At 35.6% G+C, this 119,674-nt stretch overlaps 3 protein-coding genes and 4 long non-coding RNA genes across 8 annotated transcripts; 5 read left to right on the plus strand and 2 right to left on the minus strand.

Annotated features, from left to right (window-relative positions):
- The first annotated feature begins 3,878 nt into the window (after window positions 1-3,878).
- Window positions 3,879-6,707, plus strand: LOC126827096 (uncharacterized). The gene is made up of 4 exons (XR_007682567.1): window positions 3,879-3,988; window positions 4,358-4,454; window positions 4,961-5,112; window positions 6,137-6,707. It is a non-coding gene; the product is annotated as an uncharacterized LOC126827096 (long non-coding RNA).
- A 9,769-nt stretch (window positions 6,708-16,476) lies between these two features.
- LOC126827094 (uncharacterized) lies at window positions 16,477-22,328 on the plus strand. Its single transcript, XR_007682565.2, has 4 exons — window positions 16,477-16,611; window positions 17,782-17,914; window positions 19,250-19,410; window positions 20,234-22,328. It is a non-coding gene; the product is annotated as an uncharacterized LOC126827094 (long non-coding RNA).
- Window positions 22,329-22,573: 245 nt separating this feature from the next.
- Window positions 22,574-26,080, plus strand: LOC126827093 (uncharacterized). The gene is made up of 4 exons (XR_007682564.2): window positions 22,574-22,773; window positions 23,112-23,154; window positions 23,323-23,513; window positions 24,653-26,080. It is a non-coding gene; the product is annotated as an uncharacterized LOC126827093 (long non-coding RNA).
- A 694-nt stretch (window positions 26,081-26,774) lies between these two features.
- Window positions 26,775-30,150, minus strand: LOC126827095 (uncharacterized). The gene is made up of 4 exons (XR_007682566.2): window positions 30,007-30,150; window positions 28,936-29,059; window positions 27,710-27,870; window positions 26,775-27,182 (listed from the first exon to the last, which is right to left on the minus strand). It is a non-coding gene; the product is annotated as an uncharacterized LOC126827095 (long non-coding RNA).
- Window positions 30,151-64,645: 34,495 nt separating this feature from the next.
- Window positions 64,646-70,559, minus strand: LOC126827092 (uncharacterized). The gene is made up of 4 exons (XM_050556286.2): window positions 70,395-70,559; window positions 68,717-68,834; window positions 66,452-66,588; window positions 64,646-65,950 (listed from the first exon to the last, which is right to left on the minus strand). The coding sequence occupies exons 1-4, from the start codon at window positions 70,438-70,440 to the stop codon at window positions 65,097-65,099; spliced, it is 1,155 nt and encodes a 384-aa protein (XP_050412243.1). The 5' UTR covers window positions 70,441-70,559; the 3' UTR covers window positions 64,646-65,096.
- A 2,730-nt stretch (window positions 70,560-73,289) lies between these two features.
- LOC126827091 (sortilin) lies at window positions 73,290-104,542 on the plus strand. The gene is made up of 22 exons (XM_050556285.2): window positions 73,290-73,617; window positions 76,820-76,885; window positions 79,939-80,000; window positions 81,919-82,021; window positions 84,987-85,151; window positions 85,451-85,524; window positions 87,457-87,563; window positions 87,835-87,977; window positions 88,546-88,629; window positions 88,923-88,983; window positions 89,435-89,688; window positions 90,152-90,254; window positions 91,259-91,335; window positions 92,122-92,398; window positions 92,810-92,933; window positions 93,708-93,782; window positions 95,163-95,276; window positions 95,559-95,712; window positions 97,059-97,162; window positions 97,510-97,633; window positions 98,738-98,851; window positions 100,594-104,542. Exons 1-22 carry the CDS (start codon window positions 73,330-73,332, stop codon window positions 100,606-100,608), a joined length of 2,688 nt encoding a protein of 895 aa, XP_050412242.1. The 5' UTR covers window positions 73,290-73,329; the 3' UTR covers window positions 100,609-104,542.
- Window positions 104,543-107,859: 3,317 nt separating this feature from the next.
- On the plus strand, window positions 107,860-115,673 carry LOC130010319 (GTPase IMAP family member 7-like). 2 transcript variants are annotated; one of them, XM_050556268.2, is made up of 3 exons: window positions 107,862-108,241; window positions 108,748-108,867; window positions 114,038-115,672. In XM_050556268.2, the coding sequence occupies exons 1-3, from the start codon at window positions 108,205-108,207 to the stop codon at window positions 114,976-114,978; spliced, it is 1,098 nt and encodes a 365-aa protein (XP_050412225.1). In that variant the 5' UTR covers window positions 107,862-108,204; the 3' UTR covers window positions 114,979-115,672. The 2 variants fall into 2 exon arrangements, with proteins under 2 accessions (XP_050412232.1, XP_050412225.1); XM_050556275.2 differs by lacking the exon at window positions 108,748-108,867 and having other exon boundaries at window positions 107,860-108,241; window positions 114,038-115,673.
- The last annotated feature ends 4,001 nt before the right edge of the window (window positions 115,674-119,674 follow it).

The following is a 119,674-nucleotide window of genomic DNA, read 5'->3' on the forward strand; positions in this document are numbered from 1 at the left end:
AAACAGGTTGCCTGAAATGCAGCCTGGCAGTATTTCAGGCACTGATCGATGAGGTAAAGTGTCAAACGAACGGACTTGCGAATCACGACGAAGCCCACTCACGAGCGTCAAAGTAGGGAGTCCTCCCCCAGAAAATTTTGAAAAATAGACTGCCGGAAATGCTGTCTTACAGTATTCCCAGGCACCGATCGTCGAGATAAATAGATCTGACCAGATACCGTCCGTCGCCTGATCACTAGTTTATCCGACTAGAGAACAAAATGTCTAACGAACGGACTTGCGAACCTCAACGAATTCCCCTTGTGAACGCCAAAGTAGCGAGTCCATTGGGGACCTCGCCAAGAAAATTTTGAAAAATAGACTGTCGGAAATGCTCTACAACATGCAAGTTTATGACTGAGTGGGGATGTGGGATTTATTCACTGTAGAAGGTATTGATTACCGAAACGTATCACAAATCCTTTTTTTTTTTTTTATAAAATTATTGGGGGGGGGGGGCAAACAGAGGGCAGACCAGATTAATGGGGGGGGGGTGGGGGGGGCAAATGCCCCCCCTTGCCCCCCCCCCCCCTGGCACCGGCCACTGGCCACAAACCTAAGATCCTTGGCCATTTCTTAGGGAACTAGGTGTGATAGAAGGGGCCCTAGTGAGTATAATATTTGTAGTTTACTTAAAACTACCGCGTCTAACTTCGGGAGAGCTGAACATCCAAGGTGGCGGCCATAATTGATCTGAAATTGAGCTTGACAAACATTGTTGGTAATATGACCTGTGCAATATATCATTTTTTAATGTTTGGTTGGTCACTGAACTAATTTTGGACAGTTTCCGATTCATCGAACAAACGGTTGATCTAAAATGGCGGCCAAAAAATCCAAAATGGCGACAGAAATTGGCACTAGAAAAATTCTTTTAATAACAATACCAACATACACGTGTGCTATATCGTTCAATGGGGTTTTGGGGACGGAAAATACGGATATGTGTATTTCAAGCTGATAGAACTAAGTCAAAAGGAGACTACAGACCTACACATAATAAAAACAACCATAAATTGTTCCAGACGTCAACGAATCTTTTCCGTTGTATATTGCAGCTATCATAATACATTATAATACATCATATAATAACGTATTCTGCTGTATGACTCAAAAATATGACAAATAGTCTCTCGCACTTGGACAATCAGATTGAGAAGTATTGTAATTTTGGGAGTTATCGACATAGGGTTTCGGATTGTTCCCCGGGCAATGGTCTCGGATCTGCAGGGGCTGTGTCCCGAATACAAGAACAGCATACAATATAAACAAGTACATAAATAACGCTCAATAACAATATGACAAATAATAATATATATTTACAAACAAATGATAATTTTAATCTAGCCTACATTTACTAACAACACAAACCGTATACATGTATGTATGTGAATATACTTCTGAAAGTGTTTTTGATTTCCTTTCACGAATTACAAGATTTTCAGATGCCTTATTAGCTTTTTTAATACTGAGACTGTCGGAATCCGAACATTTTTTGGATTTTTTGATTGTTAGGTGTACACCCAATGGCATTCAACGGGTCACACACATTAGCACGCCCGCCATTCCAGTTAAAAACTGCAATGATAACTGGTGTTTCTAACGATGTTTTACTTATACATGTAGTTTACTGGCATATTTCCATTCTAAAGAATGTAGACTTTCATTAGCATTTTGAGTTAATTTAAGTTGACATCTTTCCAAAAGTTCTTCATTAGTCAAATGTTTGAAAAGTTTTATAAAATGTTCGCATATATCTTTTGGTAATGGTTGGGAGGGAGAGGGGTGGCGTGTTTCTTACAGGGTCTATGTCTAGTTCCTGAGCTTGGAGGTAGAAACACCATGATTTCTCACACCTATGCCATAACATTTTAGCTATGACAGTTTCCATCACACCAGAAGATCCAGCAAAGGACTCCTCACATTCATGTGTTATAACCATGTGTCATGTCAAGTCCATTTAACTTGTCTCCATATACCCGGCAACCATAACAACTTATTATATGATAAGCCATCACAGGACCAGTTAAAACATGAATAACAAAGCCGCATCCCAGCACAATCTGATTAAAATACAGATCTATATTTCGTTTCGTTTTTTATACTTTCGATGGCCTACACTACATGAAGATCTGACATGTTATAGCGATAGGTCACGTCAGGGGTCAAAAGACCGACTTTTAACCTATGACGTCAGACATTTGATTAACCAATCAGCATCGATGTTACTAGTGGATTACCCACAGTTCCGGGTAAAAAAAGGTCAAACATTCGATTCGACAGACCATTTGATTGGCTGGCCCCTCATTTCAAGCGGAACACGAGTTAAATAACAAGTCTTCCAGATCCAAGTGTAGTAAAGACAAGTAAAACGAAATTTTGAACTATAAGAACGAAACGAAATAGGATCTGTGTTTTAACCAGATTGCATCCCAACAGTGAGGAATATCCACGTTTCTGCCAAGAACCATCATAGATTACTAATAAAATTTGTAAATTGTCTGAATTCCCTAATTCTATTTCAACCATTACCTCACGAACAATTTTTCGAGCGATGTCAAAATTTACTGATTGCAATTTACCATGCAATTTCTTTGAAATATTATTATCATATGTCGTGTGATGTAAACCTCCAAAAAACCCTGCATCATTGTTATCAAGGGGGCGGAGTGAACCAATGCCTATGTCCTTTCAGGCAATAACTATCCTGAGATTAAAATATCAAAAGGATGTCGGGAACTAGGACTAGGTGTTAATTTATTTGCTTCGGTCTGATTACAATCAATTCTAAATGTGTAGTAATGTTGAAATAATTTACTTCAACTTCTACCCACAACACTGTAAAGCGCGTTGAGATATTATTTGTATATTGTAATGCGCTATATAAGAATAAATTATTATTATTTATTAAGTCCCGGACTCGACCATACGTTTCTTTCAAATGGACAAGAGGGACAATTTTAACAAACTTTAGTTGCGTATCCATTAGTTCTATCAAATTGATGCCAATTTTCAACAGGTATTTCAGAATTAGTTTTAGAATTGTTGTTTCTTTTTCTTCTAAAAGATAGTTAAAAGTCCCAAGAAATTTTTGGGGTCATTTGTTTCCAGCTCACAATACACCGGAATATGTACACGAAAATCAAACGGGTGCCAAGCATAGTTGTTTTATGGGGGCCTTGGATGGCCGAATCTTTAGCGCGTGCGCGTTGTATCACAAGGTCTGTGAATGAGTCAGCTGGCGTTGTTTCGATTTCCCGGTTGTGCGTGACAAGGAGTAGGGTCGCTTGTTCAACCTTGTGGGTTTTCTCCGGGTTCTCCGGTTTCCCCCCACTGCTAAAGATCCCTACACGCAAGTGAATTAATCAAATAAAATTGAACCATGTGTTAGTCCCGAAATGATCTAGTTTGTGTCGAGTGGGCGTTAAACTCTCTCTCTTTTAAGACCACAGACTTTCAAAATTACTACATGGTCCACAAATTATTCAAATCGATCAATTTTTACTTATTAAATTATGTTTCTACACGGCCATCTTTATATCTCTTAGAAAAAAATAGTAATAAAACTTCTGCTATTTTCTCTACAAGGCAACGCATTCTTCATGGGGTCTTTTCATACTCTACAGGGTCCCTAATTATAACACAATAGAAAATACTAGCGAAAGAGTCGGACATTTCGGACTAAGCAGAAAGATATCAAGCCCAATAATTGACGAGATAGACATGAGATTAAATCTTTTATATACATGTATATTATGTACAAAGCACTCTTTATACGGATATATAGAAAGCTTGATAAAGTAACTATGTCACCACTTTTACTGTTTTCTTAAGTGTTTACATTAGCAACCACAGAAAAATTTGGGTTATCAGACGTTAGACCGTGTTATGTGTAAAATCAAAATGTCGTATTTGATATCGCTTTCGATACTTGTATCTGTATTCTCAGGTTTGTTTTCTGTTGGTTTTTTTTTTTACTTTCATTTATTAATCAACCGGACAAATAAAGAACAAAGGGAACTATGTCGTTACTTATGTTTGCAGCTCTTAATTCTTAGAATGTCTTTAATTAAGGTACTTAAAGTCTCCGACTTGAAAATACCGCTCAGATCAACTTAAATAAAATTGGATTCAACAAGACTTCAAAGGGCACAAAAAACTGATAAAGATGTAGAGTTTTCTTGATTTTGTAGAAGATCCTAACAGTTAAAGCCGGAGATAAATGGAGGTCTAATTTTTATTTAGACTGGTGTATTGTGGTGTCATGTGATGATTTATTTGATAATAATATTAAATGAATGTTATTTTATTAATGAAGGTTGTTATGCTGGATCTTACTGTTACACCAGTTATGGATTCTCTTATTATACTTACTGCACTTATGGCTGTTGTTTCGGTGGTTGTTGTTCCTTCAGGTAAATAATAGATATTCAAATAGTAGTTTTTTGTTTCCCGGTGGTGTCGATGGATTAAAAGATTAAAAAGGTAAATGTTCACCGGATTAAAATCACCATTTATATCTGAATGATTTATCTTATGTTAACAAATTTTTATTCAGAAAACGTTTTATTTTTTACATAAATCTTAGAAAAGAAATTACATTTGGACGCATGCATGTAAGATGAAGCGAAACCGTATCCAGAGATTCTAGTTTCAATTACGGGTACATTGTCATGTCTGATAGTAAATATGACATGATTTAGCACCAACTCACCTATAATGGCTTTCCAGTCCAAATCCCCTAAAGGGCACTATAATGGCAATTCTGTTCAACGTGCCTGTGGAAAAGGTGACGTATTCTGATCCGGGCTTGCAAATGACTAGCCTTTTGAATCAGAACCCATGATTTACGGACCCAAGAATACCAAATAACATAGTCAACTATTATAATTTTTGTATATATTATTATGTTCTATTTTAGTATCGGGGCAATTGTTGGAATAGTAATTGCGTGTATAACTGGATTCGTAATTCTAGTTGTGGTTTGTATTGCTTTGAATAAAAAGAAGACTCGAGGTCGGGTGATAGTGGCACCTAGTACTACTAACGTACATCATGTATCACCTGGTTATGGTAAGTACATATACTATGGCGTGTAAGGCTGATTCTAGGTACACTGGGTTTTAAAAATGAATACCCTTTCACAATTTATGCTGCTTTAAAACTTGCAATATTCATTCATTATTTGGTTTTAATTGTGTCAATGTTACGTATATGTCCACCCAGTATGACAGTCAATCATTTCAAATGACAATAAATACAGAATAATCGGACATATTTCATGCACATCTAAGATTTACATAGAAAGCTGGTTGTTCTTGCCACAATAGCTGTAAAATAGATTGAATATATTGAAAACTTTAGTCAAAATACTTTATTATGAGCGAAGTTATCTCGATTGCCAAATACCACAATCTGATTAAAATACAGATCTATATTCCGTTTCGTTTTTTATACTTTCGATGGCCTACCCCGCGTCAGGGGTCATTCAAGCAGCTTTTGACCGTATGACGTCAGTCGATTAACAGATCAGGGCTAAATCAATTTTTCTCAGTTAGCGAGATTGTTGGTTAGGTTTAAGAATTTGGGGGAGAGGTTAAGTCTCCACATAAGCACTGACCTAGGATGATGATCGTTTAGCACTAACCACAAATCAGCGCAAATGTTTCAAGTGGGATACCCACAGTTCCGTGCACCCCATATCAAGAATTATCCGTAACAGACCGGTTCATTGGCTAATCTCTTACATCGCAACCAGAACGCGGTTTATATAACACCTCTTCCAGATTCTAATGCAGTAAAGACAAGTAAAACGAAAATTTGAACTATAAAAAACGATTGCCAAGTACCATTACGGTAATTTTAACGTTTAACGAAGATATGTCAGACATTGTCTTATCCGGTCAATATCTCACCCACCCGATGATCTAGACACTTGATTACGGGCGTGTCATGGGAATAAATATCTAAATAAAAATTTATATAACATTTGAATCCAAAAATAAAAGTGCGGAAATAGTCAATTTTAGTTTTTCCATAATTCATCTTTTATGCTACCGTTATCTTATTTCGTAAATTTACATCTGTTTTCTTTAAGGCCAACAACCTATGATGACATATAATACAATGCCAGGACAATATCCACAAGCACCTCCACCTTATACTTACACCAACCCTGCTTATCCTCCACAAAAAGATGGACAACAACAACAGCCACCACCACAAAATTATGCTGCACCACCCGGAACGGTACCGCAACCACAAGTGGCCCCTGTGGGATTCGAAGAAAACGGAGGACCAACAGCACCAACAGTACCACCACAACAACCACAACAAACCCAAGGTCCACCTAATCCATTTAGTGCTTATGCCAATAATAAATCTTAAAATAGAAAATAGAAGATTGAGTATAACAGAAACAAAACATTTGATCATTAAATGAATGAATTTTAACCATTAGATTCTTAAGATTACTGAAATACTCTATCTTATATAACAGAAACTCCCGGTGTGTTCTCTTCAATGACATTTACTCAGTACATTCATGTAAGACCTGTGATCCGACATCCATTGTTATTTGCGAGAAGACGTATAGAAGCTTTGGTTGATCATTTTGTATTATACATGTACATTGGATTGTAGATGCAATAAAGCATAATTTAAAATTATCTGTGTTTTATTGTACAGTTATCCTGCATTGACCAATATATTTCATGTGACCATAGTTTTACGAAACCAATGGGCGTGGTGATTGATTCGGTGATAGCCGAACATTTTATAAGCTAAAAATATATAATGGTTGAATATTCCTAAATATAATGTTTTTTAGTTGTTTGGGTTACTGTTTTGGCCTAAAATCAAACTCAGAATTTCGGGAACTGTTCAAAGTCACAATTTCCCTTTGTGTAAAATACACTCATGTCTCTCCCTTCCTGTTCAGACGAGAATAGGTGATCCCTACCCTGCTTGATACTCCCTCTGTGTCGAGGGTAAGGACTAAGGCTAGTAAATCTCCCCCTAATGATAAATCCGTGACATTTCTTAGCTTATAATATTATGTTTTTGAACATTCCAATGATCTTAATCTTTATAACCAATCATCTGATAAAAATATTGAAATCTTGGTAGATTGGAATACGCGGAGGAAGTATACAAGACCACAAGAACGCTATTCACAATTTAAGTCCTAAACCTGTAACCATTTGGTCACAAACCCTAATCCTTGCGCCAGATCCTGCTTACCCAACGACCTTATTGGCATAATAGATTGACCTGTGTTTATCGAGTCTTTTTGGAGGGCAAACAATCTGGGAAGTTCTATTGTTAACGCCTATTAGTCAATTTAATAGCGAAAGAACACATTGATCGGGTCATGCTTTAGTTGACTTTCATTGACTTTTTGATTAATCATAGCGTGCAAAATGCTACATCATCCAAGTGTTATTCCTACAGTCACAAGGAAGTCACTCATGTCGCTTACTCATTATCAGGGGGTTCGGTGTTGGGTTCCTGTGTTGAAATTTGATGAATAATAGGTAGAAACGCCACTGCCTGTCCAAAGTTTCCCACATAATACACCGTAAGTTGTAAACCCGTCTTTATAGCTCGTCTGGGTGCAAAAAACAAGAACGTTAATCCACATTCAATTGCCATGTACACTATTACTGTTCCTTTCTACGTGAAATAATAAATGGCTTAAAAAGTGCTATTTCACGTATATTGTTGTAAATAAATATCAGACAATATGCTGTATGATAAGTTAATAGTCTTTATGCCTTTAAATATAAATCAGCTTATAATTTATTACGATGACGTTTTTATTGGCTGTATATTATGTTATTGATAAAGCTGATCTATATGCTGTCTATGTATATCATGAAGGAAGGTTTATCGTCAGATATCAGTTTATAGATTTATGTATCAAAACACTGGCTATGGAGACAAGAGATTTATTTTTTAAAATTTAGAGCTGTTTTTGTGCATCGTAATAATTGTTCGAAGGGAAAGTAGATAAAAGGACATTGCAGTTAGAATAATGTCGTATCTGACCTTACTCACCATATTCTTACCTTTAATCTCAGGTAAGTAAATCAATTAACATATTTTCCAAATTACAATTAGAATATCGTTCTTCTTCTTTTTCTTCTTCTTCTTCCGGGACTTTACCTAGGATGATATCACAAAGAAATATATCATACGAAACTTAAAAGAAAAGCTGATCGTGAATGAGAGGCTAGACCTTTTGAGATACAGTGCCGGGCGTACTGTTTGAAGGTCGAAAGGGGATGTGGATTCATATTCTAAATCATTCACAGATCTCGTGATTGTTAGAAACATCTAAATTTTCCCTATCGTATTAAACTATATTTTGAAATACTGCTCAATCAGTAATCAATGGTGGATGGGGGCAGAGCTCACACTGGCTTTCTTTTTTTTCCGCCAAAATGGATCACAATTTTTATATAAAAAATTGATGTTATTTTTTTTCCGCCAACTTGAATATTTTATCCGCCAAAAATTTATGATAAAAAAAAACATATATTGTCAAAGTGTAAAACAATTTTATTTTGCATCTATTAAAGTATCATACACAATTTACAAAAATTTATTTCGGATCTATTATTTAATTATCATACACAATTTACAAAATCCTCCTTTGCTTTACATATAGGCCAATTGATAAATGACTTTTGAAGATCTGGTTGATTTTTAGTTAGAGTGATGGACATTAAATTTGATAAAGTATCTAGTTTTAAACATGTTTTAAATAATTCCTTGATGACCCAATATCTGAAACACAGTCATTAATGTTAAGATGAATTGTTTGAAAATAATTACCCAATGACAGATCTACATCACAATTTACATCAAATAATTTACACAATTTATTTAGTACTACACTATCCCCTTTTCATCAAATCTGCATTCCAAATTATTTACAACATTCCTGACAAATTACATCCCTATCACCCTAGAATCTTCCCTTTGTTTTTCCCATCCCTAATCTTTTGTTCTTTGTACCAGAAATGTGCCGCTCCCAATGAGTCGACACCAACTACTCTAATAAATTTAAAACATTAATACTATAATTCCCTGCTTCAATGTCTTGTAGCTGAGAAATAGTTGAAGCCAATAATGGATTAACATTAGAAAAAACAATGTCACTCCTCTGATAACATTTCGACAATCTACAGAGTATTGGTCCAAAAATTTAAAGCAAGTTATGGATTTCAACAAACCAACATTTTTTGGAGAATTATCTTCTTATAACACCGATATTAGACTTGATAGTTTCTCGGTAATGCATTTACAGATCCCTCAAATAATAGCCACCTCGTATTTGATATTTGTTTAATTGGGTACTAGAATCAGCTTTAACCGCAGCAAGAATATCCTGGACAGGTTTTTAGGTGAATTTGAAAAATATTTGTAGATGCAATTAACCAGTTCCTGATATTTTATGAGATATGGTATAGAATCTGCAGCACCTGATGAACATAGAGCAAGTCTATGGGCAATACAATGGGTACTTAACAACCCCGGAACCAGTTCCTTTAATCTTGTCGTCAACCCACTCTTACTACCAACCATAACTGCAGCACCATCACCATCAGTAGTAATTCCACACATTTTCTTCACATCAAGATTATTTTCGGCAGTTGCACCATCTGAAAGTTTTCTGATCCCCAAAAAGTCTGTCCTAACATTATTACAAAATATATATCTCACATACACTATCAAATCTTGATCCACTCGGTTGATTCATCTAATAAAATACTATAATATGGTGATTGACTCAAGTGTTGGCGAAGATCTTCACGTACTGTGTCTGCTAATGCTTTATGAAATTCTTGAATACTGCTGTTATGTGTATAAGATGTGTGTTTATCTACTAGCAAGTCTTTGAATTGTTCTGCACCCTGAAAAACATAACAGAAAAAAATCATGGGGGTGACAGATTGGTCTCTGAAATTGAAAGCAATATGGTAAGAGACAAGCAGTTTATGTAACGAGAGTAGAGGATTTTTGTGCATTTTTGCCCTTTTTTCTTTATTCTTCTGTGTTGTATGTATATAAGATACAACATATGGGACTCTAATCTTTTAAATTCAATAGAGCACAGATCCGGATTACGAATGCAGGGAGACCCCCTACTGGTAATTCAAACACTGACTCTTCCATCAAAATGATTAATTGTGTGCGTTAACAAGAAATTCAACATTACTATAGAAAATATTGACCGTAAATACTACACAGCATAGATGAACGTGGCACAATTCACCACTGATAAGAATGCATTTTATTTTCGATTTTATGTGTTCCTCAATATTGTGTGTGCTTTGTGACATGGGACGCCAACAACAATTGTACTGCCCCTCTCTTTCGGCATTCCATTATTGGAAGGTTTACTCTGTGGTCAGTGGCGGACATATAGGGTATTTGATTAGGGTGTCACTGTCAATGGTGATTTGTGGCACATATTTGGACTCAAATATAACATTCAATTTCATAAGCTACAACCTCACTATAATATATAATTAATGTAATTTTAAAACATATGACAATAACTGTGAAGTAGGTTTCGTCACATGTCAACTGACAAAAACTCAAACTTACACGTTTCATAGAGTTATGATTGAATTTTCTATACTGTAAGTAGGTGGAGTGGGGGTGTCGAGTGATGCATTCACCCGTGTCATTACTGTCAGTGGTTAGAAGGTCCAAAAGTTTGTTGAACCTGTGTATATTTTATTTCAGACTGTCGCGGTGAAAATTGTAGTATTGGTGTTAATAGTTGTATACATGGTTGTTGTGGCTCTATTTGTTGTCCTAGGTACTTCTATTTTCTATATTATCATAATTCAATAAATCATACTTCTATCATCAAATATGAAGGAACAAAAATCCTCGTATTGCGATCGATCCAACGTGTACACAGTTTAAATTTTCTGTTTTCGGAAATGATATGTAAATAACAGGGTTCATGAATATCGACAATTTAGCCATTTCTGCCTATCATTAGTTCCATTAAGTGTTTTGTAACTCCGGTATACCAGTTACTTGAAGACAAGCACGCACAACCCGGTAGAAAAATTCATTATTTTATTTTCATAAATATTTTGTTCTTGCGAGGGATTTATTTCTGAAGTCACACTGGGGGATTTGCCTGTGCGAGTGTAAACAAACCTTGAAGAATGGGTTGGCTTGTATGGAAAAAATAACAGAATTAATATTACTTTATTCATCTAAGACCAAACGGTTGCTCCTATTTATTTTAAACCATGGTGTATCATTTAAGTAGCCATATATCCTGTTAGAATTAATAAAATTTAGTGAGTTTTGGCGCCAAAACCTTTTAAATAAAAGTAGGCCCTAGTTTTGATTGTATACGTTTATATGGTCTCAGACTCTATTTTTAACCATTAGTCTGTCATTTGGACTTTAAATACGCCAATTACTTCAGAAATTCAAACATTATGCCTCGTTAGATGAGCCATTTCTAATTCTGTACATTATTATCCTTGGAAAATGCCATTTTGGTTGTCAATTTTTCAAACTTTGTATTTAAGACATGTCTGAGTTTGTAAGCTACGGCAAAATGTAGATATCTTTATGGGACTGTTTTCTGAATTGCTACGTTAACCCAATCTGAAGGAGTAATTGTCTTCATTTTATTTTTTCATAAAAATGAGATAATCATAAGATTCTGTATGTTCAAGTATATTTAAATGATTATCCTATTATGTTCTAATTACAGTGTAGGTGCAGTAACAGCTATTGTTATATCTTTTATAATAGCTGTAGTGATATTTGTTATTACCTGTACTTGTTACCTGAAATCAGGGAGAAGGAAAGCGGTGATAGATCCACGTTACTCAAAGGTTTCAAATGTATACACAATTTATGGTATGTATTTAGGCACCTTCGTTTTGATTTGTCAGTTATATGTGTTTATACCAAAACTTTCATCAGAGCAACAGATTGCATCCAGTATATTCTTTATATGACATCCTATTAGTGTATATATATTTTGTTTTATCTTTGATAGGTTCACCGCCATCATTCACTTCTCTGTTTCCTGGTGAATTTAAGCCGAAAAATTTGTTACATTCAGGTCCGCATATATTAATCGATGAACCGACTGAAAGTCATGGTGGACCAGATACACCAGCTGTCAGTACCGCACTGGATAATAGATCAGAAGTATCAGCTCCGGTACTTAACCAACCAGAAACTTCAAACTGTAACAAGTTCCCAACACAAGCGAGTCGGACAGCAACGTATGATGAAATGTCCACGCCGCAAACCATTTTCGCATTAGAGGATAGATCAACATCACCACCAGAGGTAGATGAGCTGCCACAAAAATCCTGATAGATCCTATGCATCATTGCAACAGATGGACACCAACGATATACAAGTAGATTTGTCATGTAGATAAAGAACAAATCAAAACATGTCTTGGATATCTGGTTTTAGGGTCGGTAGCTTGCCGTATAATGATTATCTCATCAATGTTGGACACGTCCTTCAATAATGAACGTTATATGGACCAATTGCGTTCATAATGACAGGGATGCATATAACCCAAGCCGTGAACATAATATTGTCTGTTCACGTAATTTGGCTACACAGTGTTGGTGGGGTGTTCAAATTAGACTGTTTGCAAACTTTGAGACCCGTCAGCCAAACCCATCATCGAGATATAGACTTAACTGTTAGTTTAGGAGTCAAATACATTTGATCCCCCCCCCCCAAAGCCCCTCTCTTATATAATGACCTACACCCAGGGTTGTAGACAGCTGGGTGGAGTGAGTGTGACGGTGTTTTGAGATTTTGGAATGGGATATTGAAAGGAAAGATGTGCGGTAAGATCTGGCTCTCCGAGTTCACAAAACTTAAGTTCAGAATTTACTCAACTTTCAATCACTGTTTCTGAGAAATATCTTTGATCCAGAAACACAAAACATTGCACATAGTTTCTTATTGATGTATTTGATACATTAAAACAACAAAAGTTTTATAAAAGGCTATATTTTAAGATAATGCGAACACTTTTGAGTAAATTCTTAACTTAAGTCTGAGAATGCTTTGTGAACTCGGGGCCTGATGTTGTTGGTAGCCAAAACCTTACAATGACAGTCATTTTATTTTAATTAGTAACTTGAATAATATAGGCTATAGCTATTAATAAAATGACTCTCTATTAACTATAATCTTGGTTGGGTTTTTTTTCATATTTAAAGATATTTGCGTGGTAAATTCGTCCTGTCTCATCCAATAAACTATAACTGCTTTCCCTTTTTTCTCCAAATCTTTGTTACGGGTCATTCGCAGCATAGATCACTAACGCAGAATTCTATTTGGGATGTCTTTAACCCGTTCTGACACTAACATTGGCCTCTATAACATTAGTAACCTTGTTTAATAACCCCCGCACAAGCACCCACCGAGAAAGTTATTTTTAGTCTTTCTCTCCCTTTCCCTTTTCCCCCCCTTTTGCATAGTGATTTTTGTTGAGTTTTTGGTGTAGAATCGAAGAAAAGGGTTGGAAAATACATTTTCTGTCAGGGTTTGGTGAATATTTATAATTTTCAGGCGGAAGGATACAAGAGTTGAGAGGTTGGTTAGGTTGAAATGTAGGGAGGAAAATTGCCATGTTTTTGTCTCTACTTCCAGCTTGTGTATATCTCAAGTTTTTCATGAAGAACCCCATACGGGCTTTTGGGCAAGGGGTTGCCACATGTTGCTCCATATGTGGTACAATGCGTTCTACCCAAAGAAAATTTGGGAAAAAGTTAGAGCCGGTCTGAGAGACGAGAATTAACATTAAAGTCAATGGGGAAATCGTTAGTTATCTGTGGCCCCCTATACTTTGGCACCAAGAAATAGACATAAATGGATAGTAATGCATATAAAACGTATTATGAATGTATATAAACTGAATCGCATTCAATCGTTTCTGTTTTTAATGTAATTTCTAATCAGTTATGTTCGGCGAAATACGCGAAGAGTGCAAATTGAATGGCAGTCTTTGGCGTCTGTTTATTCCAGTCCACATCGGTAGTATTCTCCTGTGGGGTATGTTTAGCCTCGTTCATCGGGCTCGAAAGCATTTTGGGACGTGATTCGTGCGCTAATTATAAACTGTTCATTAAAATTTGGTCTTATATATTGGATATCAGAAGTCCATCTTTTGACGGTTATAATAACACCAATATTGATTTAAATTGACCAATAAGTCGTATTTGCAATGACGAAGACTGGTTGATATTGAGTTTGCGACTTGCCTCCTTTAAATCTAGCAATCTGGGTATAAATTCAACATGATCAAGCCTGGAAAAGAAATCACGGTTGAACCCACCATTTTTGTTGCTGATTATCAAGGTAGTCTTTACGCATGGGCACGCTGGGTAGTTGCCCAGGGGTTCAATGTTTGCCTGTACAACATGTTTTTTAATGTCTACACACTGATTTTAATGGAAATACCAATACAATAAATATATGTTTAATTTTAACGACTCATTAGATTTTTTTAAGTGGATGTCTTGAGGGGCACCTGAGCACTGCGTTGCCCGGCGTGGCCTCGGTTAACTATGGCCCATGAAGAACAGTCTGACATTGTTAATGCAAGGTTATGAATCGTAAGAAAATATGGTTTCCTTTTATAGACACCCGCGTTAAAGATAAAATCAGTGCATGTCTCGCTTGTCAATAAAAAAACCAGGGAATCCAGCGAAGAACTTCTATTGATGTCAAAACTGTCCCTTGGTCCGTGTAAAAAAGAATCAACCGATTTTTATATTCTGTTATTGGTTCTAATCGGTGACATTTCGCAATTTCCTGAAGTTGAAATTATCTTTTTAACAAGCGCCGATTTTCATATTTTTTGCACGAAACATCAGATTCCAGGCAATACTCGACATTGATTTTGAAGCCGTTCCAAAATATACGATATTTAATTTTGAAGCCGTTCCAAAATTTACTATACAACTTCGAATTTATTAGAAATATAATTTCAATGTAATCATTATATTAATGAGAAAAAATAATCCCACAGAAATAAACGAATAAAATATTTATGGACTTTGCGTAGACCGAGTGTGTGTGAAATAGCTTTATTTAACGTCCGCTTCCCCCGAAGTGATATCGCAGACAAGCTGAGTATAAAGGGGCATCTAAAATATATTGTTAGAGATGGATTAAATAAAGGTCAAAATTCAATTTTTTGATCATATACGGAGGTTGTATAAAAGTAAAAATTGAATTGTTTTGATATACGGATTGTTTAATTAAAAGTACAATTTTTTAATTTATTTCATAGTTGACTGAGTGTTATTGTATTAAAACTGTATTTGTTTATTTCACAATTTCAAAAAAAAATCATACACAGTTACCTCCCCTGATCATTCGTCACACGAAACATCTTCAGTGAATGATGTAAAATTAATATTATTTTGTATCTTCTTGCGACAACATAAGCTTAGTTCTGTTATAGCCTCTATAATTACACACACATGAACAATTTCCCTCTAATCTTCAGGATCTTGGGTCGACGGCGATCCATTTTAGAATAAACGCATAAGGCATAGTGAAATCGAGTATGATCGACATGAATCTTGAACAATGTCTGTTTTTGAATTAACGACATAATGGTCGGTTCTTGGTCCATTGTACGGCTGCACTTCTTCGTAGTCAGTATGTGCACAAAACTTTTATGTTATGCACATTTTATTTCTGTGACAACAATAGATGTGCCAGGCCCGTAGCTAGCCCAAAATTGTTCGGGGAGGGGGAGGGGCAAAGGCTTCTGGGGGCGCAGATATATCTTCACTTGACGGTCCATGGCGAACGGTACCGTGGACACGCCTCCCTTCGGAGAAATGTCTAGGATGCTCTCCCCCCAGGAAATTTTTGAAAATGGGGTTTGCACCTGAAAATGACGGAAAATTTCAATTTTGAGGCTGAATTTGTGATATTGGCGTATTATATTTTGATATGAATATTAAAAATTTGAAGGGGGGAACACGACTTTAACGTACCTGTAATAATTTATGAGAAAAACGAAAAGTTCGGAATCGGGTTAGAGTGCGACTTGTTTGAATATTGAAGATAATCACGCCGTGGGGTGCCTAACCAATCTCACTCGGCATTATGGGTGCCCCGCCAATAATATTATGGGCGTCCGTGATCTCGCCGTGGGCTGCTCACCAAAAATGAGGCTTTATTTTCCCGACCGTAAAAGTACATTTGTAAAAGAAAAAATACAAGCTATCAGAGGATTCAAACTATTAGTTACCCTTGATAATACGAAGATGACCATTTATGTATGTACGTATACCTATTATATAGATTAGTTGTGATCTATTGAATATATTAGTATACTTTACATATCTTTGTGTATTGTCAATAATATAACAATAGTCGGTATTAACAAGTAACATGTCTAGTCACAACTATCAAAATATATAGGTGTATACACAAACTAGCAGATTAAATACTGAGGTTACAGAGTCACCATGTTAAATTATATGATTATACATATTATTACATTACTTAATGTTATATCAGGTAAGAATGATGTGTATGTTATAAAACTGGTATAATTGTACATTATTAATTGCTTACAGTCTTTACGTGATCAATTAATATTATTATTTTCATTTTTTTAAAAAGCGGATTTGACAGGGGGTTCTGTTCGTTTTAGTTAAACGATAAATGAAAATATTGATTCACATTATGGTTTAAGATTGAACTAAATTAGCAAAGTCATCTCGTGTAGTACATTTTTGAAGGGTGTTTGTATTAGACGAAGAACTGTGGAATGGAATGGCGTTTAACGTCTCGTAAACAAGACACAATACATTTTGATTTCAATGGTTATATTGCGACGGGGAATTTTTACAGGCTAGCGGCGTTTCGAATTTCAAATGCCACAGGTTTTTTTTAAATAGTACATGGGTGGATCTCCGTTTTCCGTCCTGTCAGAGAACAGCTACACTAGCCAGAATCGGACTTAAAGTTCTTCTCAGTCTTCTACCGTAATATAATCTTGTCGAGAGGTGAGTTCCATACCATCACCGCGACCCGAAAAGGAATATTAACAATTTCGTCATCCATTGCTAGAAAATATCTTGTTTGTTGTATTATATTACGCCCACATTTTCATGTGGACGTATACTGTCGTCGCCCCTGTCCGTCCACAATTTGTTTGTGGACACTCGTCAGGTCACAATTTGTATCCGATTTTGACGAAACTTGAAATATAGGTTCATCTCCAAGATCTCGGTTCTTTTCGTTATTGGCATGTATCGGACCGTAACTTTATTGATTATGACCCCTGATTTTACGAAAACCTTGTGGAGAGTCTAGAGTTCAGAATTTTTATCCGATTTTAATGAAACTAGAAATGAATGCTTATAACCCCACGATCTCGGTTCCTGTCGATATTCACGCATATCGGACCGTAACTTACTAGATTATGCCCCCTGATTGTACGAGAAATCTCGTTTTTAGCTTGTGGTCCATCTAGAGATCACAATTTTAATCTGATTTAAAAAAAAAACCACGTGTGAATATATCGCCGCTACACCATAATGATGATTAAGTTCGAATTTCGTGGAAAATCGGATCCTAACTTCCTGGATTATGGCCTTTAATTTAAAGCTTATTCTCTGTCCATCTTTATCAAAATGCGGGCGTATCTTGCATGGTAACCGCTTGGTTTTTTTATTGTTTCAGAAATTGAAAGTATCACATGCAGGCGTTATTCATCTTCTTTCGACTATAAATATTTCTATTGTTCATATCGATGTTGTGATTATATTTCTACCAAATATTGCTGTGAAAAAAATAATTCCGATAATAATGGGAGGTGAGTCAGGGGTCATTTTTAATGTTAACATTATTATTATGTCACTGTGTAGAGTTCTATACTCTTTTAAAAAGCGATATTTGATTAATTTCGGGGCTTATCTTAATTTCATTGTATCACCTTATCCTGTAAATAAATTTGGCACCAAAATATTGCCGATATCAAACTTTGCCGACAACAAAATTAATTAGTGTAATATTTATATTGATTCCGCTAGTAATATTTTAAAGAAATGTTGCTGCCGAGTATATAATTATTTGCGTGGCTATAGTTGAGAAAAGGTGTTAAATAAACCCAAACAAAGTTATTCTTACCCAGATTGCTCAGGCGCCTTTAAAATGTTTAGAGAAAACGGTGAAATTTTTAATTAAGGCATTAAAAGCTCACAATTTAAATGTTAGGGTATTTTATAAGAAGATGTACATACTATATATACGATTAGTGTCATCTTATCAAATATATCCACCACTTTTCGGAATACTGGGTAATAATGACAACTGTTTAATTTAAAACTACTAAACCTCCCCGAATTGGGTCTGACCATATTGTCGATTTCATTAGATTTTATATATTGATTTGCTGTGTGGGGTGGTAATATTTATTCTTTGAAAAAATTTTATTTACGTTCATATTATACGGTGCAATGAACTTATTTCACTGAATGTTCAACCTCGCGACAATCATTAAAGTGGTTATGACAAAGGTCTGATGTACATACATCATGCATTGTTAGAAGCGGTTTATATTCGTACAGTAATTAACATCCATGCGATATTCTCCATACATCTATGATATATCGCAAAACCTAAATAATGTTACAAAGTCTGAATTATATACAGTAGACTGTTGGTTGTGACAATAACTTTAGAATTTACGTTGCGTTTATTTTTGAATTTGTTATTCTATTAACTAAGCCGTTCCACCCGATTAGATTTTATTACATACTTCGAGAAGGTATTTGTTGAGTAATAAAACCGTCTAGTAGTTTATCGAGGGCTGGCCGTCCTTACCGCACGGTACAAATATTATCACCACTAGAAGCAAAAAAATTGTACCGTGCGGTAAGGACGGCCAGCCCTCGATAAACTACTAGAAGGTTTTATTACTCAACAAATACCTTCTCGAAGTATGTAATAAAATCTAATCGGGTGGCCGTTCAGAGCGACATCTTTTCTTTTTCTTCTGAGAACTATATCGCGACGCCGGCAAGAAAAAATGTACAGCAATTGCCCCAACATTAATCGAAATAACAAATCAGATCTACCTAATTCGATAATTTTACCATAAATTATAGAACTTTAGTACTTTTAATGACGTTTTCATTGTATATTTCAGTTCCTTTACAACTAATATTGGGTTGGTGACGATCACTGTTATAGCAGTGGTATTTATTTGTTTTTGTTCATGTTTTTTCACCAGTAAAAAAAGAGAAGCTCGACGTCGGATGCTTACATACCCACTCAACCCTACTATTATAGAGTCAGTCCATGGTAGAAGTGAGTTTTTTTTTTATCCAAATTACAATTCATTGTAATACAGAAACAGATATTTGGTTCTTTCTGATAAACGGAAAGCTGCAGTTGCCCAGCCTATAGGGGAACAAAGAAACTCCGAAAACATCTTTACCTCAACCTGTTGTCAGTTTGAATGTAGCCCCACGTGTACACGAATACGGAAGACGCTTATATTTTTGTAGACCTATAAGCATATATTGATGTAAAGATTGCCTGATTCACACTTTTGTAGATACATTGTATTTCTGATATTATGTTATTTAGTCCAAAAACTAAACCGAAATAAATTGTATCTTATACAAAACGGATCTGATGATATGTCACCAAAAATAAGAGACGGTTATATTGTTTTAGAATTAATATTACATATCTGGTGGATCATTATTTCAACCACAACTTGCCACAGAATGTTTTTTTTACGCTGATATTGACCGTGTGTATCTCAGCGATAAAGTGCAAAACTCCCTGTTGTCTGATTCATCAAACATCGAAATGCCCTTGTGCTTTGCATATTCTCTCATAGCACAGAAGGAAACGCGATTGACGATATTAGGAACATTTAATAACACTATTAGAATTCCAATGGGACGAAAGCTATAGGTTTACATTATTCATTTTGTCAATTTATGAATGATACCATTCTCTATGTTCATTTCAATTTTCATTTTGGAATACATTCAGGTCATATAGAGCTTTTGAAAAAAATGGTTTATACTGCTTAAGTATTGCAGTTTCATTTGGTTAATATACAAGGTGGCTGTATACTTCCCTGATAATTTATTGTGTATTTCTTCCTAAATTTCAGCTCCACAAAATCTGTCCCTTAATATTGAAGAACGGAGTCCTGGCGAGGCACCTCCGCCATATACTATTAGCAACTCATATTTTCTTCCAACACAGCTGCCACCACCTTACACTTCACCAACACCATCAGAACCACCACCCCCATATGATCCCAAATGGGCAAGAGTAAAGGCAGATAAATCTGATGAAAGTATCGAAGAAAATGCAAATAGCACTCCACAACGACCTCAAACACCGTGAATATCCTTTTCCCAACCATCGCCATCAAGCCTGCGATATATTTATTGTTGAAAACTTTATGTGTTTTAATTGTTTAATATGTGCGTGTCTGTGAATATAAAACAGAATCATGTAAAAAGATGACCAGAATCAAGTGTTGTGCTTCGACTTTGGTTAAGCAATAATTACTGACTGTGTTCTGCAAGTCACCAATGGCACTTTTGATTATGTTTATTTTCTTTTATTTGCTATGTCATTATATATTAAGTGTATTAAAATTGGTGTAAGGTGAGAGTTTAAAAAAAAACAGAATTAAATGTTGTCCTTCACATATTGTACAGATACCTGTTATTTTTGCTCAGTTGGTTTAATATACAGTATTAACAATGTTCGGGCATTTTCTAACTCAGCAATATTATTTGCTGTTCTGACAATGGAAGAACTTTGTGAATTGTTTCTTGGACTAGGATTAGATTTAATTAAGATTTCTACATGTTCAAATGTTTGAAAATCCCAGTGTCCCCATGGCTTCTAGCATAGGAAATGATATGAAATGTGGTTTAACGTCCTACTTTTAGAACCGACTGGGCTAATTAAGACGGGCATGCGACATTCCAACTGCCAACGGATCTCTTACGGGTACGCCAATACATGGGACCTTGGGTGCTCGGCTATACGTTGTCCCTTGCCAGGCCCCCTGTCCTTCACCAATAACTAGGGGGACTCACGCCGGAAAATCCCGATGAACTTTCTCGGCCAATACAGGGATCGAAAATGCGACGTCCGTGTTAGAGAGTCAACGTCCCACCCACTGAGCCACCGTGGCTCCTATATGAAATGAGATAAAATGGAGTTTAATGTCTTACTTTTTTGCACCAACTGGGATAATCTCATGTAAGACAAATGAGAATTGGTGGTTAATGGAATCGTCCCAGATAAAATATCATAAATGTGAAGAAACAGTTTAATTTAGTTTCAAATTAAAATATTATAGTGTTTCGAAAATATGGTCTAGACATTTTTAAACATACATTATGCAAGAGCAGGTCTGTCTTTAGGCCTGAAATGTTATCTAATTTATTAATTAGACATTAATTAAACTATCCAGAACATACTCAACTATCGATGGCATCGCTAGCCTGCGATCTTTAGTGGGTTATGAGCCGATTTACTGCATAACTTTCCTTCACGATTTAATGATTAAATGGATGATCGCGACTATGCTGTTTATCGTACTGACTTTAGTAATGATGATTGAGGCTAGGCGGAATTTTCAATCGCTTAATTCCCGGTTCATAGTGGATCAATTTGAATGAAATTTTCAGCAAATTGCCTTTACATTATCTAGTTTTTAACTATTATAGTGAGAACTGCCAACTCGTTATCTAATCTCCCATAATGTATCTTTAATAAGGAAATAGATTGGTTTTATTCGCTAAAATATACCAAAGACTGATCCTTTAAATACCAAGAAGTGTTCTGTAAGGAGTAATGATACACCTCCTTGTAGGCATATATAGCTAATATAACAATGACTAATTGTTACGACGACTGAATAAGTATAAGTCATAACGGTTATAACCCCCAATATCATTTTTAATTGTGATCGGTATTTACAATAGTGACGTACTATTTACAATTAACAGTAGAACCATTCATTCCGTGCACTCGTTTAATCTTAAACACCCATTACCGTAAATTTCATATCTTTAGTTTAAGTCCGCATATTCAATTAACTCAAAAATAAAGCTAATGGCTCTGCCTTGTTGTGTTGTTGAGGAGTTTAAAGGGACAACTAACCAATGTCTTTTCACCTGTATACTTTTGATTATTACAATCTAGTACACCAATGAATGAATAAAACATTATAAATATAAGTTCAGAATTATCATTATTTTTTTTTAATTTATACAAATAAAAATGGCGACGAGGAATCTGTAGACATGTAAACTTAAAACACCCAAATCATCAATTTGGACGAATATGTATAAATGAACATGGTCTCGACTGCTCATTGAGTTTCAATTTTGACGTATTATCCCTTTAAAGAACAGTCATATACAAAGAAATAACGGTATATTCTTTACAATGTTTGTACATACATACATTATTCGCGTTAGTGTGTAAAATGTATACAAACCGCATAGACGAGTATAAGTGACAAATTGTTATTATTAGAAAGTAATTCAAGGTAACATTTCGGTGTGTTTTGTGTTAAACTGACTTAAAACACTTAATAATTTTCAAATGAAAACATATCTGACTGGATAATGGTCGTAAACAAACATTTGGGATGTGTATTCTTCTTGCTCCTTCTTCGAGGTAAGTTTAAGGAAAATTGTATGTCTATTCTACACATTCCTTTGCATTCAATATCAAATACGGAATATAAACCGTTCCAAAACGAAAAAAGAATTGAAAGACTACTGATTTCAATTATGGACGGACAATCTCCACAGTCTCAAATTAAGAATATTTCTACTATGTTTTCGTGCGTGGCAACATTATGATTATTATCGGGTGCATCATACCATAAACACACCCTATATAATCAAAATGACGTTGCTGAAGTTTATTAGCGCTTTTTAGTGTGTATAAACCTAGTTTTTTTATTTTCATGTGATGAATGTTCTTATTTGTTTTCATATTCCTTTTCACAGTAGAACTATGTTTCGGACAAAGTTTTTCTGGAAACCAGTGGAAGTAAGTAGTATAAAGTTCCGTCAAAAATAGGTAGTGTATATGTTGTTGATAACAAAATGGTAAACTTAAATTTTCCACTAATAACTAGAACGGATAAATGATAACAACATAAAAAAAACCCACCGTAATAACAAGCATCATCAAATACATTTATTCCCCTAATTTCAGCACACAACAGATACTTGGGGTAGTATTTGGTTGTATATCACTCATTGGTCTACTAGTTACACTGATATGCTGTTGTAAAAACTGTCATGATAAGAAGAAATTTGCTAGACAAGGTCCACATCCAGATGAAAGACATTATGATCAAGGCTATGATCAAAGACAAGATCGAGGACATTCTAATCAAAATCAAGGTAAATACAGTTAACAATATTTCGGCAGGTATAGCGCGGTAAATACAACCCAATTATAGTCCCGTAGAAGCAAATTAGCTCCCTAAATCAGTTTTCTATAGTTCAGATAGCAGAGTGAAATGACCGATTCATTAAAGGCTCAATACCACTCTTGTTGTAACTGAATAATATGTCCCAATCTTTATTCTGGTCAATAAATTGTACTATTTTAGAATATTTCAATTAATTGATGATACAAATTTCATCTTAACACACCTAATTAAAAAATTGTGAAAAATTCAACATAATTGTTTGAAACGTCTAACGTAAACCTTTTCAAATGAAACATCGATTTAAAAATAATTTCGGAACCCTCTGGACAGGTAAAATAGGATGTAATGGATAATTTACATAACAGGTAGGACACTTAAACATCTAGTACTTAGATAGAGATATTATTTATTTTCTGGAGCTTTCAAGCCAGCAAGAGTGTTATTGTCCCTTTAAAACAAAGAAACCTGACAATCTCCCGAATCACTACTTCCAGTCCCGCTACAAAAATATGGAGTGAGTGTTCAGTTGTAGCAGTTGAATGAAATCTAGTCGAAATTGAAATGAAATGAAATGGGGTTTAACGCCCTACTGTTCTGCTCCTAAACTGGGTAATGAAGATGGGCATACGCCATACAGTGTGCTATGAGGGAAATTTTGCCCGGGAAGCGGCGCTACGGCCTACTCTTATATCGAATTCCAACTACCAAGGGATCTTTTACGTGCACGCCAATGTATACACGGGACCTAGGTTTTTTTGGTCCCATCCGAACGACTAGACAGCTGTCTTTGTCAGGCCTTCCGTCCTGAATCTCTGACAAAGGAAAACCAAGCCGGAAAATCTGGATGAACTAGTCGAAATTGAAAACCAAGACAGCGTTTACGGCGTTTACTGTCAGAAAATGAAAATCGATTGTCGTCTATCCTTTACAATCAATACAAATTAATAAAGATACGAGGATAATTTTGGTGTTAAAAAGGTTTGGTAATCAGGGGGAATAACTTCGTTAGTTATTGGCGAAAATCTTATAGAATTCATTGAGGTCTCGAATGGAATGAGATTGGCATTAATGTCCAGATCAAAAATTATACGTTCTTTTAATTTTCAGCTTACAGAAACGAACCAAGCGAAAAAATGGGATATCTACAACAAGTAGATTACTATGGAGATCGATCCAGACCACCTCCATACAGCTATCATTCACAACCACCTCGCAGTGGACTCGGGTATTATTAATAAACGGTTCGTCGTTATTGCTTCCAAAAAGGGGTCTGGTTTTATTTAAAGGAGCTAGATCACTAATATTCTGGACCTAGAAATTGACACAAATGGGTTACAACGCATATAATAATGTAATATTAATGTATATAAACTGATTTATCACCCAATAATACATTCTACAGTAGCTATCGATTGTGTGATAAATTCCTTGGGAGTTATCGCTTTACATGAATTTGATTGGTCAATCAAAAAGGAACTACTTTTGTTATTTTCAAAGAACAGTTCATTTTTTTTATTAAAAGTAATTTCTTTCTTATTAAAAATGAACTATTTTTATTTAATTGGCCTTGATGGAAACACTGGGTCAATATAAAGGACTTTGCAATGGTTAATTCGCTGTCAAAAATGATGTATCACTACGCCGTAATGTAATCAGGTTCAGTAGCAAAGAATTATATTTATTTATTTATCTGTGCATGTAAGAAGGGTTTTTGTGATAAATAAAATCTCCTACTCGTCTTTTTTGATATCAAAAATATCAACACTCGTCGATAAGGTAAAAAAAAAAGCTCGACTTGTGTTGATATTTTTTGAGATTCTCTATTTACATTCAATCGTTTCTCGTTTTACTGTAATTTCTAATCAGTTATGTTCGGCGAAATACGTCAGAAGTCTCAGTTGAATGACAATATCTAGTGACTGGTTATTCCAACCTACACCGATAGTATTTATTACGCATGCTCTCCAGATAAGATTATGGCGTCACCGTTTGACATGACTTGTGGAATATGTCTAGCCTCTTTCTTCGAGTCCCTTGTTACAAATGGTGGCGAAACGCATTATCGTGTACCAATAGTAAAAAATGTTTATTTTGTCTTAAATAGTGGATATCAGAGGCCCATCTTTTCCCGGCAAGATCACAACATCAAATTGATAAATAATTCGTGTTTTCAATGTCGAGGACTTTAGATGGTATTGAGTTAGAGACTTAGCTACTTTAATATTATATACAGTATACAAAAACATTTGAGGATAAGTTATTCGGTCCAAATTATTTCTCAAAAAGGCATAAAAATCAAACTTCTTAGGACTATCTTTGGATCACTATATGAAATAACCTGAGACTTCAATTACATGAATGTCATGAAATCAACATTGACATGCTTACATCAACGTATTTTACACGATCACCAGATCTATATCAGACATTTTATCTTAAAGAAGCGACAGATTTTTTATTATTAATCTGGGAATAAACGTTGTAATTGAATTAAAAGTTGTTTAAGCACATGTTGATTAAATAAAATACACGTCATGTACTATTGTTGTTTCCTCGGAGGCCATAATAATATTATCCCATGATCACCATTCCCGGTGATGATCCCTTTATTTTTACCGGCTTTCCGTCACGTGTTGGAGACGATGTGGTTGCTATTTGAAGCATTATCTGGAGTTGGAGAAGCGCTGTGAGTGAGTAAGACGTAAGTTCGCTAACCAGGAGATCCCAGATTCGATCCCGGTGTTGACTGGGAAAATTCCTCGGATTTTTTTCGACGTGGTTTACCCCATGTCAGTGGTACCGGGCGCAAATGAAATCCGAAATACTTGGCAGTTAGAATTTGAATTTGGATTCGATCCCGGTGTTGACTGGGAAAGCTTCTCGGTTTTTTTCCGGTTTGTTTTCTCCTTGTCACTGGTACCGGACACAAGGGAAACACGAGTCCCCATAGTTACCGTGCACATTAAAGAGCGCTTGGCAGTTGGAATTCGAAATAAAAGTGGACCGTTGCACAGCTGTCCACGTAAATATTTAACTCATAGCGCATTGAATGGCATAAGTCCGTATTCATTAGTCCAATTGTTTTTTGTTTCGTTATCCGAGTTACTGTAAATTCAGATTATATTTGTAGTAGATGCAGATGCATGATATGATGATAAAAAATCGGGTAATTTCATTGTTGGTCAACAAAGCACCTTTATCTTAAAATATTATATTTTCAATAAATCTAAACTATTGCATACTTTTATTCAAGAACACTATATGGGGATTATCTTGGGTATAAAACATATTGTTGTAAAATCACATGGTGATTATTCTGAACACACATGTAGAAAAAAGATTTACATAATTGCAAAATTTTAGTCCGTAAAAAAGAGATTTAGATTGTTGCAAAATTTTATTTAGTAACAGTATGCATGGTGATTATCTCGAATATGGAATATAAACATTCAGTAACACATAGTATTAGTACAATCGCTAAGTAACGTTGAGCAAATAGTACATGCTTACATGTATTGTGTTTTAGAATAGCTGTGTGATGTTCCAGTACTGTATGGAGGTGGATAGGTTGGTTGTCCTGGATGATAGTACTGCGGCTGAACAGGTGGTGGGTTGTACTGGGGCGTTTGGGAAACGGCTGAAATATGTCAGAAACATGCCTTTTAAAAGCCCTCATATAATAATACTTACACGAGGTGCGAATATAAAACAAACATATCGATTCATAGATGTCGAGGTTTGGCTTTTGGATGTGAGATGCTAATTGTAGGCCGGTTGGGGAGATTCGGGAAATTCCGGAGTCCACAGTGGCCGCTTTATATAAATGAGTATTTAGGGGAATACTAACCCTATCCCTTTTTAGAAGACTGAACTTGGATCAAATTTACCTTTTATCCCAAAATACTCATTTATATATAGCGGTCATTGTGGACTCTCTAACCGGCCTACCATTAGCATCTCGCCTTTTGGATCTTGTCATCACGTTTATGCGGAGAACTAGTAACGTTTTGAATAAAAACACAAAGCGGCCAGAGGCTCAACATTGAAATAGTTTAACCTAATAGTGGAAACAACAGTTTTCTAGGCAACTGAGATTGGTAAAATTGTAAAATTTGTTAGAAATTAAATATAAGTAAAAAGTGAAATCCAAAAAACTTTGAATACTTTGTTGTGTTGTAGCTATAGTTACACTGGTACTTGGTGCAGAATTTTGGATCACTTCAACTCTGCTTGTCCTGAATCTGACTCGGTAGATGACAACACATATAACAGCTATCACAATTAGAGTTGTTATCACACCCCCTGCTGCTGCTGCTCCACCATTGCTGGAAACAAGAATGGCAAAGATTTTCATCTCACAAAATATATATATTTAAGTACAATTGATGGAAATAGTGCAAAGAGAGAGAGAGAGAGAAAGAGAGAGAGAGAGAGCGAGCGAGAGAGTGAAATGGGGTTTAACGTCCTCTCGACACACAAACTATGTCATTTCGGGACTAACACAGACCTGGAGAAAACCCACGAGGTAGGCCAGAAATAGTGCAAAGTAAGGCGACTCCGCAATTCAAGGGAAATAACCGCATGTACGACGATAGTGCTTGAAAAGTATTTGAATTTAGATTTTCGGCTAGATTGGGCTTAATATTCACCATTTAGAGGTGGGAGAATCAACGCTGGTTCTTTATGGTTAAAATATTTTTTTTAAAACAACACATAAAATACGTATAAAAGTGATATGTACTTGAATGTCTGTTTTTATATTCCAAAAACAAATTTCCTCTGAACCCTTTCATGGTTAGTAGAGATATATTCAGTAAAATTAGCGAATGTAACTCTACCCAAGAAATCAAGTTGTCTGTAAATCTCCACACCTAGATATATTTTTTTACACAAACTCACAAATGATAATATGTACTCGTTATGGTCTGACTGATTCTTAACCGACATACATAATGAAATATAACAATTAGCAGGTTCAGATATAATGTGAGGTCCGTTATAAGTATTCGTATCTGGCCTAAAACAATCCAACGGTGAGGCTGATGTTCCCCGAGAAATTCCCAAAGTTGATGTAATGAAATTATACACCAAGTTTCATCACTCTCACATAATTAGAATTAAAGTTATCGCGCCCCAATGCATCAATCAACCAATTAAATTGCTTGTCACTGCTTACTCTAAGCAGAAGATGCTCATCTTCGAAATCCATCAAGGTTTTCACTTAATAAACACCTACTCCAAATTTGAACATTCTAGCTCAATTAGTGTCCTAAAATGTTTGATGGGCGGCCAGACGGGTCCATTTTAATAGACTACTTCTTTTACTGTCTGTTCTATACATCAACGGAACAACCTAATTATAGAATATACGATGAAAGATCACAACTAACCTGCTGTCACAACATGGCGTTCTGTCATTGGACGTTCCACCACAACATCCGTTATCACAATATTTAGGGGTCCGTGTAAAGCCATAGGTATCATAGTCCTTGCAGTATTTACCACAGAAACTTACTGTAAAATAAAATAGCGCCATCTTTAAGTTTTGCTGGGTCTTTGATAGGCCTCTTTTGAATCTGTTACTTTGATTTAGTTTTCTAATTAAAAGTTAACTGATCAATAATTTGGGTACATTTTAGCGTATGTTGCAAACTAATTCAATTATATAATATTAGGATATGATGTGAACAATCTGGCTTTCTATGCATTGAATGATAAACACTTTATTTTTTAAACAAAACGGAATGAATATGCTGTATTGAATCGGGGTTAGTGCCAGTGTATATTACACGTGATTAGTAAAATTAGTAAAATTTCATCTAACGCAAAGCTGTCCACCAGGTAATTAAGTGACTTGAAAATCCAATATTCGATTGGTCCACGGCCTTCACTCACAATTATCAAGCCAAGTGGACTTTTGTATATTACGTAGTTCACCAATATGATTTTCGGAAAGGTCGATATGTAAGAAAATTAAGTCAGTCTCAAGGCCTATTAATAAGGAATTGGAAAAGTGTTCCAGAAATGTAGAAGGCTGCTCCATTTTTGTTTTGTCTGTTCATTTTCCTCCCTAAATTCTTTGAAATATAGGTTAAATTGTTTTACAAATGCTGCTGTCATGTACCGAACTGGGAATGGGCTTCTCACTGTTTGGGGATCCCGGAATTTCTGATTCTTTTTGTTTTGCTCGCATACACTTTTTGCAGTCTTGTGGCTTCGCGTAGCAACACAGCTGCTTTGGGTACTTAGTTCTTGGAAGTTTTCTTCTCGGGAACGGCAACAGTGATAGCAGATTTTAACCCTACCAAAATCTGAACATACTTAGCATGCAATACAGGCTGATCTGTAACCGGGAATGCTAGGTTTGTAAAAAGCGCAGGAAGGAGCTGTTTTGCTGGGAATAGAAAAATATACATAAAAAAAGATAATTAATAAACAATATCCAATAATATTAGACTTACCTGAAATAAGACTGAATGTTACAAATAAAAAAGCTTTGGACAACATTCTGATGCTTCTTATTCGATCTAGCCTAGTCTATGAACTGATATCTTAAACACGTTTGTCTTTCCGAGAAACATAATATACATCCTTAGTAACAAAGGTAACCTGCATTCCCCAATGTGTGGTAATGGGATACAACGTTTGTTACGAATATATAACTTATATACATAGAACAAAGGGGATACATAGTATTACCAATACTATAAATCGCAAATTGTTTAAACCAATATATCGTATCGAAGTTATTGTCTTTTCTTCTTGGGACTGATAACCTATTAACTAGTGATTAAGCAATGTTGCCATACGTTACAAAAGGTAAGACCCACTCGTGGGTATCGTCAGACAATATAATTATAAATTATATTTTTAAAAAGATTTTTTAGTATGCATGAGAGCGTTTTGATTTGATAGACTATCCATAAACGACATATTTAATGCCCGCTACAGGTTGGACGGAACATGTCGAAATAGAGCCAATCACCGACTGTCTTTTGCTTAAAATTACATTGTGGACGAATATGAGAAGGACCCAACTAATTATATTTAACAGCGTACAATAATTCTCATACAGGGTTAAAAGTTGTAGTGTCTATCATGGTAACAAAGTTTAACAAGGTTTCTGGACGGGGTGGGGTTTAAACTCCCGATACAGAATGTTGTGGAACACTGAATAGCTATAGGGTTCGTCATCTCATGACCCAAATGCTTCAAACCAAATTGTATCCTCTATCACATTCACAAGATTTTCGGCACAGGAGGATAACTCAGGAACGGAAAGGTCATTGGGCGCTGAACAGTATAGATAGAGTTCAACCTCTCATGACCCCGAAGCTTCACACAGAATTTGAAATCAATCTATTAAAAACTGTAGCCTTTTTCACGATCACAAAGTTATCAGATGGGGTAAGTTCACAACGGCAGGTCGAATGCCGGCGAGGGGGGTGGGGGGTGATGGCCGAATGGTCAGCACGTGCGCGCTGTATCATAAGGCCTGTCATTGAGTCAACTGGCGTGGTTTCGAATCCTCAGATGTACGTGACAAGGAGTAGGGTCGCCTGTCCAACCTCGTGGGTTTTCTCCGGGTCCCCTGGTTTCCTCTACTAAAGACCCCTACGCGCAAGCAAATTATTGAAATAAAATTAAAACCATATGTTAGTCCCCAAATGACCTAGTTTGTGTCGTGTGGACGTTAAACCCCATTTCTCTCTCGCTCTCTCTCTCTCTCTCTCTCTCAATGCCGATAGGGTTAGTCCTCTAATGACACTGATACTTCAAGCCAAATTTGAAAAATAAATATTCTGTAAATTAATATGTAGCCTCTATCGCGTTCAAAAGTCAACACTGAAAAATGGGCGTATGAAAATGATCAGGATTTTCCAAATAAATTACAAAATATTAACTAAATGATCAAATACAATAAACGTTACTCCACAATTTAAATGTTTCTCAATGGCTCCATTATTTAATGAACAGTTGTCATAAGGCTGACCATTGCAATTCTCCGCAAGAAAATAAATATAGAATATGACATTCATATTTACCACTCGAGAGAGAGAGAGAAAGAGAGAGAGAGAGAGAGATGGGGTTTAACGTCCACTCGACACAAACTAGGTCATTTGGGGACTAACATATGGTTCAATTTTATTTCAATCATTCGCTTGCGCGTAGGGGTCTTTAGCAATGGGAGGAAACCGGAGGACCCGGAGAAAACCCACAAGGATGGCCAGGCGACCCTACTCCTTGTTACGTACAACCGGGGAATCGAAACCCCGCCAGTTGAATCAATGACAGACCGTATGATACAGCGCGCGCATGCTAACCATTCAGTCATCCAACACCCCTTCCCAATGTAGACATTAATAACATGATATCCAGATTAAATTATTATACACCCATAAAATATTTTCAAATAAAGAAATGTTACAAAATCTGTAAAAATTATAAACGTTGGCACTCCACGATTTAAATGTCGTAAATAGAAACAGGGATTAGATTAATACACATCAATAAAATAATTCCAAATAAAAAACAAAGAAACTCAATTTTACAAATCTAGAAAAAGAAAATATCAAATATTATTATAATAAACGTTGGTACTCCACAATTTATTGGAGCTTAAACTGTAACTGAAAACACATGATTATAATATTCAGTCTTTAAGACAAAATGGACATATTAAAATCAGTAAATGACGATAAACATATCCCACAAGACATTGCGGAAGTAATGAAAAATTTAACGTAAATCATATATATATATACACTCATAAAATGCGCATTTAGTTCCACATTTTATATATTTCATTGTTCTAAAGAATGAAGCTATACATCCTTTAAATGTGATATACATAGACATTAAGAATAAGAATAGGATACAGAGACAAATCAACGTGGATAGTATCTGTTGATGTAACACTTTGTTTGGGAATATACATGTAGTTATCGTTCCAGATTAAAAAAAACAATAACTGTTTAAGGAATAACGTTGGAGAACTTTTTGTGGAGTTCCTCCTCGGACGGTCTTCGTGCAACTATTTTGCAACTAGGTGGTGTTGGTGTTATGAATTATAGCTTGAGGTGGATTATTCGGGTATAGTTCCGTTTGTGGAGGTGGATTATTCGGGTTCGGGTTTATTTCCAGGGGTTCTGTTTGTGGAGGTGGGTTATTTGGGGATGGTTCCGAGCTGTTATAAGGCACTACGTGGGTGTAAGGCGGGGGCTTGGTCTCCGGTACAGGATTAAGCTGTGGTGGTGGATAATAAGTTGGTTGTTGTGGTAGGTAAGCAGAGTTTGAGTAGGTATGTGGTTGAGCTGGCTGATTATACGATACTGATGGTAGCCGTTGTTGAACTGAAAGTAATTATCCATTCCTTAACACATGCATTCAATATTGACCCATTCAAATCAATATTCTTATTATCTTATCGTATCGTGAAAATATAGGCTCATGATATCAAAGATGCATTTTGTAAAAGTTAAGTCTGTTATATACATTCATATTAATACATGTTTTTCGATCCATTTTCAGGATCCAAAGAATAGACCTATGTATAGCTCAGAATTGGGCGTTAGACTCTCTCCATTGCATAAGCCCACTTTCAGTATAAGGATCAGCAATTTGCAATTTAAAGATACATTCCCGCGTACAAACTGGGTGATTAAATGGTATATATGGACTTAAAACATATTCAAACTAATTAATTTGTTATAATTTTGCTTCAAATCCTTCAAACATTGTAATTGCCAAGGAATGCCCTGCTATAAAAATTCGATCAAACCAGGTCATGTTTATGTCACGTGACTTACCTCTCTCGGAAGTCAGAGGAGAATTCATTGAATACATAAGAAGATGTTGTCTTTAATCGCTTACTATTTATTTCAAATATCGAATCCTAATTAAATTCTCGGATTATCCACTACCCGCGTCTTTTTCTGTCATTTTTATCTCAGAAAGTGTTTTACGTCTAACACTTCATAAAGTTTATCAACTTGTACATCAAGCGCTCAATGTTCGCGCGTGACCTTTGACATCACGCGTGCAGAAATTCCTAATCGTCGGGCTGTCGATTCGGGGAACTCTTACATTTTTGTCCTGTATACGCTCCATGGGTGTTTTTCGGGGAATCCAGTATTTTTCTAGTAAGATTGGGTATCTCTACTTTCCATATATGCCAAAATTGACATACTTTTATTGGAATTAACCACCTGATAAATACTTTTCTGGGAACCCATCTTTAAAAGGAAGGAATCTGAATTTCCCAATATGGAGTCGAATGAGGAATTGCCTATCTCAGTTTCAGTACTAATCGACGAACTGATTCAAGACATTCGCCTAATGAACATCTACACCAAGTTTGAACATTCCACCGCTGTAAAAATAGAAGTATTGTGTTACAAAGTCATATCGCTAAAAAGACTTAATCACGTTATTGATGCATATATACCAGATTGGTAAAAGATAAAATCCAAGAGCTATTGCAGATTTCGTCATAGGTCACGAAATGTAAATAGTGTTAAAGAATGTGATTTTTGACGAGGTTCTACTTTTAGACGCCGAAATCTTGTATCATAGCTTTGTTATGAATCTATGATAAGGACTGGAATTTAATCATTATTTTTGGTGGGGGTTTCTCGGAGTTTTCGCTGTTTGATCTACGTGCTAAATTTAGGGAGGTGGGACCTTTCTGAAATGATACATTAGTGAAACCAAAAATTGCAGTCGAGTTGAAGTCGAAGATTTTTAATAAGATTCGACATTCAAAAAAAAATTAATAGCGATTGTCGAGCGACTTCACTCTCTCCGGGAAATTGTAGGCTAGGCACTTGACTAGTACTGGTGGTGATGCTCTTATAGAAATAAGCCCAGCTCAGCGACACATACGTACGTGACGCGAAAATCTGCTAAAAGTCTCTAATATATACATCACACTCACCTGTTCTGGAAACAGTTGTTACATTAGTTGATGGGGCCAGTGCAACTACTTTTCCGGCGGTTCGTTGCTTAGGGTTGATAACACATACGCATATTAAACCGATAATTATTGCAATCAGTACCATACATCCAATAACAATACCAGCAATTGCATCACCACTGTAAACATGGAACATATTTCATATCTTAATTTAACACAAAAAGTCATTTTCCATGAAAGAATAAGTATTCTAGGAAATAAAATGAATTATCTCGGAGAAAATCCATTACATATTATTTTCCAATTAAATAAAACTATATTTTATTTAGTAATTCGTTGATATCTGGCTCCATTATTTAATGAACAGTTGTCATAAGACTGACCATTGCAATTCTCCGCAAGAAAATAAATATAGAATATGACATTCATATTTACCACTCGAGAGAGAGAGAGAGAGAGAGAGAGAGAAAGAGAGAGAGAGATGGGGTTTAACGTCCACTCGACACAAACTAGGTCATTTCGGGACTCACAAATGGTTTAATTTTATTTCAATAATTCGCTTGCGCGTAGGGGTCTTTAGCAGTGGGAGGAAACCGGAGGACCCAGAGAAAACCCACGAGGTTGGACAGGCGACCCTACTCCTTGTCACGTACACCCGGGGATTCGAAACCACGCCAGTTGACTCAATGGCAGGCCTTATGATACAGCGCGCCCGTGCTAACCCACTCGGGATAAACATGTGGCATAAGAGACCACTAATCTTTTCCAAAAGGCACTATTATGTTTACGACTACGAATAAAACTTGCTTGCAAAAAAGTAAGAATTGAAATGGGAAATAATTCTAGCCGGACATCGGCGCTTCTACTCTCAGAGCCTGCGATAGAGCACTCAAGGCCGCGGGACAAGCAACTCAGACGTGGGGGGGGGGGATAGGGCAAGCAAGCAAACAAATGAAAAAGCACAAATTCTGAACACCAGACTCAAAAATATATATTTTTCATCACAATTTGTTTATTTTTGCAAATACCCAAAATCACGTTGAACTGGATTCTAACGGAATGTTTTGTGCACTCTTGGAAGCTCATCATCACTGTGACCTGACGACAGACAATTATGCCCCCAGTTGAGTGTCCTTGTAGACAAATATAACAGTAGGCGATATGAAATTGAATAGGCCATTTATTATTAATAAATGACAGGAAAATATATAATATATGTAATAACAATAATGTAACAAAAATAGAATAGAACACAAAAATACCACATTTGGAATGATTATTATGAATTTAAATACTGATTAGCTAAATACATATTTTGTTAATAAAGATGGGGTACAGTATATACCGCCAAAGATTGTGAACGCCACGGGAGGGGAGACTGACTGTATACCATTAATAAAACATTCATTGAAGGCACCTATGCCAAAATCATTAAAGGCACATATGCCCGCACTAAAACATTCATTGACGGCAACTATGCCCAAATCATTGACGGCACCTATGCTATTCATAAAACATTCATTGAAGGCACCTATGCCATCAATAAAATCATTCTTGAGAGGCACCTATGCCCTCGATAAAACCATTCATTGCAATTGGCAGGCACCTCTGCCAACAACATTATTGTAGGCACCTATGCCATCAATAAGACCCTTGATTGAAGGCCTCATATGGGTAAAAACACATGTCAGTAAAATAAGTCAGTGAAAGTCCCTATGCCATCGTTAAAACACCTTCATACAATGCAATTAAATATCTAACATCCAGATACGAATATTAGAAAAATATACAAGATTAGTCCTTACCTGCATTAATGGCGTGACATGCGAATAATTGCACCCCTGATATTTCTATAGTAACTCTTGTTACCAAGAGAACTAAGGTGAACACCGTCTGTTGAGGGCTTGTAGAACAAAAAGGGGGAGGGGAAAGCCAAGGTATGCCACGGAACAAACAAACCGAAAAACTCGGATCTGTTTCATGCAACACTTCCATACGAATAGTCAGCTGTTTTGCCATTAAGTTATAATCGTTTGCTGACTGAAAATGTCTAGTTCTAAGACGGGGCATAACTTGACAAAAAGTGATGTGTCGAAGGTGATACCTGGCGCGCCATGTATTTAGCAGTAAACTAATTTTTTGTTGTAACTGATCAAGTGCATCCTCATTCATACGATGAGTATCAATATCATTACTGCCAAACTGGACAATTAAATGTGTAGGCCTTGTACGCACGATTGCGGCGTCCTATTCACGACAGTGGGTGACCTTATTGACCCGACCGCCCCTTATGCCAAAGATATGTGTTCGAACCTCGCCGCCTACATGGTTTAGGTTGAATCGAGTGTTCTGGGGGTTATCCTTTATATAGTTATCCAGCCAATATACGTGAGATGTGCCTAAAATTAATACCTTAGGCATAGTCAAAGTGTGGCGTTGTGCTACTAACAACAGTACTAATACGCCATGGTTATTTGGCGGGAAAAGGGCACTGCTATCAATTCCGTTGAGGAGCGGTCCACAATCACTGCCTTGCTCGAGATTAAATAACAGAAGGCCCTAACAAGATGCCGATACTGACATAGCCGTGGAAGGCGCAAAAACATACGCGAAGGTAAGCATAATTGGAAAATATCACCTCTCAATAATTATTACTCACTGACATGTGTTATTACCAACCAGCAATGAAATGAAGAGCCCTCTGATACATGAGAGTTAGCTCCCTTCTGTCAATCACCGTAAATACTATTTACCCCTTTGGATAAATATTACTTTTATTTCAATGTAATATCATTAAGTTCAAAGTCAGTATTGATCAAATTAATAAAGACGTAGCTAGACATTCATCTAGTGCAGACAGACAAAAATTAAAGTCGAACGAAATTATGGAGCGGAATGCACCACATAATTCTAGCCCTTTGTACTACTTACTATAGGGGGTTATTTTAGTTCTATGTATGGTACTCTGTTTAATATAGTGAAGTGGTTAAACTAATGGGTGAAAGCGAGAAATGGGCTAAGTACGTATTTTGCAAGATTCAACTTTCTTAGACTAAGTCACAGACAGTTCCTGTCACCATCAATTGTTGAAAGTAGGGTACTATCGTCCAGTCATCTCGTGCACAAATTGCACACTTACTCAAAAATGGTAATTGTCCCGCCGTAATAGCTGACGCATCTATACTTTCTATATAAGAAGGAGCGGATTTATTTTGCCTTTAGACATCCTCGGCTTAGAGACTAGGGTGAAGACATCATTTGAAGTTCGTAGGAATCAGACAGATTTTAAGGAGGGGGGGTGGGGTGAGCATCATGTAGAAGCGTAACGCCGTGCAAATCCCAAGCTACAGGGGATAGCGTAGAGACCTTATATTTAGCTTATAAATGTAATTTCTAAGTGTGTAGTTTCATGTATATTACCCTTGTATTACAGGGGATAGAGTAGAGACCTTATATTTAGCTTATAAATGTAATTTCTAAGTGTGTAGTTTCATGTATATTACCCTTGTATTATGGATGTTATAAAGATATAAAATCATAGTTCCAGAGTCAATTAATTGATCAGTGAAAATAGTTTTATATACAACGTGTAGGCCAAAGTTAGTTACGAATTTTATTGATCAGTGTCACATTACTGCTTTTCGGTGCCGTCACATCTGTCCCCGTAGTGTCATACCTTAATGCTTGTTCAAATATGCATATTTCGGTACAATACTTCTTATTTAGATATGTGAGTTGGCTATTTACACGTCTAAAACTGCTAAGTCATTCGCCTTATTTCTTAAATATTGTACTTTGGATTTGTATTGTGTTATATACAATTTCAATTTATTTTCTCATTTTTATCGCCCATTTCTATACCCTGACATCACGACTTTCTTGCGTTATTTCAAACAGCACCAACTGTTAAAACAATTATTAGCGTTAAAATTATATATAGCTATCACCGTCAAACATTAAGCGAAATGTCCAATTATTTACGGAATTAAACTGACTACAATCATCTTTAATATCACAATTAAACTAAAATAAGAGGTGTAAGTAAGAAGTTAAAGTAAGCATATTTGAATACGCATTACTGGGTTAAGAATTAGAATTATGTCGTGCATTCCGCTCCATACTAAATAACCATCTAATTTTAAGTAGTAGCCGAGGGAAACTTAGGATTGCGACCTTTGGATATATATTTCACTATTGATTTCGGGATATACAGTACACTGACATTAATAATATTTGTATCCCTTTACTTTGTAATGTACCCCTTCCAACAGTTATTGACAAATTAATTAATAGTGTTGAATAACACTAATTACACGCGCGTCTTAGCGTGAGTAAAGTTGACTCGATTGACCAAATCAAAGGCCCGAATGAGGTAATATTAGAAAGGTTCCCAAAATGCATAAACAGACAAAGCTGTAAAACATGTCAATACCTCTTTGGCGTGACAGTGAACTATTAACTCTTAAACGACCCAGAGGTTTGACGTCATAACGTCATAAAAACCCACGTCATAATGGTCAATAGTATTAAAATATAGATATGCATTTTAAAGTCATATCATTAATAAACAACTGTAGATAGACCCTTAATGTAAATGGATGAAATAATCTAAATTTAATGCCATTTTCATAAATATAAATTTATACAAAAAATTAATTTAGACATTTCATGCAAAATCCATGTATATAATGGTTATTTCTATTTTTTTTTTTTTTTTTGTTCGGCTGTTGTGAACTAAAAATTATTCATCATGAATCTCTTTTAATTTAAGCTTATTTAAGTACCGTAATAGTAATTTGTTGATTAACTAAGCCTACTTCTATCACGTTCTAGGCCTAACGCAAAATCTGAATCACTGTCATTCAATAAGGATGGTAATCCGTCATTAGGTGAACGTTGCCGAATAGGTCTAGACATATCACCGTTTTATTATAATTTTTCAAGGAGAAACAGTAAGATTTTTAACTGTCAAAATGTCAAACAGGAAGTAAACAAATGAGATAAAGTCGTCTGTTCATAAGGGAAATAACTCTCATTACGCCAGAAACGTTGCATTCGGCTAACCGGTTTTGTCTACAAAAGTCGCCGTGGGTACTTAACGGTAACGTTATAGGTGTCGACAAAAGTCGCCTTGGGTCAGTTAAGAGTTAAGGGAAGGGGGAGGGGCGGGGCTACTTAAACGACAATGTACAACGCGGCATGGTTATGTCAGAAGGCTTATTACTGAACAAAGGGCAACCTACATTTATTTATGTATTTGATAGCTATAATACAAACTCTTCAAACCAGAAAGGATATATCAGGTACTCAAGAAAGAGTAGGCTTTATCATCCTCGTTACTTATAACTATTCGAAGCATAGAATGAACCTGGATTTCAGAAACTCGGGAGATTTGGTTTAAACCCTCCGTATTATTGCTTCACTAGGGGCCCCAAGTTTGCCTTTTCTCCACTCTGTGATAAAGAACCTATAACTACTGCCCAAGCAAATCTTCAAACAATGATGATATATAATTAAATATACTGGCACTAACCTGAAATAACCCCAAACAGTACAAACAACCCTACCACGGAAAACATTTTAAGTTTTCTGGATTTTAAACATCTCATCTGCTACTCTCATGTTACTGATCAGATATTATCCCTAGATACGAAACATTGCGAAATTCTTATAGATTCGATTGCGTAGTCTGTTTTTTCAAACTACTTTCCGTTTAACAATTTGATATTGACATTACATGTATTTTAAATCAATAAATGTGTAATCTTGTAACTAAGTAATATACATAAACAAACAGGGATTAGTTGAGTCATGGGCCTTATAATAGTATTATAAGGTCCATGTGATGTGATGTTCAGGGCCTATTTTAAGGTTTCATTGACGAGGCACGGTTTTCGGAGATGGGTTTTTTATGGGTATTTTCCCCTTTGGCGTCCGATAGGCTCAATTTAATTTCTCCCATCACCTTTATCAGCTCTACTATGTCAAATAACCTTCTGAAATCGTGACCAATCAGTCGTGACCAAAACAAAGGCTCACCAGAATTGGAATAAAAACTTCCTGAATTATCACCAAGCTTACACTTTTATAACCAAACAAGAGTTTGTCATACACGACAAGTCGAGATTTTGTAAGAGATGGACAGCGATGGACAGCTAATTGGGAAAATCGATAGGGCGCGCCGTCTCATTGTTCCATTCCAATGCCTCACATCGAATATGAATCTGTAGCCTATATCGCGTTCACAAAATTTTTGGAAAAGTTTGGTAATTCGAGAATGGAAAGTCAAAAACGTTGAATATCGATGGGGTGTATCGTCTCCTGACCCCAATGCTCCACACAAAACTATTAAAACGGTAGCCTCTATCGCGTCCTCAAGGTTTATCAGGGGTTTACTCGTCTCTTCTGTTTGTAAAAAGGGTCCAATGTTAAATTGATGAATTAGTATCCGAATATTTTTAATCTTGAATAGTGTGAGTATATTGTTAATTAAGTATTGATTAAATAGAAATTATTTTGCTTAGTTTATGATTATGAAAAGAGTGTCATACGCCCTGGGAAAGAACAATCGTTGATCTCTGTTCATCGTTGGTTTATGTCTTCGTATTTGAATGGCTTTATGCAATTGGCACGTACAGTGCTTCAACAGTGCCGTATTGAATGTTGTTATTAACATTAAACTTTTATAATCCTTAATTAAGTTAGATCCCCTTTAGATACATGCAATTTGAAGGGGTATCTCTGGTTGGTCAGAATTAAACATGTATTGTAGTGTACATGTATATATTGTTTGATATATTTTCATATTTTATCATTGCTTGATAATGACTAGAGAAGCCTAGTCGAAACGTCGCTCAGTAATAAACAGTAATTGTATTCCATAAAATTGTGACCTGTATATTCTTTATCTATATTGCATATTATCACCTTTTAGTTGAATCACATTATGTGCTGATGATCATATCGTCTTACTTATCTGTCAAGAGGCGGATCTCTCTACACACTTATTTTCCTATACATGAAATAAAACTTGCAAAGCTGTGCCACCGCATTGGCCTCACTGCGCATTAATCTAATCATCTGTATGCACTTAAATGAGCAGATTAATTGTCTCAGATTTTACAGAATTCTCCAGTAATCCCCAAAACCTCAGATAAAACTTGACGTTGCCTTCACCTTTATAATCCTGCTGAGGAGCAGAACAGTAGGACGTTAAACCCCATTTCATTTCATTTCATAATCCTGCTGTTCAAGTTCCTGAACATGCCCCTTGTTTTATGCAATGAAAAATGAATTGAAATGGGGTTTAACGTCCTACTGTTCTGCTCCTATACTGGGCTAATGAAGACGGGCATACGCCATACAGTGTGCTATGAGGGAAATTTTGCCTGGGCAGCGGCACTATCGTCTACTCTTATATCGAATTCCAACTGCCAGGGGATCTTTTACGTGCATTCCAATATATACACGGGACCTCGGTTTTTCGTCTCATCCGAAGGACTAGACAGCGGTCCTTGCCAGGCCCTCCGTTCTGCACCACTGACAAGGGGAAACCACGTCGGCTGGTTGTATGCAACTTCAAGGTGAAATTATTTTAATGTTCAATAAGCCTATTCAGATTTGTTCAGATGAATTTACTCAACCAATAGTTGTAAATTTTCTTGTTTCACTTGACTATAGTAACATTTTGTAGGAATGTAGACTTTTGGATTGAACACTTGTATACGATATCATTGTCGATGGAAGCTAAGCCTAACGAATAAACAAAAAAAGGGGTGATGAGGTTTGAGCCGACTGGTCTAAATTATTTCTTAAAACGTAGTAAAGCTTGAAATATGTCAGTTTTCTCTCTTTAAAATGCTTTTGTAAACAAGTTTTTATTGCAGTTTCGGTGACGTATTCCCAATAAGTGTTAGAAACAAAGATATGCCCATAACCCCGGCGCCGATAAATGTTGGGTTGTGTGGAACATGATCTGAGACGTGATGTATATTTGATACTGTCATAGAACAGCATCTGCTATGGACCAATCTGATTAAAATACAGATCTATATTTCGTTTCGTCTTTTTATACTTTCGATGGCCTACACTACATGAAGATCTGGCAAGCTATAGCGGGAGTTCACGTCAGGGGTCAAGCAAGCGGCTTTGACCCTGTGACGTCAGAAATTGATTAATCAATCAGCGTTGACATTACTAGTGGTTTACCCACAGTTCCGTGCATCAAAAGGCCAAAGGCTCGCTGTAACAGACCGTTTCATTGGCTAATCCCTCACTTCAACCAGAACACGTCAATGATAACAACTCTTCCAGATCCTAATGTAGTAAAGACAAGTAAAACGAAATTTTGAACTATAAAAACGAAACTAAATAGGATCTGTGTTTTAATCAGATTAGAGGCGGACAAACTAGCGGCTTTGACCATGAGACGTCAGAAATTGATTAACCAATCAGCGTTGACATTACTAGTGGTTTACCCACAGTTCCGTGCATCAAAAGGCCAAAGGCTCGCTGTAACAGACCGTTTCATTGGCTAATCCCTCACTTCAACCAGAACACGTCAATGATAACAACTCTTCCAGATCCTAATGTAGTAAAGACAAGTAAAGCGAAATTTTGAACTATAAAAACGAAACGAAATAGGATCTGTGTTTTAATCAGATTGGAGATGGACAAACTATAAACCAACTGCGTCCCCTTCACTGGGTCCCTGTATGTCTATTGTCTACTTATAGAATAACGTGTATTTGTATCTGTTAAATCTGTGTGGTGTATATATTAGACATTTTAATATTATTATCTACATCGGGGAGTGATAACGTCTTACCCTAACTAAATTGAAAAAAAAGCCCAAAGCTCAGCTACATATTTTCTTTTATATAACAACACTTTTTATGAGAAAGGTGCAGTGCCGGATGGGCCCACCTGTCCACCTGTCCGAGACCGGTGGGCCTAACCTCATTAAAAAAAAGTGGGCCTTAGTCTATGAAGAAAAAAGAAAAAAGAGAAAGAAAAAAGAAAAGAGAAAGAAAGGAGGGGGGGGGAGAAAAGAAAGAAGAGGGAGGGAGAGGACAGGACACAGGACAGGAGAAAGAAAAGATAGGGAAAAAAATGACTGACAAACAACACAAAAAAAGAAGTGTACTACAAGACTGCTTTGGTCTGAAATGCTTGGAAAATGGGTTTGCGGTTGTCAATTTTCAAAATTTTCCTGTGGGGAGATGTCCACCCCCCCCCCCCCCGACCTCCCTCGGACGCTCGCGCTTTTGGCGCGCTCGTGACTGCTTGTGGGGGTCTTGGTCAATAACCTGACAGGTGGGCCTTTGGCCCACCAGTCCGGCACTGGAAAGGTGTCTCTGCTTTGTTCTTTTTTCTTTTATCGTCAGATGGTGGGACATGATGGGCACTCAAACCGCAAGATAATGATTTAATATATCACAATTAAAGCTTTGCATCAATGAACTGGATTCACAATGTCACCGTATTAATTCATAATAAGAAATGATGTCAAACGGGATGTTGGATTTCTATGTTTAAAAAGCCCAATGTGTATGCATATACGCCAGGTGACGATAGAGACCATATATTTCTCAAGAAATTTCAAGGCGGGGGTGGGGGGGGGATACATTGTCTCGGGAACCTGGCAAACCCCCTCCTGCAAAAATTCATCCGCCCCTGTCACATGCTGCCAGGCATTTCTTTTAAAATGACTGCCAGCTTTGGTACTAAAATGGCATTTTCATTATGAGCGGCGATATGGCTTTCGATGTCATTGATTTATAAGATAAATTTCGAAAATCCAATATGGCGACAATACAAAATGGCAGCCAAAATGTAATCTAAAATGGTGGATTTTAAGTTAATAGTCGTCCTGTTGGATATGACTTATAACATATCATTCATATGGTTTTCGATGTCGCCGGGTTCAATACGGATCTAAGATGGCGGAAATTCACAGTGAACTCAAAAATGGCGGAATTTTAATTAATCCCCATTTTCTTCCGTTAGATATGGCTTGTAATATGTCTTATTTTTGTGTTTTGAGATTCCTTGGTTCAATTCTGATCTTAAAAGAGTTTATCCTGGTGTTTCTAGCTTATGCACATAAAACGTGCGGCAATCGTAACAACAATCCACTAAAAACGACGTAATTTCATGACTAAAAAGGAGAAACAAATTACTCAAAGATATTAAACAAGTTTAGGGACCGCTGGAATTGATACTGTAAACATGGCAGTGCCAGATCATGGCGAGGGCAACAGAGGCAAATGCCGCGATTTTGTGACAATTCTTTTTTGTATTTGGTAGAAAAAGTAAGGAAGATCCATTTCCCAAAAATCGTGAAACAAAGTGGGTTTTGAAACTATTAGGTAGGGGGACCCCAAGCGGATCGGTTGGCAGCGGAAAGTTGATATCAAAAATGTTTCCATAACCCGAAACCCGATATATTATTTCTGGTTGACAGGTAACGGTCTTGTTAATTGCCCAAAATTTACGTCGAGCCCCCTACACTCACTCAACTAGCTCGCTTGACAACAAGAATCACGAACCTTTCGAAAACAACTCTTGAATCAATTCTCCGAGTATATTCCTGAAGAAACAAATTCTGCCCTATTCGGAAATATTATCTGCAACAACTTCATTCAGATTACTAATCTAGATCGACACTAACTACTTAGAAAATCGTGAAACAAAGTGGGTTTTGAAACTATTAGGTAGGGGGACCCCAAGCGGATCGGTTGGCAGCGGAAAGTTGATATCAAAAATGTTTCCATAACCCGAAACCCGATATATTATTTCTGGTTGACAGGTAACGGTCTTGTTAATTGCCCAAAATTTACGTCGAGCCCCCTACACTCACTCAACTAGCTCGCTTGACAACAAGAATCACGAACCTTTCGAAAACAACTCTTGAATCAATTCTCCGAGTATATTCCTGAAGAAACAAATTCTGCCCTATTCGGAAATATTATCTGCAACAACTTCATTCAGATTACTAATCTAGATCGACACTAACTACTTAGAACGAAGTAATATGACTTCACGCCAGGGATATACTCCACAGGCCGCCACTGAAGGGCGAATTTTCAAAAAAAATCCCGGGGGGGGGGATCCCCTTAACCCCAGGGTGAAAACACCTCCGAGCTTCCGACCCCGGCCAGGATGTCATCTTGTCGTTAGGGCACGGCAGCTACGCTGCCTCGGGACCCGCTGACCCCATGATCCGTCACTGAAACATGGTATCACAAAACCATTTTTGAACCAATATGCGCAGATTCTTAACAACTGGATATATCGAAACCAGATTTATTTCAGTAACCCTGAAAACCTTTAAAAAAAGGCAATGCCATTATGGATTCTGTTTTGATTGCCGTCTTCAATTTCATCCATCAGTGCTATTCAAAGTTAGATTTTCGGGTCTGAATCCAACTCAGTAACCTAGTAAACCCTATAGAAGCCATATCCAACGGAAGAAAATGACGATTAATTAAAAATTCTGCTTCCATGGTTGTTTTGTTGATTTCTATAGTAACCGTGGCATAAGGTGGTCGAGGGTGGTTTGATCTGAGCTTGTAAAAATCAAATGACGTCGAAACCCATGTGAAAGACATGTTACAAGTCATATCCAACTATAAAACATGACGATGAATTCAAAATCTGCCTTTTTGAATCCCATTTTGGATTTCTGCCATGTTGGATTTTCGAAATTTGTTTTTAAATTCAGAGATATCAAAAACCATAAAAAGGACAGTAAAAGTTGTATGTTATATATGGGGACAATGCCATTTTATTACAAATTTGTCAGCCATTTTATTACCAAATTTGTCAGCCATTTTATTACAAATTTGTCAGCCATTTTATTACCAAATTTGTCAACCATTTTATTACCAAATTTGTCAACCATTTTATTACCAAATTTGTCAGCCATTTTTCAGCTATTTTATTACCAAATGTGTCGACTATTTTATTAGCAAATTTGTCAGCCATTTTATTACCAAATTTAGCAGCCATTTTATTACAAAATTTGGCATCTATTTTGAAAAATGGCCGTTACCATGTTAAAGGTATATTTTTTTAAATTGTTTTGATAAAACTTGTTTTCTTCGGTACATTCGCCTTTATATTCACTTTGTATAATAAGAATTGAAAACAATCTGTTTATTTTTACCGCTGCCAAAAACGTCTTGGAGACCTCCATATTGAATTATGCCGAATTTGAGTATGATCTTGTTTGAATGATATAATGTATGATTGAACCCAACTGCACTGGTTTCTTTTGCAATATGTTTGGGGTTAATACAGTTTCGAGATTATCTTGCCCCACCTAATACAGCAAATCATTGTCACATTAAATTGTAAATTGAGGCCCCCTCCACCACTGATGGTCTGTGGCCCAGTCCGCCACTGATGGTCTGTGGTCCAATCCGTTAATTCTGGTCTATGTCCCAGTCCACCACTGATGGTATGTGGCCCAGTCCACCACTGGTGTTGTGTGTCCCAGTCCACAACTGATAATGTGTGTGTCCTAGTCCACCACTGATGGTATGCGGTCCAGTCCACCACTGATGGTCTGTGTGGCTAAGTCCACCACTTATTGGGTGTGATTCAGTCCGCAACATTCTGCACACAAATATCCATCTACTTCATACTTCGAGAATAGACCTCTGCCCTAAATGTCCGCCATATCCTAAATTTAGTATACTGTTTTGTAATGTGGTTCTACCCCGTTTCACATATGTAATATGGAATTAAGAGTATGTGTGTGTGTGTGTGTGGGGGGGGGGGGGGTGGGTGACGGTCCTTGGTTTAAATTATGATCTATTATTCCAGCACTAACCCTCCATGGAGTTACCCATGATTACCCTTTTTGAATTTTGATCTCGCCCATGCACGTACGAGGATACTTGAGGACGTGTTAATATTAACTTCTAAACCAGCAATTGTGGTGTCTACCTACAGGAAATCGATACCACTGATTTTAAAAATCCCACCAATTTTACGCTATTTTGTCACTACGACCAAAAATTTAAAATGGTGTCCACAACTGGGTCCCCTATATATCATTCAAGGCGGAAACGGCCATAATGTCTTTTTTACTGCTCTATAAGATTTTAACAGTTACATGAATCTAAATGTTCTCTAAATAACAGGCGGTGAGATAGTTGCCTAAAGTTCATCGATAGACCCCTTTGCGAACGTGCTTCGCCAGATTCATACCGATTAAATTTTATCCATGTCCAACCTAGCTAGAATGTCTCCCATTTGCATGCGTAACCTAGAGTTCCCAACAACTTTTAATGTTTATGCTTGACCTAGTCTGACCCATTACCCACCTGACAATTTTGGTGTGTAGCCTATGTTTTTTACTGTAATTATTGTTGTTTTTCGGCATTTATTGATTTTCGGTATTTAGGGTTTTTCTGATTTTTTTTGGTAATTAGTATCAAAAAAAGTTTTCATCTGTGTTTTGTCAGATTTTGTTAGGTATTTTTTACGAAATATTTCGGATTCATTCAACACTTCTAATTATTCGATATTGTTACAATTTTAGAGACAAATTATTGCCTTGCCTGTCAGAATGCTTAACAACAACTTAAAAAGAATACGAGAGAGAGCGAATTCGCTTGAATGAGGGTCTTTAGAAGTTGGAGGAAATCGGTGTACTTGGAGAAAACCCAATAAGTGGACGGGCGATCCAACTCCTTGTCAGGTCAAGCTAGGAATCGAGACCCCGCCATTTGACTCAACGACAGACCTTATAATCTAAAGCGCACGAGTTAGTCCACCTAACCCTCAACACTGATGTAAAAACAAGAAAGAATTGTTGTATAGCACAGACATCAAATATTTGGAATCTATTCACAGATGGGGAAAGGGGGAGAGGGACCAGGCCCTCCCCGCTGGCGCAGAGCATATTTTTCTACTGTGTTTATCGAATGAACGTCGAAAAAACTAATCCTATACATGTATTTACCTAAATGAGCAGAAATATTGTCTCCGAGCTTCTGATTTTATCAAATTCGCGGGTAATCCCCCAAACGTTGTCCCAACTTTGGACACGCCCCTACTGTTACATACAGACTGGTTATTACACTAGGCCAATCCTGGGTAGAGCATGATTACATTTAAAGGAATAAAAAGAAAACACACAATAATATACTGCCAAGGTTGCGAGGAATTAACTTCTTCCTAGAAGTAGTAGTGGGAGGAAGAATCCCCCGAACAGTGTAGATCTGAGTGATACCGAAGGAGCCAGAAGGAAGCAAAAGGATTTTATTTTTGAATAATACATTTCCACATATGATTACACATACAGATCTAAAACATTTAATTATGTCGGATCAAAAAGCAATTTAAACTTTGGATTAATGTGACAATGATTTGCTGTATAAAATTATTACCAATAGGTAACGAACTATAATCCAATTTTGAATACAATCAAATTTGAAGACTCACAATAGAGATTTAACATCAAATTGAAAATTATAGTGTTTTTTTCCATGTGGTAGCGGCCTCCAGATGCTTCTTCAACTAATTTATTTTATTATAGAAATATACAACCACATAACTGCAAACTAATGTATATTAGAGAATACTGAACGGAATTTAGATAACTTACAACTGATATGTTTCAGGGAATTAAAATAGATTTTTGTCTTTAAATAAGTATGATTTCCTGTCTACTGTATATTTATTGTACTGACAAATGGTAAAAAAAACATGACAAGAGGTTTATGTCTGAATGGAAAATAATCTTTAAAAAGAACCTGTGGATCCAAAGGTAAGTTTATTTTAGAATGGAATTGTCCTTCATTATTAAAGCCTAATAATAAATACTATAATAATAAAAAAATAATAATGTATATTTGTAAAGCGCCCATCTATCCACAAATGCATGCTCTAGGCGCGTATAAAATTGAAGCTCTATTTATGGATTTGATTGAGCGGTTTTACTGAAAGGATTAGGTGTCTCAGACGAATTGCGGTTGTTGGTGTCAGCTTGAATATATGGATCAATTTGTGGTGGTGGTGGTTGATAATAAACTGGTGGTTGTGGTGGATAAGCTGGTGGTTGTGGTGGATAAGCAGAGTTTGGGTAGTTGTGGTATGGACCTGGTTGCATATATGATGCTGGAGGCTGCTGTTGTTGAACTGAAAATACATTTTGAAAAAGAGATTAAAAGCAATTAATATAGGAGAATCATAATACTTCAGAACTAATCGGAATGGAAATCGGATAGTGCTGCGTTAATATATGTGCAGCGTGTCTAACTAAATCAAAATTTCAAATCACAATTTAAAGAGTAAAATTGTTACAATGTTATGTAATATTTGTTTCACATCACTATCAAATGACATGTACATAATTTGAAACGTTATTTGTCCAAAATGAATTTCCCTAACAAGTTCAGATATTCTATATCACAGAAGAAAATATTCCGTGCGTCCCAGGTACATCAATATGATACTGACCTGTACTGGAAACAGTTGTTACATTGGTTGAAGGGTTAGGGTTGAGTGCCACAACTCTCCCAGTAGATCGCTTCTTAGCCCGGACAACCACTGCGCATATTACACCGATAATGATTGCAATAAGTACCATAGTTCCAATTACAGCTCCAGCAATTGTACTACCACTGAAATCAAATTAAAGGGACAGATCGGATTCCAATCCAGTAAATATCGAAGGCTAGCGATGACATCGAGAGTTGATGTCTAATTAATAATTTAGATAACATTTTAGGCCTAAAGAAAGACTTACAATAGGCAGATTTAGTTCTTGCATAATGTGTGTTTAATTATCGAAAATTCAAGCACCGCACTTAGTATTTTTCACGAGTGTTCGTTAAACATTTATACGTGTGAAGTTAAAACGTATACCACAGTGAAGGATCCGCTGATTTGTCTGTAGAGTCAAATTGAAAATGCAATTTTTGCCAATCAGTGAAGCCGTCCTAACGCTAATGATTCATTATTATAGACCAAATACTAGTATTTAGTCTCCTGTGAAACCCTAAAAGCTTTATCATATTGATTATTTCGGAAAATAACTTGATTTGCAAGTTAGTCAGTAGTTGTCTTTAGTTAACTTTTTATTATTATTCATAACTAATTTTTCAAAAGCAAGCACCAAAATGTAAAGAATGATGGCCCAGTGACCTGATCTGAAAGCCTTAGTGGCTTAGCCGTCCAGAAGTGACCGTCGGTATGCTAAAAGGGCCAGCATATTGTTTCAATTTAATTACATGTATTTTCTTGGTAAAAAGGACAACCAATCCCATTTTAAATAATACCACGTGTGCCTTTCATTGCTTTGATTTAAATTTCGCATTCACTTACCTTACAGCAAGCGTTGCTGTCGCATAGTTGTAGCTGTAGTAGTTATAGTAGTTGTAGTAATAGTAATTTGAACTACAACAATATCTGTTCAAGCTTGTACCACAACAGCTATAGGTACAGTACATGTAGGTGGTACCATAGTATATAGAAGAATACTTTGAACAATAAGCGGCTTGACATTCTGTAAAATAAAATTACTTGCTTAAGGATCTGTTAGAAAAGCTGCTGAAAAGTGTGGATACACGTCCACGTAGCAGCTATGTCTCGACGGCCGCTTTTCCGAAAGAAAAACTTTGATAAGGAATGCCTTCAAAAAATCTATTGCATTTATCGTTGTCGGCAGGATTCGTCCTCGCATGACAAGAATGCTTCTTACCAGATTTGAAACTGTACTCTTAATTGCACGTGTCTCGCGAGATTTCTACTTTCATTTCAGTTATTGTACTTAAAACCGCCACCTGCGATCAGAAACAGTCTAGTATTTATCGGATATGCGTGTGTGTACAATTTACCGAAAGTTATGGTGGCTGATAGCGGCCATGTGAAATCTCGCCCTTTTGAAGAATAAGATTTACCGAAAGTTATGGTAGATGATAACGGCCATGTGAAATCTCGCCCTTTTCATAATCCAATAACACGACATAACGACAGTATTAACGCAATCATACGACACTTTATTCTGTGGTAACATCGCGTTATTATTGTATCAGGTCTCGTATCCTGAACTAATCGCCTTTAATCTCTTTCTACAAGACAAAAAACACATACTTTTGCAAGCACTACAATTGGACTCATCACATTATGTAAGAAGCAAAATAGATAAATATCAATAATTAAACCGGTGTGCGCTATGATTTGTTGTTGATAATAATTTTTAGTATTTATATATACAAAGAAATAATAACGTTATACCTATTCAATGATTCAATGGCCTCGGCTATTAATTTTGCCGAAGCAAATGTAAAATACATCGGCATTTACGGATTTACCCCGGCTACAGCCGATTGCCGAGGTTAATTGGCAGAACTGCTTAAGTTCATCAGGAAATATTAAAGGAATGTCGTTCTTTTTGTTCAGCACCTGTGTTCAAAAGAAATAATCCCACCCAACTCTCTAAACAAATAATTAATACAAGACGGAAACAAAATACTCATTACTGGGTCGGAGAGCAATAGCTTATTCATACACAAATTTGAATTGTCGTAAAAGCGCCAAACACGGCGTTACGATAGACAAGCCTTGCTGAGACCCCCTTATACGAAATGATCTGTCCCGATAAGTGACGAAATTAGCTTCCATTTTTTATTTCTCGATGTCAAAGTTTGTGAGGAGTTCAATTTTACAAGAGAGAACTTTTTTATTCGCTGGGATATTTAGTTGTACAATGGATTTTATTTAGCCGGAGGTAATTTCAACCACACAGGTAAGTTTATAATAACCAAAGTCAGGTTCAATTTTACAAGAGAGAACTTTTTATTCGCTGGGATATTTAGTTGTACAATGGATTTAAAGCTACAATTTCATATTTTAAAGTTATATTTTTAAAATTTATTAAAATAAAGCCTTAAAATAGATGGTATCCATAAACAGTCCTACCTTGTTAAAGAATAATCCTATTAATCCTATAATTCACTATTACCAGCTGAGAAATTTGCAAAAATATCATTTTCAGCTTCAAATTCAAACGTTTGAACATAGCTATTCCATGGAGGTAATAGGAAAACAAGGGAGGTAATTGTGTTATTATTTCCTGTGTCAATGATTTTTAAGGGTGGGAAATAATGCCCATGATCGTATAATGGTGAGTTGATAACCTATTGAGCAAAAGACAGAAATAATTATGTTTTGACTTTCTTAGAAAATATGAAATTCTCGCTTTAACCGGGGGTAATTTCAACCACACAGCTGAGAAATTTGCAAAAATATCATTTTCAGCTTCAAATTCAAACGTTTGAACATAGCTATTCCATGGAGGTAATAGGAAAACAAGGGAGGTAATTGTGTTATTATTTCCTGTGTCAATGATTTTTAAGGGTGGGAAATAATGCCCATGATCGTATAATGGTGAGTTGATAACCTATTGAGCAAAAGACAGAAATAATTATGTTTTGACTTTCTTAGAAAATATGAAATTCTCGCTTTAACCGGGGGTAATTTCAACCACACAGGTAAGTTTATAATAACCAAAGTCATGTAGTTTGTTCATAATCAAAGAAATCCGTTTATAATTTACGATGGTTCAGACAGTAGCTTGATCCCGTGAATGTTTTAGGCCATCGTATTTGGGCCCCGGGCGAATTTTGGTTAATGGTGTGGTATGACATGTCATCAAAACAGCTCCTGAAGGTTTTGTATGCTAAAATTGATTTTTTTTTTGTTGTTGTTATTGTTTCAAGATGATTTGGGGCCAAGCTATCCAAAAATGTTGGGGTTCAAATTTTCTGACACCTTGATCCCACTGCGATGAACATTTTTGAAATCGGAACGACTCTGGCCGAAGCCTGCTATCTCCGCCAATAATGGTTGTATTTTCATGATCTGAAGTTTATTCTGGGTTTTTATCAGCATGCCTAACCCATCTATGATACACTTTAAGCGAATGGAAGTAGTTTTCATTTATTTCCGGTGGGAAATACCAATTTAAGGTGTCAATTTCGGCTTAGAGAAATCTATCAAGCATTACCACTTTGTGTGTCTTCTGAGGCATGGTAAAATGTTTCATGCCGTTACTTTTGGGTGATTGGAATGTACTGTCATGAGATTCACGACAAATTTGACATTTGTAACAAGTAAACAAGTTTATATCAAAAACAAGTCAAAAATCGACAGAAACAAAATAAACACAAGGCAGCCTTATTCATCCCCCCCCCCGCACATTCCTGGTCACATTGGTACAGAGTCCCTATCAAAACCATTGCAGAGATATGTAAAAGGCAGACCATTATTGCGGCAACTGATATTTAGATGAAACTTGATATGTATGTTTATAACCCAAATATCTTGGTTCCTTTCGATATTCGCGCATATCGGATGGCAACTTCCAGGATTATGATCCCAGATTGTACGAAGAATCGCCCGTTTAGCTTATGCCCCCCCCCCCCCGCCCCGAACCACAATATTTTTTCTGATTTAAAAAACCGTTCAAATATATCACCATTACACCAAGATGACGGTTGAGTTTGAATTTCGTGAAAATCAGACCAAAACTGCTGGACAAAATGGCCGCTCTATGTACGCAAATATTGTAAAAAGTATGTAATTGCTAATGATGGTTAAGTTCGTATTTCATTAAAATCGGACCGAAACTGTCCGACAAAATGGCCGCTCCCCGTACGCAAGTAGTGTAAAAGTATGTAATACCAAAGTTGTGGACCCTTTAGAGGTCACAATTTTTATACGCCCACATTTTCATGTGGACGTATATTGTCTTCGCCCCTGTCCGTCCGTCCACTATTTGTTTGTGGACACTCTACAGGTCACAATTCTTATCCGATTTTGACGAAACTTGAAATATAGGTTTATCTCCAAAAGATCTCGGCTGCTTTCGATATTGGCATGTATCGGATGGATCGAAACTTCATGGATTATGGCCCCTGGACTTGTGGACCCTATAGAGATCACAATTTTTATCCGATTTTATTGAAACCTGAAATGTAAGTTTATAACCCAAAGATATCGGTTCCTTTCGATATTTGCGCATATCGGACGGTAACTTTCTGAATTATGCCCCTGATTGTACAGAAAATCGCGTTTTTAGCTTGTGGACCCTATAGAGGTCATAATTTTTATCCGATTTAAAAAAAACCGTATTATTATATATCCGTTACATCCTAAGGACGGCTGAGTTCGAATTTCGTGAAAATCGGCCCAAAACTGACAGACAAAAGGGCCGCCCTTCGTTCTCAAATAGCCTAAAAATATGGTATAATATATCAAGGTTGTGAACCCTATAGAGGTCATAATTTTTATCCGATTTTGTGAAACTTGAAATGTAAGTTTATGGCCCTTGATTGTAGGAAAAATCACTTTCTTTTTAGCTTGTTCTCTATCCATCTCTCGAAAATGTGGGCGTATCCTGCTGAAACTTAAAATATAATATGTTTATATCCAAAAGATCTTGGTTTCTGTCGATATTCGTGCATATCTGACTGTAATTTCATGGATTATGGACCCTGATTGTACTAAAAGTTGCATGCATTTATTTTAGCTTGTTCTTTCTCCCCCCCTCTCTTGCAAAATGTGGGCGTACCCTTGCATGTCAATCGCTTTTTATTATCTACTTTTAAACTCTGTATCTAATCTTACCAAATCTTACATAATCCACCTTTAAATTAAGAGATTATTGTTAATATGATATTACTGCACGATTAAGAATCCAAGATAGCTTGATAAGAAAAGTTTGTTATTGGACATTTGTATGATAGTGATAATTACTTTATTTCAACTTTTCCAGTTTGTCAGTTTCATGTAACGGAATATTAAAATATGTAGCTTCTTTAAAATGTAGTTTATGCTTTGGTGACATGCGTTTTGAATAAAATTGTGAATAGTCATTTTTAGTGTTTATTTTCTAACTGAAAGGATACTTATTATAATGTAATCATTACATTGTTCAGTTGGGCATAATTATTTGCAAATAATTGTCCAAAATCGTTGTGTAAGCTAAAGTTAGTCTAGAGAACATCGGGTATGGTTTTCTTTATTTCCAATAACACCCAATGACAAGGCAGAAATTTTGACATCTTAAACTGAAGTCTCCTTAGACATTCGTGCACCATTAATGAAATTCCATTTAGAAAAATGCTTCAAATTACAGAAAAGAACAGAATTGGATACTCAACGCAGTGAGTAAATGCTAATACAGAACTACATATCAAAGACTGTTTAAGTTTGAAGTTCCGAGTTTTCGTTTTTACACAATGTAAAAAACGAAAAGTCGCATTTCTCGGAATTATTTGTTCCGACTTTTCCCGGTTTTCGGTAGCCTAAAACATCGAGTCAAAACCTGAAACTCGGAACCGTTAAGAAAATTGCAAATCACTCGGAGCAAGTCGCAATTAAAATAAAATTAAATAATGATTACAGTTTAGTCTGCACATGATCGTCCCGAGTTGTTTTTGAATCTTACTTCAAATCCCCATAACCCGATATAATCCCATTATTGCCGACAGCCAAGAATGCTTGGCCCAAGTCCCGAGTCGATGTGATATGCTATATAAATGTGTTTTATTTTAACAGGCTTCCACCAATATGTTCCCATATTTTTGTCAAGAGAGACAGGGAGAAACTAGATCATTTCAGGAAAAACATATGGTACAATTTTATTTCAATGATTTGCTTGTGCGTAGTAGCAGTGGGATGAAACTGGAGGACCCGGGGAGAAAACCCACAAGGTTGGACAGGCGACCCCATTCCTTGTCACATACAAGCTTGGAGTGTCACTTCACCCAATGACAGACCTTATGATATAAAAAGTACGCGTTAGACCAATCGACAACCCAACCCCCTTAGATATAAACAGAACATTATATAGTTTTTTTCCTAGTTTTAGGCACAGGACGAAGAGTCAGATTTTTTTTATTTCCGAGTTTTCGGTAAAACATCTGGTCAAAACATAAAACTCGGAACTGTTAAAACTTGGGCTATGTTGGAAGTTGTCTGCAGAAAACCGCGCCAAGACGGATTTATAGGACCTGGGAAATGAAGATAAAAAGGGTCGGCGATTTGGGCTACAAAAAAAGGGAGTGACGGTCTGTTAACCGTAAACACCAAAAGATTTTGAAATCCCACTGCACCGTATTAACTTAGATTATGTTACGAATAACGAAAGGGTTCCGATTCGGATAATTATATAATTTATCAAACTCGTTCTAATATTACTTTGGGCTACAAACATTCCAAAATAAAATGAATATTTCACGTAAAGCTGTTCAATAACATCGTGTCCAACCTCGTGGGTTTTCTCCGGGTCTTCCGGTTTCCTCCCACTGCTAAAGACCCCTACGCGCAAGCAAATTATTGAAATAAAAAATTGAACCATGTGTTAGTCCCGAACGAAATGACCTAGTTTGTGTCGAGTGGACGTTAAACCCTCATTTCTCTCTCTTTCTCTCAATAATATCGCGTCAAGGATAACTGAACTATAATTTCCTGATCGTCTGACCTCCATCATGTATACTGGTAGGAAGTCAGCAACACACGTTGCCATTTTTCGAGGTAGATTTAAATTATAAATATTAGGGTACTTTTATCCACACATTTTATGTAGGAGTATATTGCGTCGGTAAGTTCGACTATACGGGATTCTTGAAAACAATCCCCGGGCCACGAGTTTTCAAACTTTCTGGGATCGTTTGCTAATTTAGACTAATAATTGTTTCCTCTGCCATTTAAAACTCTACGGGTCCTAGGGTCAGTGTTTTTGAGATTTGAATGTTCTTTCTACTTAAATAACTCGAAAAACGGGGGTTAATTATAAACAGCCTTTATGAGAGAATGGCATGATTATATATAGAAGACACATTTCCAAAATGGTACTAACCTGAGATAATACTAAATAATACAACCAAAGATAATATAGACAACATTTTGATTGTTTTCAGCGGACTTCACAAGTCTTATGTACACAACTCAACTAAACTGAGTTTGTTTATGTATATTACTTAGTTACAAGATTATTTGATTAAAATGGATATCGAATTTCTCAATCATCAAGATCAGGGGCGTACATAACGATTTTGTTTGGGGGGGGGGGGGGGGGTGTTTAGCCAAAATGCGACCGACTGATGCACATACCCCCAGTACGAGTTACGCAGTCAGGAACCGCGCACAGGTACGAGTTTTCTAGGGGCCATGTGCAGAGCGGGTCTAGAAGCTGGGAATAGGGGGTGGGGTGGGGTGGGGGTGGTTCCAAATCTAGGGCGCTATCCACAATTCGCCGATCGTTGTCTCGCCGGAAAGCAGTTTTATTTAAGTTGACATAAAGTTTCATATATGATGATTGTGCCTATAACTCTGAGCAACCTGAGAAAATTATGAAAAATGAGTCAATATTCTAGCATTTGAGGTTATTGCTGGGAGAAAGTCTTGAGGACGAGAGGACCAAAAATGTGAACCAATGGGACAGAATCTCGAGATCTGCCCCTGTCAATTCCCCCTGTTTCGCAAGAGTTGACATAACATTTGTATAGTCTGACGCCCCACGACCCACACACCAGTATAACGGGGAGGTCACTATAATCGTGAATATGATAGTGCTGAGACAGTATAAGAAACAGAGGAATAGAAGAATAATGTTATAACGGAATCGAGCGCCGCAGGCGCGAAAAAAATTCAGATAATGTAACCGAGCTTTTAATTTTTCGGAACTGGGCCTGAAAATTTTAGTCATTGTCATTGAGTCGCCGATGCATAATTTTGAGACCGACTGCAGTGACTGCACTTATTTTGAGACCGCCTATTTTTCTCCCTGGGGGAAATTTTGTTCATAAACAAACATACTCACAACAGAATAAGAATGAAACACAACATTTTTTTAAACATGATAAGTTGACAAGGTTATTTTATACTAAAGTTTTGCGTGAGTAGCGTGACGTATGCAGTGATCACTTATTTTGATACCGACTGCTTTTATTTTGCGACCGACTGCACTGATTTTGCGACCGACTATTTTTCTTCCTGGGGGGGTGGGGGTGTACGCGACCGACTATTTTTCTTCCTTACACCCCCCCCCCCCACATTTACGCCCCTGATCAAGATAATACATTATTCGTATTTCTTTCTTATTTTAATAATAGTATATCATATTTCTGTTATAAATATGACGGGGATTCACCTGCATGCATGTTAATAAGAAAATTATTATTTTAAAGTCCTTGATCAGTTTAATTTATGAGCTTACATATAGGGTTATTCAAAATAAATCTTAACACGGGAGTAACTTTCTTTCACAATTTCTACATTGAATATCTCGCCCTGCCGGTGTTAATGGTTTTAATTGTAAAATTTTGAAAGTTGTGAAACTGCTCCTAATCCAATAACATACCACTAAAATACATTACAATACTTTACAGTAAAAAAAACCCACTACAAATCCTATAGGTCAAACACATTACAATGCTACAAAGTCAAACACAACAATCCTCTCGAAGTCAGATACACTACAATCCTATAAAATCAAATACACTACAATACTATAAAGTCAATAACAATAATTATTATAAAGTCAAATGCACTACAATACTATAAAGTCAAATACATTACAATAATTATTATAAAGTCAAATACACTACAATACTAAAATGTCAAATACACTACAATACTAAAAAGTCAAATACACTATTAATACTATAAAGTCAAACACACTACCAATACTATAACGTCAAATACACTACAATATTATAAAGCCAAATACACTACAACCCCCACCTGGCGCCGCCATTTTGTTGAAACACCTCTCTGCACAAAAAAGATTATTTTGGTTGAAACCCATAATGTCCATCAGCATGCAAAAAGAACAGAAAAGTAAGAAGACAAACCATTCCTCGGTTCTTCAAGCTGAGGGATTGCAATGCAAATGTAGATTAAAAGTTTGTTAGCTATGTGGTCTCCGCAAGGGACATCTAGTGTATTAAACAGAGTAACGAGAACACCACTCTTTAAATCCAACTGATGTTGTGATACTACTATATACAGACGTATAATAAACATGTCTGTTGAATACCCCCGTGATCTCCTTAACTGAGAAGTATGATCGGGTATTCAACCGCCATTGCCCTGGTCATATTATTAAAGAGTCCATTTAGAGGTTGATCTATTTACAGATGTAACGCAAGCCAGTACGTCGAAAAAATCTTTGATGGCAACACTTTAAATACAAACGTACGAAAGCCCAGAAAGCTCATTCCAAATTCTAGATTCCAAATTCCAAATTCCAGATTCCAAATTCCAAATTCGCTGCTGTAGCAAAAAAAAAAAATGCCAGTCCTAGGATACCGAGTAGCAGAGTAGCTCACTGCAGAGGAACTTTGCCCCAAACTGTTCACATCTGCCGAAGCAAACCCGAACAGGAATATTGTTATTATACTCTAACTGGTTGGGGGGGGGGGGGGGGGGGGTAGATGGCCGAATGGTTAGCACGTGCGTGCTGTATCATACGGCCTGTCATTGAGTCAATTGGCGTGGTTTCGAATCCCAGGTTGTACGTGACAAGGAGTAGGGTGGCCTGTCCGAACTCGTGGGTTTTCTCCGGGTCCTCCGGTTTCCTCCCCCTGCTAAAGACCCCTACGCGCAAGCGAATTATTGAAATAAAATTAAAACCATATGTTAGTCCCGAAATGACCTAGTTTGTGTCGAGTGGACGTTAAACTCCGTTTCTCTCTCTCTCTCTCTCTCTCTCTCTCTCTCTCTCTCTCTCTCTCTAACTGATTAGTCAAAAGGAAAAACCTTATCATGTATCTGGAACTGGAATTTGGTATCTGGAATCTGGAATCCGGAATTTGGAATTTGGAATCTGGAATTTGGAATTTGGAATCTAGTAATTTGGAAACGGGTATTTATCCGGCCCAGATAGGTAAACTAGAAGTAATTAGTTGTGTAAAATTACAATTTATATAAATTCTAATTTGTTTAATTGAGGGGGGCTGCCAATTTGCTTTTTTATCGGTAAGACATGAATTTGGAATTTGGAATGAGCCTTCTGGGCTTTCGTACAAACGTTCTAAATGGACGCTTTCAGCCACCACAGAATCAGTATAAATACACGAACTTTAATAAATGATTCATAACAAAATACAACACAAGGTATATATGGATGTAACTACTTCTCTATTATTTAATAACGACGTTTCGTAACACATACAGGTCACGTGTTCAAGTTAATGATAAATATCCATTATAGTCAGCCTATTTATACATATTAAAGCTTACACCAGCTTAATTACAAAAACCAAAAGAAACCAGAAGAAAAATTAAATTCGAGCTAGCTTTACTAAATTTAGATATGTATAAATAGGCTGAATAGATGGATATTTATCATTAACTTGAAAACGTGACCTGTATGTGTTACGAAACGTCGTTATTAAATAATAGAGAAGTAGTTACATCCATATATACCTTGTGTTGTGTTTTGTTATGAATAGTTAACCGTGTTTCTAGATGTCATTTAAAGATTTAATAAATGAGTTGTCCTTGGATTTATCTATTGATAGTGCATCAATTCTAGAGTTATCACTAGTATGTACTTCCTCTGTTTATTATCATGTATTGTTTAAGGCGGAAATTTTAAATAATCCATTTAAATGAACAAAAACAATCAATAGCAATATCATGCTAAAGTATTTTATCCTAAAGTTTGTTTGTTTGTTTGGGGTTTTTCCATTGGCGAATACAAAAGCTTGAACATACTGTTCCCAGCGTGAGCTTCTCATAATCCTAACAATAAATCATTGAAGAGATTACTCTTCTTAGACGAAACATATTCATTTTCAAACTAGGTTGAATAACCAGGTTATTTCTTTAATTCCATATTATTAGACAGAAATATTCGTCAAAATATTGATTATTCTTCGTTTCAAAAGAGTATATGCATAAACTGGCATCTTTTAAAAGAAAGATGGTGGTCAATAAAAATAAAGTACCATGAAATTAAAAGCAGTCATAATTGATGCAGTCACATATGAGTATCTAATCAGATTATATAGACAGTTGAAAAACCTAGAGGATATAATAATAATCGGCTTCCACTGAAAGGTTCCGCCATAAAGATTATGGATAGATATTAGCTTTCTTATAGGCTATAAGATTGTGAATATACGTGAACTTTGGACTACAGACGAGTTATTTGCCCCTGAATTTCATAATCACATTTACGAACATGAAGTAATTAACTATAAACTGAGAGACCGCGGAGTCCCTGGTGTGTTTTCCCGTTACAATTTCGGGTAGCACAATTTTTCTCAAATATCCAGGTTTATTTGACTAATAAGGCTTATGATAATCATAATGAATAATATAGATATATTCAAACAAGATTATTATGTATATAAATAGTATTTAATATACATCATTATCTAAATAAAGTACGATTTATTAATAACCAAGTCCAAAGTTCTAACAGTTGCTGGATGTCCGGTCGTCTGATTCAATTCATTCGGATAACATGGGTGTATTGTTTTGGGGGTTTATAATAAATTTCTCACCCAAAATGAACTCTAGCAACGGTTAATTTTAATAAACCATGTATGTAGTAAATATGCTGTGTATGAATAAATTATTTCTTATAGTTACAAATATTTTCATCCACGAAGTTCAGGGCATTGTTTAGATTAGAGGCACATATGGGGACTATAGCCTCTATCGATGTAACTATATTTGAGCTATTTACGTCCGATTATTTATACGGTCTTTTCTTAACTCGACCTTACGAATGGCATACTTATTAATATGGCTCAAATTAAAACTTGTGTTTTGTTTTTACTATGTGTACAAGTAGTGCAATGTCTGAGAAAGAACATTTTATTTCTGGTGTCAGATGATATGCGACCAGAAATAGGGGCATACCTTGGCCCGGATTTTCCCTCACCAGTACATCCAACTATTCACACACCGAACCTAGATGCTTTGGCTTCTAAAAGTCTTCTGTTGAAGAGAGCGTACGTTCAGCAAGCCATTTGTTCTCCAAGTCGTACATCTTTACTAACTGGACGTAGGCCGGACACAACCCACGTGTACGATCTCGTTCATTATTTCAGACATGTGGGTGGCAATTACACAACTATTCCCCAGTTTTTCAAGAACAATGGTTACAGAAGTATTGGGATGGGAAAGATATTTCATCATGGTAAAGCATCAGGACAAGATGATCCGATCTCCTGGTCCGAGCCATACTACCATGCACCGGATGAAAAATATAGATCTAATGTAGTTACGTGGAGAGCAGTATCTAAAGCAGAATATGACATACGTCCACTACCAGATATGCAATTAACGGATTATGCGATTAAATCGTTACGACGTGTGGCTCGTGCTGCTAAAAGTGGAAAACAAAACTTCTTTATAGCTCTTGGTTTTCATAAGCCCCACCTACCATTTGTTTTTCCTGACAAATATCTCGATCTTTATCCAAAAGATAACGTACGCCTTCCAGATAACCCTTACGCCCCAGTTAATATGCCAGAAATAGCATGGATCAATTACATGACGGAGGAAATGGCCAACTATCATGACGTCAAAGAAATAAACCCCTCAGGAGACATTAATACCACCCTTCCTGATTATTTTGTTCGTAATTTACGAAGAGCTTATTACAGTGCTGTATCGTACATAGATGATCTCGTGGGGAAGGTGCTAAATGAATTAGATATGTTGGGGTTATCAAATAATACGGTTGTTTCATTTTGGGGCGATCACGGTTGGCAGCTTGGGGAGCATGGTGAATGGTCTAAACATACCAATTTTGAAGATGCTACCCATGCCCCAATGATGGTACACGTTCCAGGGATAACAGATAAAGGGATAATAACAGAGAGGCTTGTGGATTTTGTGGACCTTTTTCCTACTCTTGTAGAAGTCGCTGGTTTTCATCCACTATCGCTATGTCCAGTTGATTCAACTAAAGTAGCCCTGTGTAGGGAGGGGACTAGCTTTGTGCCGCTTATGAAAGATCCTAAGCGCGAATGGAAATCGGGGGCATTTTCGCAATATCCTCGAATGAATTACACGGTGATGGGGTACACGGTGCGTACTAACATGTACAGATATACCGAATGGCCCGAGTTTATTGGGGAACCGGAATATAAACCAAACTGGAAGAAGCTGTATGGTGTAGAACTTTATGATCATTCTAATGATCCAGAGGAAAATTATAATCGTGCTAACGATCCTAGTTATAGTAGTTTAAAACAAAAACTGAGTGCTAAATTGAGACGAGGTTGGCGGTATAGTCAACCAAAAGAAACCATAAGTCTTAGCATCAAAGGTTCTTGTTCTCTATATCCCTAATTCATTATAAGTGTATTATCACTGGTAAGCTGATACCTTTCTTTGACTTATGAACCTAGACCTTTTAGTAATGGCAATTTCTGACATTAAATGACATAAGTGATCATTATTCTAAAGTAATGTTTAGTATGTATAGAAACTGGTTAGAAATTATACAGTTGCCAATAATTAGCAAGGGTGTAACTAGCTGTAAAAAATGTTACTAGTGTAGAAGAGTGACTATTTATAACTCATCAATATTGAATACACAAACCTGGACAATAGTGGTGTATATCATTTAATGGTCACGGTTTTAACACCTTACCTACTTAATGGCTTCTGCTTGATTACTAGCAATTTTAAATAAACATTATGTGTTTTAAATGACGTCTTTGATCTACTACTGTCGTATAGATTCATTTACAAAAGTTATTTGTTGCTTGGTCAACGATATCAACTTTACGGTGTATACATATTTAGTCTTCACATAATAGATTTCTAAATTGCAGTTTCACTCGTATATTAAACCACAGATCACATAATCTGTATTTATCAAAGGTGGAGTTTATATTTAGTTCCCACCCAAGAACTACAGAATTGACGCAAATCTAGACATAGATATTACAAGATTTAAAATTTATTATGGGGTATGCGAAATATATCTATATTGTATTGTGTTGAATGGAAAGTAAGTATAAATACAATCTTTTCTCGGTTATGCTTGGCTAGACTTTAGAAGCTGCCTACTACTCAAACTCCTGCCCAGTATAGTGTGCGAAAAAAGGTGCAAAACCTCGTATGTCTTTCCAGAGACACGGCGAAAATGCGATTCCTATATTACATACTGTGGAGACTACAGTAGTAAATACATGTATAACAACAATTTATTAGAAAAATAATAACAAACTGTACAAACTATATAATAATATAACTACTTCCTTATATGACTTAAACAACAGAGAGAAATGTGCTGGAATCAGCGTGTATTTGGTCGCCGGGGACGGAACTCGTTGACAGATCATAAATCCAATTAAATTCCGGGACAGTCATCGTAATACCATTTAGTTGACACATTCAGCAGACAAAACAAATTATTACCGAAATAAGGAATTTGGAAATTACGTTCATGCATCAATTACGTTCAAGAAAACTTTATGTTCATTTGTGATTCTCGTTATGCTTGTTATAAACCTTCATCGATTTATTTTAAAGGCATGTCAAACTTTAAAACTACATACACGCATGCACGCCAAGATCGTCTCTAGAAAATTCTCTATAAAGCTCTACGAGTTAATTTGGCAGGAAAACAATACTTTTTTATTTTCCGTTTCGATGTGGCACGTTTGAATTTGAATGATGTGGCACAGACTTGGATCTATTAAGTGGACCTTTCTTTTTGCGTGCAGTCTGGTTGTGTATATTTAAAGATTTGGGCTGCACGGGTACTGATTGGCGCCTGGAAGGACCAGCTTCAGGCGATATCCTTGGGGCGCTTAAATTTCTCACCGATTCTACTGTAAAGATATCAATATTTCTTTGTTCATTTGCTTGTTCTGAGTTTACATGGGTGCTGTTCCCAGCACTGGGCATGTTGACTTGAAAAAGACGAGCTATTGCCCGGGGGTCCCTTGTTTCTGGGTGTATTGTGGTTTCTGGGGGAACATGTGGTGACCCTTGCTGATTCTCAATATCATCAACAGGTAAGCTTTCGTTGAATAAATCTGGTTCTGGTGGTAGTTCGGTTATATGCTGGGGAGCATCATAAGGAGGTGGTGGTGATGATACTTCTATATATCTGGGTGTACTGCCCGGGGGTGGCAGATGTGTTCTATTAAAGGAAACTAGACCTATAGGCACTGCTAGGGAATTGTTTGTAGGAACAGCATGTTGATGATTATCGGTCTGTGTTGGCTGTTCCGGTATTGATTCCTGTTGGAAATAGGAAGGAGGGGGCGAAGATACTTGAATATATCTCGGGGCGCTATTTGGTGTTGGTGCACGAGGTCGATGCGGTGTGGCTGGGGGTAGTGGTGTCCATCTTGACTGTGAAGGTCGTCTAATGATGCTTGCTTCTGGTATTTCTGTGTAAGATGGAGGTGGATCATGTTGTTTATATGGCGGGGGTTTTATAGGTTGAGCCGGATTTCGGTGGTAAAATCTGTCATGTGCACCTGAAATGTGTCAGATTGAAAAAATATATTGCTATATCCCATTGATAAACTCCCCTTATTAGGTATACATGAAGCTATACCTGAATAAAACATAAGCAGCATTAAAAGACATTTGGGTAAATAGCTTCTATACACTCCTAATTGGAAATACACTGGTAACAATTTTACGGAATACAATTAGTGTTTATTACTGAACGACGTTTTAATAAGGGTCTTAAACAGAAATGTTATTCCTTATAATTTTGATCTGACTATTCCCTGTTCAGTTAGTAAATGTCATTGAAACAATTTACTCTAACTGGACTTTGTTTTTCTTCTTTACTTTAACAGAAGAAACAAACAACAAATTTGACAACTGTCCTCCAAGTTACATGTCGTGTGAGTTAATATGAGTATCGTATACCACATATGATTTGGATGAAAGTGTTTTCAAACTCAGACTTTAATACAACATTTTCCCTTTCCAGGGAAGCTAAACACTAAAAACATACTTTAACTTACCAAGAAAAGATAACTCGGAACCAGAATTTAATCTTGATGATCTGTTAATTTTATGTTTAATACAGCAATATAATAAAGTACATATAATTGTGACAAACGCTACACATGCGAAGAAAATACCAACTATCATATCACCCCTGTTAAAAAAAGAAAACAATAATTTATAGAAAAACAATGAAGTTTAAACAAAGACCTACAGGTTAAAAATAACGCGAAGCTTGAAACTGTTTGTGGGGTTTGACAACCCTGTTGTTGATTGCCTATGTTGGGCAGTGATGTATTTACAGTGGTGGAGCATTGGACTATCAGATTTTGATTTTTACAAAACACAGCTGACTAAATCAACTAGACCGTTTTTGGGATATTTAAAAAGGAATGCTACCCTCACCCCAAACCAGTTTAAGTAATCTTAACATTATGTAACCCCACCACTACCATAGGCCACTGATAAATGGTACCGGGTAATTAAAAATGGGTAATAAAAACGCCCGACAAACCTGTGGTCCGCGCCCTACGGATGGTTATTTTCCATTTTTTGTCTTGTGTGCGATATTATTTTAAAATGAGCGTCGTCTCATAATTACTTTGGTAGTTTTTATAATAAGGCATGCTTCGATTCCTTTAGCTGGTAATTGAGCTTAACTGTGATTACTACACAGGATCAAATGTACAGTACACGGATCAGTGATCATGATAATCTGTGATCAGGAATTCGCAGATAAGAGAATAATTGTCTAAACGTCGTGCTATGCATATAAACCAGTGATTGTATTGCTATGCATATAAACCAGTGATTGTATTTCCATATAAACTGTGTTGTGTTTTTTTTCTCTCTTTTAAGGAGTGTACGCCTCCAGTATAGCAAAGTGACAGTTGGAATTCGAAATATCAGTAGGTCATAGCTCCGCTGTCCGGGCAAAATTTCCCCATAACACACTGCATTAGCCGAGACATTTAATTCACATTGTATTTCATTTTATTGCTTTTTATATAGGAGCCGCTGTGGGTCAGTTAGTAAGACTCTGGGTCTGTTTCTCGGGCGTTTCCGACGCGGTTTCCCTTGTCAGTAGTGCTGGACGGAGGGCAGCTGTATATAGTCGTTCGGATGGTACGAAAACCGGGGTCCCGTGTACACAATTTCGTGCACGTAAAAGAACCTTTGCCAGTTGGAATTTGATTTAAAAAAAAGTAAGCTGTAGAGCCGCAGTCGGGGCAAAATTTCTCTCATGACACACTGTATGGCATGACGTATGCCCGTCGTTATTAGTCCAGTCGTTGCAGAAAAGTAGGATTTTAAACCCCATTTCATTTCATGCTTTTACTTTTATATATATCTTCCTCTTTATGAAATTGATCACATGAAATTATGAATATCAATGTGGGGTCGCCAAAGCGCCTATGTCCCCGTGCGCTAAGGCCCATGTGCGCTGACCTAATGGTCAGTTAAAATATGTGATAGAACTGGTTAACCCGTTCCAAATTTAACACAGAGATCATTGCTACGATAAATGCGTAATGAAGGTTTCAACAAATGGAAGTGACGAATGCATTACAAGTTATATTTATAGCACGGCTTTCATGAGTTAACAGGTTTAAACATCGAGGCCGTAAACCAGCAAAAGAGTGCAATAACATTGAACATGTCTAGTTATTGCACGGTTAAGTTCCACCCAATCTACTAGAGGGAAAACAATCTGTTTATTCAACGAAAAGAACAAAGGAAGATTTCCCGTCCATGTTACAATGTTTTTATTAAGTATAGAATGAATAAAAACAAGGGAATGTACGGACTATTTCTATTTTTGTCGTGTTCTCTTATCTAGTGACATTCAGTTACTTTTTTGAATTGTCAGATATCCTCTCACAGTCTCAAATAACAACTTTTGGTCTTCCAAGGAATTATTAGTGAGCAGAAATTCGCCCGTGTATCTGTTATCACTCGTCAATTCAGTCAGTTATATAGAAGGATAACTCGTGTTTTCCTTTTACGTTCGTCACTTCCTTTTGTTGAAACCTTAATTACGCATCTATGGTAGCAATGATCTCTGTGTTAAAATTATATCTGGAACGTGTTTAACGAGTTCTATCACATATTATGTGATAATGACTGACACCAATAGTGTCTTAAGTTTAAGTATACATAGCTAGTTTGGTGCATGGCGTATGCCCATTTTCATTATTCATTGCATAACCAGTTTGTAAACGGGGATGTTCAGTTGACACTGAACCAGTGAGTGGAAGTAAATTACTATATAACTAACTTACGAAACACAACATCTTGTATCGTAACCCTGACCGCAGCATGTTGAACTACATCGTATTTGATAGGTATGATGTCCTGGATATCCCGGAACTGATACAGTGCAATATTCTCCATAACAACCTTAACAAAAAAATGATATAGGTTAACTTCGTGCTTTAGACTCAAGTATAAAGCTTTTTAACAACGTCCTTCCATGCACCCCCCCCCCCTCCATTTCAGTAGTGCAGGCCCGGAGGAGGGAGGGGGTCAGACAAGGGACAGTATCTAGTTGATGTGCACGTAAAAGAATTCAATTGCTGTCCGTACATTGTATGTCGTATGCCCCTTTTCATTGCCCCGGCTGGTGCAGAAAATTAGGATGGTAAACCATATTTCATTCATTCATTCCTTCCATGCACGTTTACAACAAAATAAAACAAGTTGTTTTAGAAAGGACCAAACATACGATGATACGCTAGGTATCTAGAAGGTGGAGAAATAGTAACGTAAATGGGGAGATAGGTCGAATCAGTGGAGAGGCATTATGTGGATATAATGTCCACCAATCACAAACTAGGCCATTTCCGTACTGACATAAGTGTGTATCTTAATCTTTATTTCAATTATTTGTTTGTGCACATGGGTATTTAGCAGTGGGAGAAAATTGGAACCCGGAAAAACCGCGAGATTAGGCAGGCGACCTTACTCCTTGTCACGTACACAGCAGGGAGTCGAAACCACGAAACTTGACTTAATGACGGGACCTTATAAACCATAGTGCACTCTTGACACCATAAAATTGTTTTTGTTACGGAATTTCATTGTGTTATATTCTGTGTTTGACTATCTCTTCAGTGAATATTGTAACGCACTGTTCATATTTAGCCCACGCCGACAATATACAGTTAGTAGTTGCATGCATTGTCTATTATCAATTATTCAGAGAAAGCAATTACACAAAAGTTATCTCTGAACCAAGTGCCATTATTGTCCTATTACGTCTCATACATCAAGAGGGGGTTTGATTTTTTATCCGCTTTATACATGGACGTCGGGAGATTATTTAACCTAATCTCCGTGATCAATACTTGTTAGCTCTATTTGTCTAGCCTTCTGGGGGTTTTTTAAACCCATATTACATGTATAATTATTCATATTAATCCATATTAATCATTTGAAATTTCATTTAAATAGTATATTTAACATTAGATATATTCCCTTTTTGGATTTTTAAAACATTAGCGATGTAAACATTTTAAATAATTTACATATGGAGTAAATATAAATAGTAAACCTTTTATGTATTCTGCCTATAATACTATGCAAACATGAAGATGGGTGGCTCTACGTTAAACAAGATAAAAATATATAAACACACACCAAAAGGTGTTATAATTCATAGCATTATACCTGAATGTGACTTTTTGTCCTTTTAACTGATATCGATCGAAATGTATTGGCCACTTAATTTTCTCGTACAGTGCTATTTAAACTCATTTAACTGGCCCATATCGAGCAAGTATACGGATTTCCGTTTACTCATAGAATTCGACGAAGTATGATATGGCATTAAAGCGATGAAAGGCATTTGATAAAATAATAAATAAACCAAAGTCATTCAAACAAAGCTTGTTTAAACGTGAATTCAAAAAAAGAAAAATGATATTAATATATAAAATATTCTTTATATTCCTTACTTACCTATGATACATATGAATATAACAAAACTGGCCAGGTGTATTTCCATCGCAAGTCCTAAATTTCAAAATGGATTCATTTTGATAAGATTGTTGTATATAGAAATATATCAGGGTAAAAAGTTTAGTTGGATATCGGCCAAAGTATTTTACCTATACTAGCGGTCTATTGATTGGGTTTTACTGTTATACGCCATATAGTACCTGTATTGTTATACTGTTTTTGTCGGGGTTGTGTGTGTACGACCTTTTGTTAACAACCTTATAATGCCGGTAGATTTTTCATCGCAAGTTAAGCGAGAGATTATGTACAGTATGAAATATATATGTATATTGTCCATTGCTTTGTGATTCTTGACAACAGAGACTATATAGACGTGTTACATAAAGCTAGAGTCGTAAATAGAAGACATTGTTCTATCAAAATGACGAAGGATGTTTTCGGTAGTCATTTTTTTTTAAACACAAAACGACACATTTAACACGTCTAAAGATTACCAATTTTAAGGAAAATATCCTTTAATAAAAACAATTCTTAAGATATATATAGTTATGTTAAAAGGGATTTAAAAATATGTACAATAGATAAAATTATTCTTTTATTGAAAGGAAGATCATTTTCAGCTGAAGAAAAAAACTCACGGGGTTAATTGAGTTCCATTACTTTATAGAATAGTTTTCTTTATGTAATTGTTAATTGCACATTGGATGAGGTCAAAAGCAGTGTTAGGGAAAGTATTTATGACGTAATCATATAATTATCCACTAATAATGTAGACAGAACAAACTAATTATTAAAAAATTAATTTATTATTTATTTTCCAAAGTTTCAACTTTATTATTAATTATTTACCAAAGTGTAATCTTTTTTCTAATCTGAACATCAGATTAGAGCAAATTCCTAACTTCTGGCCAGTATGATGTGACCGGGGTGGTCCTGCAGATGTCCGCGGATTGGATAAACTTAAAAGACTAACATATCAATTCGTACATTCTTCGGGTTAACCTCGTCTTCCACCAAGGATGATATCGCAGATAATGTACATCCATGTATCAAATGGAATTATTTCTAATTACGTGTTTAGATCAAGTGTTGACATAAACAAGCATTGATGTGGGCCTAATAATTTACAGTATAAGAAATAAAACAATGGTTATTAATAGATTAATCATATATGATTGACATTTTCATGCTATATTGACAGTCACTTTATATCTGTAATACTTATAAACAATAATGGATTATAATGAATTAACGTGTCGCCATCAGCATTATATAACATTATTTCATACTTGGCTTGTCACCTTATAAGAACACATCAGGGGCGGACCCAGGAATTTCTGCAGAAGGGGGTTTGCCAGGTTCTTGTTAAGGAAATTTGACTGGTGACAATGCATGATGCCACCATCGTCTCCAAATTACGTAGGCATACAAACACATTGAGTTTTTTTAATGAGCGAAATCCAACACCCCGTTTGACGTCAATTTTTATTATGAATTACAACGATCACATTGTGATTCATTTTCACTGATGCAAATCATTATGTCTATGTCATTATCTCGCGCTTTGAATATCCCATCCCACCATCTGATAATAGGGGATAAAGTACACAACCATGACACTTTTCTCATAAAAATTATTGTTTAGCAATTTTTTTCTTATGTAGTTGAACTGTGTTGGGGGTGGGGGGTGGACCCCACACCCTCTTGATCCACCCCTGCACACAAGATTAATGATTTGAAATAATAAAGGATTCAAGTTGAATACTTTCACTTTTAAAGCCTGAAATATTACAAATATAAATTGTAACTATAACCCTTACTGTTCTTATAGTGAACATGGAATGGGTTTTAGCGTCCTGTTTTCTGAATCAACCGGGATAATGAACACGGCCATCCATGCAGTGTGCCATGAGGGAAATTTAACTCGAACAGCAGCGCTTCCGTCGAGTCTTCGTCGAATTCCAACTTACTCTCAAGAGTGCTTTACGTGCATGGCAATGTATATACGGGGCCTTGTTTTTTGGACAAGGCGCTGTTTTGTCGGGTCCTGCACCACTCACAAGTGGAACCGGGGTCGAACCATTTCTGGTTATAGAGCCAGCGCCACCGTGACTCAACAGGGCCTGCATTTATTCGTAATGCAGTCCCGTCTTCATTAGCTCATAGTCGGTGCAGAACACAGGGACGATAAACCCCATTTCATTTCATTTCTTAATGCAGTTCAGTTTGAGAAGATTTTAATAAAATTGATAGATTCATTGCGATTTCTGTGTTTTTTTTAGTGTGTGCGTTTGTTACAGACCGTCAAGGATACTTTAGTCATTTCTTTTCAGACTTACGTTATAACCATAGTTATAGATTTGCATCCGAATTCCCAAACATCCAATTCAATCAAACTGTTGCAGCTGTACATTCACTAAAATGTCGCACAAAGCAGAGTGCCTCCAGACAAAATGCTTTAATTTGGGGTATTCGATAAAAGAAAAGTAAAATTAGTGTTTTATAAGATTTCGGGCACTTTATTTTGCCAAATAGACGATTTTATGCCAAGCCGTGTGGCGTCAGACAAAATGTTTTAATCCGTACTCAAATACAATACAAATCCGCGGTAATTCAGTTAAAGAAAAGTGAAATTAGAGTTTTATTAGATTTCGGGCACTTTATTTAGCCAACTAGACGATATTATGCCAAGCAGTGTGGCTTCAGACAAAATGTTTTAATCCATAGTCAGTTCAGTACAATTTTTTTTCCTGCTAACACGAAAGAAAAAGTTGCACAAAAAAAAAACAACAACAACAATGACAATCCCTAATGATATTTATTTCTCTAAAAGATCATGTATTATATAAGTCGGATAAATTTTATCAAAGGGAGATAATATTATAGGTGGCGCATTGATTTGTTTCCTCACGTGAAAGTTACAAAGCAAAACAACATGGAGAGAAGGAAGCTCTTTAAGTCGAAATTCCATTTTATGTTTGGATTATTGGTCTGTTCCATTACTTCACAAGTGCATTCTTTGGATCATGTAGAGAACTTTGAAATAACGCATAATGACTTTGTAGCAGACGACGCAAGCACATTACTTGGCCATGAATCGCACCTGAGATTTCGACGAGAAGCCACATCGACAGATCCAAAATGCACACAACAAGAAACAATTTTTCTAAGTGAATTATTTGATAGTACAAAAAACGTAAATGGAACTAAGCTTGAACAAAAGGTGTGAATTATTTTGTATATTTGAGCAGACGCAGAAACGTATTTATAATATGATTTTACTGACATGATGATTAGTCATTAGTCATTATAAGTGTCAACGAGAATTTCCACAAAATTTAGTTTTACTTTTTGCTATTTTTAGTTTTGTTATGATTTAGGCCAAATGGTAATGTTGTGATTGTCAGTCAAGCATAATTTCGAATTGGCGGAATTGCTATCTAGTGACATTTCTACTAGTCCCAGAAACAGATGAGGTTTGAATGTGATCAAAATCCATACTAGAATTTAGTATGTCGTTTCGGTCCCGTATCATTTTGGTCTTAAGATAAGACATTTCGGACTCAAGAAAATATGGCCTTGACGTTTCGGACACGGCTGGTGACATTTCGGACTCAGGTTGATGATATTTTGGATGCGCGTAGATGACGTTTCAGACTCTGGAATAAGTTGAAAGGAAAGGTTGAACACAACTGTCAAATCAATTTATACTAAGCCAAAAACTTGCAGGTAAAAATTTACCGGTTGCCATCAAGTACAGCATATGGAATCATGGATCACCAATAACAGCAAAATTTCCAAATGTTGAATGTTTATGAAAAGAATGTTTTATTTCTATAGTGATCGAGGGTATTTCTAAGTACCAAGTCCCCCTTGGTGTTCCAAGGCATCCTCAATAATAACAATGTTACCTATTTGAAGTCTAAAGCATAATTTGAGCTGCAGCTACGGCAAAACAGCAATATATAGGTTAAATCCCACTGGTAGCACGGGACTCTGTGGATAGGTGGAAGTAGTCCCGGTTATCCTGACGGACACCTGTATTATACAGGGCAAAATCACAATTCTTCTTTGTATCTGTAATGTAATAATAAAAAAATAGCTGAGGAATTTATAAGAAAAAGATACTGGTAGTCCAATTCAAAACACGAAAGAAAATATTAACATGGAACACATGGTTATAAAAGGGCCTCACCAAACAATAAAACATTAGGTGCACTTACGGTTCTTTATCATCGTTTCCAGTAAAAGTAATATATATGCTTTTAAAAAAGAATCATATGCTGTTGAATTTATTTCTTTGGTGGATGAGGAAAAACGTGAGTTGTTAATCATTGATAATGGCAGCTGTGTGTTAAATGCAATTATTCCATTTCACGTAAAACACATTTAGGCTTTCACAATTATAAAAATATGAGCAGTGATCGGTCAGTCAAGCTCGTTTACCGGTTGAGAAAAAAGGAAGTATTAGGCCTACCAATCGGATTAAAATACAGATCCTATTTCGTTTTGTTTTTTATAATTCAAAGTTTCGTTTTATTTGTCTGTACCTCACTAGGGTCTGGAAGAGTTGTTATATAACCTGTGTTCTGGATGGCGTGAGGGTTAGCCATTGAAACCATCTGTTATGACGACTTCTTGGCGTGCGATGTCTGACGTCATAGGGTCAAAAGCCGTTCGTAAAACCTCTAACAAAACCTTATACTACAACCGGTCAGGCCATTGAAAGTATAAAAAATGAAACGAAATATAGATCTGTATTTTAATCAGATTGAAGTATTACTAAATACACACAAATTTTCAACAATATTTTATTCTCAAGATCAATACCCACCGATGAAACAATCTTTTATTAGCGGTCTCAACAATCACCAATGAATTTTATAAAACAAAAGACAACTATCAGTCTCATATAAAACAAACCCCGAAAAAACAGCTGTTACTAATAGTAATATATATCACAGTCTATTAATTATTCATTCGAGTCTGTAACTGAATCCGAAATGTCACTAGACCGAATTCAAAAAGTCGTCAAGTAAGTCTGACCCGTCGTCGTCCAAAAGGTCGTCTGTGTTGAGTCCAAACCGTCGTCAAACTGAGTCCAAAAGGTCGTCTGTGTTTGAGTCCGAAATGAAGCTGGACAGAAATGTGCTACCGTATGTAGACCCATTAATATTGCTCTGTTAACACTTTGATACTTTCCTCTCCATTTCCAGACCCAATGCCAGTTGACAGTACAATGTATTTAGTGATTTACCCGCATACTGGACCATACCTTTAAACCATGCTTTCAAAAGCTGCATGTATCCCACTTTCAGTTGTTGGGCTTAACCTTCATGACAAAGTTTTTGGTTAAGTCAAGGTTTTAATTTGTCGCCCACCTTTCAGAGAAAAATAGGGACTATTGACATTATAATAGAAGCGTCGATCTGTCAGTCCAAATCACCTTTTTACTAAACACAAAATCAATTTAGATCTTGGTTTTATATTGAGTAAAAGAACAAATTAGGAAACAATAATGTTGCTTCAATAGATGTGGGTGTTTATTAGATGAATGATGAACAATTTTGGTGTAGTCTAATCAAAGATATTTAAAGCAATTTGATTTGTCGATGCTGAGGGACACGTTAAGTTTTCCTTTAATTAAAGATACATTATGGGAGATTAGATAACGAGTTGGCAGTTCTCACTATAATAGTTAAAAACTAGATAATGTAACCGAGAAATGAGCGATCGAAAATTCTGCATAGCCTCGGTTATCATTACTGAAGTCGGTAAGACAAAAATCATAGTCTCGATTATCCGTTAAATCGAGAAAAAAAGTTATGCAGCAAATCGGAGCATAATCCATTATAGATCGCAGGCTAGCATTGCCATCAAGAGTTGATTATGGTCTGGATACGTTAATTAATGTCTAATTAATAGTATAACATTTCAGGCCTAAAGAAAGACCTACAATAGGCAGATTTAGCTCTTGCATAATGTATGTTTAACTGGGATTGATGAAAAACCTGGTGTATAGTTTCAAACTCAGAGTACTGGTATAGGTTTAAACTCAGAGTATACCTTGACATAAAGCAATGGTCAGAGTTTTTTGCTTAGTAAAGGCTAAATAGATGTAGCGATTAGCAATTTGATTTGTCAAGACTTTAGGACACAAAACTCTGCTTTTAATTGAGATAAAATGTTCAAACTTGATGTACGGAATGTCTATTAGATTTAACTGAATGTCTTGACTGATTTCCATGACTAACATTTTCCGCTATGGGTAAACAGAGATCTATAATTATAAATCTATTGGAAATCAGGAAAGTACATGGAGAATCAGGACACAAGGTCGATTGGCATCTATTTGCTATATTTTTTTGAATGGTTCCTTTTTCCAAATTTTGCTTTTGTTTTCATTAATTTTTATTATTTTTCAGTTTTCTTTTGTTAATGAAACCAATTTGAAATTAGCCCTAGCATGGGCAGGTACAAATGATGATGGGGTAAGTGAAATGTTTATAATAATAAACTGTGGTTTTATTTTGGAGAATTAATGAAAAGTTATTAAACCTTTTTTGACTCATTTTATAAAACAATCATTCTTCAAGTATCGTGGAGCAATTGTAAATTTTAAGTTACAAATATTTTAAATAGGTTTCACCGAACCAAGCCCATGCATCAGATATGTTGCTTTTTATACACCAACATTGATATGTGGTCGTATATTGTTGTCTAGAGGCTAATGTTAAAGGAGCTAAGTCGCTAATATTTGGGACCTAGAAATTGACACAAATGGGTCGCAACGCATACAATAATGTAATATGAATGTATATAAATTGATTTACATTCAATCGTTTCTGTTTTTACTGTAATTTCTAATCAGTTCTAAAGGTTCGGCGAAATACTCCAGTATTCTCAATCGAATTTCAATCTCTAGCGTCTGGTTATTCCAGTATACACCGATAGTATTTATTGGGCATGCTCTCCAGATAAGATTAAGAATAAAGCATCACTGTTTGACATGACTTGTGGAATATGCCTAGCCTCGTTTTTCGAGTCCCTTATTTCAAATAGTGCTGAAACGCATTATGGTACACGATTCGTGTACCAATTGTAAAATGTTTATTTTGTCTTAAATATTGGATATCAGAAGGCCCTCTTTTCCCGGTAATATCGCAACATCAATGTTGATTTAAACCACCAAATAAATCGTGTTTTCAGTGTCAAGATTTTGGATGATATTGAGTTAGAAACTTAGCTACTTTAATATACACAGTGTTTATGGACCTCAATCACTTTCAAATATCTTGTGGATGCTCTAGAGGCTAAAGTTAATATCCAATTGACTTTAATTTTATACACAGTGTTTATAGTCATGTGACGAAGAAGTCGATTGATTTTCAGCCATTTCCGATAATTAATACCAGAGTTAACGTTATGGCCCTTAAAGACTTTAAAATATCTTGTGGACCCTCTAGAGGCTAAAGTTAATATCTGATTGACTTTAAATTTATACACAGTGTTTAAGGTCATGAGACACAGAAGGCTATTGATTTACAGCTATTTTCGATACCGGTAGTTACTGCCAAAGTTATGGCCCTTGATCTCTTTGAAATATCTTGTTGACGCTCTTAAGGCTAAAGTAAATATCCAATTGACTTTAAATTTATTCACAGTGTTTAAGGTCATGAAACGCAGAAGCCCATTGATTTTCAAAGATTTCCAATACCTGTAATTACTGTCAGAGTTATGCCCTTGACCTCTGAAAAATTTTGTAGAAGTTTTTGAAGCTAAAGTTAAAATCTGATTGACTTTAAACTTATACACAGTGTTTTAACTGTCAAGAGACAAAGAATCCTATTCATTTTCAAAGATTTCCGATAATTACTGCCAGAGTTATTCAGTTAAGGCCCTTGATCACTTTGAAAAATCTTGTGGACGCTCTAGAGGCTAAAGTTATAAATTGTTTAAGGTCTTGAGACAAGCAATCGAAACAAATTCTAATGTTTTCTGATAATTACTTCATGGGTTATTACCTGTTATCAGATTTTCATGTGTTGTAAATATGTTCTCATTATTGACAAAAGAAAAAAAATATGCGACAACACTTGTTAACTGCCCAGTTGACTTAGCTGCTGTGGGCACATGTTTTGTTTCCTGGCAACCTATCTTTGTTTTAGCTTATTCTCTATCCATCTCTTGCAAAATGTTGGCGTATCTTGCCTGGCAACCGCTTGGTTAAATAATGCAAGGAATTATGTCAACATACATGTAACATGTATCTTTTCCATAAGTAAAACACAATCCCAAATGTCAATGTTACCTGCCACTGGTAAATTTCACCAGGTAGATTTCCGCCGTTCTCCATGAGTAGTTGTAGCTTTCCGGCAATACACAATCCGTGACGTCATTTTAGTCCTTCTGCTCATATTCTAGTCCTTCTGCTCATATTCTAGTCTAGATATTTCTATAAGCAGAAGGGCTAAAATGACGTCACGGCTTGTGTATTGGCGGAAAGTAAGACTACTCTCGCAGAACGGCGGAAATCGCTAACGTTGAAATTTACATAGCTCCTTTAACTACACAACCAACCATGTCTATTTTATGTGGTTGAAAAATACTAATTTCCTATGTTACATGTAATACATTTGTATCTATAGATGTTCGTGTAAGTTGCTGTTGCAAGTTGCAATGAATAACTTTCTAAACTTATCATTTTGAATTCTGTGTATATTGTGATACACTAGGTAATTGATTGATATTTTATTGCTCCATAATATTACATTTTGATATAAAAAGATAATACTATTAAAATAATCTATCAACATTCCGTGAAATATTTCACTCAGATTTTTATACATACGGTGACAATAGTTTTCATTGATTCTATTTAAATTAGTGAAAAATCAATTTTAATTCAGGAAATTAGGTCACGTTTAAAGCATTTACAATAAAATTAAATGTACTAATAGTTATATTTTAATCTAATTCTTATTTAACAGAATTTGATTATACATAATAAACATCAGCCATTCAGTTTATGAATAAGTCCAACACACAAACATCTATTTTGATATGTGGTATGCATAATGTAAGCACTTTCTAACAGGTGTTATTGACAAAGACTATAAATAAATCATAGCAACAAGTTATTACTTTTAATAGTTACCTAACTTTTTAGAAGAAATAAATATTGTTACTATTAAATCTTCATTTAATATAGAATTGACTTGATAATATATGTATTCAGTTGTGAGACTATTGTTGATCAGTGAAAAAGAAATGTAATGTTTAATGGCTGACTGAAAGAATAAAACAAATAATCTTTTAGAGAAAAAAAATGATGTCATAACAATACTCTATGTTAACTATTAAAATAGATACCTTCTGATTGTTTCTCACAAAATAACCTAGATAAAGAGCTTAACTCCATTTCATTATATATATATATTATACAAGGATTATTTCTAGAAATATAATTCAAGAAAAATGTTATTATTATTAAATTAAATAACTTATTTGAGATATTGAATTGATATGATTGTGAATATTTCAGGTGTTGATAGCTGTTACAACTGAAGATAGTTTTGTTAATAAAGCATCTAATCTATGGAGAAGGTAAATAGAACACACCTCAATAAAATATATTGGTTTTAATCAGAGCAGAAAGCTCAAAAGAACAAAGATTAAAGATATCTTTGTTTGAGCCTAATTAGGTCATAGTTAAGTGTTAAGAATTAAAGACTTGAATGGCATAATTTACACACCACCATCCTCTGTTTGTCCATTTGTTTATCAATGTGAGTTGTTGCTCATTGCATGGTAACTACATACTCATAAAGTTATATTAGAGCCAGCATGATCACCAACTACTTCCAAACTACAATATTGTGAAAGCATCCTATGCAGAAAATATAAAAATAGACAGAACTACCTGTAAGTGTTGGCTGATATCTAAGCAGGGAGATTATCTACTAGTACTGGGTGTAATTGGCTGTGTTTTAAATTAAAGGGGAAGACGAGCGATTTTCAACAAGGTTTCTATATCTTAAATATATATAGATAAATAATCCCATCTGTAGCACAAGCAAAAACGTTTTTGTAAGAGAGAAATTAATTTTTATTAAACCGGAAGTGACATAGTTGGTTCAACACGCTCAATGGTCTCTATAGTAAGCATACAGATTTGGCATAAGTTTACAGCTGTATTGTGGTCACGCTCGACCTTTGGCCAAAAGTCTGATCAAATGGGTTGTTTATTAGGATATTATAAACATGAATATATGTTTGTTTTAACGTTTAGTACACAAAGCCGTCGCAGAAATTCACTCATACTGAACTGTACGCTGTGCCTCAATTCACGCCACATGGCTAATTGTTTACATCACATGGTTTGATTGACAGCTTGCAAGTGAGAGATGTTCCGTCTGCTTGAATGTTTTTGTGAGTGCTGAGTCTGCTGACAGTGTTTTTATTTATTTCAACGGACTTGTGGCACATATATATTCAAATAAATATATAAATTTCCAAAGAATGTCAACATCAAACACCAGCGTATTGGAATATAAAATATCTCTTTTATTGGGTCTACAGTAACATTCGACGCTAGCCATTCTCAAGAGGAAATGGAAGGAAAAATGAAAAGCCGTTCACGTCGACATTATGTGCCAAAATGCACTATATTATATGTCTTACATGCCCGTAATTTTGACCTGTTTATGTTGAAAAAAGCTGCCAGCAAGCACAAAAACATCGAAGCAGACGAAATACATGTCACTGGCAAGTTGTCAATCAAACCATGTGATGTAAACAATTAGCCATGTGGCGTGAATTGAGGCACAGAGGACTGTTCAGTATGATTGAATTTACGCGACAGCTTAGTGTACTAAACGTTAAAAAAACATATATTCGTGTCTATAATATCCAAATAAACAGCCCATTTCATCACATTTTTGGCCAAAGGACGACGCGTGACCACAATACAGCTGTAAACTTATGCCAAATCTGTATGCTTACTATAGAGACCATTGAGCGTGTTGAACCAACTATGTCACTTCCGGTTTAATAAAAATTAATTTCTCGCTTACAAAAACGTTTTTGCTTGTGTTACAGATGGGATTATTTATCAATATATATTTAAGATTTATGGAAACCTTGTTGAAAATCCTTGGTCTTCCCCTTTAAGGGTTAGATAATCAGTTCAATACATTTTACCATGAATTAAGTAAGTTGCGGAGAATTAGACATCCATAAAAAGCCAATGACAGTCAGTGGCTTTAATGATTGAATTATTTGAAATATGCAAACAATTTTTCACAGATATATTGATTTAAGCAGCAGATATATTTTTCTTGGTGGGTAGTTTGAGATGTATTTGACTCAATGAGTATCTAATTAGGCTCGTAAATTTTGTGGAATTATATGTTTTTAAAGAAGCGTGATAACAATTATGAGTGTATTTAACTTTACAAAGACTGTACAATGCATGACCTTACACATTTTGAATACAAAGATGATTTTCTTTTTTTAATTGTAGTGGAAATTTTGGTCGAAATTGGACTAAACAGAATGATCTTATACAACATGCTGTCATACGCCAAGATGATGGTGTCCAGAGAAATCCTCATAATCCTAAAAAGGTAAATAAGGAATAAGCAGATGAATACTTTGCTTTCTACCTTAAAAGTTTACAAAGCAATAAATAGCCTAAGATTAGGCTGCGGTTAATTAACTGTTTGTTTCTCATGTCCGTTTTCATCCGTAATAATTACACACTTCCATAATTTTTGGGTCAAATTTAGTGAAGTTAAAAATTTGTCCTGTAAAACTATATTTGTTTGTCTTTAAATATGAAGAATTAATTGACTTATTAAAATCCACTATTAATATTTATTGATGAACATGTGTCATGGCACCGTAGGTGATAAGTAAAGTACATGTAGGCTACAATGTGCAAAAATATACAGAGTTCATCTGTAAAACAGGAAGTGTTGAAGCCGTATGGTCGCTACAACATTCACCAAAGACCTGTTACGTAATTAAAAACAAAGACAGATATATATGTCTTTTAAATTGTTTTATGTACCTGACTAGCACTCTGGTACTATCTTCCTTCATAGCTAGAGAAACGAACATGACATGTAATAAATTCTTATAACTGACATGTTAAATAATCAAACTTATTTTGTATTTAAAAATTCAAGGGTATGCTTTTAATTATTTATGTCAGAACAAATCATCAACCCATTTGGAACAGGTCAGTTTGGAACAGGTAATTTCGTAACCTGTTAAAGGAAAGATGAAGAAATGATATGCCAAGAATGAATGAACTAAAGAAGGTTAACTTAGGAAGCATATCACTAATAATTTAAACTTATTTATCATGATGTCAAAGTCTTCCGATCTATAAATATTTATTAAACATACATTATGCAAGAGCTAAATATGCCTATTGCAGGTCTTTCTTGAGGCCTGAAATGGTATATAAACTATTAATTAGACATTTATTACCATGAAAAGACCTTAATCAACCTTCGATGCAGAGATAGGATTTCAAAACATTTCTTGTCCGACATTTTTACCGAAAATAAAGGGACATAACTCTTATCGTTATTTAAGCAAGCAGTTTTAGACCACATACAAAAATCACGTGTCGACAACATATTCAATTTCATACATAATAAAGAAAATAGGTGCACCTCGTTATTTTTATTTATTATTTATTATTATATCACCGTTAAACCCTAAGGACGGTTGAGTTCGAATTTCGTGAAAATCGGCCCAAAACTGACAGACAAAATTTCCGCTGTTTGTTCTCAAATAGCGTAAAATATGGTATATCAAGGTTGTGGACCCTATAGAGGTCACAATTTTTATCCGATTTTGTTGAAACTTGAAATGTTAGTTTATAACACAAAGATCTTGGTTCCTTTCGATATTCGCGCATATCGGATCCTAAATTCATGAATAATGGCCCCTGATTGTACGCAAAAATGCGTTTTTTGGCTTGTGGACCCTATAGAGGTCATAATATTTATCCGATTTAAAAAACTGTGTTAATATATCACCGTTACACCCTAAGGACGGCTGAGTTCGAATTTCGTGAAAATCGGCCCAAAACTGACAGACAAAATGGCCGCCGTTCGTTCTCAAGTAGCGTAAAAATATGGTATATCAAGGTTGTGGACCCTATAGAGGTTACAATTTTTATCCGGTTTTGTTGAAACTTGAAATGTAAGTTTATAACCCAAAGATCTTGGTTCCTTTCGATATTTGCGCATATCGGACCGTAACTTCCTGAATTATGGCCCCTGATTGTACGAAAAATCGCGTTTTTAGCTTGTGGACCCTATAGAGGTCATAATTTTTATCCGATTTAAAAAAATGTATTATTATATCACTGTTACACCCTAAAGACGACTGAGTTCAAATTTCGTGAAAATCGGCCCAAAACTGACAGACAAAATGGCCGCCCCTCGTTCTCAAATTGCGTAAAAATATGGTATATCAAGGTTGTTGACCCTATAGAGGTCACAATTTTTATTCGATTTTGTTGAAACTTGAAATGTAAGTTTATAACTCAAAGATCTTGGTTCCTTTCGATATTTGCGCATATCGAATTGTAATTTCCTGAATTATGGCCCTTGATTGTAGGAAAAATCACTTTCGTTTTAGCTTGTTTTCTATCCATCTCTCGAAAATGTGGGTGTATCCTGCCTGGCAGCCGCTGGTTCATATTTAATTCTCTTGCGGTATTCAAATTTATGACAGTATATATTTGTGTTGAGTGGTAGATATACACTCAGTACCCTATATTAATTTTGCAATTTTGAATATTATTCACCATGTCTTGATGTCCAATTGGGCATATTCCTGGTTGGACAATTTAGGAAAATAGTATCAGATATGTCCGAAATATACAGGCGAAATCCCATCACTGCCTCGATGCCATCTTATGTATCAGATTTTCACTGGATTTAAATCCAATCTGCTGCTAAATGCTTATTGATAATTAAATCCAAAAATGGATAATCTAGACTACATGTATGTTTTTTATCGCACCGACTTTAGTAATGATGATCGCAGCTAGGCTTAAAATTCAGTCGCTAATAATAGCGTGGAGCAAATTTTCAGCTTATTCCCTTTACATTATTTAGTTTTTAACTATTATGGTGAGAACTGCCAGCTCTTCATCTAATCTTCCATTATGCCCCTTTAAATGTAAATAAATCGTGGACACTGGTTACCGTTGGGTTTTCAATGACCAAGTAACTGACATTGGTTATTGCTGTAATAGAAACAGCATTAAACTGAAGAAAAAAATTAAATTTCATCCCAATAATTAATAATTACCTCATGTAGCATGTGTATTTTACAAACTCAGGTCATAAGAAATAAACAATTAATTAACCGCGGCCTTAAAGTTTTAATCAAATTTGTAAAATATAAAATGGTATATCATGTATCAAACTAAGCATTACATTTTAAGACGTATTCATAAGATGAAATCTTTATTGAATTGCACATAACTAAATAAAAATAAACAAATTTGAAAATACTGTTCACATGCCAGTGAATTTTTCTACAAACTTTGTTTTATTTCAGATCTATCTCCTCACCTACCACAATTATGTTTTACTCACAGACGATGGTGGACTAACATGGAAAAAAAAAATCATTACCATGGACGACGAAATCCCACAGGCTCTAATCTTTCACTCTTCATCTGACAAAGAAGATTACGTCATGGCTATTTCAGGTCAACATAAAGTTAGTAATTTCACAAGTAAATAAGTAGTATTTGAGGAATTGTTGGGTTTTTTTTTTTTCAATTTGATTACTGGTATGTAGAATTATTACTAAAGAAGTCAGTAAATTCATGATTTCTTTGACAGTCAGTCAAATAACGTGTCAAATGAATTTTATTGTATTTTGTGTGAAAAGTTCTAATAAATTCTGATGATCTGTAAACTCCAACAGTCAGTTCCCAATGTTTGTGAGTTTTACATTAATTTTGTGCACTATGCAATGTTCTTGGGTTTTAATTATTACACAAATATAATTTTCAGCTTTACGTAACAACCGATAATTGGAAATCACCTGTAACTGGTAATGATGGAGAAAACATTCATACTGCTGTTTGGTAGGTGACATCTTTTAATCCTTTCTTTCTTTTATCCTTTAATATGTGTTGGAATTATGCCATATGGCTGATATTTTGTTAGAAATTCTAGTGAAGGAATAATTAGTGACAACTGTTGAAAATACTGCTAAATTCATATAGACCTAAGGCTTTAAACATACATTATGCAAGAGCTAAATCTGTCTATTACAGGTCTTTCTTGAGGCCTGAAATGGTATATAAACTATTAATTAGACATTTATTACCTTGAAAAGACCTTAATCAACCTTCGATGCAGAGATAGGATTTCAAAACATTTCTTGTCAGACATTTTTACCGAAAATAAAGGGACATAACTCTTATCGTTATTTCTACAAGCAGTTTTAGACCACACACAAAAACCACGTGTCAACAACATATTCAAATTCATACGTAATAAAAAAATAAGTGCACCTCGTTATTTTTCATATTTAATTCTCTTGCGGTATTCAAATTTATGTCAGTATATTCCTACAAAATTACTTGTTATCATAAAACGATAGAATGTTAGTGTACCAACTACTGCCGACTATTGCTGGCACGATATATCGTTGAATCGATACCTGTATTGAATCGCGGGATGCAGAATCGATTTTTCACGATTCTTTTTTGCGTTTTCTCAAATATATTATGAACTTTAAAACTTTAAATTATACCCTAAACTTTAGGCCTGAAATGTTATCTAAATTATTAATTAGACATTAATTAACTTATCCAGACCATAATCAACTCTAGATGGCATCACTAGCCTACGATCTTAAGTGGATTATGAGCCTATTTACTGCATAACTTTCCTTCTCGATTAAATGGATAATCGAGACTATGCTGTTTATCGTACTGACTTTAGTAATGATGACCGAGGCTAGGCAGAAATTACATTCGCTTAGTTCTCGGTTCATAGTGGATCAATTTGAATGGAATTTTCAGCAAATTGCCTTTACGTTATCTAGTTTTTAATTATTATAGTGAGAACTGACAACTCATTATCGTATCTCCCATAATGTATCTTTAAATAAATGAAACAGACCCAAAGTAATAAGTCAAAGTATCTTGTTCATCGTGCGATAGAAGTTAAGGTTCTTGTTAAAAATCAATATAATGCCGATCTCATGCCATCAAGGAAAATCCCCTCTATGATTAGCAATATTGCATCAAAACATAATTGCCTGCTACTTGTCTCTGAAGACAATTCAGAAAAGGAGTGTTGTACAAGGAGAAAACCTGATTTGTTAGAGCAGACTATCCACTCTACAATGATTTCAGTGGTAGAAAATTACTTGCCTTTGTCCATATTATGAAAAATGGAGTTATCCCCCTTATGAAACCTTCACTCTTCGGTTTTATTTCCGCATCAGGTTGGCTTGATATGTAAAGGCATCTTTGAATAATATTATATCCTCAAATCTAACTCAGTAACTGATCATTGCAGTGCCATGATATCAAGGCTTTGTTAGGTTATCTGTCACACAGTCTGGCAAAGCACAATCAGAATGAACACTTGTCAGCTCTGATGAATGCATATGGTCCCCTCACTGTAGCAGTAGTTCATGAAGACAGCAGCGTGCGATACTGCAGATGTTGCTGCATAATCTGCTAATCTTGTAGAGGTGTTGTAATGCTGTTGCTGAGGCTTACAGCTTCAGGATAGTAGTGTGATGACATCCAAACCTTCGGATATTGTGTCTTCCACAGAACTGTAGGAGTTCTGCTGACCATAGCATTTTAAAAGCCACATTCTATACCCCATGTATACCATTAGATCGTGATTTTCAACATCTAATGATCTGTTATGTCATTTAGAATAGCAGGATTAAAGTGTATCTCTTAAACGAGAATCACAATCATCCATTATAAAATTAGTGAATTTCCCTTGTATCTCAGTAATGAATATGTTTTCAATTTATTTGGTTATAGGGGAACAAAAGAATCGAAACAGGATGAATTTGTATTTTGTCTAGTTAATAGTAATAAAAAAAGTGAAAGTACCTCCGTGCAAGATTTTATTAATAGACTATTAACTGGTAGGTAATTATTTTATTTTATCTGAGTATCACAGTAAGACGTTATTGAAGAAATAGTTATAAGCTACTTTGAATAATTAATGTGTGTTGTTTTTTACGTCCACATCAAATGTAGTCTTATATTATCATTACATGTTTCTGTTGGTTCATTCAGCTTTCTTCTAAACGTTCAACACACTACAGTTCTTGGGCTTAATTTGTTCAGATTCACAGGGATTGTGCATTTGTTTCTAATTAAAAATCAGTGTGAACTGTATTATTATATTTATAGATAAATATCAGACAGAGTATCAGCTGTGTAAACACAATGCCAATTCAAAGTCAATGAGTGTTATTTTGCAAAAAGTTGCTTCATTTGGAATTCAAGGAGAATTTCTTTATGCATCTGTTTTCAAGGAAGTTTTTGCCGAACAGGTAATTAATTGAAGTATTGTTTAGTGAGAAATTTTAGAGACCCTACCCTCTATAGGGCATAGATTGAAAAGATTTACCGTGCTTTTTTGCTGATGCTTTTCAGTTTGACCTTAGTATCCCTTTTCGATAGGGGTGTTGGATGGCCGAATGGTTAGCACGAGCGCGCTGTATCATAAGGCCTGTCATTGAGTCAACTGGCGTGGTTTCGAATCCCTGGTTGTACGTGACAAGGAGTGGGGTCGCCTGTCCAACCTCGTGGGTTTTCTCCGGGTCCTCCTGTTTCCTCCCACTGCTAAAGACCCCTACGCGCAAGCGAATTATTGAAATAAAATTAAACCATATGTTAGTCCCGAAATGACCTAGTTTGTATCGAGTGGAAGTTAAACCCCACTTCTCTCTCTCTCCCTTTTCGATATGAAATCTGATGATCTACATGAGTTGTACACTGCGGCGATAAATGTGTCGTGCATGCATAAATGACACATAGTACTAAGCAGATTACTTTTTCCTTTAGTAAAAGTAATAGAAAATTATTTATATTAATTTAATACTTTATTCTGTTTTTAAGAATGCTCAAAAAATTATGAAAGTGTCCACCGATGGTGGTGCAACATGGAGTGAAGCTCAGTTACCTACATTAACCGTAGACCGAGTAAGTTTTTATAGTGAGTTATTCTGTGATGCAGCAAAACAAATGTGTATAAATATTGCTACAAATATGTTCATAACAATAATAGCAAAGTGTATTCCATCTAGTATTGTTTACGTCCCAGGCCATCGATAGCAACTTGTTTCATCTTTTCATTTCACAGACCATCTCTCTCAGAACACTTGAAAGAAGGCCCTGAACTAATGAGTTCTATTAATAGAGATAAAGAATGAGTCGATTATGTTTTAAGTGAATGTTTAGTAAGATTTATAAGTAACATTTGTATCTATTTACAGTTTTATTCAGTGTTGGATATGTCAGAAAAACTTATCTTCATGCATGTTGATAATCCTGGAGGTACGTAAAATGTTAGAGTTAAGAATATAGATTATTTCTCTAAGCTGTAAATAATGTGACCAAATCATCTACATATACCAGTATATGGCTTATCCCACATATATTGAGACACAAGGAAAATGCTCCATTTTTATGAATGTACAATTGTAAATCTTGTTGAGAGATACACTTTGATCACTCAAGAGATTAAGGATCACTCAAGAGATTAATGATCACTCCAGAGATTAATGATCACTCCAGAGATCAGTGATCACTCCGGAGATCAGGTACCACTCCAGAGATCAATTCTCTCAAGCACGAAAAATTGAATTAACGTTTAATGGTTCCGGCATGGGGTATAAAATGTGGCTTTTTATATTTGATTGACTTATTGAATTAAATTACTCATTAACAGTTTTCAAAGTTACTTTGGCTAAACGAATATTGTTTATAAATTCTTTGTTTATTACAGATACTGGTCATGGTACCTTATACACATCTGCTGGAGAAGGAATCATTTATTCTGAATCACTTCAAAGACATCTTTATCCTAACTTTGGTCGTGGTGTAACAGATTTCTATAAAGTTGAGTCATTACGTGGAGTGTATCTGGCCAGTCAGATAGATAGTGATGATTCTATACATTCTATGATAACGTTTGACCGAGGTGCTATCTGGCAACCTATTAAAGCACCTGAAAATGTTGAATGTAAAGATAAATTGAAAGTAAGTATGAATTGATTACTTAGTCTGGACTTCTGTTCATAAATTAAAGGCACAGTATTAGGCAGATATAGACATTCAGTTCATGTTGGGAAGACCATAAGTTAATAAAATTGCTAAAACCTAACCTAAGTTGGGGCCTAAAAATTTATGTATATATAATGATACAAAACCATTTTTTTATATCGGAAACAAAGTAAGCTTACATATGCTTTTCTTTTGCAAATTACCTAAAAGAGAAAAAAAATATCTTTCATCTTTCTAAAAGGAAATTTCGAAAATCACTTATTACTATTTAGACCTGTATCATTTCATATTGAAATTTAAATCATAGTTCTTTTAATTTATATTTGGTAGAAATGTTTTTTGAAATTTTAATAATTAATTTATATTTGGTAGTGATGGTTTTTTTATAAAATCATAGTATTTTAATTAATTTATATTTTAATTAATTTATATTTTATAGGGATGTTTTCTACAGATTCACAATAAATACAGTGTAACTCGTGGTATTCGAGCTAAGCTACCACTTAGTGTTGCTGATGCTAAAGGTTTAATTTTAGTTCATGGTAAGTATAAATTGGGATTTGAATTACTGCAGTTTTAAATTATTTAAAGATGCATTATGTAAGGGCTAAATCTGTAACAACAGTAGCATTGACAATCAAGACTACACTGTTCATCAGACGGCCATAAATTTTTAACATATTCTCTTTTCATTATCTATTTTTGAACTATTATAGCAAGAACTGTCAGCTCTTTATCGAAATCGTACATAATGCATCTTTAAATGAATGAATTATTATTTCAGTGATTTGCAAATTTGGGGAACTCTGTTTCAACAGCCATAAAATTAATTGAATTTCTAATTACTTAGCCTAAATAGCACCAGCAAAACATATTAATAATATTCTACTGTGAGTAAAACCTAATTAGAAAATAATTCATTATGTATATCACAGTCATTTTTTTATATACCACATTGAAATGTGAATCCAAATAAATATAAAGAGAGAGGAATCCAAACACTCTCTGAAGAAGTAAGTTTTTACACTTACGAAACATTAGATTCTATTAAGATGGTTTTGTGATATCCAAACTTTGTTTTAACCACATTGAAATGTGGTCATATATGGTCGTCGCCCCTGTCTGTCTGTCCATCCGTCCGTCCAGCGTCCACAATTACTTGTGGATGCTCTAGTGCCTACAGTTAATATCCGATTGACTTTAAATTTATACACAGTGTTTAAGGTCATGAGATGAAGAAGCCTATTGATTTTCAGCGATTTCCGATGTTTGAACAGCTAATTCCATGATATTAAATGTTTCGTATACTAAGCGTTAGCATGGGGCAGAACTAAAAGCCAAACAAATTCTAATGATTTTCTGATAATTACTTAATGAGTTGTTACTCTTATCAGATTTAGTGTATTATAAATGTTTAAGTACGGACAATAGAAAAAAAATGCGACAACTCTTGATGACTGCTCGGACGACCTAGCTGCTGTGGGTGTATGTTTTGTTGCCTGGCAACTTATCTTTGACGATACTTTCAATTTTTCTATTATTATAGGTCATGTTGCAGATGCTCTTCAGACAACTGAACCAGATGTATTTTTAACTGCTGATGGTGGATATACATGGAGAAAGGTTATTTCTTTAACTCAATCAATCAATCAGATCATTTATCAGAGATGTACCATATTTTGCGTTACATTTTGCCAATGGTTTTCCAGGAATAATCAAAATCTCAAGGTTTAGACACACCATTCTACAGCCATAACATACATGGAGGAGAGAAATGGAGTTTACGATCCACTCATTACAAACTATGTCTTTTTGGGACTAATTCATAAATAATTAAAGATACATTAGTTAAGAGTTTTATAATGAGTTGGTCATTCTTGCTATAATAATTCAAAAATAGATGATAAAAAAAGAAAATGTTGAAAATTTCAGTCAAATTACTTTGTTCTGAACGGAATTGTCACTGTTGTGACATCAGTTGTGCCTGCACCATCTATGAGAATTGGCAATCGTTTGATTGACAGACGATAACTCCACCCACATATTCTCAATTACCAAGTAACATGCTCAATGGCTATGGTAGCCTCGATTGGCCTCGCTTACACAGAGTTTAAGGTCTTGAGACAAACAAGTATATTAATTTTCAATGAATTTTGATAACTTGAACAGCTAAATCCATGATATTAAAAGTTTTGAATACTAATGTTAGCATGGGCCATACAAATTCTTATGATTTTCTGATAATTACTTAATGAGTTGTTACTCTTAATCAGATTTTAGTGTATTATAAATGTTTCATTACCGACAAGAGTAAAAATATGCGACAACTCTTGATGACTGCTCGGACGACCTAGCTGCTGTGGGTGTATGTTTTGTTGCCTGGCAACCTATCTTTTATTTTTCCTTCAGGTTTTAGATGGTCCTCATCATTATCAAGTTGCTGATTCAGGTGGATTGATTGTAGCTGCATCACTTTCTACTGCAACACCAAACAAAATTAAATTTTCTACTGATGAGGGTCGTTGCTGGCATGAGTATCAATTTACAGATGAAGAAATTAACTTGACCGGTTTATTGACTGAACCTGGAGGAAAATCTTTAACTGTTTCTATTTGGGGTTATCATAAAAAAACAAGGAAATGGACCATTAACGTCATAGATTTTAAAGATGTTATTAAGAAGGATTGTAAGTATGAAATGTTTTTTGATTTAGAGCAAAATAAGATGACCAGTTTCAAGGAGGCATTCAGTCTATCACTATGTCGATACTCATCCAAAAAATGATTGTATTCATTCTACGAGGAGTTTATGCCTCTATTACCGAAACTTCGTAAGCTCTCTAGCTACAAGTCAGTCTTTTTTAGCTTTTTTTTCCTTACTTGATGTTATTATTCGCCCTAATCCCCTTAAATCCTATATAATTTAGAATCATGGAACGATTTCTCTCAGTAACTGCTCCTGTAACACTGATTTTATAGATTTTTATTTAAAGTGCTGGAATTGTTTTTCTTGACCTGTACCCTGAAAAATGCAATAGTTAAAAGTTTTATACCGCAAATATGATGTTGTTATTATAAACGCTGTGTCTTGTGTTTAGGTTCTTCAGATGATTATGTAGAGTGGAAAGCTCATGAATCCATGAGACAAAAGGAATATAAAGGTGTTGATGGTTGTTTACTAGGTAAAAAAGAAACCTTCAGGAAACTAAAACCAGATTCATGGTAAGTTTAACACTGGTCCTTTTTACTGCCATATATCATAATATTTAGGAGATGAACACCTTCTTGTTCAGTGATATTCAACCTATCACAAGATCATAAGTACCCAAGGCTTATTTTTAAGAAAACATTCAGTCATAAAAGTTTTGAGAGGGGGGTGCATTGGCCATGATAATGGCCACGATTTGAATTCTTACATTCATTACACTAGTTTTAATTGCTGAATGGTTACCAAGACTAATAATAATTAAACTTTACAGATTTTTTGGTTTTTTTTTAATAAACCAGCGGTTGCCATGCAAGATATGCCCACCTTTTGCAAGAGATAGATAGAGAACAAGCTGGAAAAGAAACATGATTTTTTGTGCAATCAGGGACCATAATCCAGAAAGTTACGGTCCGATATGCACGAATATCGATAGGAACCAAGATCTTTGGGTTATAAACATACATTTCAAGTTTCATCAAAATAGGATAAAAATTATGACCTCTTAGAGTGTCCACAAGCTAAAAAAAGTGATTTTTCGAAACAATCTGGGGCCATAATCCATGAAGTTACGGTCCGATACATGCCAGTATTGAAAGGAACTGAGATCTTTTGGAGATAAACCCACATTTCAAGTTTTGTCAAAATCTGATAAAAATTGTGACCTGTAGAGTGTCCACAAACAAATTGTGGACAGACGGACAGAGACGACAACGACAATAATGTGGGCTTTTAAAAATAATATTGTGTAAGCATATGTGTAAATATATTATTTGGTCTTTTTTTACTAGGTGTAGAAATAACTATTTTTATAAGCCAAGTACAGCCACTCAGAAATGTAAATGTACCCGTGAAGATTATGAATGGTAGGTAACAAGATATTTTTATAATTCAAGAAAATTTTGTGATCAGTGATATAATATATCCACATGATGTAGATGTGAAGCTTGACCCTTGGACGATACAAAGGATAGAGGCCATATTCTTATGTTTCTATAAAATTCTCTCATATGAAGCTATCCATCATTAAAACACACTAATTAATGCTCTGTTGATGGCTATATAAATACCGTTCTATAACACCAGTCATGAGTTGAATTATTGCCCCGATCGTGGAAACCCTAGTATCACTCTACAGACCAGAGTTTTGAACATATATTTTTCTGACTTTGTGAGATTATTTGTTTAAACATACATTATGCAAGAGCTAAATCTGCCTATTGCAGGTCTTTGTTTAGGCCTGAAATGTTATCTAAATTATTAATTAGACATTAATTAACTTATCCAGACCATAATCAACTCTCAATGTCAACGCTAGCCTGCAATATTTACTGGATTAGGATCCCATTTTCTGCTCAACTTTCATTCATGATTTAATCACGAAATGGATAATCGAGACCGTGTTTTTTTTATCGTACCGACTTTAGTAATGGTGATCGCTAAAATCTCAGTTCAGAGTGGATCAATTTGACTGAAATTTTCAGCAAATTCTCTTTACATTATCTAGTTTTTAACTATTATAGTGAGAACTGCCAGCTGTTTATCTCATCTCCCATAGTGTGTCTTTAATAGTATTAGTATAACAGTATTAGTGGGTTTTTGCCCTATCATTGAAACTTTGTAATCAAAACTAAGGTTTTTAAAACACTTTATTTCAAATTTGCTGGTATTAGTGATTAACGCAAACCTTGTATTCATTCTGTGAGTCACAGTTTTAGTCTAAACTTCTTGGGAGTTTAAATATGGTCTGTATTAAAATTCAAAAACACTCATCAATTGTTTGGGAGTTATGCAGATAACTTTAAAAACTTACAACCAAAGTAATTCTATGAGAGATTTTTTCAAACTTTCTGGTGACTATAACCTTCTCAAACAGCTTGAATCTGTAAGCTGGTTTTGTTTGTTTGTTTTGTTGTATAACAGTCTAAATAAAAGATATAGTTAAATTTCAAGTGTTGGTTTTCTTTATGATAATGAAATTTATTTGGTAATTTGTATTGTATTAAAAGTAATATGATTTACAATAGAAGAGAGTGACATTGACAATTACCTATCTTTGAGGATGGGCAAAAGATCTTACTATTTAACACAGACGAAACTGTAATATGCAGTGTTGCCTTTCACTTATCCCATTGTTGATGTTGCTTAGAAAATGGAATCCAAGAATGCAAATTAAGACTAATTACAGATTTTTTTTTAATGAAACCTTGTAAGTATAGGAATGACAATATTTATCTGTTTTCTAGTGATTATGGTTTTGAACGACCAGCTGGAAGTGATGCATGTAAAAAGAGTCCCAATATAGTAAATGATCTTTATATATGTAAACATGGTGATGAAGAAAAACTGATTACTAATGGGTAAGTACTTTTAATAATTTTTTTACTCTGTTTAAAAGTAAGCTATGTTTGTAATCAAGTATTTTTTTTTCAAATCTGAAGTCATACGTCAAATGCATCTGACAGGGTGTCCATGTGTTATGGTTCCAAATGGATAGTGCATTGTAAATTTAATGTGACAGTATAAAACTAGAGGCCCAAATGATTAATTTTGACGAAAAAATTTGTTACATTGATGAAAATAAATCATGTTACAAAATTTTTTGTTTGGTAGCTAGTATTACCTTTTTTTTTTTTTTTTAGATATCGGTTAATACCAGGTGATGTATGCACAGGTGGATTTAAACCTACAGAGAAACTAGTGGATTTGAAGAAAGATTGTGAGGAAGGAAAAAAAGTTTTAGTAGAACTGGCTGAAAAACACAAAGCTGAACCAATTATTGACACAAATAAAAGTGTAAGTAGTATATAAAATTATGTTGTCTTAAGAATAAGATACCTCTGGTTCAAATTAAAATCACGCTAATGCTCGAAGTAGCAAGTCATAACCATGGATAATTGATGTTCTGTTGTAAGGTTAAAGCTCCCAGACAGCAAAGTCAGCAACATTGAAAAAAAAAATTTATCTGTCAAAAATTGGTGTCAAATTCTGATTTCATATCTTCTCTCAAATATAATATTGATGGAACTGCCAGATTTATTTGTCCTGTGATTGTTGCAGTTAACTGGATTTTCTGTGAGCACTGTGATAGTACAATAGGATTAGCAGTATAAAGAAATTGTTGTATTATACATCAGACAAATTATGGTACTGGTATAAGAATATTACATGAAACAAAGCCAAATATGTGTGCTTTCTTTCTGTCTGCCCAACCTCATGGGTGTTCTCCAGGTCGTATGTTTTTCTCCCACAGCTATAGACCTCAACATGCAACCGAATTATTGAAATAAAATTGAACCATATGTTAGCCCCGAAATTACCTACTCTGTTGTATCTAGTGGACGCTAAACCTGATTTATATCTCTCATGTGGACGTATATTGTCATCACCTCTGTCCATCCGTCCACAATTTGTTTGTGAACACTACACAGGTCAAAATTTTTGTCCAGTTTTGACGAAACTTGAAATATAGGTTTATATCCTAAAGATCTCGGTTCCTTTCGATATTCGCGCATATTGGACCCTTACAATTATATCACCATAATGATAACAGAGTTTGAATTTTGTGAAAATCGGACCAAAATTGCGGTACAAAATGGCCACCGCTCGTACGCAAATAGTGAAAAAGTATGTAATACCAACGTTGTGGACTCTCTAGAAGTCACAATTTTGTAAAAATCGGACCCAAACTGCCAGACAAAATGGTCGGTCCTTGTACGTGATAATAGCTTTGTACCTAATGCATTCACTTTAGATCCTACTGTCTGTCATTGATGAAGGGATTTGAATGGCCGAATGGTTAACATGTGCGTTGCATCATAAGGTCTGTCATTTTGTCAAGTGATGTTTCGATTTCCAGCTAGTTTGTGACAAGGAGTAGGGTCGCCTGTCCAACCTTGCGGGTTTTCTTCGGGTCCTCTAATTTCCTCCCACTCCTAAAGATCCCTATGCACAAGCAAATTATTAAAGTAAAATTGAACCATATGTTAGTCCTGAAACGACCTGGTTTGTGTCAAGTTAAGTTAAATCCTCTCTCTCTCTCATTGTGTCAAGTGGCATGGTTTCCATCCCACTCTTCTACATGTCAGAATAGAATATTTCTTTCAGTATATAATAAGACAATAAATTTGTTATTATTTCAGGGTGCCCATCACGCTATTGTTACTATTATTATTGTAATAGTATTAGTGGTTGTTGTTACCTTATCATCTTATTTCCTTTATAAAATGTATCTGTTAAGAAAACAGTAAGTACATTTATCTATCTACTTTAAAAATAGAAATAATGCAAACACAAATTTGATAAAAATCTTCCTTTCTACTATGGTACTAGATGACTGTTTTAACCATCTGAAAATTTAAATGTAGAACATTACTGAATTGAAATGAGGGTTTTAACTCCCTGTTTTTTTGCACCAGTTGCACTAAAGAATAGCAATAAGTAAACTTGAGATATAAAAAAACAATAGCAAATTGTCATTACTTGAGGCCTAGTCACTCGGACATCACACATTACTAATACTTAACATAGAACAGACTTGTCATTTATTCTCAGTAAGCATTAAGTTCTATGTAATTGATTATTTTTTTGCAGTAAAGTAGTTTATCGTTACTCACTACTGAATCAGAGTCAGACAGATAATCAGGATTTTGATGCTAATTTGGAAGGTGTTTTAACAAATACAGATTCATTGTATAATGATACTTCAGATGAAGAGGTAATATCTCCTTACCTACATATAACATTGGTGTAGTTGTGGTTTCAGCTTGTTGCAAATATACAAATGGAAGTAACAATAGCCAGATCTCGATTCTGTTTCTCAGCATATTTCACAAAATCACTAATTTTAGAAACATGAAGTAAATCAAAAATATTAATGATTTTAAGTATTAGATTGTGATGTAAAAACAGCTAAACATCTGTTACAGATTGTAAACAAGAAGAGCAGAGATTACTTACAACTGTGAATAATGCCATTTATCTGGATGTATTTTGTGCTTTATGAACTCTTAACTGACCCACGGCAACTTTTGTCGACAAAACCAGTTAGCCGAATGCAACGTTTCTAGCGTAATGAGAGTTACTTCCCTTATGAACAGACGACTTTTTCTCGCTTATTTACTTCCTGTTAGACATTTTGACATTGAAAAATCTTACTAGTTCTTTTTGAAAAACTGTAATAAAAAAGTGATATGTCTAGGCCTATAGGACGACATTCTCCTAAAGAAGGATTACCATCCTTATTGAATGACAGTAATTCAGATTTTATCGGTGGTATAGAATTTTATAGTTTTGTTTTAGAACGTGATAGGCTAGTGTAGGCCTACTGATAAGTGATAGAAGCAAGTAGGCTTAATCAACAAATTACTTAAATAAGCTTACATTAAAAGAGATTCATGATGAATGATTTTTAGTTCACAACAGCCGAACAAAAAAAAAATAGAACATCTACATGAATTTTGCATGAAATGTCTAAATTAATTTTTGGTATAAAATTCATTATTTCATATTTACGAAAATAAATTTAGATTATTTCATCCATTTACATGTATTTACATGAATTTTGCATGAAATGTCTAAATTAATTTTTGGTATAAAATTCATTATTTCATATTTACGAAAATAAATTTAGATTATTTCATCCATTTACATGTATGGTCTATCTACAGTTGTTTTTTAATGATATGACTTTAAAATGTGTGTATATTTTAACACTTGACGATTATGACGTGGGGTTTTATGACGTTATGACGTCAAACCTCTGGGTCATTTAAGAGAGTTAATAAAATTTGTATATTTTTTATAATTTGTGTTTTAACAGCAAGATACAACAAGATCCAATGGGAATCCTTTTGAAGTAACTAAACCAAGAAGATCACAGGGAGGAATGAATGGTAGCGCACCAGTCCAAAGTTACCATGATGATTCAGATGATGTAAGAATTATTATCATAAACTAATACAATATTTATTTAATTTGAATTAAAGTTTTAAACAATAGTGATATTTTATGTATGCCTGGAGGTAGCATAAAATCTTAGAGAGCAGCCATAATTTTATATTAAATTACTTGATCTGTGATGTCTGTATATTGTGTCCTGTCCCTAGATTTGTCTTGTATGTTTGTAGTGTGTGCTGCAGTCTGCCTGGACTTACTATTAACCATTTTATTTCCTAATAGATTTTCCATTTCTATCCATATGGAACAGAAGCATGCCAGTATGTAACTAGATAGAGTATAATAAGTCCAGGAGGACCGCACCACACATAACAGTTGTTTTATTCTTACTATACAATTAAGGGGGGTTGGATGGCTGAATGGTTAGCGTGCGCACACTAATTATTGAAATAAAATTAAACCATATGTTAGTCCCGAAATGACCTAGTTGTGTCGAGTGGACGTTAAACCCCATTTCTCTCTCTTTCTCTCTCTCTACTATACAATTACAGCTCAGAAATATGTTTGTGATTGTGTGATTATGGGGTCATAATTCAAAGGCTTTCCATTAAAGTTAAATAAGATGACTAGTCATCACCATCCCGCGCCCTTGAACTTGTTTGGAAGGCATAAGAAAAACAACTTCTTGGAATATCAATGGGACTAGTCAGAAGATTCATACTCTGATCACAGTAGCTCGACGAGGCAGGGTCGCTACTCCCTGCAATGTTTGCACAACCTTTTCCTACCTCAATCAGCTGTTGTAATGTTAAACAATAAGCTTATACATCAGAAAAAAAAATACTATAATAGGTTGATGTCTGTTCAAAGTTTCAAAAAGATTTCTTGAACAGATAATGAAATATGTTCCAGAAACGAAATCGGGATGGAAGGACGGTCACCAGAAATTAAACTAATAGGTAGATGAATGTGAAAGTATTATAAAGATATCTTGAGCAGTTTCTGAGATATGCTCTAGAATTCTAATTATATACCAAAAACTAAGTTAAATGTGCAGTAAAAATTCAAAAATCATTCAACAGAGAAATTTGTTTCCATGGAAACACAAAAATTATCAAATCCGAGAAATTTCTAATTAGCAAAAGGCACAACTACTATCACAGGTTTATGTTTTTACAAAGTTTCATGAAGATATCTTGAATAGTTTATGAGATATGCTCTGGAAACAAAATTGTACACCCAAAACTAAGTCAAATTTGTTTCCATTGAAACACAAAATATATAATTCCAAGAAATTCCTAAATAGCAAAAGGCACAACTACTGTAATGGGTTGATGTTGTACAAAGTTTCAAAAAGATATTTTGAACGGTTTGAGATGCTCCGGAAACAAAATTGTACACCAAAACTAAGTTAAATTTGTTTCCATGAAAACACAAAAAATATAAATCCCAGAAGTTCCTAAATAGCAAAAGGCACAACTACTGTAATAGGGTGATGTGTGTACAAAGTTTCAAAACTATATCTTGAACTGTTTATGGGATACGCTCCAGAAACTAAATCGGGACGAACAGACCCCATTTCAATATATATAGTATAGTATAGGCATGTATTTATTGAAAGTAGGGATGAGGCAAATGTCCTAATTCTGTGACTTTGGCAGGCAGAGGGTTAATGGCTCAGTGTTACCTTTAGATAATAAGCAGCAACTGGCCCCATTATTTTGCAATCATAATATTAGAAGTCCTAATAATATTATTTTTTTTTTTTTTTTTTTTCAGGATTTACTGAACTAACCAGCTGTATCACAAGTTATCATTCCAAACAGTTAACTAACAATTTTTTTGTTACAACTTTCTTCAACATGGCTGTGATATCCACACAGTGGTCCATTTTTAATTAAATTTATCTAGAGATGGAGAGGTTTATTTAAACGAGGTTAACTAGGTTTATTTATTTAATGTTGAAAAAATAAAACATAAACATTTAATGTGCGACAAAAAATGCAAATGAGGCTGTTTTAATTTCATACATAAGAATATGGGATGATAAAGAAGAACATAAGAAAATATTATTGAAAATATTTTGTGTTATACCTTCGTAGTTGGTAGAAATAATTTATATGTCCTAATGTCATGTTAGATAAAGTTCCAAATCGTATGTTACCACTGAATCAGAACATTTTATTAAAAAAATCTCTTTATGAAAACATTAAATTGTTGCAGTGGAGAAAACTTGTTAATATATTTTTACTTATATACTTGAAATGTGTTTTGTGTATGACTATAAACTAGAACATAACAGATATTATAGTAGTGAGGATTTATAGGATTTTTTTGCTTTTGTGAGGGGAAAGTTCCTTTTATTTTTTTTTTTAATTATCGTTTTGATTTCTAAAATTTATTGCTTGAAAGCTTTCTGCAGCATTTATTAACTTTTCGCAATAAGACCAATTCCAAACAAATATTTGTTTTGCAAACCAGTGGTTTAAATTAAACTTCCTGGGCCCTTATTCACGAAAACTTAAACTAAGATACAATCAAAATTTTAAGAAATACTGCAATTCGATTGGCTGACCAGTAAAATCAATTTGCATATATCCAATGAAGTTGCAGTATTTCTTAAAATTTCGGTTGTAACTTAGTTTAAGTTTTCTAGAATAAGGGCCCTGCATGATATATGTAATGAAAACTAGAGCCGTGGTGAAGATTGACTCTCTGTACAAACCATCTGTTTTAAATAGTGGTCATACTGCTCCACTCAATAGAACCCTTTGCAACTCTTAAGTAAGAAGTCAAATAGAGGGAGAACAAATATTTGGAATTGTTCTATGGTTATTGTAGTTTGTGTTTATATGATAATTGAATTAGTATTAACTAGACCAGTGGTATATATATAAAATAATTAGAAATTTTTGGTTTTGATGATACTATTTAAATGTGTATTTAAGACTAACTGTTCACATGAAATTTTATTTTTGTATAATCGTGCATGATCTCTCATTATTATTATCATCATTCTATTCAATAGTAGTAACCTTCTCTTTTTTGCAAGTATGAGATCATTCATTTAACATTAAGTAGTATCGACAGTGGCTATTTGTATGAAAATGGGGAATATTGACAGGTAATCGACATAGATATATAGATATATATATATATATATATATATATAGTTACATGTGATATATTACATTCAAAGTTTAAAAAGTCAGAATATGGGTTACTAATTATTTGCAGATTATTTTGTTTGGTGAATGAGTTTTGGGGGTTATGACATAATATACAAGAAAAAGTCCATTCTGAAAGAAATTTAATTAATTAAATTAAATGGATGTAATTTTCAGTGGAATAAAAAATGTCTGAATATAAAGCTAGATTTATGCAAATTCAAGTTTATACATTGTATTTGTCCCTTAAACTATTGAGAAATTTTCATTTGATATATCATATTTTATTCATTGTTATTTGATTAAAACTGTCATTGACTGACAGATTGGAGATTAAACAGTGCACTTTCCTCCAGACAGGGGGGTTGGATGGCTGAATGGTTAGTGTGCGCGCGCTGTATCATAAAGTCTGTCATTGAGTCGACTGGCGTGGTTTCGAATCCGCAGTTGTATGTGGCAAGGAGTAGGGTCGCCTGTCCAACCTCGTGGGTTTTCTCCGGGTCCTCCGGTTACCTCCCACTGCTAAAGACCCCTACGCGCAAGCGAATTATGTAAATAAAATTAAACCATATGTTAGTCCCGAAATGACCTAGTTTGTGTCGAGTGGACGTTAAACCCCATTTCTCTCTCTCTCTCTTCCTCCAGACACTGAATTAGGGACAAGCCATTAAAAGATAAATGTGATAGAACAGACTGCATAATGAAAATGTCTGCAAAATCCAATTATTGATCTCTAATGTATTATATTATTTCCATGGATTAACCCTAGGTTAGAAACAGTCTGGAAATTTGATCTTCTGAGTTACTCATATACAGAATTGTTTGCAGAACTTTTTGTAGAATACCGGGGAAAAAAATAAATCTTAATATGAATATTGATCTGTTTCTGGTTGAAATAATAGTAGGACTATTCTTCACTGTAATGCATATAATTGGAATTTTTATCAGTTATATATTATTTAAAGCGGAAATTGCAAATTTTTAAGTTATATTTTTAAAATTTATTAAAATAAAGCCTGAAAATAGATGGTATCCATAAACAGTCCTACCTTGTTAAAGATACATTATGGGAGATAAGATAACGAGATGGCAGTTCTCGCTATAATAGTTAAAAACTAGATAGTGTGAAGGTAATTTGCTGAAAATTTCAGTCAAATTGATCCACTATGAGCCGATAAAGAAGCGGATGAAATTTTGGCATAGTCTCGGTCATCATTACTAAAATCATTAATTTAAACAGCTTAGTCTCGATTATCCACTTTTGTTGATTTAATTATCAACGGCCGTTAGCGGCATATAGGAATCTAATCCAGCTAACATCGAAGGCTAGCCTTGACATCGAGAGTTTATTATGGTCTGGATAAGTTAATTAATGTCTAATTGATAATTTAGATAACATTTCAGGCCTAAAGAAAGACTTGTAATAAGCAGATTTTGCTCTTGCATAATGCATGTTTAAAGAATAATCCTATAATTCACTATTGCCAGCTTAGAAATTGGCAAAAATATCATTTTCCTCTTCTTTTTTAAATGTTTGAATATCGCTACTCCATGGTGGAGAATAGAAAACAAGGGAGGTAATTGTGTTATTATTTCCTGTCTAAATGAATCTTAAGTGTGAGAATGACACCTATGATCGTATAATTGTGAGTTGACAACCTATTGAGCAAAAGAAATAGAAATAATTACGTTTTGACTTTCTTAGAAAATTTGCAATTTCCGCTTTAAGCTTGCGTCCATCAGTCAGTCCAAATTCTGGTCAAAGTTTTTAAGATTTTCAATTTTAATTTTAGTTTAGTTATTCAGTCCTAAAAGGGAAGTCTACTAAAGTTTTTCAGAGTTTCTGCCGTTGCCACTCCTACAAGTCAATAGGAATTGCATTATTATTAAGAGTTGGCCAACAATTTTATCGTTATTGCCCTGATAGCCAACCTTCAAAATGCTTCTGGTGGGCATACATGTATATTTATTGCCTGGTAATATTTTGCTATTAATTAGATCTAACACTTATTTTCAAAAGGAAACTGGATTATTTCATGTATGTTTCACATTCATCAAATTTATATATTCCCTTACCCTTGATAGGTTAAATGTTACACAAAATAGATGATAACCTTGTGATGAATACACTGGGACTTCACAATATAAAGCTCCCAAAACCGTTCATATGAGGAACATTGAGGGCAAATAGCGGACCGTAACCTCCGCCTACATTGTGAAGCCCCAGTGTACATAGAACAAACTGAGTGTAGTTATGTTAATAAACAAAATTACAATGAAAATAAGATACTTATATTTATCAGTGAACCTATAAATAAACATGACATGTTTACATTCATTTACTAATTATATTCATTTCAATATTGATCACTATTTAGATATGTAAATATTATATACTGTGAAATGTGTAAATTTGATTTGTTAATTTTAATGTACCATTATGTTTGTGAATAACAGTGTTGGGATATAGGTCCTTCTTCACTAATGTTAGATTTTCCTTTTACTAAGATGTAAGTGTTCTTTCATAAATATATAAACTATTAAAAAATATGAAAAAAGAACTATTTCGACATGCATTTAAGTTATTCGTTATTGGTCACATGCAGAAATTTTAAAGGTTTAGTGCACAGATTTCACAAGTAAGTTATTAGGTATACCTCGGGCCTGTTTCATGAAATCTTAACTAAGATAAAATCCACATTTTATTAATTTGATTGGATAATATTGGATTGATTTTAGTGTTTAGCCAATCAAAATTGAAGTATCTACTAAAATTTGGATTTTATCTTTAGTTAAAATTTCATGAAACAGGGCCCTGGTTAATAAATTTTTCATAGCCAAGTACCCAACCCTAATAATATACTATTCAAAAAAAGTAGGGGATATTTGATTTTTAAGTGTTATTAAAGTCACCTAATGAAACTGACGAAGAAACAAATGACAAAATGAAATGAAGTTCACATTCATCGATTTATTCCAAATGATCGTTAGACTAAGTAAGGCACAGACTGACCATTATAAGGGTAAAATGATACCCGGGGTCAAACAGCAAAGTTACCACAGCATCACAACCAAGTCAGTAACGGGTAAATCCTCCTCTGTTTGCCAAACAAGCATTGATCCGACGTGGCATACTCCTAATGAGACGTCTAAGGTCATTTTGGTCCAGATTGTCCCATTCCTGTTGCAACGCAGCAGCAAGTTCTTGGACATTGGCAGGACGTTGTTGACGTTGACGTAACCTCTGTCCAAGCATGTCCCAGACATGCTCGATGGGGGAGATGTCGGGACTCAGTGCTGGCCAAGGTAATGTGGTGATGTTCTGTTTTTGGAGGTAACCTGTAACGATCCTGGCCCTGTGACATCTTGCGTTGTCATCCTGTAAGATGAAACGGCGGCCATGACGTCATGCGAACGGCACAACATGGACTGCCAAGATGTTGTCCCGGTAGTACTGGCCTGTAACACGCCCTGCAACAACATGTAAAGCCGTTCTTCCAGCAACAGTGATGCCTCCCCACACCATAACAGAACCACCCCCAAATCGATCATGTCTGATGACGTTAACGTCTTGGAAGCGCTCGTTTCGACGACGCCACACCCTCCTACGTCTGTCCAAAAAATCAACAGTGAACCTTGACTCATCTGAAAACATCACATTGCTCCAGCGTCGATTATCCCAGTGTTGACGATCCCTACACCAACGACGTCTTGCCTGAATGTGATGATCTCTCAAACAAGGGATCACGCGAGGACGTCGGGCGCGAAGGTGACCCCTATGCAGTCGATTCCGAATCGTCTGGCCACTCACTCTCACACCAGTGTCTGTTTGAAGACGAGCGCTGATCTGATTTGCTGTGATGACACGATTTCTCAAGGCCAAGGTACGGATAAATCGATCCTGGGCTTGAGTTGTCGCCCTTGGTCGACCTGAGCGTGGTCTGTCCTGTACAGATTGTGTATCACGGTATCTGGACCATAGCCTGCTTATGACAGACTGAGAAACATTCATCGTCCGCGCCACAAACGCCTGTGTTGTGCCGATCTGTAGCATGCCAAGGGCACGTAACCTTTCATTTTGGGTAAGCCGACGCATATCAAAATTTGTTTTCTGGTCACTAAAACAATTAAACTGATGTTTCCACCCTGGAATTCAATGCCACAATGACTGTAACATTCAAAGTCAGAGTCGTGCAAATCTTGGGTTGGACCCCCATGATGATCCCAAGCATCACCTGCATTCCATGCGGTAGCTATTGGTGCGTTTGGGCGTCACATGTAACTGGAAATGTTTCTTCTGTTAGGTTCTATAGTGACTTTTTTCGTAGTCATTTGCATATTTTAGTATTATGCCCCCAAAATCAAATATCCCCTACTTTTTTTGAATAGTATACATCACTGGACAAATATTGTCATGGGAGAGAGAGAGAAATGGGGTTTAACGTCCACTCGACACAAACTAGGTCAGTTTGGAACTAACACATGGTTCAATTTTATTTCAATAATCCTCTTGTGCATAGGGGTCTTTAGCAGTGGAAGGAAACCAGAGAAAACCCACAAGGTTAGACAGGTGCAACCCTTCTCCTTGTCACGTACAAGTGACAGACCTTATGATACAGCGCTCACATGCTAACCATTCGGCCATCCAACGTCCCTTTCTTGTGAGGAAATGAAATGAAGTGAGGTTTAACACAAACCTGACAAATAATCGAAGACAGGCATACACCATGCAGTCTGCTATGAAAGAAATTTTGCCCGGACAACAGCATTTCGAATGGCAACAGTGATAGTAAATAATAAACAAAGATTATGTTATTTTTCATCTTTTCCTATATGTAGACTACGACCTTTCTGTAGTTTCGATACAACGGCATCATTCTGTGTGTTCAAAGATATCAGCATTTTAATTGTCCCGAGATGTCGTTATCTAAATACGTAAATAAATACAGTAACGGATGGCTAGGCTACTTTTTGGTTTTAAATATTGGTAGCTAAAATGCACAGCTCCCAAACATGAATTACTAACACAATAAATATAGCTGAAACAGGATCATTATTTGCACCTTCCAGAAAATAATACGCCCTCCCCACCCCCAAAGAATAAAAAGATAGGTTGCCAGGCAACGAAACATTTTGTCGGAAATGAAAACATTTACAACACACTAAAGTCTGATTACGAGTAACAACCTATTTGGCTTCTAGTTCTGTCCTATTGTAATATTTAGCACATTTAATATCAATTGCCATTGATCCCACTCAACACATCCATAATGAACGCAAATTTCTGTTCCAAATTATTACTGGTCAATAGTCTCATTAACAACCAATACCTTATTGCGTAACAATATCATTCGGGTTTAAACAGAGCTCCAAATTTGTTTACATAAGGTTACGTCATGACTCAAGAAATTTATTATGCCCAATTAACCAGTGCATAGCAGAATATTGCACAAAAAAAACCCCAAAAAAACTAATTGTGTGACAAACGAGGCTATCAAAAACGGCTATACCATGTAAACAATACTGTTTGGAAACGAACAATATACTTTCACCGTTTTTTAAAACCTTAAATCACTGTCATGTTGCTGTACACAGTCGATGGTGGTTTCCTGCGATACAGGACTTGACAAATATATGCATAATATAATACCAAGGTCGTGGACACTAGAGGTCACAATTTTTATACGATTTTGATGAACCTGACAATGTATGTTTATAAACGAAAGATCTCGGTTTCTTTTGATATTGGCGAATATACGACCGCCACTTCCTATATATACATTTTTATTTGGTGGACCCTTGTAAAAACCGTTTATTTTAATAGAATCTGTTATAGATACAACGGAAGTGAGATGGGGTTGAAATAGGTGGTATTGGGTAATTCGACGCGCCGCCGAGAATATCGAGTTTAGTCGGCATAATTGGGCCTGCTAATTTCATTAGCCCTGTCGGGGCAGAACAGTTCAACAGTTGGACGTTAAACCCCATTTCCTTTCTAAAATTGAAAATGCACGGAGTACCCCGTCACGTGACTTGCCGATTGGGGGAAAAAACAAGAAGCTTTCATTCAAACGTCTTGGGGAAAAAAACCACACCCAGACGTCATTCTGGAAAGGCCACTGCATTGTTAATAAATATCCATTGTACATGAGCTATATTTAGAATGGGATTTCCAAAAACAAAATCACTTGATTAGTTGATAAGAAAAGTCAACACAAGAGAAATGGCATCTAATGATCCAGTCTCTGAAAATATTACAGGTGAGCTGTTGATATATTATATATTTATATTTATTAATTTTAGGCCATATTACAGGTGAGCTGCCGATATATTATATATTTATTAATCTGAGTTTACACATTGGCCATATGGAGTCGAGTGGAATTCACATCATAATTCAAACTCTCTATTTATTATCTATAGTAATATATTCTTTCTTCAGTTTGTGTAACTTCTTACATGTACATACAATTGTACCTACTTGTCTACTAATTTAGTTATGTGACCCAGTGAGAATTTGTTCTTTTTCTTTTAATTTGTGTTAATATTTTTGATATTAAAAGCAGATATTAGTCGGTTTGTTGGGAAATATTTTGACATTTCACAAATGTTACCCTGTAAAAGCCACACAATTCTAACCTACATTATGGTTAACAGATAACACTTATTGATAATGGCCATGTAAAATGACCATTATCAGTCCTATCTAAATCTAACTCCAATTTTCCTTTTTTTAAAATCTATTTAACTGTCAATTTGTTTTTAGCATGGGAATGTCAAAAATGTACATACTTGAATAGCAAATGGCCAGAATATTGTGAACTCTGTTGGACAAAAAATAAATATTCACATAAAAAAACACCTGTAGATGAAAAAGGAGACTTTGGTAAGTTAATAAATATAAGGTTTATATATGGTACACCCTTGTTTATAATTTATTGTAGGTATATTGTTCACCAATTGTTGTCAAAATCATTGACTTTCAGAATCATCACAGTAATTGACTTATTGTTAAAGCTTGTGAACACATGACACGGTTAATTCTTGATTCATCATGATTGAAGTTTTTATAACTTGATGGGATTGTCGATTAAGCCATAAGGAGGAACCAGTACAATGCAAGACATAGGCATGTAGCACTGCCATTCATTCGGTTTACATTTTTTGGCAAGTATATAATAGTTAAAAGAATTTAACTTTTGTTTTTGAAAATTCATTACCGGTTAAGTTAATTAGTTAACTTACTTTATAGGAAAATTATGTTGTTTCATTTACTAGTTTTAGGTCGAACTTTGTATTTGAAATCAATTCATTTATAACTGATTTGTATGTTTACTTCATAATTGACAGTAAATATGAAATGTTTGGGGGGAAATTGGATATTATAAAACAGAGTGAGAACGACCATAGTCCTGACTTACTTTTCTTCCTCTGCATGACACACTGAACTAAAGCTGCTATAATATTAATCGGTAGTTAATATTTGTAAATTTTAATAATGAATTCCATTACCAGTACACGGTTGACATTTTTTGAAAAATGGATCAACTTGCCCCATTTGGATTCCACCACCACACAACTACATGTACCGGTACTAAGCTGCCACTCCCCAATTTTACTGCTTACCTTTTGAATTTGGAACGTGATAGTCTACAGCACCAGAATCTAAGAAATTCTATAGAATTTAGTTCAAAAATCAAAATGTATTGCGTTGAACATTTATATACAGCGAAATGTTATCTATGGAATTTTGTGATTCTTGGTGGGAGAGTTCAATGAGGCAAAAGAAAGAACACATAGATGATAGATCTCAATACAGAATCCCTTGCCATGACACATTTTAATTTTTCAAAACTTTGAGAAAACTTTTTCGAGTTTAATGTGTCATATTATATAGCACTCTGATTTCCAATTCCGTATACATACACTGTGCATCTATATTTTGTACTGTAGCATTCTCAGAGGTAATGTGTACTGGGGTTCTAGTCAGTCAGACACCAATTATTAAAAACACATTTGTTCGAATATCATTTTATACTGCTTTCTTTATAACAAGTAAAATATTGCTTTTCTGTTAAGATTCAAGACCAATTCAACATTGAAACTTACTACACTACAACTAAAGACAAAGGATAAGCTTATCCATTATCCAAGCTTTAATTGTTAGCACTTTTAATCAATCCTATACATTAAATAATCACTAATCTTACAAAATCAAATTAAACCAACAGCCTGAAGAAAATTTGTCTGTTCCCCTTTAAATTGTTCATATGATTCTTCATATTTCTGAACCAGTTCAATGTACAGAGAAAACATTTTTTCAACTCTCTCTTCAACTTGCTGTTCCCTGTTCCTTAATTCTTCTAAGACTTTCTGTTTTTGCTTCAGCGTACCCTCTGTTTGTTCTGCTTCCAAATTATTTTTCTTCTTGTATATCATCTTTTGATTTATTACTTGCTCAAGCTGTTCATGGGAAGCCTTCTTCTTAGCTTTAAACTGAAGATCGAATTTGGCACCAGCTTCTTGTTTGGACGTCAATCTGGCGTCCAGTTGATATCTCTTTGTTGCTAATTCTTCCAATATACTCTGAACCTCTTGGTAAACATCATTGTTCTGGAGGATATCCTTGCTTAAAACACTTTCTTGATCTTTTTCTTGTTTGATGGATTGTAGAAGTTTTAATAGTTTATCAGCCACAGCCTCTCGCTGCTTGAATTTTTCGGCTTGTCTTGCCCACTCAGTACGCCTGTCCCTTGATTCAGCTATTTCTTCGTTAAGGGTTGTGACCTTTTCTTGATTTCTGGCCAGCTCATTCTTGGCTTTCTCAGGTGACTGGACAATTTTCTGAGAAATAATATCAATTTGTTTCTCTTTGTTGATGATATCAACTTTCAGTTTGTCCTTGGATGCTCTTTTACCCGACAAATCAGTTTTAATTTCTTGAATATTTTTCTGATATACTGATTGCTGCTTATGATGGCTTGCCATTTCAGTTGTAAACACTTCAATTTCATGTTGAAGTCTGGCTATTTCTGGTTCTTCTTCTGTTCTAATGGCTTTATGGTTATTTATTTTCTGTCTTAAGTCATCATAGAGCTCCCGAAACTTTTCATTTTCTTCTTTGAGTTGTTGGAAAATTGTAATTCTATTTGTACGAAACTTGTATAAATTGATAGCTGCACTGCAAATTTTAATAAGACGTTTCAAGGATGGTTCTATGATGTCTTGAACTGTAAAATCTTTAATTCCACAAGTGCTCATCACTCTTTTTAGGGAGAGCGTTACAGTCATAAGGGGTAATGATTCATTGTGGAGCTCTGGATATTCGTAAACATCATTTGATTTCACCAATATAATTTGTTGACTATTCTGATAAACTTGATCGGGGGGAATATTTGTCAACAACTCTAATATTATTCCGTAAATTTGCCTCCATTTGAAGGAATCGGGTTTTCTAAAATCAGTGTCACAAATGTCAACATTGATATCATGAAAGAAATTTAAAATTTCTTCAATTCGAAGCATGGGAAAACAAAACTGGGCCATAATGTATTATGTTTAAAACTGTTTAGTAATTTCTGCGTCCCGCGGATATTTTCATAGGTTTATGGTTTTGATTTTTTATCACGTGACAAGATATGGTGCGCCGTCTACAACCAGGAAAAGATAAGTCTACACATAGTCGCAAATTTCCAGTTGGTTTGCTTATATATAGCTCTATGTTTGCAGACGACTAACCCCAACCTTGACATTTTCAGTGAGACTTAGGGGCAATAAATTGTACGATTTTGTCTCGTCTTTGTATTTTTATTATTTCCTATTTTTTTCTCCTGCCATTGATTGAATTTATATTTTCATAGTTATCTACCAATCTGTTTCACAGAGGATTACGAAAGTCTTCTTATATCTCTGTTAAAGATGCCTGTCTTCAACACGTGACGCCGCGCAAGAAGCTTTAATATATTTCTATGGCGGCGTCAAGACGCTTTCGTCATTAAAGCTTCTTGCGCGGCGTCAATCATTGGGTCAATAATGGCACGTTACAAGACTTTACTGGTTCGGACAGAATGGTGTCCTTTACTCATTTTAATACCCATTTACACTATAGGCCTATAGTATAGGAAATAATTTTTACCTACAAATACTTCAAACGTTTTTATTTATTTTTCTAATACATGTAGGCCTACATAAAAAAATATTTTAGAATTTAATTTGTCTGAGGAAAAAGTTAATATTTGGGGCTCATATACGTCACATCGATGTCATCCTGTAGCGGCCTAGCGAATATGCACCGCTGATCAATGTAGCTCTACATCGAATATGGAAATCTTCATCTTTACGGACGTAAATGTTGCACATCCATCTCAGAAAATGAGATCAGCACCACGCCAAGTTGTTTTTTTTTTACCCAAGTTGTTTTTTTTACCCACTTCAAAGACGGCCAGTCCTTTTTGCTAACATATTACCAGGACCCTTTGTTAGGTGTTTTAATTCCATTAATCCATAAATAGGTCTAATAGTAAGGTGTTGTCTAGCGTGTGCATTTTCACATCTACAATTAATTGTGCATATTTTTTGAGTCAACATGCGTGTCGATCAGCTCCAAACTGCTAGACCAATAATTCAACCTCCTTAGTCAAGTCTATACCCGTCTTGTAATCCTCGTAATTGTGCTTTAATCCAAGCCAAGGCGCCCATTGCCCCAAGGAGAATTTTTATACGCCCACTTACATGGGTCGTTCCCCCCCCCCCCCCCCGTGAGGCTGCAGTTGTAAGAGAAAGTTTTAAAAAAATTATGCGTAACACTGGGTTCACAAGATGAACAAACCCTGTCGATATTCAGCGCTTCACAACCTTCCAGCATATTTCTAGGACTTTCGATCTGTTCCAGGGACATAGGCCTACTAGCCTATCTGTACGGAAAAACTTGTGAACACGACAGAGATCAGATTTCTTGAAGGCACAACGGATCCTTATCAAACTTGATCAACGGCACCATCCAAGTTTTCTTTTCGGATACACGTAATATAAGCCATCTTGTCTTCAAGACTTATTAGTTGCTGTGTCGGCGTATTTCCACGCTTTGCGTGGCTATCTTTGACAGTTGATGGCCGCTGTATGACAGTTTCACAGTGGCTCGCTAAAATTAGTATAGAAAATTCAAGTGACCTAGGCTAGCAATCTGTTTCATAGAAGTTATGCAAAAGCCTTCTAACTATGTGTAAGATGACTGACCTTTATAAGTTCCAATGCGTCGATCATTAGAGACTTTTGGCAAGCGGAATTTTCCCATCCGTATACGTATCCGTATCGTATACGTGATACGTGGCGTCAATGTAGTTTAAGAGTTTGGGCAGATTTTCGCGTCGCATACGTGTGCGTCGATGAGCTGAGCTTAGTTCTATTACAGCATGATGCCAAATATCTACCAAGATCACCACCAGTACGTCAAGTGCCTATTAGAGCCGACAATTTCCCGGAGGGAATGAAGTCGCTCGACAGTCGCAGAGCTATTAAAAAAATAAAAATTAGTGTCGAATCTTATTAAAAATCTTCGACTTCGACTTGACTGCAATTTTTGGTTTCACTAATGTATCATTTCAGAAAGTTTATACCCCTTTACCACAGAATAAAATCATTTACAGATTTGCAAGGTTCCGCCTCCCTAAATTTAGCATGTAGATCAATCATCATGGTTAAAATCACATCATACCATTTCAGCGTCTAAAAGTAGCAAAAAAGACGGCAAAAGGACACGACAATGTTATACGGACCTTTTCCGTATGAAAGCTGTTCGTTACCTGCTGCCGTATCCGTGTGCCGTATCACGTATGAGAAATGCACACACATTGGTGACGTCACACGCAAAATCCACACGGATACGCGATACGGACCAGAAATTTACGCTTGCCAAAAGTCTCTATTTTCTTCGACAGCGCGTGCATTGTAAACGGGCCTTTTACCTATTTTACGCTTATGTTTTATGTACACATTCTAGTACATGTATATATTGGTAAAGAATAATGCCGCAATAATTTTTTTTCTCCAATTTTCAGACACTTTACCAGATAAAGAATCGATAAGGCTAGTTATATTGGGAAAGACTGGTAATGGAAAAAGTTCAGTAAGCAATTCTGTTACTGAATCTCAAGATTTCAAATCTGAACTCAGCCTCGAGTCCATAACTAAAGAATGTCAATATGAAGTAGCAGAATGTTATGGTGATATTAGGCTGGAAATCGTTGATACCCCTGGTTTATTTGACACTGGGACACCACTAGAGGAATCTATTAAAGAAATTACCAAATGTATCGGATTGTCGGCACCAGGTCCTCATGCGTTTGTCCTGGTTTTGGACATCAACCGTTTTACAAAAGAAGAAGAACAAACCGTGGATGCATTGAGCCAGCTTTTCGGTGATAAATTCTTTTATTATGTAGTGGTTTTATTCACCGGGAAAGATGCCTTAATAAGAGATGGAAAATCGTTGGAAGACTTCATCACCAAGGTTCCAGATTATCTGCGTAAACTCCTGGTTAAATGTAAAAACCGATTTACAGCCATTGATAATACTGGAACTCAAGAGAAACGACAAGCAGGTGTACACGAACTTCTTACTGTAATTCAAAACATGAAGGAGGAAAATGAGCCAGAATATTATACCAATAAATTATTTAAGGAAGCTGAAAAAATCCTCTTAAGTCGTGAAAGAGAGTTTGCTTTAGAACTAAAAACAAAAGAAGTTGATCAGATGAATTTACCAAAGAAAAGATGCGATCAGTTTGGAGCTACCAGACAAGATCAAGAAGCAGCCCATACAGAAATAATGACGAGAAAAAAAAGAAGGGAGATAGGAGGGTTAAGACACAATTTAAAGAAGGAGATAGTTGGTGGAGCTGAGTGGTTTGTTACAAATTACAGACCAGTTCTAGAGATAGTATCAGAATCCCTCAAACTGATAGATATGGGCATCAAAATCTATCAAGGGCGATGGTAAAATGAAATACTTGTTTGTTTGACCCTCTGAATTATTCTATTATGGGTTACATATAATATTATGCTTCTGTTGATATCGCAGTATAAAATGTATATTCAGCTTGAATATGTTCGTTAGGAAACCTAACGGCTGTTCATATATATGAATATTAAACATACATTATGCAAGAGCTAAATCTGCCTATTGCAGGTCTTTCTTTAAGCCTGAAATGTTATCTAAATTATTAATTAGACATTAATTAACTGATCCAGACCACAATCAACTCTCGATGTCATCGCTAGCCTGCGATATTTACTGGATTAGGATTCGATCTGATGCTCTACGCTCATTCATGATTAAATCAAGAAATGGATAATCGAGACTATGTATTTTATCGTACCGACTTTAGTAATGATGATTGAGACTAGGCCCAAAATTCAATCGCTAAATTCTCGATTCAGAGTGGATCATTTGATTGAAATTTTCAGCAAATTCCCTTTACATTATCTAGTTTTTAACTATTATTGCGAGAACTGTCAGTCCATTATCTAATCTCCCATAATGTATCTTTAAAATAAATAATAACCAGTTTTTGCAAAAAGAAATTTAATGTTTCTATTTATTTTCTTTCTTTTTTTTTGGAAATTAAGATGATCTTGTTAACTAGTATATAATTAAAGAATAAATGTTGAAGAGATTGGCACTTGATTGACATTGAAAAATAAAGAATAAAGAAATCGTAAATATCTGAATTTTAAGTAATGCCACCCCACCATCTGGTGGATGATATTTAGAACCCTTTCTTGTCGGTATAGATACAAAATTTAACCGATGAATCTGACAAGGGAAAGCATAGTAAGGGAGCTAGGTTCAGGTACACAATTTCTACCATGATGGATGAATGGGCAGCGGTACCCGATACTCTGAACCTGGATTCTTAAGTTGCGGGTCCCCTTCCCGCGAGGGTGTGTTTGTGTGTGTGGGGAGGGGGGGGGGGGCAAAAAACCTCGAAATTTCGAGTCTGAAAACAACGATCAACTTTTCTGCATAAGTCTAGCAACCGCAGGTGTCATCAAAAACACTGCTTAAGAATATCCCGACCCGTCCTTCCTCCCTAAGAACGACCCCTTTACCCAACTCCGAGATGAGTTAATTCAGCTTCCACGTACGATCTTTATATTTTCGTTAAAAGTTTCACAAATGAACCACTAGAGCATAACACGTAAGTCCAGGGGGACTGCACCACACCAAAATTTAAACAAAAACAAATACACGGACAAGACATCATACTCAGAAAAACACAAAGAGACAAACAATTAAAAAAAGTGAATGGATCCGGGGGCTAGCCACAAGCGTCAACTGCGCTGTACAGTCCCGGGTCTGTAGTGACACAGACTTCACTCAAATTTGAAAACAATCAGGAATACAACCCAAAGAAACCATTGTGTAATGCCAGCATGAGTCATGCTCTGCTATAAATACGAATGTAAGCATATGTAGTAAAATTCAACTATACAAGTAGTCTAAACCTAAGTGCTCTAAAATCAATCAAGAAACGTTTCAGTATTCAATGGAATCGAGGTATATTGAATACATATTGGGCACATGTTCCATCCGTCACAAAAACAAAAACAAAACTGAATACAAAGAAACAAATAGGAAATGTTGACTGTCTCGAAAGACAGCCGTCTGCTGAACGTGAAAGCGCCTTATATCTATGGGGAGTGTGTGTGTGTGTGTGGGGGGGTGGGTGGGGGTCGAATAGATAACAAACCTTAATCTCTCAACCCTCCGTGTTTCGAGTTAAGGACTGAGGCCATGACCTATAACGTTTAAACAAAATTGACAATAGTTTTAATCAAAACAACGATTGATTATTGTTATTTATAATATTTCTACAACACCCAACTACAATTAAGCATATAATCCTACCTGAAACAGGTAGAAATCGTCGTATTTAAAATCGAGGCGTTAAGCCGTTACTAAGACCGCCATCTTTTTAAACAGCAAAAAGACCGTATAAAATGTCATTTTGAAGGCGGGGCTAAATTAGGCTTTTATAACAGCCAATCAAAAAGGCAATTTTGGACCTGATAATAAATTGCAGACCTCAGGATATGGTAAAAAGGGCGTGTACTAAATGAGTTTGCCACGTCAAACTGAAGGCTGCCAATCGTAGCTAAAAACAAACACATCAGTATATCTCAACGTTTTTGGCTACGTTCTAGTAGCTAGGGGTCGAAATGACCAGAAATGACTATTTAATTCAACTTCAGCGTACACATATCATCCTTTCTGCCTATGTAGACTTACCTCAGATGACACCAGAAACACTGCTATGAAAAGACCCTCGACCCCAAGGGGCAGATCCAGGAAATTTTGCAGGAGAGGGTTTTCCAGGTTCCTGAGACAATGTAACAGGGGGGGGGGGGGATTCTTCTTCGGTCATGAAAATTTTTGAGAAATACAATTGTTTCCATGTAGCGGAGCGTTGGAGGGGGCGGGAGGAGGACTCTGGATTCGCCCCTGACGCCTTCGCTTTATCCCTCTCAGAGATGAGTTAATTCAACTTTCGCGTACAACATTGATTTTTTCGTTAAAATGTTCATAGCTGTGTTTTTCTTTATTTTGTTTGAGTCATTATATGTGTCTGTGTCTCCGGTTATATGTCGTCTATGACTTGCCATGTTTTTTAGTTTGCAAAATTGAAATATATTTATATTTAGTCAGGTGTGCCGCTATTTTTTCATGTGTTCCAAGGTGTGCCGTTGGCTAAAAAAGGTTGAGAACCACTGCACTGGAACATAACACTAACTTTTGTTTTGGTTTCAGTTTAACTTGGGATTTTTTATTTTGTTTACCAATAATTATCAAGAGATGTTTTGGCAAAAAATATATGGGTCTAATAAATTGTTTTCGGCAAATCCGTCTCTGCTCTCCGACGTTCTTTTCTTCTTACCCGAGAAAGGATGAGGATTTCTATCTATTCTAGTTCCTAAACTTAACAGAGGAGACCGGTAGCGAGGACTTCTAGGTCTATATCGAAATTAGGTCGGGAAGCGGACCCGCAACTTATGAATCAAGGTTCAGAGTATCGGGCACCGCTGTCCACTCATCTATAATAGTAGAAATTTTGTACGCGACTTTCGAAACTACCTAAACCTAGCTCCCTTACTACAGGTTGATATCTTGATTGGATAATTAGGCATCTGACATTTTTGCATGCTAAAGATAACAGGGGGCTTATTAAAATCATTTTTTCTTGGATTCTGAATTGGCTCTCGATGGCTAATAATCACCAACTGCTTAGAAACGAATTTTGACACGTGAGCCTACATGGATTTACTTGAAACTTGCAGATTTTACTATTCAAAGGTTCCACAAAGTGGTGTTGAACGGGCAAATTCGGGTCTATAGTCTTATTTCAATGAAAATGGAATGAAATGGGGTTTAACGTCCTGCGGTTCTGTTCCGAACTGGGCTAATGAAGAAGGGCATACGCCATACAGTGTGCTATAAGGGAAATTTTGCCCGGACAGCGGCACTACGGCCTACTCTTATATCGAATTCCAACTGTCAAGGGATCTTTTACGTACACGCCAGTGTGTACACTTGACCTCGTTTTTTTCGTACCATCCGAAGGACTAGACCGCTGTCCTTGTCGGGCCCTCCGTCCTGCATCACTGACAAGGGGGAACCCACGCCGGAAAATCTGAATGAACTTTCTCGGTCAATGCAGTGATCGAACACCCGACCTCCAGGCTAGCCAGCCAGCGTCTTACCCACTTAGCCACCGCGACCCCCTATTTCAATGAAAAGCCCTTCGGCTGGGGTGGGGTGGGGACGGGGGTTTGGAGCACATTTCAATTCACTCAAAGCAAAGGTTATGGTTTCCCCAATCTGGGGTGCTTTGTTATGAGAAGCTATAGTTTGTCAATAATTTGCGTTTCTCGTGATGGTAAGCTGCTGTATAGTTTTTTCTGGAAGTTGCATTTACATCGGCATTCACAAGCAAACCTGGCATGGGGTTTACCGTCTCATTGATGTTCTGCTCTGACTGGGCCAATGAAGACGGGCATATGTCATTATGATACAGTGGGCCAGGCCATGTTTCCTGCACCATTGACAAGGGGGATCCACGGCGGAAAACCCGATGAACTTTCTTGGCAAACGCAGGGAGCGAACAAGGAATCTCCAATTTAGCGAGTCAACGTCCTATTCACTGAGCCACCGGTTAATTCCAGTGTTTATAAGTGAATTCCGGTGTTTATAAGTGAATTCCGGTGTTTATAAGTGAATTCCGGTAGATTCGGTAGTCTACTCAGTAGTAGGTATATTTCCGCAGATCTAGGATGCAGCAATTTCCAAAATTTAAAGTCTGCAAACCGATTTAAAATATAGTTCCTGCAAAAAATAGATATTCGCCCTTTAATAACGTAAAAACAATAATAATATTGATTATACCGATATCAATTTAATTACAATTTACGAGTAGACGAATGCGAATGAATACAGAATGCGTGTGCATATTGTATTTTATAATATATATTATTTATTTTTTTAAATCATAAATTAGGGGGGGGGGGGCGTGTTTTACTAATTAGAACTTTCAGATAACGAAATGTGATGGTAGGAGTCTTAATTTGAATTACATTTACAATATTGTTGGACTGAGAGGATTTGATAAAAATTAAAAGCATTTTATTGGATAAATTGA

This window comes from Patella vulgata, chromosome 7, assembly GCF_932274485.2.
Source record: "Patella vulgata chromosome 7, xgPatVulg1.2, whole genome shotgun sequence".
In the NCBI taxonomy this organism is placed as follows: domain Eukaryota; kingdom Metazoa; phylum Mollusca; class Gastropoda; family Patellidae; genus Patella; species Patella vulgata.

Coding starts and splice junctions, on each gene's coding strand:
- LOC130010319 (XM_050556268.2), top strand. CDS start 108,205: ATGGCATCTAATGATCCAGTCTCTGAAAATATTACAG. Junction 108,242..108,747: donor AGTCTCTGAAAATATTACAG/GTGAGCTGTTGA, acceptor ATTTGTTTTTAG/CATGGGAATGTCAAAAATGT. Junction 108,868..114,037: donor AGATGAAAAAGGAGACTTTG/GTAAGTTAATAA, acceptor TCCAATTTTCAG/ACACTTTACCAGATAAAGAA.
- LOC126827091 (XM_050556285.2), top strand. CDS start 73,330: ATGGAGAGAAGGAAGCTCTTTAAGTCGAAATTCCATTTTATGTTTGGA. Junction 76,886..79,938: donor CAGGTACAAATGATGATGGG/GTAAGTGAAATG, acceptor TGAATATTTCAG/GTGTTGATAGCTGTTACAAC. Junction 87,978..88,545: donor AGGAAGTTTTTGCCGAACAG/GTAATTAATTGA, acceptor TCTGTTTTTAAG/AATGCTCAAAAAATTATGAA.
- LOC126827092 (XM_050556286.2), bottom strand. CDS start 70,440: ATGGAAATACACCTGGCCAGTTTTGTTATATTCATATGTATCATAG. Junction 68,835..70,394: donor TATATTCATATGTATCATAG/GTAAGTAAGGAA, acceptor TTTTTTGTTAAG/GTTGTTATGGAGAATATTGC. Junction 66,589..68,716: donor GATACAAGATGTTGTGTTTC/GTAAGTTAGTTA, acceptor TTTTTTTAACAG/GGGTGATATGATAGTTGGTA.